The sequence below is a fragment of the Odocoileus virginianus genome, chromosome 5 (genome assembly GCF_023699985.2).
Source record: "Odocoileus virginianus isolate 20LAN1187 ecotype Illinois chromosome 5, Ovbor_1.2, whole genome shotgun sequence".
In the NCBI taxonomy this organism is placed as follows: Eukaryota; Metazoa; Chordata; class Mammalia; order Artiodactyla; family Cervidae; genus Odocoileus; species Odocoileus virginianus.
Window position 1 is genome coordinate 68,509,951 of NC_069678.1, and position 144,179 is coordinate 68,654,129.

General features: G+C 41.2%; 2 protein-coding genes and 1 pseudogene across 3 annotated transcripts; 2 read left to right on the forward strand and 1 right to left on the reverse strand.

Moving 5' to 3' along the window:
- Positions 1-21,388: 21,388 nt before the first annotated feature.
- Positions 21,389-23,356, forward strand: TACSTD2 (tumor associated calcium signal transducer 2). The gene has a single exon (XM_020906506.2). The coding sequence runs from the start codon at positions 21,652-21,654 to the stop codon at positions 22,609-22,611; it is 960 nt and encodes a 319-aa protein (XP_020762165.2). The 5' UTR covers positions 21,389-21,651; the 3' UTR covers positions 22,612-23,356.
- Positions 23,357-43,386: 20,030 nt separating this feature from the next.
- Positions 43,387-102,968, forward strand: OMA1 (OMA1 zinc metallopeptidase). 2 transcript variants are annotated; one of them, XM_020905275.2, is made up of 9 exons: positions 43,387-43,462; positions 52,362-52,880; positions 55,805-56,033; positions 61,296-61,469; positions 61,577-61,684; positions 64,323-64,451; positions 67,938-68,012; positions 85,041-85,190; positions 102,516-102,968. In XM_020905275.2, exons 2-9 carry the CDS (start codon positions 52,381-52,383, stop codon positions 102,687-102,689), a joined length of 1,539 nt encoding a protein of 512 aa, XP_020760934.2. In that variant the 5' UTR covers positions 43,387-43,462; positions 52,362-52,380; the 3' UTR covers positions 102,690-102,968. The 2 variants fall into 2 exon arrangements, with proteins under 2 accessions (XP_020760934.2, XP_020761013.2); XM_020905354.2 differs by having other exon boundaries at positions 43,397-43,472.
- Positions 60,830-60,995, reverse strand: LOC139035396 (U2 spliceosomal RNA; annotated as a pseudogene).
- Positions 102,969-144,179: the final 41,211 nt, after the last annotated feature.

The following is a 144,179-nucleotide window of genomic DNA, read 5'->3' on the forward strand; positions in this document are numbered from 1 at the left end:
CAGTCCTTCCAATAAATATTCAGGATTGATTTCTTTTAGGATTGACTGGTTTGATCTTGCTTTCCAAGGGACTCTGAAGAGTCTTCTCCAACACCACAGTTCAAAAGAATCAATTCTTCAATGCTTAAACTTCTTTATGGTCCAGCTCTCACATCCATACATGACTACTGGAAAAAACATAGCTTCGAATAGACAGAACTTTGTCAGCAATGTAATGTCTCTGCTTTTTAATATGCTGTTTAGGTTGGTCACAAAGAGTCAGACATGACTGAGCAACTGAACTGAACTTAGGTTTGTCTTAGCTCTTCTTCCAAGGAGCAAGCTGCTGAACAACCATTGACAGGAGAATGTTGGATCTCACCAAAAAAAGATACCCTGTATCCAAGGACAAAGGAGAAGCCCCAGTAAAATGGTAGGAGGGGTGCAATCTCATTTAGAATCAAACCTCATACCCACCAGAGATACTCAGAGGGTGCAAACAAAAAAATACCTTGGGTACACCAGGACCCTGGGAAAGGATCAGTGACCGCCATAAGAGACTGAGACAGACCTGCCTTTGAGTGTCTGAGTGTCTCCAGTGGAGGCACAGGTCAGCAGTGGCCTGCCTTGGGGACAGGAGCTCTAGCTGCAGCATACCTGGGAGGCGCGGCGTGTGGCGTAAGTCCTCTTGGTGGAGGTCACCATTAGTCCCACCATATAGCTGCCAAGCAGACGATCCACAAACTGAAGAACAATTATACCAAAGAACTTCTTGCATTGCTGCAAAAGTTCTAGGTCCCACAACAGATTTTCCAACCTGGGGATCCAGCAAAGGGACAGAGAAACTCCAGGGAATTTGACTTTGAAGGCCAGTGGGATTTGATTATAGAACTTCTGCAAGACCAAGGAAAGAGACCCTTGGAGGGCATAGCAAAACCTTGAGTGCACCAGGAGGAAGAAAGCAGCAGTGACCCCACAACAAACTCAGCCAGACTTACCTGTGAGTGTCCGGGAATCTCGAGTGGAGGCGTGGGTTGATAGTGGCCTGCCACAGGGTCAGGACACTGACTAGAACAGTCTGGGGAGCCATGGCATGCAGGCATAAGTCCTTTTGAAGGAGGTCGCCATTACCACCATTACCCCTATCATAGTTTGACTTCAGGCCAAACTATAGGGAGGGAACACAGCCCCATCCATCAGCAGAATATTGGATTAAAGATTTACTGAGCATGGCCTTGCCCACCAGAGCAAGACTCAGTTTTCCCCACAGCCAGTCCCTCCCATCAGGAAGCTTGCACAAGTCTCTTATCCTTATCCTTCAGAGGGCAGACAGAATAAAAACCACAATCACAGAAAACTAACCAAACTAATCACATGGATCACAGCCTTGTCTAACTCAATGAAACTATGAGCCATGCCATTTAGGGCCACCCAAGACAGATGGGTCATGGTGGAGAGTTCTGAAAAAATGTTGTCCATTCTAGAAGGGAAAGCAAACTACTTCATTCTTGCCTTGAGAACCCTGTGAACAGTATGAAAAGGCATTCATGGGTATCTGTCTCCAATAAGGACATGGTCCCTGGGGTACTTGACTTTGAGGAGGCTGGAGATAATCAGATGCTTGGGAGTTTAAAAGATGCAAAATGGTCTTTTTCAGAGGTTGGTCACTGTCTAGTTCTCAGAACAAGCTGAATCTCAGAGAAGGAACATTTCCCATATAGCTCCTGGACAGGTCTGTTTGGAACACAGATTGACTTCTCCAAGGATTTGACTTGACAACATGTTCCCCCATAAGGATTGGGTCTGTAATACTGCAGCCATAGTCTAGCCATAATACTGCAAAGTCATACTTTTCTGAAGAAAAGAGCCTGCCTGGGAGCTATGTGCTTGCCAGTAAAGCCAAGGTTCTGGCACATCAGTGTGTGAGAAGCTCCTTTCCTTGCAGAGAGGAATCAATGACATTGGATGGACCAAAATCTTGTCTCAAATGAATGCAAAGCTCACTTCAGGACTTCCAGCCCTTCTGCCTCTTGCTCCAAAGAACTGACTTTACACTGAAATTGTTGGCACAGTGAGTTCAGTGACAGGCCAGGCGGAGGACAGAACAAGGGAGGATGGTCTAGTCAAGGGGGAGCCTTATGCTATGAAGCTTGGTTTTCATACCTATTGTCTAGGTCACTCTTCCTCCAAAGATACAGTACCATAGTCAGAAGAACTAAAGTTTGCTACATTGCAGTCATGTGGGAAAGCGGTATTAATAAGAAATCCATAGTGTGTGTGTCTATGTGAATATGTAACATAGCTACTTATAAAACATCAATGAACATGTAAGATGCTGAGAATTTACTTGTGCTTCTTCCTTCCCTGGTTTCATGATTGCTCTCTTCACCTCGCCAATCCAGCCCACCTATGAATCCTCCTTCCTTACTAACAACTCTACAAAACCTCTTTTCAAAAAACAATTATTTTATGTCTTATCCCTATCGCTTGTGGTTCTGGGGTTTGACAGGGATCAGTGAGGTGTGAGGCGTTTCTTACTCAGGGCTTCTGATCTCCGATTTCCATGGTTTCAGTGAGATGGTGGCTGCATCTGGAGTCAGTTTTTATACTGACTGTTGGCTAACACCTCCACTGGGCTTTCCGCCAGAACACACTCCTCTGTGCAACCAGGCTTCCTCACCATATGACCTCTGGTTTCCAAGAGGGAGGCAAGGGCTCAAGCTCTGCTCAAGCTTCAGAAGGCATGGGGCGTGTCTCATCTATATCCTATTAGTCAGGCAGTTTCAGAGACCGGAAGGAAGGAGAGGGGACATGGAGCTCCACTCCTGGATGGGAGGTGTGTCAAAGAACTCGGAGGCCACTTTTTAAAAAACAGCTGTGCCATGCAGCTTGCAGGATGTTAGTTCCCTGACCAGAGACTGAACTTGCACCACTTGTAATAGAAGCTCGAAGCCCCAGCTACTGGATTGCCAGGGGATTCCTTACGAAACCTTTTATTTTTTCTTTCAGTGCTATTATTTTCTCGGTTTAGAATAGTCACTGAGAGGCAGTGCTCTGAAATCAGACTTTCTCAGTTTAAATTCCAATTCTACCACTTGGTGCTATGTGACCTAGGAAAATTAACCTCATTTCTCCCTGTCTCAGCTTCCACTCTGTAAAATGGAGATTAAAATATCTCTAACTACATGGAATTGCTGTGGGAATTAAATAACATTTAAAACAATGCTTGGCATATTGTAACTCCTCAATGATATTCATTATCCTCCTTATAATTATTGCTATTAATATTCATTTGTAGCACTGTTTTATAGTTTAGAAGCATAGCTTTCATGGATTTTATGTAGTTAGTCAAATTTATGGTTTAAATGACAGCTGGATCAAAATGATTTCTCACCCATTCTCAATTCTAGGGCTTTAAATGTGGCAAGTGAGCTAGGCTGCTCTCAGGATGAACTGGAATGGAAGAAATCGAACTTACCAACTCAATGTCCACATTTCAGAGAAAATCACTATACAATTAATTAGGCTGCCTTGGGCAGCTACAAATCATGCCCAAACTGGCTTAAGCTAGAAGCAAATGAATTAGTTCACATAAAGCAGATGTCCAACAATAGAGTGGGCTTGCTTCAGGGCTGGATGATTCAGAGATCTAATGATGCCATTTTGGTTCTAGTTTCTTTCCATTTCTCCCCTCTGTCCTTCTAAGTCTGGTTCCCCTTGTGTTCATGCAGTGGTTGCCAATGGCAATCAGGACACAAGTCCACTTTCCCATCTGGTGAGCAAGAAAAAGAGGCTAGATATCCATGAAAGATTCTCAATTGGCATCTCCAAGAGGCCCCGCTCATGACTCAGGGGACTCCCCATATCTACCTAGAAAGGAAGACGGTGTTGCCATCATTTTCTCAGGCCCATCAGCTGGGGTGAAGCAGATGTTGGAGAATCAGTCTGTGGCTTCTGTAGGCACCATATGAAGAGGCTTTCAGATGGTGTCAGAGCTTACCTACTACGGTCCTTGAGTATCAACAAGTGGGGCTCTTCTGTTTATCGTGTGTGTGTGTGTGTGTGTGTGTGTGCGTGTGCAAGTGCATGCGTGCTTATTTGCTCAGTCATGTCTGACTCTTTGCAACACCTAACTTCTTCCTGGGGGCCTAGACTCATGGGACTCCAGGTGGCTGGTCCTCTTTAGGCCTCTGACCCTGGAGGGTTGGGTCCTTTGCTCAGTCCTGACATCCTTTTATGTATTTAGTTTTCTAATTTGGCATAGATAACCAACCCTGCTAGTTTCTTCCCAAGAGAGCGGGTCTTTTGAAGTGATGCGTGTACTGCCTTGCCTCAACCTCCTGGAATGTGACCTCATTCCTTCCCCAGGTCAGTACCCTCGTTAAACAACCTGCCCAGTCCTCGTCCAGCAGGCACCCTGCCAGGCATGCACTTGACACAGGAATCCCTCTCCAGGGGCTGGGGCAGTCTTTACTGTTTAAGAGCATGGGCTTCAAATCAAACAGACCGGGATCCACCCGAATTGTCACTTACTATCTGTGTGGTCTTGAGCAATTTACTTATCTGAGACTTGATCTCATCATTTGTAGAGTGGGATTGTAATAACAGTGCCTAATTCATAGCATATTTGTGAGGATTAAATTAGATAATCCATCATAGCCTCAATAAATATTATTTTCCTACTCAAGGATGATTCTTGCTCTTTGGTATGTCATATATTTCTCTGGGATGGAGCAGGGGTAGAGAGAAAGTGAGTGAGCGAGTGAGCTAGCTCAGTGGCTCGGTCGTATCTGACTCTTAGCAACCCTACAGACTGCAGCCTGCCAGGCTCCCCTGTCCATGGGATTTTCCATGCAAGAATACTGGAGTGGGTTTCCATTTCCTTCTCCAGGGATCTTCCCAACCCAGGGATTGAACTCACATCTCTCCATCTTCTACATTGGCAGGCGGATTCTTTACCACTGAGCCACCTAGGAGAGTGAGAGGGGAAAGGGGATCAGCATATATCAATACCCTAAAGGAGGGCATGACAACCCACTCCAGTATTCTTGCCTGGAGAATCCCCATGGACAGAGAAACCTGGCAGGCTACAGTCCATGGGGTTGCAAAGTCTTGCACACTACTGAGTGACTAAGCACAAGCACCTATAATGCACCAGGCACTATGCAGGCCTGCCCCCTAAACCATGTGACAACCCACGTTGTCCTGTAACATTAGTCCCATTTTCCTGTGGATGGTGTGCTGACTGTAGATGAGACAAATCCAGGCTCTGAAACTCACTCTCCATGTGAATCTGGACAAGCTCTTCCCCTCCATGTCCCCCCGAATAGTGGCTGTTCCTATCCAATAGGCTTGCAGCACAGATTGTATGAATTAGCACGATGTAAAAGAAGCTTAGCCAGATGATGCTCAGTAAATGTGAGCATCAGTAAATGCGAGTTCCTTCATTCTCATGTGGCCCCTGGTTAACAGCAGGGCTTGAATGGAGAGAACATAGGGACATGCTAGGAAGAGACAGCCTAGGGCATCAGGGTTCTGGGGGGACACCTTTGTCTTATTCCTGAGAGAACAAGGCTGTATAAACATCATGAGTGGACCTCCCGGTTAGGCTGGTAAAAAGACACAGATGGCTGGTCATCTTCATCCCTGGCCTTTCTGGCCCCAGGGCTTGGGAGGGGTGGTAATGATACAGCAGGAAGGAGTTCAAACAGCCGTTCTAAATGTCAGCATACCTGGGTTTAGCTCTGGCTCTGCCACTTATCAGTCTTGTGACTTTGGTTAAGCCCTCTGAATCTCTGTGAGCCTCAATTCCCCATCCAGGTGAGGATAATATCATGTGCTCTCATTATGCATTGTTGCATGGCAAACCATCCCAAAACATAACGGCTGACAACAGCAATTCTTACCTCTCAGGGTTTGGGGCTGACTTGGTTCAGCTGGGTGGTTCCTGCTGATGCTCGCATGCACTTACAGTCAGATGGCAACTGGGTTGGCATCATCCTGTTTGGACAGGCTCAGTGTTCATGGTGGATTTTTCATTCACCTGTCTGGCACCTGGGCTGGGTGGGGAACTCTCTTTCTGTTTGGCCTCTCCACATGTCTAGGGGGGACTTCATGCTAATCTGAGGGTAGTCAGACTTCTCCCATGGCAGCTGGCTTCCCCCAGAGTAAGTGTGCCGAGAGATCAAGGCAGAAAGGGAAAGGTGGCTTCTCACCTAGCCTTGGAAGCCCCCCTGTGTCCCTTCTGCTGTAGTCCACTGGTTATAAGTGGGACACAAAGCCAGTCCAGATGCAAGGGGAAGAGACGGGGAGGGGTGTCAAAGACAGGCCACCATCTTTAACTCACTGCCCCACGTGTCCCACCCTCTCAGGGCTGTTGCGAAGATGTCAAAAGACAGCATGCTCCAAAGTCATTAGTGTAAATCAAGAAAGAGACGTGAGGTTACTGTTTCAGATCTATCCCTTCCTCTCTGTCCTAAATCAGGCCCGCATCCTCTTTATTCTGCACTGGGAACCTTCAGAGCTGACACCTGTCTATCAAATGTATCCTTCATAAATGCCAAAAGCCTTAGTGATCTCTCCAAACTGAGAGTGCATCTACATCTTTACCCTAGTGGAAAACTGTCCTTAGCCCCAGGCCCTCTGTGATGTGGCTCTCGCTTACCTGTGCAGCCTTGGCTGTCCTCAGAGCCCCACAGTCTTACTATTCCGTTTCCCACTTCAGTAGCTCAGTGCCTTGGCCTAGACCATTATTTCACCCCACAACTCCCTTCTCTTTGCACCTCTGCCCAAACCCCCACCTTTCAGGTAACAATTACCCCTAATTTTTTTAAAAAAAATTGGGCCACACCACGTGGCATGTGGGATCTTAGTGGCCTGATTAGGGACCGAACTCACTCATTGAAAGTGCAGAGTCTTGACCACTGGATCAACAGGTAAGTCCCTACTCCTAATTTTAAGATTCCCTTCAAAGTCACCTTCTCCAAGAAGACTGACCCCAACTCTGTCCTTCTACTACTGCCCCATGTACCTGTTGGATTCAAGCATCCCTTCCATGAGCTCCCATAAAACCAGTGCTCCCTGCAGACTTCTCACCATTGCCCCAGCAGCCCAAACATGGTCCTGATGCAGAGCCTGTGCACATGCTGTTCCCTCCGCCTGGGATTCTCATTTCCTAAAAATTCACTATATAACTGGCTTCCTCATTTCATTGATGTCTCCAGTCCAATCTCACCTTCTCAGAAAAGGCTGCCCTGAACAGCCTGTCTAAAAGAGCCAGCCCTCCATCACTCTCCATCCCCTCTGTCTGCTTCTTGCCTTTCAAGGCACTTAACCTATTCAGTGTCTATGTGGTGCTGTGTGGCAGCTGGCTTGCACCAGCTTGCAAGAGCCATAGCGTGCATCTTTCTCAATCAGTGTTCTATCATGCCAGGTTGGTAGCTTGAAATTAGTCACAAGGAGAGTATTTTCAACAAGAAAATAACCAAATGCTGCATATTATGGTCCTCTCTTCCTGGAGAACCTGTTGCTACACATCTACCAGCACCCTGTACTGTGCTTAGTCGCTCAGTCGTGTCTGACTCTTTACTACCCCATGGACTATAGCCCACCAGGCTCCTCTGTCCATGGGGATTCTCCAGGCAAGAATACTGGAGTGGGTTGCCATGCCCTCCTCCAGGGGATCTTCCCAACCCAGGGATTGAAGCCAGGTCTCTCGCATTGCAAGCAGATTCTTCACTGTCTGAGCCACCAGAGAAGCCCAAGAATACTGGAATGGGTAGCCCATCCCTTCTCCAGGGGAACTTCCCAACCCAGGAATCGAACCCAGGTCTCCTGCATTGCAGTCAGATTCTATACCAGGGAAGCCCACCAGCACATTACTGTATATATATATATATATATATATATATATATATACATATATATATATATATATTTGTTTTGTTGTTTATCTCCTGTACTAGATTATAATTTCCATGAAGGTAGAGCCTTTATTGATTCTGTATTCTCAGCATCTGTTGCAGTGCCTGATACATGTATATTTAATAATGTTTGTTGAATGAATGAAGAAATGCACAAACCAACTATTGAGCAACAATAATCACACTGAACTGTGAGCTGAGGTCCTTGAAAGCAGAAACTGGCTCTTTTTTCATCTTTTGCATCCAGCACAGAGCCTGGCCCATAGAAGGAGACCAGGAAATGTTTATAAACAAGAAAATGCACTCTGCAAAGGGCTGGATCCATGTTGAATCCAGTTGCACTCTGATGAGCACCAAAATGTTGGACTGAACAACTGCTCTGGTAGCTTCCATTATGTGCCAAAGATAGCAACCAGCACTAACGCAGGCAGGGGAAAAGCACTCACCCGGAAGGCAGAGCTAGAGTTTTTAATCCCATTGTAGCTATCTGATCTTGGGCAAGTCACTTCCCCAACCTGGACCACAGCTTTCCTACTGGCAAAATGAAGCAACTAGGAGTAGATGATGGGGTCCATTCTAACTCACCAACTGTGGTTGAGTTTGTGTCTGGAGCTTCCCCAGGGAAGGCTGCTCTAAAGTAGGGTAGGCATGGGAAGAAGGTGGCTGACCTGGCAGAAATGCCAAGAAACCAAGGCCTGTGGTCCCCATTCCAGCTCCTCCTACCTTTCTCTGCCTCGTGATGGTGGCATCTGACTTAAGGCTTGCCTGAGAATAATTATAGAGTGTTGGCCATTTTGCCTACTTACGCTGGACATGGATGGGGTCTCAATGGGATCTCCTACACCAGGGAGGAGCAGGAGACTCTACACACCCGGAAACCTGGGCTTATTTGTGACAAACATCTTGGCCGAGTTGGTCACCCAGCACCTTGTTTCCTGTTGTCATTTATGCTACATGGAGGAGACCCTGGCAGTGGAAAGAGCCCTGAGTTGGATTAGGCTAAAGAGTAGAAGCTAGCACTTATTGAGTGCTTACTGTGTACCAGGTGCTACTCTAAGCTAAGGGTTGGCAAACTATAAATCTGTGACCCAAATCCTGTTTTTGTGTGGGTATTTGTTTTTGTATGGTACATGAGCTAATAATGTATTTTACATTTTTCAATAATTCTATATTATCACGTTAGTTGCACAGTCGTGTCTTTGCAACCCCATGGACTATAGCCTGCCAGGCTCCTCTGTCCATGGAGTTCTCCAAGCAAGAATGCTGGAGTGGGCTGCTGTGCCCTCCTGCAGAGGACCTTCCTGACCCAGGAGTTGAACCTGTGTCTCCTACATCTCCTGCATTGCAGGCAGATTCTTCACTGTCCGAGCCACCAGGTAAGCCCAAACAATTCTAACAGATATCTCCAAAATACCCTTGAATTTTGCTCCTCAGCCTACAAAGCCTAAAATACTTAACATCTAGCCTTTTACATAAACAGTTCCTATTATCCCCATTTTACAGATGAGAAAACAGAGGCATAAAGAAGTAAAGTGGTTTACTGAAAGTCAAGTAGCCAAAGAAATGCTCAACCTAAAAGCTGAGCATTAAGTTTTATTAAGTTAGGCATTAAGTTAAGTTTTATTTGGGGATCTTAATGAAGACTGTAGCCTGACAAACAGCCTCAGATAGCTCTGAGGAACTGTTCCAAAAAGGTAAGGGAAGAGTCAGGATATATAGGATTTTTTGCTGGGAAAGAAAAACGGACAATAAAAAAAAAAAAAACACCCAAACATGTAGTTGAACATCAAAAGATTAATCACAAAAAAAAAAAAAAAGAAAGAAAGAAAAAGAAAACCTCAAATGAATGATTTCAGTGTTTTCTGTGTATGGGAAGATGTACAGTAAGAATCTGGACTCGTTGAAATAATTTCACAGATATAATTTATGCATCTTAACTATCTAGGGCGAGTATCCATGGCACAGACTACTTCCTGTTTTTTTCCATCCTGAATTCCCCTCGGGGTTCACTGTGGGTGTGTGTGGGAGGGTGGCTGCAATAGCTGGTGGCTTGATGGGGAGTAGGGTGCAGGGACAAACATTCATTGTTTACTGGAATGGCAGGCAACATTCCCTTTCTACATGGTAAAGTCGGTATTTGAACCCAGGCAGCTGGTTTTTAAGTTCTTTCTCAAAATCAAACTGCCTGATGTTTTCACTAACTGGCACTATGAGCTTTAAGAAGTCATTCCACTATATCTGTTAAATGAGGTGAAGGCACTGAACTCTACAGAAATTCTAAATTGGGAATGCGAGAGTCCTTGAGACAAATAAACTCAGGGACTGTGTGGCCTCCACTGGAAACTACAAAGTTTAGTGTTTATGCTTTCGTGCACAGCTGTATTTATTTGAGGAGAAAACCCACCACTTTTCTCAGATGTGGGACTCCACAATTCAAAATAGATTAGAACTACTGGACTAGCTGTCTTGGAAACTCACTTCCAACTTTAACATCCTTTAATGTTCTTAATTTGGGTTGTCATTCTTGTGACAAATGTTATCTCTTTAGGTTGTCTTTTATGACCAAATGTTATTTATTTCAGGTGCCTTCTTAATGCAAATATTATCTATTAGATTATGTTTTTCTCCTTACCCTCAAAGCATTACATGCTCATCATTGACAAAAATGAGAAAAGTGGGAATTCCCTGGTGTTACAGTGGTTAAGTCTGGAATGGCATTTCCACTACTGCAGTTCTGGGTTTGATCCCTGATCTGGGAATTAAGATCCCACAAGCTATTCAGCACAAAGAGAGAGAGAGAGAGAGAGAGAGAGGGAAAAGCATACAAACTTAAGAGAAAGTTAGGTTTTTCTACTGATGTATTCAGCAGTTCTAGGTGCATAATCAATATAAGTGGGAAGGACAGGAACTGTGCTTTATAATCCTTTACTGTAATTATTCATATGTTTCTATGATATTTATTCAATATATTTGCTTTGAGCCCCTGCTTGGCAGCCATAACTGTGTGGACTGTGAGTTCCTGAGAGTCAGGGGTTAGCTGCCATTTGTCTTTTATCCTCCCAGCCTGGTACAGGGGTGGTACATGGTGGGCACTCAAAGGGTTTGGAATGAATTAATGCTGGCTGACTGACTGGCTGAAAGGATGGTTAATGGATGTACAGGAAACCAGTCACGTGGGTGGGAAAAGGAGGTGCCGGGTCCTGAGCAGGTTGCTTCTCTTGGCTCCCAGGTGCCTTCTAATCAGCAGACTCTGTGTTCTTAGAAAAGCTGTTGGGGGCAGACCTCATTTTCCCATCAGTCATGATTTGAAAGGTTATAGCTGAAGTTTAGCTGACAGAACCAGGACTTCCCACATGAATCCAAAGAAATGAGTCCAATTTCTTGCATCCTACTTAGGCCAGAGGAACAATGAGGGCTTTCTGGCCCTTTGTCTTGGACCCATACATCCCCACACTAGGGAACAGCGAGATCTCCTCTGTTCTGCCTGTACTTTCTCCTTCAACTTCTGAACTTTTCCCTCGTCCCACTCCTCCTCGCCTCTACTTCCGTCCCTGGTGTGAGTCTAGTGACTCACAACAGCTGAGAGCGTACTCAGCGCCCGGGACAGACATTTGCAAATGATACATCCCCTGATATGGGGTTAATACTCCAAATATACAAAGAAAGTCAACATAAAAAAATTGAAAAATGGGCAGAGGATCTGAATAGACATTTTTACAAAGAAGATATACAAATGGTCAACTGATACAAGGAAAGATGCTCCATATCACTGACACCAGGGAAATTCAAATCAAAATCACAATGAGATATCACTTCACATCAGTCAGAATGGATACTGTCAAAAAGATGACAATTGTTGGCAAGGGTGTGAAGGAGAGACCCTGTGCACTGTTAGTGGGATTTTAAACTGGCACAACCACTATGGAAAGCCAAATGGAGCCACCTTAAAAAATTAAAAATAGAACTACCACATAATCCAATAGTTTTACTTCTGGGTATTTACCCAAAGAAAACAAAAACACTATTAAAAAGATATGTTTTCCAATGTTCATTGCATTATTTACAATAGCCAAGATATAGAGGCAACCTAAGTGTCCATGGATATGAACATGGACACTTAGTGAATGGATAAAGAAAATATGTTTTATATACATATAATATAGGTATATACACAATGGAATATTACTAAGCCATAAAAAAGAATACTTGCCATTTTTAACAACATAGATGGACCTGATGGGTGTTATACTAAATGAAACAAGTCACACAGAGAAAGAAAACTGCATAGCCTCACCTATGTGGAATCTAAAAATATCAAAAAAACAGGGACTTCCCTGGCAGCCCAGTAGTTAAGAGTCTATGTTCCCAATGCAGAGTTCAATCCCTGGTCCAGAAACTAAGATCCCACCTGCACAGCCAAAAAAAATTACAAAAAAATAAAACAAAACAGAAAACCCAGTGAAAATGGACTCATAGAATCAGAGAATAAGCAAGTCATTGCCAGAAGTGGGGGAGAAGTGCAGGTGAATAAAATAGATACATGGGATTAAGTGGTACAAACCTCCAGTTACATATTAAGTCATGGGGATATAATATACAGCATAAGAAATAATACTATAATAACTTTGTATGGGGACAGATTACTAGGTTTATCATGGTGATTATTTCATTGTGTATGCAAATATAAAATCACTATGTATGTGAATGTAAAGTCATTATGTAATATAGTTGAAACTAACATAATATTGCATGTCAACTATATTTCAATTAAAATTTTTTTAAAAAGACAAATAGGCAGGGAGGAGCAGAAGTACAGATGACAGAGAAGACTGGGTACTGGAAGCTGTAGGAAGGACAGCACAGGAGCCAAGAAGAGCATCTACTGCTAGGAAAAGCAGAGGGTTCTGTCCTGCTCTCTAACTGTGGCCACCAAGGTGCTCTCGGCTGGGCTTTCTTCACCTGCGCAGTACTGGTAATGCCTTACCTGTTTTTCTAAAAGGGTGAATTCAGCCAAGGTGTCAGAGCTCAAAATTGTCTGCTGTTGGATAAAATCAAAGCCATATCCTTACTTGGATTCAGTTGAGGGACAACTTGTTTTAAGTATTTTTTAAAATGTAGATCATTCTTTATTGAATTTGTTTTTTTCTTTTTTGTCTCAATAACATTTTTTTTTCCATTTATTTTTATTAGTTGGAGGCTAATTACTTTACATCATTGCAGTGGTTTTTGTCATACATTGAAATGAATTAGCCATGGATTTACATGTATTCCCCATCCCAGTCCCCCCTCCCACCTCCCTCTCCACTCAATCCCTCTGGGTCTTCCCAGTGCACCAGGTCCGAGCACTTGTCTCATGCACCCAACCTGGGCTGGTGATCTCTTTCACCCTAGATAATATACATGTTTCGATGCTGTTCTCTTGAAACATCCCACCCTCGCCTTCTATAACACTGCTTCTGTTTCATGTTTTGGTTTTTTGGTCCTGAGGCATGTGGGATCTTAGCTCCCAAATCAGCGGTCGAACTCACACCCCCTGCACTGGAATGCAAAGTCCCACTGGACAGCCAGGGGAGTCCCTGAGAGACGATTTTGATGCCTGCATCCACAGATGCAGCTGTGGAAGAACAAGAGGTTGGGATGTAGTTTGAACTCATACATTAAGTGTGGTGGAGTTGAAAACCTGTGGGTTTGGGAAATTCACATGCTCCATAGCAGCTCGGTATAACACAAAGAGCATAATCTCAGAGCCAGAAGAATGTGAATTCCAGACTTGCCGTTTACTGTTTATGTATTCTTGGGAAAGTGCCCTTTTGCCTGAGTTTTCATAAGTAAGAATAACAGAACGTATCTCATTTAGATGTTGCAAGAATAAAGATAACACATGTTGAAAAGTTGACCATGACAGCCTCTCAATGAACACATGTAAATCCATGGCTGATTCATGTCAATGTATGGCAAAAACCACTACAATATTGTAAATTAATTAGCCTCCAAATAATAAAAATAAATGAAAAAATAAATAAATTGCTGATATTATAAACACTGCTCAGAAATCATGTGTTCCTAGAAAAGAGGAAATTGGTAGCTGAGTAAGGGACAGTTTGAATTACACCCACCTTCCTAATCAAAGAAGTAGAGGGGTTAGACAACAGGAACAAGCCCTCCGCACAGCTTCCCAGGGATCCTCTGTTGGCAGCAGTCCAGTTACATGACATCATTTGCTGAACTGGACCACTGATGGAAACATCACAACCCAGGGGGTGAGGCTGGCACAGAGGCAAGGATGAGGGAGGAGGGATGTCTCTCCTAGACAAAGGCAAGGGAACAGGCAGAAAAAGACAGGAGGAGAACTGGGGGACAGAGAGCTGGCTTCAAATACATACCTGAGGAACCATGAAGTAGAGGGTGAAAATCATTTACTCTGTAGTGCTCTGAGAATGGAAATTTGGAACAGCCTGTGAAAATTACAGAGGAATAGAATTTTCCTAAATATGATGAGGAACTTTCTCATAAAGATTCTCAGGGCTGGAATGAGTTGTCTTGTGGGGGAGAATGGATGATTCACCAGCCCAGGTAATGCTTAAGCACCTGTTTGGGATTTGGAGAAGAGATTTCTCTCTTTGGGTGGGAGACTGGGATAAATGACCTCTGAAATCCTTTTCAATAATTCTAAGAAGCATCACTTGGATCAGGCTTGCCCAGAAAGGCAGGTTAGTGTGGGGGTGAGACCTTACACCACCTGCCCCCACCTCTGGAACAGCTAGAAGTGCTAAGAAACAGCATACACCTGCATTGCCCTCTATGAGGAATCACATATCACCTGGCCAGCTCAAGGAAAGGAAACGCCAACACCGTGATTCATAAATGTGGGGTCTGGGAAACCTGGCTGCCTGGGGAATGTTGTGACAACATTGCCCAATCTCTCCTCATTTGTTGCCAAGTCTCTCCGGAAACTGATGCACTCAAAAGCCAGTGAGATTAACTACACAGTTACTAAACATAGAACAACCATATGACCGAGCAACTTTACTTCTGGGCACATACCTTGAGAAAACCATGATTCAAAAGGATACATGCACCCCTACGTTCATAGCAGCACTGTTTACAACAGCCAGGAGATGGAAGCAACCTAAATGTCTACTGGCAGATGATGGATACAGAAGATGGGATACATATATACAAGGGACTACTACTCAGCCACTGAAAGGAACAAAATAGGGTCATTTGCAGAGATGTGGATGAACCTAGACTGTCATACAGAGTGAAGTAAGCCAGAAGGAGAAAAACAAGTATCTTATATTGATACACAGGTGTGGAATCTAGGGAAATAGTAGAGATGAACCTATTTCCAAGGCAGGAACACAGATGAAGACATAGAGAATCAACATGTGGACACTGGGTGGGAAGGGGAGGGAGGGATGAATTGGGAAACTGTGATTGACATATATACATACCAGGTGTGAAATAGCTAGTGGGAGCCTGCTATAAAGCACAGGAGGATCAGCTCAGTGCCCCGTGAAGATCTAGATAGGTGGGATGGAAAGGGGCTGGAAGGGGTAGGAGGGAGATTCAAGAGGAAGGGGATAAATGTATACACAAAGCTGATTCACTTCACTGTACAGCAGAAACTACAACTTTGGAAAGCAAATACATTCCAATAAAAAAAGAAAAGTTACTAGGTGGCTTTTCTCCAGTGCTAAGGCCCTGGGGGAAGAAGTCAGCTACCTCTAGAAGAGGCCAGAATGAAACGGGAGCCACTTAGGGTTTCTAATTTGTGTCATGGAGATCATGACAAGATCATGAAAAGAAGATGGTGAGCAGCAGATACGGAAATGACCATGACACAGAGTTTTCGGGTGAGGATGCAGTCAAAAACCAAACAGAACCACAGACGTCACAGCCAACCTCTCTTTTAAAAAAGGAATTAAGCCCCACCCAGATGAGCACACGCAAACAGAGAAATATGTTGTCTTGCCAGAAAAGTGAGAAATCAGATTCTGTTCCCTAGGCAGCTGGGTCCCAAAACACACTCAGTTCGCTAGCCCAACATCTTCAACCTACTCTCACTCCTTCAAGACTTCAGAAAGAGACCAAACTGTGCCATGGAAAAGTGCAGATCGTGTTCAGACCCCTCCCCTACAGATTCCTCACTGAGTGACCTTAAGCCTCAGCTTCTTGATCAGATGAATGGGGACAAGAATAGTTCATAGAATTGTTGGGGGGATTATATGAAATTTATTTATAAATAATAAATAAAAGCATAAATAAATAAATAAAAGCATTAAAGTGCCTGACACAATGTTGGTGATAAATAAGTGCCAGTTCATATGAATGAGAAAAACTATGGAAATGGAAAAAAAAAAACAAGTAGAAGCAAAAACAGAAAACCTTACTCCAAATATTTCCTCCAAAACTTAATTTGAGGGATTAACTAGATTTAAAATTTTTTATTATAAACATTTTCACAATAGCAAACAAGAAAATACAGAGTTCCCACTGCCTGGCTCTTTTGAATTCTAATAGTCTGCAATACTTGAATTGCATTTTTTAAGAAATGAAGCATTGAAGATAGAGTCCTGTCCCTCTTGTCTATTTGATTCTCTGCACTTGTCCCCAACCCCTGGGATGACTTCTTGTTCTTTCTATGGTTTGTTTCTTGGAGCCTCTGTCCTCTTCTACCCAATGATCATCACAGCCGCCTTCTCTCTGTAGTTTCTGCATTCTGTCTGACAGGACCACTTGATTCCTCCAGGACTCCCAAGCTCCCTCTGCGGAATAAAAGGAACCCTGACCAACCTTCAGGCACTGTCCACCATTTCAATGGCTGCTCCTGATGGAGCCTAAAGCAGACCCTGGTCAGGCCAGAAAGAAGCGTGAGGGCTCTTCCCAACAAGGCACTAGGCAGCTCCACAGACGTTACACCACTGAATCCTCACATCTCTAAGACTCAACCATTATCCCTGTTCTATAAGGAAAAAACAAGCTGAAGCACCTGCTCGTAGCCTGGCAGCCCAGAATTCAAATGGAGCCTGCTTTTTCAGCAAAGCAGAGACATCAGGGACCACTTTCACTCCAGTGTGGGAGGAACGAGTGATTAGTGGCCTAAGCCCTAGCGTTTCCAGGTGTGAGCTCACTGGTGCACCCTATACAGTTTTAATAGTTATTATGTGCTCTTCACAAAATCAGAACTTTCTACAAAGTGTTTGTATAATTAAGGGAAAGAAAAATAATAAAAGACAACCCAAGGAATATGAGATGAGATTCTAACCCCTTCATGCTTTCAATTCCCTTCCATCTTAATTAATTGACATGTACATCTGTAGTCAGGAGACCTGGATTCTAGACCTGGCCTCTCTACCTATAAGCATGTGGCCATGAACAAGCCCTCTTCCCCTCCACAGGTCTCTGTTTCCACATCAGTAAAATGGGGATAATAATATCTTCTCTACCTACCCCTAGGGTGTTGTAGGTATTCCAACAGAAAATGGGAGTAGAAATGCTAACACATTCTAGATCCTCTCTAGATACTCTCCGTATTCTTGCATCTGGTGAGGGCGGGGGAATGATAAGGTTTCTTGGGCAGCTCCCCTCCATAACACCCAGCTCCATGGATGGTCTTGTCAGCAATCCGCACAATCACCAGCTTTGTGCTTTTATGATCTCAAAGCATCCTCACATTCCTGAGAGGGCTGATAATAATAGCTAAGATTAATTCCCCCTAGAATATGCTAAACACTCTGTTGGGTTTTTTAAATATTCTTTATCTTGAATCATTAAAATAATTATGGATGGTAAGTATTTTTTTAGTCAAACACACTTTAATTTTTGTGTTTTGTTTTTGTGAATCACCTCCTTGAATATAAACCTGATGTGTTGGTATTGGTCTAATACCAAGGAAAACCAGAACATCAACAACAGATTAGAAAACAGAATACAAGAATAGATGAAGTGTGAATTTCAGTGGTGGGGAACAGCATGTTCTCAATAATAAAATGGGAAATCACCGTCTTCCCAGATGTTGGGGAAGTGTAGGCATTATTATCCCTATTTTATAACTAAGGAAATTGAGACTCAGGGAGGTGAAGTAACACACACAGTAAGTGATGTAAAACCAGAATTGTCGGCAAAGTCTTACTAGAGCCAAAGCTCATTTTCTTTCAACCATACCGCACTGATTGCCTCCAGAATCCTTGTCTATTCTAACCGTCATCAGACTACAACCTTCCTTCCTACAGTTATTAAAAGTCTGAAAGTGAAGCCGTTCAGTCGTGTCCGACTCTTTGTGACCCATGGACTGGGGCCTGCCATGCTCCTCCATGGGATTCTCTAGGCAAGAATACTGGAGTGGGGTGCCATTTCCTTCTCCAGGAGATCTTCTGAGCCACCAGGGCAGTGTATTAAAAGCCTGGGATAAGAGCAAAAATAACACTTAGGTATCATTACCTGGTCTTCCTTGAAATGAGGTGCTAGGAAGGTGGGTTATGGTGGGGATAGAGGTTTGTGGCTGCGGTAGGTGATGAGAATTGGCCCAGAAGGGAAATACTGAAATGGTCAACAGGAACATTCCTAGGAGTATATGTTGATACTACAATACTCTGGGCACAACTCAACATTAATTAAGCCAATAAATACATTACTGAATACCTAACACATGCTGGCGCTGGGGCTACAGTGCTCAGATGTGGTTCCTGCCCTGATATACTCTTGTGAATCCTGAATTCATAGAACTCTTTTGTTAAATATTGAAAAATTAAAAAAGAAAAAACAGAACTAAAGCTAACACACGGTATTTTGCAGACCTAGGTAGGAAGCAAAGAAAGAAGTGGGTATCAGAGCTGGGGCTTCTCTTAATAAACCCACCTTGGTATTTGTGTGCCTGTTAGGAAAAATCTGCCAGAACCACAGAATTTAAGAAAGTGTGTATGTGGCGGGGGGGGGGAGTAATAGGACAGGGGGCAAGCCATCTTTGCTTCTCTTCATCTTCCACAGAAGTTACTGAGGATGGACCCCCATTTATCCCCTTCTTTCCAACACATAACATGGCTGGAAAAGCCAGAGTTTTGGAGATGAAGCACTAGCCCAAATAAGGCCCAGGCATTGGGGCTGTCCTAGCTAAGTAGACAGCATTGTATACATTCCTCAGCTCTCAGACCCTTTTCCCATCAGCTTTCCTTTTGCCAGTCTGGGACACATTGGAATATCAAGCAGGTGGCTTTCAGTTATAGGGGATGGTGGCTACCTAGTCAGTAGTTGGAAGAGTAAGAAGATAGGTATTTAAATACTAAAATGGCAACCTACTATTTTTATAGTGTCTTACAGCTTATAAAGCTTCGGCATTTACCATCTCATCTATTTACACCGGATCCTCAGGATGATTTATGAAGTAGAGAATTGCTATTATCCCCACTTTAGCAGGGGGATCACCAAGCCCAGAAAAGTTGGTGTTGTCATTCTGGTGTTGGAGGAATTAGGAAAGCACAGAGAAGGGGCGTCATCCTGACTGCAACAGGAGGATCCATCGGGGAAGGCTTCCTGGAGGTGACCCAAGAGCAGAGTGTAAAGAAAAAATACACAAAATAGGTGAAGGAGTGGAGTCCAGGTAGATGACTTCACAAAGGTTTGAAAATATGACGAAGCCTGGAGCGGCAAGACAAAGCAAGATAAAGATGGTGATGGTGGCGACCGTGACAATAGCTAAGACCTGCCTACGCTTACCAAGTTTGGATACTGTTAGAACCCACACTGTCCTAAGAGGTTTATTTAGGCGTATTTACATTAATTCTCACACCTATCTTGTTAGGTAGATACTTTTATTATCCCATTTACAGATGAGGATAGGAAACGAAGGCACAGAGAAGTTACATAACTCAAGAAATATGGCCAAATCACACATGATCTTGTGTGCTAACTTAAGAAGTATGAGTTTCATCCTAAGAGCCAAGGGCACCTCCCACTCTGTGCGTGAAAGATTCTCAGCAGAGAAAAGATGGGCACAGATTTGTGATGTAGAAAGCCCTCTCTCCTTCAGGGTGGACTGGGTGTTGGGGAGGGGAGAACTGAGGAGGCTCTGGTTCAAGAACCTAAATATAGACAGTGTGAGTAGAGAGCAGAATGCCAGTTTCTTGTGGGTAAGAAACTGACCCCCACATGTTTCTGCTTTCGCTCCCTGTAAAGGTAGAATAATATATATCCACCTACCCGCCTCAGGAATTGCTAGAAAATTAATGGGGTAGAAACCTGACTGGCTTTCATGTGTTAAACAACACCCTGAACCACTGCTGGCGTTCTTTAAATGCTGAGCATATAAAATGTGCTCTGACCGGAGGAGCCGGGAATAATTATAGCTTGCTAATCATTGTTAATTTTACCACAGCTTTGAAATCCTGAACTTTCTCAATGATTCAAAAAAAAGATGGCAACTCTTCCATCCCGTCCCAGTAGCCACACAGAAGCAGACAAGTCATTTCCCACAAGCTCCATTCGTTCATTATTTGCAGTGGTTCAGCTACTTACATGGGGGCATAGTGAAAGAAAAGCAATGATTTGCTCTTTTAGAATAAAATTGTACAAGGAACTCCTTATAGTCTTGCTGGTTCTTTGAAAGAATGTGTTCCTTTTCATCTCCCTATATAGAGTACGTGCATAAATATGCCCAGTTTGCCCCTGTTTGAAGGAGAAGGGGGAAAGTGTTTAACAGAACTTCTAATATCCTGGCCACCAGGACACTTGGGTTTTAACAGTGATATGGTAACCCGTTTCTAAACCTTCCTTCAGATTCGGCACCACTATTGCCATAAGCACTTATTTAAGGTCTCAGAACAGCCAAGCAGAGTTGCAAAGGCATCTCCCAGGAATCTGAGGAAACTGTTGGCCCGGCGACTTTAAATTCTCTAAGCCTCACCTACACCACCCATGGAATGGGTTTGATAAACAGTGAATACTGTCAGGACCTGACAGGAGGATGAGATAATGTTTGTGTACTGTAAACCATATAAATCCATGCTATTAAGGGAACTGTAAGACTGAAGGGGGTTTGATCCCTGGGTGGGGAAGAACCCCTGGAGGAGGGCAGGGCAACCCACTCCAGTATTCTTGCCTGGAGAATCCCATAGACAGAGGAGCCTGGCGGGCTCCAGTCTACAGAGTTGCCAAGAGTAGGACGCGCCTGAAGCGACTTAGCACGCAAGCAAGGGACTGAGAAAAGAAGCGAGGCAGTGAGAGAACTTAAAGCTGGGACAAGGGCTGGAACAAAACCTGACAGTCCCACGCCATCCTTCTCAAAACAATTTCTGAGCACTCCAGCCGCGGAGTGCTGCCTGGACGCCCAAGGTCCTCGGCTGGAGGCCGCGCCTAGGGCAGGTCCCTTCTCGGGTGGGGCCCGGCGGACCGGGGGCGGTACCCCGTCCCCCGCCCTCAGCCGAGTATCGGTTTTCCTTTCCCAGGCTTTCGGTCCAGAGGAGACAGGACAGCCTCCGCCTCCCTGATCCTATCGCGGGCGGCGCAGGGCCGGCTGAGCCTTCCGTGGGACGGGGACGAGAACCCGGGAAGGGGCGGGCAGGGAATCTGTCACCCAAATACCAGCGGGTGAGTCGGCGGCCAAACCAGCCAGGCAGGTCCGGCGGAGTATAAGAGCTGGAGGGAGCGGCGGGCGGCAGACGCCTGGAGTACCGTCCCCCACGCCGGAGCCGGAGCCCAGCGGAGTCTCCAGCCCTCGTCAGCCCGCACTCGGTCCTCGCTCCTCCGCCCCACCATGGCCCGGGGCCCGGGCCTCGCGCTGCCGTTGCCGTGGCTCCTGGTGCTAGCGGCGGTGATCGGCCAGGCGGCCGCGCAGAACCAGTGCGTGTGTCCCACCAACAAGATGACCGTGTGCGACGAGCGCGACATGAGCGGCCGCTGCCAGTGCCGCGTGCTCGGCTCGAACCAGGCGGTCAACTGCTCCATGCTCACCTCCAAGTGCCTGCTGCTCAAGGCGCGCGTGCGCGCCGCCCACAGCGGCCGCGCGCTGGTGCGGCCGAGCGAGCACGCGATCGTGGACAACGACGGCCTGTACGACCCGGACTGCGACCAGCAGGGGCGCTTCAAGGCGCGCCAGTGCAACCAGACGTCGGTGTGCTGGTGCGTGAACTCGGTGGGCGTGCGCCGCACCGACAAGGGCGACCTGAGCCTGCACTGCGACGAGCTGGTGCGCACCTATCACATCCTCATTGACTTGCGCCACCGCCCAGACGCCCCCGCCTTCAACCACTCGGACCTGGACGCCGAGCTGCGACAGCTCTTCCAGCAGCGCTACCTGCTGCAGCCCAAGTTCGTGAGGGCCGTGCACTACGAGCACCCCACCATCCAGATCGAGCTGCGCCAGAACTCGTCGCAGAAGGTCGCCGGCGAGGTGGACATCGGCGACGCCGCCTACTACTTCGAGAGGGACGTCAAGGGCGAGTCTCTGTTCCTAGGCCCCCGCGACCTCAACTTGCGCGTGGGCGGACACCCCCTGGTCCTGGAGCAGATGCTCATCTACTACCTGGACGAGAAGCCCCCCCAGTTCTCCATGAAGCGCCTCACCGGCGGCCTCATCGCCGTCATCGTGGTGGTCGTGGTGGCGGTGGTCGCCGGCGTGGCCGTCCTGGTGATCACCAATAGGAGGAAGTCGGGAAAGTACAAGAAGGTGGAGATCAAGGAACTGGGGGAGATGAGACAGAAACCGACCTTGTAGGTACCAGCGGGGCTGGGGTGGGGTGGGGTGGGGTATCGGATTTCAGCAAGGTTCCAGACCCAAGTGAGTCAGTCACCCTTCTTGATTCTTGGCCCCCCAGCCACGAGGCATTTCTCCTCTCACATTCCTGCCTCCCCCCACCGCCACCATATTTAATAGATCCTGTTCTCAGGGTCACCTCGCTTTCTGACTTCTGTCCTGAAGAAAGCATTTCTAAAATGCCTTCCCTTTCAGTCCAACCAGAAACCTGACTCCAAGAGTTAAGGGAAGTTTGGCAGAGGGTTATGTATAAGAATCAAGTGTCTGTATGACAACCCAGCCTGGTTTACAAATGCGGAAATCCATGCTGAAGGCTTAAACGCTTTTAGCTGGGAATCAGCTGCTGTCTTGGGTTTAAGTTATTTCATTAGCTCCACTTGTATCGTGGCCTTCCTGATGAGGAGTTCGCTAATTGGGCCCATGTTGTATCTTCATTTCCTATCGTTTGTATTACCGACCACACATGCTTGTCACCGGGAAAGAAGCCTGTCTGAGCTGCCTGCACACATTTTAGATGTCTTTATTTGAGGGCAGACTTTGGCCCAGAAACTCAGCATCTGTTCTTCAACTTGCCCTTATTACAGCTGATAATAGTAATGTTTCTTTTGTAAAATGTTTGTACATAGGTTGTCTTTGATAATGCTGTTGTGATTTTTTTTAAAAAAAACATGAATTTAATAAAATATGGAAAAGGCACAAACCAAAAGATGGAGTTTGTGAAAACTTGCTGCCGATTTATGTGATTTGGGACTGCTCTAATTTCCTGTGACTCAGATTTCTTATTCAAATTCTAACACTTCTTAGCAGGATAGGCCTTTTCCCATAGCCACTCTGGTGTTTTTGAGATCCCTGAGCTGGCGAGTGTAAACACAGGTGTTTCTAAATCAGGTTGTTTGGAAACCCCCTGCAGGAGGGTAGGTCTGAGGGAACCGGCTAGAACCAGCCAGTGTTGTCAGTAAAGGGGACTGGCCTTAGATTATCACCAAATGAGAATTCTTCGCTGGAGAAGAAAACTCTACCTTTGTCTCTGAGTTAAATGACTTTCCCACATGGTTACAGCCAGTCTGTAGCGGGCTTGTGCTCTGGCTGTGTGTGTGTGCATGTGCCCACGTACTCTGTTTTCCTAAGATTTTACTAGTAAGGTGATTTAAAAACTTACTGTATTTTAGCTGCAAAAAATCTTGTCTCACATTTATCTTCTTGTTTTTACTCATTCACGCTTATTTATGTGAAGCAGGGTGTGTTAGAAGGTCACTGTGGGGTAGCCTAGTGGTAAACAAGTTACTGCAGTTCCTGGGAAGTTGCTGCAACCATGGGCATGTACAAAGGATGAAGTGGTTGGTGCATCCAACCCCAAATAGCTAGGTCCAGGACCTCAGTTTCTTCCCCAGAATACATCTCACATTCCTCCTCTGACTTGCACTCTGGTCTATGCCTGCCCCTCAAGTATGAAGCACCAGTAAGATTTGGGGTGAGGGAGCTCTAAGCTGCTGCCTGGGCAGCTTGGGGCCTTGACTGGTGTGTGCTGAAAGAATGATACCTTATGGTCCCCAGAGTCTCTTCAGCCTGTAAGAACTCCTGCTAAGGGAAGGCTCCAAATAGCCTTTCAGGTGAAAACGGGGCTTAACAAGGGGAGAAGGCTGATGTAGGTTGGCAGTGTAAAGGACAGCTGACGTGCCTGAGGTTAGAATGAGAACCTTAACAATGAGAGTAAAACAACTCCCAGGCCAACTTTCCACTCCTCACCTACCCTCTGCGCCACACCCTCCCCATTCCCCCCAACACTGAAATACCTTAGCTAAAGAGAACTTGGCAATCACCTCTATCCTAACCTCTCACCTTATGGATGAAAGGGTGAGTGACTTCTCAAGATTAATGTTTCTGTGACCCAGCTGAAACTAGACAGATTCTTGATTCCTCATCCAGTATTCTTTTCACTGTATCACATTGCCATTGTTTCAAGAGTCACTTCAGAAAACTATCACTTGACTGCCCAGAAAGTAAACAGATTAAGGATTGAGTGGGCTGCTGAACAAAGGAAAAAGTTCTGAGCAACCCCATTCTTCATCAGAATGTGGCTTTTGAATAATTTCTAAATGTCTGCATTAATTCTGGGCTGAGTCATTGATTGCACTTTATTCACAGTTCTTAAAGCACTTTTACTTGTATCATCTCTGAGATGCTGGCTTACTGACAAGTGTTGACAAACCTGGGTTCAAATCCTGCGGTACTGGGCAATAAGTCACTTAACTCTTCAGTTTCCTCATCTGCTGAAAACTATAAATCTCTATTATAAAAATTAAATGAAAGTAATTGTTAGGGGTGCCTAGAACCTGGTGTTCAATTTTTTCCTCTCGTATGGATTAGGTCCCTCAGCTCAGTCGGTAAAGAATCTGTCTACAAACGACTCCTGGGTTGGGAAGATACCCTGGAGAAGGAAATGGCAACCCACTCCAGTATTCTTGCCTGGAGAATCCCATGGACAGAGGAGCCTGGCAGGCTACAGTCCATGGGGTCACAAGGGTCGGGCATGACTTAGCGACTAAATTGACCTTCTAACACAGGTCAATAACCTTCTAACACACCCTGCTTCACACCATAGATTATGTTGATTTCACATGTCAGAAAACTGAGGTCCACTGAGGCTGAGTGAGTCATGATCTCACATCCTCCATGTGCCAAAGCCAGAGTGTAGAACCCTTGTTTCAGCTTTCTAGCCCAGGTTTCTACCCCAGGCACCAAGCAGGTTCAAGGCCTGTGTGTTCAGTCGCTAAGTCATGTCTGACTCTTGGCGACCCCATGGGCCGCAGCCCACCAGGCTCTTCTGTCCGTGGGATTTTCCAGGCAAGAATACCAGAGTGGGTTGCCATTTCTTCCTCCAGGAGATCTTCCCCACCCAGGGATCGAAGCCAGGTCTCCTGTGTCTCCTGCATTGCAGATGGATTCTCTACCCACTAAGCCTTTTGGGAAGCTCCAGCAGGTTGAGATATCTTTCCTATTCACTTCTTCCAAGGAAGAGCTCCTCATACTCTGTTCTGTACTCAACTCACTTCTGTCAGTCACAGGACAATACTATCCAGAAGTGGCTCTCTCCAGGGGTTTAGCTACCACCTCCAGATTGCTCCCCCACCTCCTGCCCCAACTTAACATGTACTGTTTTAAGCTCTGGCCTGGGGCTGCCTTTGACAGGAATGTGAAGAGCAGGTATGATTCACCTTGCAGGTCACAGCTTGTCTTCTGAGCCCTGCAGGAGGTTCATTTGATTTCCTTGTTTCGGTCATCAGGGCTATCCCCACTCTTGCTATTTCCTTAATTGGAGCAATTTTTTGGGGACCCGCCTCATGGCTTGTGAGATCTTAGCTTCCCGACCAAGGATTGAACCCAGGCTCTCAGCAGTGAGAGCATGGAGTCTTAACCACTGGCTGCTGCTGCTGCGTAGTCACTTCAGTCGTGTCCGACTCTGTGCGACCCCATAGACAGCAGCCCAGCAGGCTCCCCCTTCCCTGGGATTCTCCAGGCAAGAACACTGGAGTGGGTTGCCATTTACTTCTCCAATGCATGAAAGTGAAAAGTGAAAGTGAAGTCGCTCAGTGGTGTCCGGCTCTTAGTGACCCCATGGACTGCAGCCCACCAGGCTTCTCCATCCATGGGATTTTCCAGGCAAGAGTACTGGAGTGGGTTGCCATTGCCTTCTCCCCTAACCACTGAACCACCAATTCCCAGAGCAATTCTTTAAATCATGTACTTTTTACCTGCTTACATACTTTTGGCTTCACTGTTTTTCGAATTGAATCACAATGTCAGAGCTGGAAAGAGGATCATTTAGTCCAAGAGTCCATTTTCTGGATGAAGAAACTGAGGCCCAGAGAGGAGAATGGATTTACCCAAGTCTTGCAGATGGTGGCTGAGCTACCCCGTAGCTCCAATACCCTGACTTCTGTCTTGTCTGATGTCTGTTCCACTTGTCTCCCTAGTCTGCTCTTTATTTTCACTCTGTCATTTCTGTTCTTAAATTGTAGTGTGTTTCCTTTAGTTTATTTATATCACTTAAATGGGAGCGATACTTTGGTCAAGTGTAAAATGTGTGGGTTTTGAATTTACCTGGCCTTTCAGACCTCTTTTTTTCTTGTTTGTAAAACAGGTGAATCTTGTCTACTATGCTTGGTTTTAAAGATTAGACATAAGAAAAGATTGAGTACATATTTAGTAAATGATCAGTCTTGATAGAATGACAGCAAGACCCCTCAAGATCCAAATAACTAACTAGTCATGGTTGAACTCTCTCCAATGCAATGCAAACAGCACTTTCAGCCTGCTTCCCTAAAGGGATTTCTCTGTCCCTAGGTGTCTGCTCTCAGGGAGATGAGAGCAATCTTTGAGGTTACCTGTTTTCAGAGGTGGAGTCTGCCTGGTTTGTATGAAATGGCTGCCAAAGCTGAGTGAGATATCTTCGACTCTGATGTGAGAGGGAAATAAATGTTTTTGTCATGCTTGGGTCTGTAAGAGTCTTTTATTTTAGCATAATCTTTTACCCAAACAAGTATTGGTGGCCATATTATTATTCCTGTAACAGACAAGGAAAAAAAAAAAGACACTGAAAGTTAAATGACTTGCCTGTGGTCACACATCTAATAAGTGGCAGATGTGAGTTTAGAGCCAAGGCACATTGGCCCTGAAACCCAGGTTCTTAACCAATGTATTATACTGTTTCCTAGAATTTATAAATTTGCTAGCCAGAGTATACTAGTTTCTGTTATAATATATTTCTACAAATCTAGTGGCTTAAACAGTACACATTTATGCATAGTTATTACCTTACAGTTCCCTAGATCAGAAGGCTAGAAAAGACACAGGTTTCATTAGGCTAAAATCAAGATATCTGCAAGTTGCATTCCTTTCTGAGGGTGCTAGGGGAGATTTTGTTCCTGCTCATTCAGTTTATTGGCAGGATTCAGTTCCTTTTCAGTTATGGACCCAGATGTTTGATTTCTTCTCACAGGCTGTAAACTAAGTGCTTTCCCCGGTTTGTAGTGGTTGCCTATGTTTCTCACCTTATGCCCCACTTTCGTCATCTTCAAAACCAGCCATGGCAAGTAGAATCTTCACATGGAATCTTTCTCCATCGTCCCATCATTTTACGAAAAATGTCTCACTTGTGAGGACCCATGTGATTAGGTTGGGTCACCCACATAGTCCAGGATAAGATTATCTTCCCTCAAAGCCTCTAACTTTAATCATATCTGCAAAGTCCCTTTTGCCATGTGGGCACCTTGACTGGGGAGGGCATTATTCTGTTTGCCCCTCAGAGAATGCCCTGCTCCCCACAAACCCAGGCTCTTAACCATTATCCTCTACTGCCTCTGTAAAATTTCAGGCCTGAAATTCTGTATTTTGTGATAAAAGCTCTCTCCCCCATCACCCTCTGCTTTGTCCCTTTTTGAACAAAGCCTTCACAAGGAGCAAAATGAACTCTTGGGAGAATTATTCCTGTATCGCACACGGGGTCATGCAAAATGCCTAGCCCTGAATAGGCTCTCAAGAACTGAGTGTTGAAATGAAAGCATACCAACAGCTGGCATTTATTGAACATGTATAATGTTCTAGACACTGTCCTACAAGCTTTACCCTGATTATCTCATCCATTTCACAACAATCCCATGAACAGAAGATACGTTCTGTTGTTCTTGTTTTACTGCTGAGGAAACCAAGGTATTAATAAGTGACTCGCCAGAAATCACATTGCTGTTAGGGAATACAGCTAGAGTGTAAATCCAGGGCTACCCTCCCCAGAGTCTGTGCTTTTATCACCGTGCTCTACAATACTGCGGGGTAAAGAACTGTGTTCCATGCCAAAACGTGATGATGCAAGTTGAGAAGCTTATTCTCAGGGACCCAGAGGGAATCCTCTGAAGGACCACTTGGGCACTTAACACATTTCTTTTACACTCAACAGCATATCCTGATGGGCATCTTCCAGTTGAAATTTCCCTCCTGGAGCCATTCTCTGTCATTGCTAAACACCATCAGAGGTGTCATTACTGCTTTATATGATGAACTCTAGGAAGGAATTATTGGAAGGGTGGGGATGAGTACGGGGTCCTAGTTTCATTCAGTATTAGGAATTCCACTGGGCTCAGAAGAACTGTGTCCCCTGATTCCACAAGCTAAGATATCAGTGGAAATTCTCAGGTACATGCTATACCAGCAGGGGAAGGAAGGGAAGAGGAATGTTCCAGAGCAACAGTCTGCCCACACAGCTTACCAACACATCGTGTCTTCTTGGACAGACAGGGCCAAGAGTCTCTTGACGAGATCAGTTTAACCTTTCAGTAGCCTTAGGTCCTCGTGGCTCCCATTCTGGAGCATTGCAGCCCCTTGGGGTCCCACTACTCTCAATTCCCTGGTTGGTTGGTACTGTTGGAGGAAACGTTCCAACCACCCAAATATTCTGATGGGAAGCACATTATCATGTGCTCTCGAAACACAGCTTGATACAGAAGGTGTCAATTCAACTAGGTCAGCAAGGAAGCTTGATGTCTTGGTTCCCTCTTTTTAGCCGTGTGATCTTGAATCTGGTGGTTCACCTCCCTGGTCCTCACATTCACATTGTCTAATGGATCTAATAATATCTACTCACTCTGGTTCACAGCACTCTTGTCTTCTACTGTCACCTCAATGGGACTAAGGTAAGTGTGACCAAGAGGCTAGTTTGGCCAGTACTAGCCAAACTAGTACTGGGGAAGAGGTCTCGAGTAACTGTGTTACCTGGACGCCCTCTAAAACTGGATGACCTGTGTCCTTAAGGATTCAGAAGGTTTATCATTCACTCATTCTCTCCAGTTTTGTTTTGTCTTATTTTATGCCAGGTATTGTACTAGCTTCAGAGTATATGATGCACTGAATAGACATGGTCTCTCTGGTGTTTGTTTTTTTGCCGAAGTGGCAACCCTGCAACCTTCTCAGTGAGGAGACACACTCATTATGTGACTCTTGATGAGAGGCTAGGTGGTCCTGCTCCTGGTTGATGGAACGTGTGTGTGTGACCTGGCTCAGTCAACTGAACTCTCCTGCCTGGGACATTGATGTAGAGGACATGAATCCATCCATCACCCGATAAATTAGTCCCAGCAGCGTTAACTTTGCCAACTGTACAACCGCTTCACAGATGTCAACCGTCCAGTGGCAGCATACCAGTGGGCCATACTGATTAGACTGTCCCATTGCTTGCCTCTGGCCATATTCTTACTGCCCAGCCAACCTACTTCCTGACCATTTCCTGAATCTGGTTCTCCAGTCTTCCCACTGATTCTGTATATTTACCCCAAATCCTCCAATCAATTCCTTTTCATTCCAATAAATGCTTCAGTTTAGCCAGAATCAGTTTCTGTTGTTTACAACCAACAATCCAACTGGTAGAGTCCCTGACTTCGTATCACTGAAAGTCCAGAGGCAAAGACAGTCTTTAAGTATATGATCATAAAGGTAAGGGCACAATTGGTGAAAACTGACATACGTGCTCTGAAGACAAACAGCACATATGGAAGTTCTGACTTCACATCCTTAAGGACTTGATGCTTGATCTAAGAGTCAGGATATGGGTAGATGTTATTCATGCCGGGAAGGAAGGATTTTAGCAAAGGAAAGTAGTAGGTGCGAAGGTCCTGAAGCAGAGGGAATATGGCTTACCCGAGAACCTCAGAGTAGGCCAGCATCCTGGAATGTAGATAGCAAGGAGATGGGTGGTGCCACTTGAGGCTGGAGAAGTGGGCTGAGGACAGACTTGTTGTTTAGTGGCTCACTTGTGTCTGATTCTTTTGCAACCCCCTGGACTATAGCCCGCCAGCTCCTCTGTCCAGGGGATTTCCCAGGCAAGAATACTGGAGTGGGTTGCCATTTCCTTCTCCAGGGGATCCTTCTGACCCAGGGATGGAACTCATGTCTCCTGCATTGGGAGGCAGATTCTTTACCACTGAGGGAATCCCCAAGGACAGACTAAGAAAGGCCTTTCAAGAGAATATTTTGAACTTTGTGCAAATTAGCATAGGGCATGCCCTCTGCACTGATGAGCAGAAATGGGCTGCTTGTCTAGTTGGACTTAACCCTGTAGTGAAGGGCTTGGCAAATGGGTGAGTGGGGACCTTTGTGTGAAGAAAAAGGGGCTTCCTCCGTCCTACTGACACCACCTTATCCTGACCCCATTCAAGAGTAGCAATTTTACAATATATTGTTGTTGTTGTTCAGTTGCTCAGTTGTGTCTCTTTGCAACCCCATGGAATGCAGCATGCCAGGCTTCCCTGTCCTTCACCATCTCCCAGAGTTTGCTCAAACTCATGTCCATTGAGTCGGTGGTGCCATCCAACCCTCTCATCCAACCATCTCATCCTCTGTCATCCCCTTTTCCTCCTGCTTTCAATCTTTTCCAGTATCAGGGTCTTTTCCAAGGAGTTGGCTCTTCTCATCAGGTGGCCAACAAATTGGAGCTTCAGCTTCAGCATCAGTTCCTCTAATTAATATTCAGGGTTGATTTCCTTTAGGATGGACTGGATTGTACTTGCTGTCCAAGGAACTCTCAAGAGTCTTCTCCAACACCACAGTTAAAAAGCATCAGTTCTTTGTCACTCAGCTCTCTTTATGGTCCAACTCTCACATCCATACATGACTACTGGAAAAACCATAGCTTTGACTAGCAAAGCTATGACCTTTGCTATGACCTATGATCTTTGCTATGATCTATGACCTTTATGACTAGCATACCTTTGACCTTTGTTCGCAAAGTAATGTCTCTGCTTTTTAATACACTGTCTAGGTTTGTCATAGCTTTTCTTTCAAGGAGAAAGTGTTTTTAAATTTCATGATTACAGTCAGTGTCCAGAGTGATTTTGGAGCTCAAGAAAACAAAGTCTATCATGGTTTCCCCATCTATTTGCCATGAAGTGAAGGGACTGGATGCCATGATCTTCATTTTTTGAATGTTGAGTTTTAAGCCAGGTTTTTCACTCTCCTCTTTCACCTTCATCAAGAGACTCTTTAGTTCCTCTTTGCTTTCTGTCATAAGGGTGGTGTCATCTGCATATCTGAGGTTCACAATGTATACAAACATCAAATCATGTTATATACCTGAAACTAGTAGAAGATAGAAAAGCACAGAAAGTAAATGTACATTTCAAACAAAAATAAGTAGGGCTCCATGAAAGTTTTGTTTCTACTATATGTATGTGTACAGGTGGATAGGAGAGTTGGGTGACAATGTAAATTGTACTTCTTCTTGTGGATTTCTTGTTCAAAAAAGTCTAAATCCTTTGATATAAAGCTTCTGAAATTCCTGTGCAAAGTGACACATGAGCTGCATTAGTAACATAGGACCATGTAGTTCATAGTGTGTTCAATAAGCAATTCATTTAGTGAAAAAAAAGTGTCATAAATTTCACTGAACATACATATATATGTACACACACACACATGCATATTTACACAGACGTGACATAATCCAGTTTTGAAAAAAAATCACTCTGGCTGGAGCATGGAGAATAGACTGGAAAGGAATGAGTAGAGGCAAGGAAACAGTAAAAGACCAGAATCTCAGGTGAGAGATAAAGGTAGTTTAGACTGAGAACAAGTGTGGATGATAGTGATGGGGATGGAGAGGAATAAGTGTATTGGAGGGGTAGCCAGGTCAAAATCTGTAGGATTTGGGGCTGGCATCGACCTGGTGGTGGTGAGGAAGTGGGGGGTGTCAACAGCAGTTCTGTTTGCAGGCTTTCATGACTGGTTGGAGATACCATCATCCACAATAGAGGACTCAGGAAAGAGAATGTGTTCGGTGGGAGGACAGTAATGTGTGCGGTATTGGATATGTTGAGTTCAGCCAGGAGTTGGCTACAGATGTCTGACATATTATGTATGGGCAGCAGATACGGATTTGGGAGGTGCTGGCATATAGGTTTTGGGAAGCACCAGTATGTATGTAGGACCAAAAACTATAATCACCAATGTAAGTGGCTAGGGGAAAGTGATAGATGGAAAAGGGGAGAGAACTAGTTCCAGGCCTCTGAAGACTTTAGCACTTCAGGACATGAAAGAGGAGGATGAGCTGGCAAAGGAACCAAGAATGGTCAAAACCAGGCATGGAGATTAAGGACCAGCTCAGTCTGGCCTCAGGAGATGAGACCAAGTCAGAAGGCGGGGGTTACTAAACAGATGGTTGAGGGGAGCAGTGGTGGGAGCAAAGGCCCAGATCAAGAGAGACCTGAGTGTCTGACACCTACAGTTTTTGTCCACCAGCTGCCTGGTCTTTGGGGACAGCTATGTGGGAAAAAGGAGAGGGTTGAGTAGACAGTTCAAGAGACTAATCTGTGAGCCTGTTGGAGGGACAGGAGGCTGAGATTGCCAAGTGCAGCTTCTGGCAAAGTTCCATTTATGCATATGATCTTGGACCAAGTTCCTTAAACTTCCTATGCTTCATTTCCTTACTTGTAAAAGGGGGACAACAATGGGCTTCCCAAGTGGCTCAGTGGTAAAGAATCTTCCTGCCAAGCAGGCAACTAAGGTTTGATCCCTGAGGGGTAGAGAATTCCCTTGGAGGAGAAAATGGCAACCCATTCCAGTATTCTTGTCTGAGAAATCTCATGGAGAGAGGAACCTGGTGGGCTATAGTCCACGGGGTCATAAAGAGTCAGATATAATTTAACAAGTAAACGACCAAACCAATGTACCTACCTCCTCATCAGGTTGGTGACAGAAGTAAATGCATTAGAACATGTAAAGCACTTAGACTAGTGCCTGGCACACAGGCAGCCCTCAGAAATGTTAGCTCTCATTAATCAGTGTTAATCTTGAATACATAGTGTCCAGCGCAAGATCCCCCAAGGGAAGAACTGTTTCCTTTCGGTCACCTCTGCACAGTTCATGGGACGAGCAAGTGCTCAATAATGAATACTGATTCAGTGGTTGGACAGATGAGTTGGGTGAAGATTTCCCAGAAGGACTAACTCTGGCCTGGGAGCTTAAATGGGGCCAAATATGTCCCTTCAACATCTGGAATTAACTGTTCAAGAGGGTAAATTTCATTTGCTTCTAGCTACATCTCACCATTCAAAATAACATTCAGGAGTAAAACGAAGAAAAAGAAAGCTACTTGGAACTCCAAGATGGTTTTTATTTTTTTTTTTTTTTTTTAAGGAAAAGCAATGTGGAACACGTTTAAATCATATATGAATAAACTAATACAAAAAATGAGCAAGGACAACACAGTCAGCACAATAGAATATGCAAAAAGTTAATGGCCTTACTACATAGAAAACTGAGAAAAACAATGGTCTAATCATGGTCTCAGCTAGATACCTTAGTCAAATTAGAAAGTGTAGTACCCCATCCGTCACCAACACACATACACTGAGCAGATAAATTAGAAAAAGTCACTCCATCTATTTGGACCCAGTCTTGTGATACCGACTTGCCAAGGACACAGGTAGGTAGGTACTTTTGTAAAGAGAAAATGATTGGAGTCAGACTTGATTCGGGATATAGCACCCATGGGCCTTCCCTTGTGGCTCCACTGATAAAGAAACCGCCTGCAATGTGGGAGACCTGGGTTTGATCTCTGGGTTGGGAAGATCCTCTGGAGAAGGGAAAGGCTACTCATTCCAGTATCCTGGTCTAGAATTCCACAGAGTAGTCCATGGGGTTGCAAAGAGTCAGACACAACTGAGCAACTTGCACTTCACTTCACCCCTTGGCCTTGGTGTAGCACGGACACAGAATGACTTTATAAGATGGCCTATTTTCAATTAAAAAAAAAAGACACAGATCACAAATAGACAATTCTGGAAGAGAAACTAGAAATGATAATAAACATCTTTTAAAAATAGAGCTAGGACTTCACTCGTGGTGAAGTTAAAATGGAGGAAGTCCTGTTCAGACTTCAGAAGCAGGAGAACAGACCTTTGAACTTGCTTTTGACCTGCTTGGACACAGCACAGATTTTGTGCCTGCCTGCAAGCACAGCTAGCCAGGCGACACTTTAGATAAGAGAGAAATGGAGTGTGTCTTGGAATTTTTGAGCCCCCGGAGGCCTGGCCAACTCCCCAGGATCTAGTGAAATCCTATGACTTACAAGGTGAAACAAACAGCATTGTAAAAATGTTATAGGAAAACCAGAGCTGCATTTTTGCATGCAAGATCCTTGGGTCAGGAAGATTCCCTGGAGAAGGGTATGACAACCCACTCCAGTATTCTTGCCTAGAAAATCCTATGGACAGAGGAGCCTGGCAGGCGCTAGTCCATGAGGTCACAGAGTCGGACATGACTGAAGTGACTTAGAATGCAAACACGAAGGTTTACATATAAGACATGTTCCCTGCAGCAATTTTATAATAACAAAAAGCTGAAAATAATCTAAATATCCAACAACAAAGGGATGGTAATACACATCCACAACCCCCTGTGATCCAATATGTTTCAGAATCTTTGAATTTTTGAAGAATAATTTTGTGCATATACTGTTTAACATTCTCAATAAGGTCTAGAGCAACATCATCAACACATCCAGATTTCTGCCATGAAACTTACTAATAGCCACACTAATTGGCATAAATAGACCATAAATAGCTATAGGCCACTTCAGGTCATTGGCCATCAAATGAGTTGGCACTAAATTTTCAAAACAGTTTTCAGAGCATTCTGAGTTTGTGGGTAAGGGATTGGAGATCCATATAAATTATGGCATAATCTTTTAGGACTTTTTAATATGAGGAAATGATTACAATATATTGTTAACTGAAGGAGTGGGGGAGAGGGGAGTGTACCAAAGTGACACAGTAGCCCCCCTCCACTTTAAAAGGAAAAAATGGGAACTAGTTTGTTCATTTAAATGCAAAATTGGCTGTTTTAAATCCCAACTGACCATAACTGCTTTTGTTTTCCTCTTTTTTCTTTCTGTTTTTAATCTTCAAGAGCAATAGTATAATTTTTATCAGTGTAGAAATCAGTCATTACTTCTCTCAGCTTTCTTTGACTAATTTTTCTCTTTTGGCCCCACTGCCTGGCAACGTAGAACTTCTCTGACCAGGAATCAAACCCATGCCCCCTGCAGGGGAACCACAGAGTCTTAGCCACTGGAGCACCAGCGAGGTGCACTGGTTTTCTCTGAATGGTCTGCTGGGGCGGGAGAAAGGGGATCTATCCACACCACCTCCCACTTGGTGAAGCAAAGGATAAGCTCAGCTAGTAAAGAATCCACCTGCTATGCAGGAGACCAGGGATTGATCCCCGGGTCGGGAAGATTCCCTGCAGGATAGAATGGCAACCCACTCGAGTATTCTTGCCTGGAGAATCTCCTGGACAGAGGAGCCTCATGTCATACAGTCTATGGGGTTGAAAAGAGTCTGACATGACTGAATGACTAATCCATTGCTCCGGGGACTGGAGAAAGAAACTAAATTGCTTTGTACAAGGAAGTGGGAGGAAATCTGGGGGGGCGCAACTGAAGGGAAGCAGGGGGGTGAGTGTGGGGTAGAGAGGGTGGGGAGGTGGGGAGCAGAGATCACTCAGCATGGGGTGGACCCTTGTATTAGTTTCCTGGGGTTGCCATGATTATGCACAATAAATGGAGTGGCTTAAAATAATGCAAAGTAAATTTCTCACGGTTCTAGAGGCTAGAAGTCTACAATCAAGGTGTCAGCTGGGCCGCTGTCTCTGGAGCCTCTAGTGAAGCAGGCTTCCTTGCATTCTCTGGCTTCTTGGTCCTTGAGTTTATGGCAGCGTTAATTCCAACCTCTGCCTCCTTCCCACGCCTGTCTTTCCTCTGAGCTGTGCTCTGCTCAGCTGTGTCTGACTCTGTGAGCCTGGGGACTGTAGCCCACCAGGCTTCTCTGCCCATGGAATTTTCCAGGCAAGAAGACTGAAGTGGGGTGCCATTTCCTACAGCAGGGGATCTTCCCCACTCAGGGATTGAGCCTGCATCTCTCATGTCTCCTGCGCTGGTGGATGGACTCTTTACCTCTAATGCCACCTGGGAAGCCTCTCTTCTGTGTGTGTGTGTGTCCAAATTTTTCTCTTTTTATAAGACACCAGGCATTGGATTGGGCTGTGCTGCTATTTAGTATGACTTCATCTTAACTTGATTGCATCTCTGAAGAGCTTACTTCCAAATAAGAGCATATGTACAGGTTCCAGGTGGCCATGAATTTTGGGAGGATACTTCCCAACTTCAACTAGTGTGTGATTTGACTAAGGAATGGGAGTTCTAATATTCCATTTTTAAAAGGAATGAATGAATGAATGAATGATGAATATGAAACTGTGATGTAAATTTTCTCTTTGTCTTTACCCCCAGACTTTTAGGGTAAGTTGGCTATGCACGTGTGGAAATCAAGGAAAAGGCATCTCTCTATTTCTGTGAGATAAGAAGGGGACACACATGAGAAGTGAAATGAGGAATGCTGGAGGGGGATCCTGAGAAGGTAAGGCCAGAAATGTCCCTGGGGACAAGAGCCAGGATCTGAACTGATATCTGGTTACAGATATGCAGAGAAATAGAACACAAAGATTCCTCAATGGGGATAGTGGGGCTTCTCATTTTCTCCAACTGTACTTCTATGTATATTCCAAATTTTCTATGATGATTATAATTTGTTTCAACAATCAGGGAAAAAAGCAAAAGTTATTTAAAATAAGCCCATTCAAGGTAATGGATTATTTAGATTTAAATTCAGATCTTCAGAAAGTGCCTAAAGAACTGCAAACTGAGTTCTTCCTTTCTTTAAGTCTCATCAGATGGCTCAGTATTATTAAAGCTGTAATCTTCATCCTCCATGAGTATAATTATCCTTTTCAAATTATTCCCCTTGATCAGCTTGGGAGTTTTCAAAAAATTATTATGATGATTTTATTAAGAAATCCCTAAGTTAAAGCAATTAGTAGTTTCTATACTAAAAATTAATCAGAACATATTAATCAGGTCCAGTAGCCACACAGACACACAGACACACACATGAAGTAGCTATGACTTATAATTGGTCAGAGTCTATTTTACCATACTTTGAAAAACAAATGAAGATTGAAGATTGAAGTTGTGAATGAACAGACAATAACCACCTACTACTTTTCATCACTATGCTAGAAATTGGAATATAGCAATAAAGAGATTTTTTTCTGTTCTCAAAGGTCTTACATTTCAGCACAGAGGAAGTGTTAGGATTGTTGTTGTTTAGTTGCCAAATCGTGTCTGACTGGGCAACTCCATGGACTATAGCCCACCAGGCTCTGTCCATGGGATTTCCTAGGCAAGGATACTGGAGTGGGTTTCCATTTCCTTCTCCAGGGGATCTTCCCTACCCAGGGATCACATCCACCTCTCCTGTACTGGTCCACTGAGGCACCAGAGGGAGGAGGGGGCGACAGAGAATGAGATGATTGGAGGGCATCACCGACTCAATGGACATGAGAGAGCAAACTCCAGAAGACAGCGAAGGACAGGGAAGTCTGGCGTGCTGCAGTCATGGGGCCGCAAAGAGTTGGACATGACTTAGTGACTGAGCAACAACCACCAGGGAAGCAACCTTAGGATAGGGGAATAAATTAAACAGACAATTACAATGATGTGCGTTAGGATAAAGGAGTGCCAGGCTATGAGAACATCCATCTGGTAGAACTGATGTAATCTGGGGTGGAGGTGGGGCAAGTTTAGGGAAGGTCTACTCCAGAAAGTTTGAACTGAGATCTAAGGATAAATAGGACTTTGTCAGGTATAAGAAGAGAAGGGAAAGCAGATCCATCAAGGAAGAAATTAGATGTGTAGTACTTGATTGTATTAGTAAGTAAGAACTGTTTCAGTTGCTGGTGTTCGTGATTCAAAGTAGTTAAGCAAAAGGAATTTGTTAACTCATGTAACTTGAAGGTGAAGAGGAAGTGTTAGCTTCATGCATGGCTGGATCCAAGGGCTCAAATAATGCAGGTTTCTGTTTCTCTCTTTATATCTTTATTATGCTCATGACCTGGCATCATTTTCTAGGCCAGCTTCCTCCTCATCTAGAGCAACAGGGCCACCCACAGTTCAGTCTCTTATTCTACTAATTCAAGAGCCACACAGAATGTTTTCCTCCTTCAAATTTCCACTGGAAATAGTCTTTGTAGATGTTAACTCCTCTTGGTGACGTTAACTCTGGGAGATGGTGAAGGGTAGGGAAGCCTGAGGTGCTGCAGTCCATGGGGTTGCAAAGAGTCAGATACAACTGAGCAACTGAACAAAAGCAACGACTCCTCTTGAGAGGAGCTCATCCTGACCGAGGGAGGGCCCTAAATGCAATGACTGGTGGACACAGGAACACAGAGAAGACAGTGATGTGAAGACAGAGGCAGAGCTTGCAGCTGTGTCTCTACATCCAAGGGGCTCACTTGTGCGGGAGCATGTCAGTGGTTTCAGCCTGGGATTTGGAGTCAGGAGCCAATTTGGGTCTCAGAGCCACTTACAGTCTCTTAGTAGGAAAGACATGAGAACAAAGTGCTGTTGGTGCACAGAAAAGTGGACCCACTCACCAGGCTCACTGCATATGCATGCAGGACTTGCCAGGGAGGGTGATTTCTGCCCTGTGTTTTAAAGAATGAATTAGCTGGGTGACAGTGGAAAAGGCATTTGTAGCAGATGTTAGTGGTGCCCACTTATACCTCCCTGGATGTTGCTGCCTGGCCTAACAGGTGTATTTCTGCACATGCTCATTATACTTGCAAAAATCAGCATCTGAACTCCTCTGCTTGAGGCTTCTGGACCTCCCAGAAACATATGCAAGAGGCTGGAAGTGCAGAGAATTAATCAGCCTCGGGACAACTTTCCCCCAGTGACTGGCTGGAGTTAATAAATAAATAACCAAGCAACTTCATTCTTCAGTTGGGAAAATTCTGAGTGCGTGTTACATAGCACCCCCATACTCATTAGAGAAACTCTGCTTCATTTGACTCCATCTGTAACCAGTTTGTTAATGCATCATTTATTGGCTTCCCTTCCTTTCCCTGTCTCACTTCTCTGCTCCTCAACTGGTACTTCCTGGGATCATCTCCCAAATAAACCACTTGCATTTGATTTCTTGTCTCAGGGTCTCCTTCTGAGGGAACCCCAAATTAGACAACATTCCACACAGAAAGGACAGCATGTACAAGAGCGTGAGAAGGTAAGCATGGACATCTCACAACACATTTAAGACATTATCCAAATTATTTGAGAATCTGCTGCCTGGTCTTTTGATCTAAAGTGTAAAGAATTATCCAGAGCTTTAGAAATAAATGTGTACCATGTTATAACGACCCCTCTTTTATTCTGGGAATTGCTGGAGTCCAGAAGAATAGCTGGGGATTGTTCATTTTCCCTGGAGCCCTCAGACATACACAGGGCCCAGCACACAGTGTGCTCTCAATAAGGAATTTTAAAAAATACCGTATTGTTGATGGACTGATTTTTGGCGGTGCTGGGTCTTTGTTGTTGTGCGTGGGCTTTCTCTGGTTGCAGTGAATGGGGGCTGTTCTCTAGGTGTGGCATATGGGCTTCTCATTGCAGTGGCTTCTCTTGTGGAAGCACAGACTCTACGCATGCAGGCTTCAGTAATTGCAGCTTGGAGGATCCAGAGCGCGGGCTCAGTAGTTGTGGCACATGGGCTTAGTTGCTATGCAGCATGTAGGATCTTCCCAGACCAGGGATCAAACCCACATCCCCTGCATCGGCAGGTGGATTCTTAACCACTAGACTATCAGGGGAGTCCAATAAGTATTTTTTGAAGTGATGATTTTATTGTGTTGAAATTGGGGTATTGCAAAATTCCAGTGCTTAGTATACAATACCCATCTGATAAATACCTTTTGAACAGAACTGAAGGACACTTTACAGCCAAAAAAAAAAAAAAAGCCTTTGAGAGGCATTGTGCCACCTAGTGGTGACTTTGAGGAGGGGGACTTTGTAGGCACTGGTTGTGTGCACTAGACTCAGGAACTTTGATTTTAGTTAGCACGCAAAGTTGTAAACTGAGTTCTTTCTAAGAACAAAACAATAGAAATAGTTAAATGTCCACAACAAGGGAATAATAAGTGAGGCAATATCATTTCCATAAAACATTATGCAGTGATTAAAATGAATTAACTCGATCTATCTGCATCTATATAGAAATTTCTCCAAGACTTGCTATTCAAGTGATAAACTGAAGTCACAGAAAATACATGTAATATGACGTCACCATGTCAAAAAAAAACTCACCAAAATATACCCCATATCTTTGTTTGTTTGATTGAGTGGGGTGATGAGATGATTTTTAAGTCCTTTCCAGTTCTGAGATTCAAGACAAGTCAAAGTTTATAGTTCCTTTTAAAAACATACTGCTTTGACCTATCGTATAAGAAAACTGTAAAACTTTATGGAGGAACATAAAAGAAGACCTGTACAAGTGGAGACACATGCCAGTTTCCTTGACCGATAGAGTCAACACTGCAAAGATAAAATCTTTTTTTCAAAATTAATATAAACTTAAAAACAACAGTGATAACAAAACCAAAATCTCAATGCACTTTTGATAGAGAGGACTTGAAAAAAGTCCTAAAGTTCATTTACAAGGTCAAATGTATAAGAAGAGGCAGAAAATATTTGAAAATAAAATATACATTGTAAAGTTAGAATAACTAGAATTGTATATTAGTACCAGAACAGATGGCCAAAGGAACAAAGAGAAAGTCCAGAAACATGCAGGTATTTATGAAGTCTATGGGGTCGCACAGAGTTGGACACGACTGAAGCGACTTGGCAGCAGCAGCAGTATGTATCAAAAGTAACACTTCAACTGAGTCAGGAAAGGATGGGCTATTCAGAACTGTTGCGACCACGGTTACCTTGGTGGTCCTCACCACAAGAAGGGCATAAGCATGTGTCTTGTAAAAGCTCCACGGGCCTAATCATACAGAAAATATCTTAGGTTCTATTATATTACATTCTATAAATGGGCAGCCAACTGGTTTCTGCTTAACATCTATGACCAGGAAAACACACAAATGGAGGAAGAGGAGTCTCAGTGTGGTTATCCAAATAAAAAGTCATGTTTCTTGCTTAATTCTCATATCTGAGTCAATTTTCAGACCCAGACCATGGAACCCATTGACCGAAGGAGGTGGTTAGGTCCCTAGGAAGAAGGACCCTGCAACACTGAGACAAGTGTTGTCTGGGGAAAGAGGAACACCCAGATATTTCTCAGGATTTGAAAGGATCCTGTTATCCAGAAATATAAAGTACTCCTATGGCTCCTCTGTAAGAAAGGGGACTTCTGAGTGTCAGGTAATGAGCAGAGTCCTTGATAACACAGAGCTTACAATGGGTCCCTGGGCCTACAGACCCACCCATTTCCCCAAACTCTTGAATTCATAATTGGGAATATAAATCAGGCAGTTGGCACAAGCCTGCACATTAGGTTCTTGGCCTTTAGTTCTCATGTGGAGAAGTCCAAGTGAACACTTTTGAAATAATCCCTTCTCTATCAAGTTGAAAAAAATAAATTAAACCCAATATTTCATCCAAGGGGATGTGGAGGTGACAGTGAAATTAATGCTACCATGAACAACCTAAAGGATGCAGGAATGGTCGCCCCTTAAATGGTCATGTTTCCATTTAGTTTGCCTGCCAACCCCCTTCAGAAACCAGGAGGATGGCTTACAAACTACTGCAGACCTAGCCATGTAGGAGCCCTGATCACAGCCATCGTGTCAGCTCTGTGACCCATCATAATACAGAACCTGGACCACTTGGGCATCCCCCAGAACACCACACGTGTTTCACTGATGACATGATGCTAATCAGGCAGAATGAGCAAGAGGTGGCTAGTATATTGGAAACCTTGGTAAGAAACATGCTCTTCAGAGGGTGGGAGGTAAATCTGTGAAGATTCAGAGAACCGCCACTTCAGTTTTCAGGGAACCAGTGGTCAGAGATATGCCAACATAGTTCCTTCAAAGCAAAAGGCAAACTATAAAATACAGGCAAGCAAGATAAAAGAAAAAAATTATTTTAAAATGCTCTAAAAGTGATACCTAAAAATAGTGTTTCTCTCCTTTAAGATGTTCTTCACTGTGCATAGAATATAAATATAACAGACTACATTTGGAATTAAAGTATCATATCACTATCTGGTATCTTGTTTATTTACTTGTTCACTTGCTTGTCCCTTTCTTCACTGTGACATAAGCGCCATGAAAGTAGGGTCTCTGTCTTGTTCTCTGTATCCCTGGTACTTAGAATGCACTTGGTGCTCAGTGAGTATTCTTTGGTGGAATGAATGAAGTCTACTATACACATCACTTTGTAGCCAGCTATTTTCAACTAACTTCCAGATGCTGCAGATTATCCCTCATCTTCCTTAAAACGTGCCATGTGAAAGCAGACAGTTCTCACACTCCGAAGACTACTTCTACCAGCGCAACTTCTGAACTAAGAAACCTTAGCGTTTTGGTAGCCTTCGAATCCCTTTCCTTTCCGGCCAGCACAGCAGGCGGTATCTACAGCGGGCACACCCTGGCCTGGATCACGCTAGTGATGTTCCTAGGCAAGGAGCCTAGCCCACAGTCACGTCCCTCCTCCAGCCACACGGGGGCACTAGAGCGCCATAGTTAACACGGGACCCGGCCCTCTGGGAGGAAGAACCTGGGCGGGTGTGTAGACGGCCCGGTGTGGGCGGAGCAAAAGGCGTCCCGGTCCTTGACAAGGGCAGGAAGTGAAGAGGCCGGGCTTCTCTGGCGGGGTGTGCGCGTGCGCATAGGTCGAGTCGGCGGACTCTTCGCTTTTGCTACTGCTGGGGTCTGTCCTGGTGGGGACTCCTTTGCTACAGAGTGGGCCGGGCCCCGGGGAGGGGACAGAGTACTGGAGTTGGGGCGGAGAGAGCTTTGAGGGGCGCTGGGGTGCGGAGCGAGGACCCTGTGGACCCGGCGGGATGGGGATGGCGAGGCCTGGGGTGGGGGAGGGACGACAGGGCGCCCGGGCGGGAATTGAGGGGGCGGCGTGTGGAGTCGGGGAAGAGGGGCGTGGGGGACAGGAGGACCGGAGGACGTGGGAGTAAAGCCTCCTTCTCCCGCCTGGTCCTCTCTTGGTGTGAATTGCAGGGACTCCAGGGCGCTACCGTGCAGCGCGGGAGTTGCAAATAGACAGGTGGCTGCATTTTCCGGCAAGATAACCTCCCTCTCCCAGCCTTCTCGTTTAGGGGACCCTTTTTTGAAGTTGTGTTTCTAATTAACGTAGTATCATGTGCCTCATAGTGACACCTTCTCCCGTGGAAAACCGATTCCAGCCGGTTTAGGCATCTTGAGACTCAAACCTCTTTTACTTCCTCACTCTTAAAAAGTAGAGAAGAGTTTTCCTACCTACCCCAGTGAAAAATAGGAAATTCCCTGTCTGAACAGCTGTAGGGTATTAAGACAATTTCTTCATGAACTTGTCTACAAAATTCACTTTTTGTGCTCTTTAAATAATGTCTCTTGCTTGTGTAAAGTGGAACAACAGTTACAATGTGCATGAGAAATTTTAATCCAGGGAAATGAAAATACTTCATGGAGAATTCAGGGATTGATCAGCTGTAGTGACTCCAGCCAATGCAACCAAACCCTCACTAAAAGGGTTTGGGTTCATATCCATCATTCTCAGCTGTGGTGAAAGGATGTAGTCTGACATTTGGAAGCCTAAGAACCAAGTCTGTTGCCTTCCAATTTATTATTATTTTTTTAAGCCTTCCATCATGTGTGTACTTTGCTTGAATGATTATTTTAAAGTACATGTCCTATTTTTGCCGATCTGACAGCTGTTGCCATAGAAACTGGAGAAGAAATAGTCATTTTCAGCAGAGTTGTTAAAGCTGTCGTCTAGGCTTCAGCTGTGAGTGCCAGTGAGGGCTGTACTTGCTCATTCTGAGATGGTACTTAAAGAATTAAGGATCTGAAATGTTCTTAGAGGCTAACAATCCAGATTGTTTAATTTTCTCACATCATTAATTTAGTAATCCTAGACGTTTGCCAGCTATGTTTGTTGACCTGCTGCAGTTCTTTGAAGAGGATATGTAAGCCTGGATTCTTCTGCTCTGGGTAGTCTAGTCATTGGCTCTTTGAAAATTTATAAATAGATTTCTTCTCCCATTCTTCACCCTTTCTTAAGGATAAAGCAGGGATTACAAACTATCAGGCACTATTTCTGTTCTAAGTGACACTTGTCGGTGGTATAAATGATAATATTTTTGCTTGTATGTGTAATAGGTATGGTGTCGGGCTTCTGCTTATACCTTCTGTGTCAGTAGAACACTTTACATTTCACAGAAGTCGAGAATGATGAGCAGGAGTTTGCTTGACATGTGAGCAGAGCTAAGCAGTGTAAATAGATGTGCGCACACAGAGATGAGAGGTTTTTTTTTTTTTCCCCCGCTGAGAAGAGTAAGTAAATCCATGGGTCTGGAACTTAGGAGTTGGTGAAGAAAGAGTGGGGAAGGTGCCTGGAGAAATTGTGGGAAGTGGTAATTTGCAGGGTTTGGTCTACAGTATGTAGGAGTTTATTGAAGTGCATAGAAACCAGTGAAAATTACAAATACAGTTGGCTTTATTGGCTTGGGGCTTACAACAGTAGTCACACATTCTGTAAAAATGTAAATAGCACAGAAATACAGAAGATGGAAATGCTGAATCCTTACAACCATCATCCTGCCACTGCAAATAACCACTGTGAATGCTTTGGTGTATATTCCTTTAGATTTATTTATATTTGTGTATACTGCCATATTTTAAGCATTGCTATTTTTGCAAATTAGGTAGAGATTTTGGTCTGGTTTGTTTTCTGTGGTATCCCTAGCATTCAGAAAGGTATGTGGTATGGCATGTAGTAGGCACTTATTAAATATTTAATGTATGAATGAATAATAAATAATTCAGAGGTCAGAATCAAAAGGGACAAACATGGCAGTCTAGGCCTATGCCCCAGATTTAGGCTGTAGAGTGCACTTATAAAAAGGGAGTGTGGTTGGTAAGTGACTGAAACTGGTCTCCTAGAATAATGAAAAGAGTGTGTTGTTTTTGCAGTTTTGACTTTTGGTAGAAGACATTCTATATATAAACCTTAAGTACACTTTCATATTTGAAATCTTAAATTTTTTTTTCTCCATCTGCCCAAATGTTGTGCATAATAATTGCCTTCCTGAACTATTTTGCTACTCATAGATGTATTTTCTTTTTTAAAATTCATACAGTGTATGGCACTTAATAAAAGGCCATGTTTTACTGTCCTTTAATAGTCTTACTAAAGTACTTACCCCCTCCCCCGCCACCACCTCCCCCCCCCAGCCATGCCCTACTATGTTATAACCTCTGTGAGGTCAGGGATTGAATTTTATGCTGTGTCTGTAACTCGCATACCACCTAGCCAATGAAGAATCTTCCTAGCTACCCAAATACTAATTTTAAAATGATTTCCAGGCCTGAAATATTTTACCACTTTTCAGCTAAGTTCAAAGGAGAAGAAAACTAGAAAATATCTTGTTATTAACCTTAAAACTATTATATACAATATCAACTTCGACTCTACTGATTTAGAATTGGTAGTAATTCAAAAAGGGTTAACTGGAAGTTAATGCTTGCTTAGCATGCTCTTTATTCAGATTATACATTAATAATGCAAGGGCAGAATGTATAAAGTATGTAAAAATGTTGAGCAGTATTCAAATAGTTTGATATATAGGTAATACTATTTATGAAAATTGATGTTCTGAAGCATCTTTCTAGATAATAGTATATTAACCTAGACTGAATTAGATTTATGTATTTTTACTTTCAACTTTTATTGGGCTTCCCCAGTGACTCAGCTGGTAAAGAACCTGCCTGCCAGTGCAGAAGATGCAATTTTTATTTATTTCATTTATTTTTATTAGTTGGAGGCTAATTACTTTACAGTATTGTAGTGGTTTTTGCCATACATTGATATGAATCAGCCATGATTTACATGTATTCCCCATTTTTATTATGAAGATTTTGAAACACTAAAGAAAACTGAAAAAAAAAATTCAATGGCACATATATAACCACCACTTTACACAAAGATTGCTGCCATTTTTAGTATATCGGCTTTATGTCCTTTGTTATGTAGGTACTTCTATTATAAAATTTGAACGTTTCATTCATCATGAAGAGAGTGTTCCGCAAGTATTTCAGGTATAAGATACTCACCTCCATAACCACATCTTTATCAACTAAGAAAATAAGCAATACTTACCTAAAAGAACCTAAAAGCAAATTCATATTCAGTTTATCCCAGTAGTTCCAATTGTCTTCTAAGGCTTTTTTTCTTTCAAAGTAGGATTTAGTCAAAGTTTACACATTGTGTTTGGTTGTCTCTTTTTAGTATCTTTAAAAAAATATCTTAATGTATAGTTTATCCACAGTAGTTTGGACATACTTCAGCTGTGCATATGTTTGGACTCAGTGTATATTTATGAAATCAGCAACACAGTCACCATAGTGAGCCCTTTAATTGTCCCCCAAAGTTTGTAATTCCTCCTCTTGCCCCTCTTTAACTCTCCATTCTCTGATTTCTCTGTAACTGTAAATTAGTCTGCATTTTCTACAGTTAATATTATATAGCTATAATCACAGAGTATGCTTTTTGGAGGGAGAGTAGTGTTTTTTCCCTGTGTATGGGTCTGGCTTCTCTCACTTGCTAGTATGTAGAAATAAGATTATTTTTGTGTATTGCTCTTGTATTCTGCCACCTTAAGCTCATTCTAATAGTTTTTTTTTTTGTTTGGTTTGGTTTGTAGATTTCTTTGGATATTTTGGATAGACGGTCGTGTTATCTAGGAATAAAGATGGTCTATATTTCTTATCTGGATTCCACTTATTTATTTAGTTACGTATGTTTTCACTCAATTCAGTCACACTCACCAACATCTCCAGTATAATGTTGAATAGAAGTGGTGGGAGTGGACATCTTTTCCTTGGTCCTGGTCTTAGGAGGAAAGTACATTCTTTCACCAGCAAACATACTGTTGGATATAGTTACCTGTAAATTTCCTAGTTTACCGAGTTTTTTAAAGGTTGGTTGTTGATTTTTTTTTGTGGCTGTTTTGGATCTTTGTTCTTTTATTCCAGTTGCAGTGAGCAAGGGCTGTTCTCTCGGTGCAGTGTGGGCGTCCATTGCAGTGGCTTCTTTTGTTGCAGATCACGGGCTCTAGGGCATGCAGGCTTCTGTATTTGCACTCCCAGACTCTGGAGCGCAGGCTCCGTAGCTGTGGCATACAGGCGTTGTTGCTCCTTGGCGTGTGGGATCCTTCTGGGTAAGGTATTGAACCCGTGTCTCCTGTCTTGGCAGATGGATTCCTTATCACTGAGCCACCAGGGAAGCCCCTGGGTGTTGGGTTTTATCAAGTGCTTTTTCTGTGTCTTTTGAGATGATCATGTGGTGTTTTTTCAGTTAGGGTGAATTACTTTGATGTATGAATTTTTATTCAGCCTTACATTCCTGGGACAAATGTCACTTGGTCATGATGTACTGTCTTTTTAATATATTGTTGAGTTAGATTTCCTAAAATATTGAGAATTTTTGTATCTATACTCATGAGGGTTATTATATTGTAGTCTTTTTGTAATTATCCTTTTTTTTTTAATCAGGTGATGCTGGTCTTAAGGAATGGGTTGCAAATTAGTCCCTTTTAATTTCCTGAGTTTATATAAAATTGTTATTTCTTCTTTAAATGTTTAGTAGAATTCCCCAGTGAAGCCTTTTGGTTCTGGAACTTTTTTGTTGAAAGGTTTTCAACTACAAATTCAATTTAAAGATCATGTGTAAGTTTCTTTAGGTTATTTATTTATGCTTGAGTGAGCTCTGGTTATTTGTGTTTCTCAAGGAATGTGTCCCATTTAAGGCGTCAAATTTAAGATGTTCTCTTTCATTGGTTTGAAGAAATTTTATATCCCTTGGAATAGTTTTCTCTGTGTTGTCAGTGTGTGTGATTTGTTAAACTTCTTGATTTGCAAGTTTACAATTTTCATCAAATTTGGAAAATAGTCAGTCAGTTCAGTCACTCAGTTGTGTCCGCCTCTTTGCGACCCCATGGACTGCAGCTCACCAGGCCTGCCTGTCCATCAGCAACTCCTGAAATTTACTCAAACTCATGTTGATTGAGTCAGTGATGCCATCCAACTGTCTCATCCTCTGTCCTCCCCTTCTCCTCCCACTTTCAATCTTTCCCAGCATCAGGGTCTTTTCAAATGAGTCAGCTCTTTGCATGAGGGGGCCAAAGTATTGGAGTTTCAGCTTCAGCATCAGTCCTTCCAGTGAACACCCAGGACTGATCTCCTTTAGCATGGACTGGTTGAATTTCCTTTCAGTCCAAGGGACTCTCAAGAGTCTTCTCCAACACCACAGTTCAAAGGCATCAGTTCTTCAGCACTCAGCTTTCTTTATAGTCCAACTCTCACATCCAGATGTGACTACTGGAAAAACCATAGCCTTGACTACACAAATGGTTGTTGGCAAAGTAATGTCTCTGCTTTTTAATATGCTGCCTAGGTTGGTCATAACTTTTCTTCCATGGAGCAAGCATCTTTTAATTTCATGGCTGCTGTCACGATCTGCAGTGATTTTTGGAGCCCCCCCAAAATAAAGTCTGTCGCCCTTTCCACTATTTCCCCATCTATTTGCCATGAAGTGATGGGACCAGATGCCATGATCTTAGATTTCTGAATGTTGAGTTTTAAGCCAACTTTTTCACTCTCCTCTCACTTTCGTCAAGAGGCTCTTTAGTTCTTCACTTTCTGCCATAAGGGTGGTGTCATCTGCATATCTGAGGTTATTGATATTTCTCCCAGAAATCTTGATTCCAGCTTGTGCTTCCTCCAGCCCAGCATTTCTCATGATATACTCTGCATACAAGTTAAATAAGCAGGGTGACAATATACAGCCTTGATGTACTCCTTTTCCTATTTGGAACCAGTCTGTTGTTCCATGTCCAGTTCTAACTGTTGCTTCCTGACCTGCATACAGATTTCTCAGGAGGCAGGTCAGATGGTCTGGTATTCCCATCTCTCTAAGAATTTTCCATGGTTTGTTGTGATCCACACAGTCAAAGGCTTTGACATAGTCAATAAAGCAGAAATAGATGTTTTTCTGGAACTCTCTTGCTTTTTCGATGATCCAACGGATGTTGGCAATTTGATCTCTAGTTGCTCTGCCTTTTCTAAAACCAGCTTGAACATCTGGAAGTTCATGGTTCATGTATTGCTGAAGCCTGGCTTGGAAAACTTTGAGCATTACTTTACTAGCATGTGAGATGAGTGCAATTGTGTTGTAGTTTGAGCATTCTTTGGCATTGCCTTTCTTTGAGATTGGAATGAAAACTGACCTTTTCCAGTCCTGTGACCACTGCTGAGTTTTCCAAATTTGCTGGCATATTGTGTGCAGCACTTTCACAGCATCATCTTTCAGGATTTGAAATAGCTCAACTGGAATTCCATCACCTCCACTAGCTTTGTTCGTAGTGATGCTTCCTAACACCCACTTGACCTCAGACTCCAGTATGTCTGGCTCTAGCTGACTGATCACACCATCGTGGTTACCTGGGTCATGAAGATCTTTTTTGCATAGTTCTTCTGTGTATTCTTGCCACCTCTTCTTAATATCTTCTGCTTCTGTTAGGTCCATACCATTTCTGTCCTTTATTGAGCCCATTTTTGCATGAAATGTTCCCTTGGTATCTCTAATTTTCTTGAAGAGATCTCTAGTCTTTCCCATTCTATTGCTTTCCTCTGTTTCTTTGATTGATCAGTGAGGAAGGCTTTCTTATCTCTCCTTGCTATTCTTTGGAACTCTGCATTCAAATGGGTATATCTTTCCTTTTCCCCTTTGCTTTTCTCTTCCCTTTTTTTCTCAGCTGTTTGTAAGGCCTCTTCAGACAGTCATTTTGCTCTTTTGCATTTCTTTTTTGGGGATGATCTTGATTCCTGTCTCCTGTACAGTGTCACAACCTCCATCCATAGTTCATCAGGCAATCTGTCTATCAGATCTAGTCCCTTAAATCTATTTCTCACTTCCACTGTATAGTCATAAGGGATTTGATTTAGGTCATACCTGAATGGTCTAGTGGTTTTCTCCACTTTCTTCAATGTCAGTCTGAATTTGTCAATAAGGAGTTCATGATCTGAGCCACAGTCAGCTCCTGGTCTTGTTTTCACTGACTGTATAGAGCTTCTCCATCTTTGGCTGCAAAGAATATAATCAGTCTGATTTCGATGTTGACCATCTGGTGATGTCCATATGTAGAGTCTTCTCTTGTGTTGTTGGAAGAGGATGTTTGCTATGACCAGTGCGTTCTCTTGGCAGAGCTCTATTAGCCTTTGCCCTGCTTCATTCTGTACTCCAAGGCCAAATTTACCTGTTACTCCAGGTGTTTCTTGACTTCCTACTTTTGCATTCCAGTCCCCTATAATGAAAAGGACATCTTTTTTGGATGTTCGTTCTAGAAGGTCTTGTAGGTCTTCATAGAACTGTTCAGCTTCTTCAGCGTTACTGGTTGGGGCATAGACCTGGATTACCGTGATATTGAATGGTTTGCCTTGGAAATGAAGAGATCATTCTGTCATTTTTGAGATTACATCCAAGTATTGCATTTTGGACTCTTTTCTTGACCATGATGACTACTCCATTTCTTCTAAGGGATTCCTGCCCACAGTAGTAGATATAATGGTCATCTGAGTTAAATTCACCCATTCTAGTCCATCTTAGTTCGCGGATTCGAACTAAGAATGTTGATGTTCACTCTTGTCATCTCCTGTTTGAGCACTTCCAATTTGCCTTGATTCATGGACCTAACATTCCAGGTTCCTATGCAATATTGCTCTTTATAGCATCGAACCTTGTTTCTATCACCAGTCCCATCCACAACTGGGTGGTGGTTTTGCTTTGGCTCCATCCCTTCATTCTTTCTGGAGTTATTTCTCCACTGATCTCCAGTAGCATATGGGGCACCTACCGACCTGGGGAGTTCATCTTTCAGTGTCCTATCTTTTTGCCTTTTCGTATTGTTCATGGGGTTCTCATGGCAAGGATACTGAAGTGGTTTGCCATTCCCTTCTCCAGTGGACCACATTCTGTCATTATTCCATTTAATGCTCTTTGATCCGGTTACTGCCAATTGCTGAAACTTTCCCTGGTGGCTCAGCTGGCAAAGAATCTGCCTGCAGTGTGGGAGACCTAGGTTCAATCCCTGGGTTGGGAAGATTCCCCTGAAGAATGGAATGGCTACCGATTCCAGTATTCTGGCCTGGAGAATTCTATGGGCTGTGTACAGTCCATGGAGTTGCAAAGAGCTGGACATGACTGAGTGACATTCACTTTCTTACTTTCAGTCCTGTTTTTGTTTATTTCTTATTCCCCAAATAATTTAGCTGTTAAAATAAAAATAGACTTCTTTCAACTAAAATTTAAAAAATGAAAAGAAGAAAAAAGTCCAGATTTGTTGGAGATTGGAAGTACATGTTGCTGAGTTAAAAAAAGTTAGTAAAACCTCTTTGGTTTTTGTTGTTAAAAGGAATTGCTGCATGAGTGGTGAGTAGATACCCAAGGTAATTTGGTTGAAGATGTGATGAAGGAAGAACAACTTTTCAATGTGTTATATTTCCAGTATGGTAATAAATATTTTGCTGGGATTATTTATAGTTTATATTTTGTGTTCCAGATAATCAAGTAAAACAAAGATGAGCTTCATCTGTGGACTGCAGTCTGCTGCTAGAAACTGTTTTTTCTTCCGATTTAATTTACTGACCAATTGGAGAAAATGTAACATACAAGCTGTAACCTCACGGGACTTTCATCAAGTGAAAATTAACCATATAGAAAATAAATCTCCGGGCCTGGGAGTAAATCACATTGATAGATGGACTCCTCTGCCTGAAAACTTTCTCTTCTATAGGACTTTTAATACCAAAAGAAAAGACTGCCTTTTGAGCACCGGAAGTAAGGAAATTTGGATGATTAGCCGAAAATATACTGCATGGACTGACTCTTTTTCAAGACAGCTACTGATGAAAGACGTTCCCATAGTTCCTGCTCATTCGCTGTTGCATCCCCTGAACTGTTTACCCGCAAGAGACGTCAGGAGTTTCCACACTTCTCCACGGTGCCAAGCTACTCCTGTTCCTCTGTTGTTGATGATTCTTAAGCCAGTGCAGAAGCTGCTTGCAATCATTGTGGGCAGGTAAAATGCTTTTTAAAATGTAAGCTTTTATATTAAAAGTTTGTAAAACTGTACTTTTAAAGAAAAATTGGTAGATTTCCCTCCCATGATTAGCTCGGAAGTTCAGTTTCTAAATAGTTGGTATATGTATGTATATATGCCTTAATAATCTTGAAATCATTTGCCTCATATATAATATAGAAATGTTATCTGTAAAAATTATTCTTATATATCTTATCTAGACACTATTTTAAAGATCTTATAATTACAAAAATCAGAAATGTTTGTTATAGTTCATGTGTAGGAACATTCCTTTTTAGTTCATGAAATTTGAGGCATTGAATCATGAAACTGAAAAACTTTGCTCTTTTAAGAAAGAACTCCTAGCCAAATTAACTCTTAATTGTATTTGTTTATTTTTCTATTCTATTTCCAACAAATCTTTATTTTCTCTTGGTGATCCTTTATAGCACTTAATGTTTTTAAAGCTAAGTAATACTTCATATTTAACTTAAAACTCTTCCCTCATAATTAATCTTGTTTTCTCTTATTTGCTCCATGAAGATTGAAGAAAGGTAAAGTTAAGCGTTGTCTCCCTATAAAGTTATTTTATATTTGATAACTATGAAGTGCCTTCTAGCCTTTTTACTTCCGTAATAATCAACCCAGTTTTCTTTTTATCCAAAATTGAGAACTTGCACTCTTAATTTATTGTGTTCTTTATGACTAGGCTTTGGCACTCAGAAAATATACAGTTAATTTAGCTCTCAATTTAAGTATGACTTCAAAGAAAGCCAGAGCTAGGCAGTAGTCAAAGAAGTAAAACCAGTTTTTATTCAGAACTTTTGCAATAGGAGAAAAGAGACCTCAGTATAGAACCAGAGTCAGTTCTGAATACACCATGGGCTGTGCAGGTGGTGTGGGGCTTGGTAGATGGAAAACTACAGAGAGGAAACATCAGGAGCCAGGAGAGATTCTACTCAATCTGATCTACCAGAGTTACTGCCAAAGACAGGTGAGAGTGATCAGATACTACCCAACCATGGTGCCTATCCGTGGCCTGTTTAGAAACGCAATTGCATAGCAGGAGGTGAGCAGGGGCGAGCAAGCGAAGCTTCATCTGTATTTAACAGCTGTTCCCTATCGCTTGCGTTACTGCCTGAGCTTTGCCTCTTATCGGATCAGCAGCAGGATTAGATTCTCATAGGAGTATGAACCCTACTGTGAACTGGGCGTGTGAGGGATCTAGTTTGTGTGTTCCTTATGAGAATCATCCTCAAACCATTCCCTCACCACCACCCCAGGTCCATGGAAAAGTTGTCTTCTGCAAAACCAGTCCCTGGTGCCAGAGGGTTGGGGACCACTGACCTGGGGGATGATGAATGATAAATAACAGGTTAGATATCACAAGTGATCATATATGGAAGATGAGAGATTCTGACTTAACTGACCAGTGCATAGATGAACACAGGAGTCCCGAAGTAAAAACGATCATGGGAGTCTAAGTAGAGTTTGGTCCAGGAGAGAATCTTTGTCACAACTCAGCCTAGGCTCTTGGGCTGATAGATCTTTTTCCTTCTTTTAAATTATTTGTTTATTTTTAACTTTTTGTTATTACTGTTATAAATCACCTAAAATTTTGTTTTAGGTTATGTTTTCATACATTTTAAATAATAGTGTCATAAATTTTTAAATTGGAAATAAGTATACTTCATAGCTTGATCTAAGTCTTTTTAAGGTTGAAACACTTTAAGGGCCTTTTAGGTATATCACTTAGCAGGACTAAAATAAAGAAGTTGTTTTATAAAATAAATTTTGTCCAGAGAATGATGTATATATTTTAAATATTTGTTGTAATCTCACAGATGAACTCATGGGGGAAGTTTTTTGTTTAAGTACTGAAAACATCGTTGTTGTTTTAGTTGCTAAGTCGTGTCCAACTCTGCGACCCTGTGGATTGTTGCCTGCCAGGCCTTTATGTCCACGGGATTTCCCAGGCAAGAATACTGGAATGGGTTGCCATTTCCTTCTCCAGGGGATCTTCCAAAACCAGGGATTGAATCTGGGTCTCCTGCTTTGGCAGGCAGATTCTTTACCACTGAGCCATGTGGGAAGCCACTGAAGACATTACTGGTTCTCAGAATGTCTGTGAATCCTAGAAGCAGCAGAGAGTATTGTTGCCTGGTAGGGTTGGACCTCCCCTGACGTTATCCATAAAATCTCTGATTTCTGTGTGTACAGTGCCTGTGCTCTTATTACACCTCTCGTTTGTTGTATTCTCTGGAGCTTAGTGGAGTTTCTGTTACTGAGCAATATTTGTTTCCAAAATCAGTGCTGAGATAGTTTCCCTTGCATCTGACTGAAGTACTGGCAGATTGTGCCAGATGTCTGACGTCTGATGAGCAGTGGGGGGAGTTGTGGTTAAAGGTGAAGATTTATTGTACCATAAGCCTTCAGTTGTTTATTTGGGCAATTCATCTCTATTATCACATTGCCTTCCTTCCTGATTTTCCTCTTATTAACTCTGTGACCTTGGATAAGTTGTTTAACTTCTCTATGCCTCAATTTTCTCTTCTGTAACAGGGTTATTATGAAGATTAAATGAGATGACATGCGTATAGCAATTAGAAGAGTACCTTGAATGTGCTAAATAGTTAATAAATGTGAACTAATGGTAGTTATAGTAAAACAACTTCTCACTTAGCTCGTTTAAAATAACTGGAGAAGAAAATTCAAATGAGCATTAGAATTTTTAACTACAGCTCTGTATAATTGATTGCTTTTTTATCATTTGGCTGAGAATTTTACAAACTGGAAAAATCCCATCTATACAGAGAAATATAAAAATTCAAGCCTTTGATGACAAAATATTAGCATAAACATTAAGTTTTGATGTTATGTACTGATTTTGTTATCAGAACTTTGAATTTTTCTTTTTGCTCTAGGGGCATAAGAAAATGGTGGCAGGCACTTCCTCCTAACAAGAAGGAACTATTTAAAGAAAGTTTAAGGAAGAATAAATGGAAGCTCTTCCTTGGCTTGAGTAGTTTTGGATTGCTTTTTGTAGTGTTTTATTTTACACATCTGGAAGTGAGTCCAGTCACAGGAAGGAGCAAGCTACTGTTATTGGGGAAAGAACATTTCAGACTTTTATCAGAACTGGAATATGAAGCAGTAAGTAGAAAGACTCATTGTTTAACTAGATTGCTTGATATAATATTTAAAGCAGGAAAGTTTCTTAAGCATGAACAATGCACTAGTTTTTAATTTTAATCTCTGATGGGGAATTAGCCTTTTTTCCAAAAAGTCTCAGACCTTTCATGCTTTGTATTCCTGCCATCTACATCGCCTTTCCTCACAATCACCCAGCCAGCTCCTGCTCGTCACATGTCACCTTAAATGTCACTTTCTCAGGAAAGCCTTCCTTGATTATCCTGACTGGGTTAAGCAGTGAGGCTGTGTTAGACCCTAGGGGGTATCCTTCATAACAACACAGATTACATTATGAATCAGTCATTTGTAGCTTGATCACTACTTGGCTATATTGGGGCTAGGTATCCTACTTTTATTTTCTCTTTGCATACGGTACTTTCCTTTTAAAAACACTAGTCATGAGGGTAGAAGCATCATAATTATTTGCATAATTATCTATTTGCTGATATGTCTCCCTTGCTAGACTAACTCCAGGGGGTCAAAGAGCCTGTTTGTTCTGTTTATCATTTTATTTTAAGTACTGGCACAGTGTACAAAGTAGTGCTTACTATGTATTTTTTTTAATAAATGGATCTGTAATTTGAATTTTTGTATCTTGAAAATTAAGTAGAATAACATAGTTCCCCACCCCCTAAACATCAATTTGGGCAGTTTATTATGTATATATTTTCTTTTTCATTAAAAAAAATTTTATTCATATATTGGCTTCCCTGGGCCTTCATTGCTGCATGAGGGCTTTCTCTAGTTGCAGTAAGTGGGAGCTGTGTTCTAGTTGTAGTACGCAAGCTTCTCATTGAGGTGGCTTCTCTTGTTGTGGAGCATGGGCTTCAGTGGTTGCTGTGTGGGCTCAATAGTTGCAACTCCTGGACTCTAGAGCACAGGCTTCAGGAGTTGTGGCCATGAGCTTAGTTGCTTTGTAGTGTGTGGAATCTTTCCAGACCAGGGATCGAACCCATGTCCCCTGCATTGGCAGACAGACTCTCAACCACTGGGCCACCAGGTTGCCACAGTTTATTATGTACTTTAAATTAATTTTTTTAAGTTATATTTTTTGAAAACAAAATAAAGTTGGATTTCAGAAGCCTTAACTCCTTGGAAAGTATAGTAACTCAAGTAAGCATCTTACACCCCTAGTGAATTCCTTGAGGGTAGATCATCTTTCTGTCCCTCATGCTTAGCACACATATGGTATACAAACTTTATTTTATTGTTATTTGCTTTATTGCACTTTGCAGATACTGACTTTTTAAACTTTGGAAGTTTATGGCAACCTTGTGTCAAGCAAGTCTATCGGCTCCATTTTTGCAGCAGCATTTGCTCACTTCCTATTTGTGTCACTTTTCACTGATGCAGTATTTTGAGTCTTTTCATTATTATTTGTTAGGCAAAAGAGATTATGAGTCTCTCAAGGCCTAGATGATGCTTAGCTTTTTTTTTAAGCTATAAAGTGTTCTTTAAGGTGTGTACATTGGTTTTTTTTAGACATAATGCTATTGCACACAATAAACACTGGGAAACCAAGAATTCTTGTGACTCGCTTTATTGAGATATGCACTTTGTGGTGAATATCTCAGTAAAGATATTGAGAACTGGAACTGAACCCACAATATCTCCAATGTGTGCTATATATGCTAAATTAATATTTGTTGAATTTATAGCCTCACTTGACAACTTTTCTGTGGTTAGATTTTTATATATCAAAAATATTTCTGTATTTTTATAATCTTGAACTTCTGAGTTTGTCAGTGGAAAGTTACCGTAAAAAAGAAATAACAGATTTTTCACTAAAAAGATTGTTTGATTGTTCTTAATAAAGATAAGACCAATCTCTTCCATACAGGTTATACAGAGATTTGAGATGTTTCTTAGAATATTATAATCAGAAGCAAGTTTGAGAAAAGTGTTTTGTTAAGATTGAGAAAGGCCTAGTGTTAAATTAGTGTATGTTCTACCATTTATATCACTAAGTTTAAAAAAAATTACATACATGTACGTATATTTTTTCCTTATTTTTAGCCTATGCATGTAATACCTGCTTGATAAGAAAATTCAAGCACATGTTCTTATGGGATTATTATAAAGTACCATAATTACATATAATCTTGTTGTATCTACTTCAGTAGTGTTCTTTTAGACAATTTACACTGGTGACTTGTGCTTTTAGAAAATACTATATAAAGATTTTAAAATTCATATTCTGTAAAATCATGTTTTTAATGCATTATCAAGGTTACAGACTTCTTAATTCATATATGCAAGAAATTACACATTTTATGGAAATTTAGTAGTTTTAGAACATCCTTAATTTTCAAATGGCTGTCTGAGGAACCTGGCAAATAGCTGAGGAAAGAAGAAAAGTGAAAGACAAGGGAGAAAGGGAAAGATATACCATCTGAATGCAGAGTTCCAAAGAATAGCAATGAGAGATAAGAAAGCCTTCCTCAGTGATAAGTGCAGAGAAATAGAGGAAAACAACAGAATGGGAAAGACTAGAGATCTCTTCAAGAAAATTAGAGATACCAAGGGAACATTTCATGCAAAGATGGGCTCAATAAAGGACAAAAATGGTATGGACCTAACAGAAGCAGAAGATATTAAGAAGAGGTGGCAAGAATACACAGAAGAACTATGCAAAAAAGATCTTCATGACCCAGGTAACCACGATGGTGTGATCAGTCAGCTAGAGCCAGACATACTGGAGTCTGAGGTCAAGTGGGTGTTAGGAAGCATCACTACAAACAAAGCTAGTGGAGGTGATGGAATTCCAGTTGAGCTATTTCAAATCCTAAAAGATGATGCTGTGAAAGTTCTGCACTTGGTATGCCAGCAAATTTGGAAAACTCAGCAGTGGACACAGTACTGGAAAAGGTCAGTTTTTATTCTAATCCAAAAGAAAGGCAATACCAAAGGATGGTCAAACTACTACACAATTGCACTATTTCACATGTTAGTGAAATAATGCTCAAAATTCTCCAAGGCAGGCTTCAGCAGTCCATGAACCAAGAACTTCTAGATGTTTAAGCTGGATTTAGAAAAGGCAGAGGAACCAGAGATCAAATTGCCAACATCCGTTGGATCATCGAAAAAGCAAGAGAGTTCCAGAAAAACATCTGCTTCATTGACTACTCTAAAGCCTTTGACTGTTTGTGAATCACAACAAACTGTGGAAAATCCTGAAAGAGGTGGGGATGCCAGACCACCTTACCTAAGCCTCCTAGGAAATCTGTATGCAGGTCAAGAAGCAATAGTTAGAACCAGACATGAAAAAACAGATTGGTTCCAAATTGGGAAAGGAGTTTGTCAAGGCTGTATATTGTCACCTGGCTTATTTAACTTCTATGCAGAGTACAACATGAGAAATTCTGGACTAGATGAAACACAAGCTGAAATCCAGATTGCTGGGAGAAATATCAGTTAACTTAAGATATGCAGATGATACCACCCTTACGGCAGAAAGCAAAGAGGAACTAAAGAGTTTCTTGATGAAAGTGACAGAAGAGAGTGAAAAAGCCGACTTGAAACTCAACATTTAAAAAACTATGATCATGGCATCCAGTCCCATCATTTCATGGCAAATAGATGGGGAAACAATGGAAACAGTGACAGACTTTATTTTCTTGGGCTCTAAAATTACTGCAGATGGTGACTGCAGCCATGAAATTAAAAGACACCTGCTCCTTAGAAGAAAAGCTATGACCAACCTAGACAGCATATTAAAAAGCAGAGACATCACTTTGCTGACTAAGGTCCATATAGTCAAAGCTATGAATTTTCCAGTAGCTGTGTATGGATGTGAGAGTTGGACCATAAAGAAAGCTAAGTGCCAAAGAACTGATGCTTTTGAACTGTGGCGTTGGAGAAGACTCTTGAGACTCCCTTGGACTGCAAAGAGAGCAGAACAGTCACTCCTAAAGGAAATCAATCCTGAGTATTCATTTGAATGGGCTTCCCTGGTGGCTCAGAGGTTAAAGCGTCTGCCTCATTGGAAGGACTGATGCTGAAGCTGAAGCTTCAATACTTTGGTTACCTGATGCAAAGAGCCTACTCACTGGAAATGACCTGATGCTGGGAAAGATGGAAGGCAGGAGGAAAGGGGGACTACAGAGGATGAGATGGTTCGATGGTAGCACCGACTCAATGGACATGATTTTGAGCAAGCTTCGGGAGATTGTGAAGGACAGGGAAGCCTGGTATGCTGCAGTTTGTGGGGTAACAGAGTCAGAGATGACTGAGCGACTGGAAGAGCAAAATTTTTCAAAGTATAATTGAAAGAGTCTCTCATGAACATAGCTTCAGAAAAGATGTCTTTGTATGGTGGCTAGTCTTAACACAGTAAAAAGAAAATGATATGCTCATTAGTTCTACAGTTTCAGTAATTTCCTTTCAGTCTGTGTGAATAAGACACTTGAAAATTAATGAAATGTTGTCCTTTTTCTGGTAGAAGTTTAGCTTTCTTATTAAGCATAGGGTGTTTTTCTATTCAGTATGTTATGAAAGTTTTTATTAATTTTTATTGGAGTATAGTTGCTTTACAGTGTTGTGTTAATTTCTACTATACAGTTATTTCTTTTGTATTTTGCTTTCTTATATAAACTCTTTATGTTCTCTAGGAAATGTTTTGTTTTCTAAAATATTTAGGAAAGTTGAAATGATATTTAAGCATTTTATTTGTTTATAAGCTTAATAGAAAAGATGAATGAAATTTTATTTCAACCAATTTATAGGAAAAATCTTAGGTTATTAGAATTTACTCCACTTGTGAGAAGCCAAATTTTTGCCTTTGCATAAATAATTCAAATTTGAAAAAAATGAGTATTTAATATATGCAGATTTTTCCATAATTAAAAATTAAAGTATTCAACAACATAGTGCCATATAAATCACTCCTTACACTTGATCTTAGCCAAAAGGCCGAGAAGCGATAAGTCACTCCTTAAAGCAGTATAAAGGCTTCCCTGGTGGCTCAGTGGTAAAGAATCCACCTGCCATTGCAGGAGATGAGGGTTCCATCTCTGGGTTGAAAAGACCTCCTGGAGGAGGAAATGACAGCCCGCTCCAGTGTTTTTGCCTGGAAAACCCTATGGACGGAGGAGCCTGGTGGGTTACAATCCATGGGGTCGCCAAGAATCAGACACAACTTAGTGACTAAACAACAACAATAAAAGCAATATAAACATTTTGTGGAACTAACACTCTCTTAGAGACTACTTTTTAATCTTTCAGTGGATGGAAGAATTTAAAAATGATATGCTAACTGAGAAAGATGCGCGATATATGGCTGTTAAAGCAGTGGTTCATCATTTAATTGAATGCAATCAAGATATTCCAGGGATCTCTGAGATCAATTGGATTATTCACGTGGTTGATTCCCCAGATATAAATGCCTTTGTACTTCCAGTAAGTAAATATTGCCCAGTCTAATTTCTAATTTTTAATTGTTAAATTTAATGTCCTTTTTTTTTTATGGTGTTCTCATTGCTTACATTATTTTCATTATGGTGCAGAATGGACAAGTGTTCATCTTCACTGGACTTTTAAATAGTGTGACTGATATTCATCAGCTTTCTTTCCTTCTGGGCCATGAAATAGCACATGCAGTGCTTGAGCATGCTGTAAGTATCTAAAATGAATGTTTGGTTATTGAAATACTCCTTTGAAGTTAACAAGTTAAATCTTTTAGAGAACTGAATCTTTTCAGTTTTTTTAAATTGATGGAATTTTAGTTTTTAGTAATTGACTTATTCTGTTGCCTGAAAAAGTATGATTGGCTAATTTTGAGAATTTCTATGGTCTTTAGTATTTGATTCTGAATAATTAGTGTTTCTCTTAAATACTGTTTTTATCACCTATCTTTTTTGGTAAGACGTAATTATTCTCAACCTCTAATTATTTCAAATTAGATATTAAACTTTCCATAATTATTAACATACTTATAATCTAGTCAGAAAATTAACTGTAGGAAAGTGATATTACTATCTAAGTGGTAAATCAGTTTTCTTGCTTTTTTTATTCATTCTCAGAGAATAACTTAGAGCATCTTGGAAAATGTATAGAATGATATGCTGTATATAATGAATGCAGAGTAATAATAATGATACCTTGCCATTTTACAGTTTACTGAGCTTTTTCATATATACCTTCTCATTAATAATTTTAATATTGTCCTCATGAGGTAGGTATTTAATATCCTTAGGTTATATACAAGGACACTAATGTTTAAAAAGACCTTAAATACTAATACTAATTATTAATTAAATACTAATCTGACAGACTGGCAGAATTTGAACTTTAATCAAGGCTTTCTGTTTGCAAGTCCAGCACTGCTTTCTTTTACCACAGTTACCTGGCTGTTTTCAGGTTGATTTATCATACAATTTAGGTTGATTAATGCTCTTGTGAATATACAGATCTGTTTGACTTGGTATGAATCTAGAAAAATAATGTATTTATTTACTCATTTTTATTTTGATGCACTAAAAACGTGCATGGCTCATTTGTCCACATGAGTAGAAAAAGGTATATTTTCTAATTGAAAACACGAAGGTAAATAGTGAAAGGATTGTAAAATGCTGCATCAGAAATGCAAGTAATATTAACTTCAAGTGTAAAAGATAATGTTATTAATCCTTCTAAAAGTCATCTCAAATTCTGTCTTTTCCTTAGAGTATTAATAAGATGAGGTAGGCCAAAGTTGTGCTCTTCTGGAGTGCAAATAGTAATTATCGCCTTTATTTCTTCTGAGTTATAGGAAAATTAAAAAAATTTTTTTCCTTAAACAGATACATACAAGAATCAATCTAAGCAGTTGAAATGCATTATATCTTTCTAGAAATGGTTTCATAACTGCAAAATCAATTATGGTCATTTTTAGCTTTTAAAAGGTATTCATTTCAGTACATTAATTTTCCTGGATCTAGATTGTTGTGTTATTCAGCATAATGTTGTCATCTCTGTCTCTGCAAGAACAACAATTAGATGAGTCATAGAAAGGAAATATCAGGCTCAAAAATAGGAAATAGTTATTAATATTTCTTTGTTAGGCGTCTTAGCCATTGTCTGTACTCTTTTTCAGGAGTCTCCATTTTTATTTGATCTAGCCTTTTATCTTGTTTTTGTTATTCCACAAATATGGATTTTAAAATTTTTATTAGTTTTCTAAGGTTATGTAATAGCAATTATATTCTTTAGTAATTACAAGGATTTTCTCTTCTATAATGACTTCATCACTTGGAGTTGTATTCATTAGTGCTAAAATAATTCCATAATTGTTTTTCATGACTCTCAGTTCTTATAATGAAGCAAAAATTGCTTTGTGAGGGCAGATTATATTAAGAAGTATTCTAGGTGATTATTTTTAGTTGTCAGCCATGTTTCATACACTCAAATAATGTTTCCTGTATTGTCAGTGTCACTGTGACAGTAACATTTATTAATCAACAATAGTGGGGCGTGGTGAACAGTCCAGTGCATTAAACTTATATTTAGATATTGCCATTCAAAACAGCCATTTTAGAACTTTTTTTTGGTTACTGCTATAAGTAAATACAAAAAACCATATAACTAAATTTCCTGGTGGGAAATACCAGATTGATAAAAATTTCAAACTTGCTTGACTTTTCATTATTAGGTCATGAAGTCAAAAGATTTTTATTTAAAATAATTTCCGATATTTTCCTGAATTGTTCTTGTTTTAGCTTCTTCATGTGTTCAATAGTGTTTGGTCTCTGTCTAAAAGCATAAGCATAATAAACACATTTATTTGGTTTTTAAAGATTTAGTGACAGTATTAGAAACTGTAACTTCCTGGGTTTGATTCCTTGTTCTTTTTACTAAGCAGCTGTGTGAATTTGGGCAACTCTTTTAACCTCTCTTCATCCTAGTTTTTCTATAAAATAGAAAACAATTGTACATATTTTACAAAATTAGTATGCTTGTTAATATAAGACTCTGTAGATATGAACAGAAATTTCATTTAATGACAGGTTCAGTTTAATGAACCTGTCGTTATTTCTGAATAGTGGTAGTAGTGCAAGCAGATATTAGCTCTGTGAGTGAATGAATACATAATATGTAAGCCAGAGGCCGGAAGGATAAAGCTCACAGGAGGAGGAGAACTTGCAGTCTTACTTGGTGAAGTTCACTTAAACACATGTAATTATTTAATGTGCTCACACACAGTGAATGAGAAAATGTAAGCCTGTACTGTCTGAATTTATTAAGTATAATTTTTATTATTTTGATTTTTCTCAGGCAGAAAAGGCTAGCTTGGTTCATTTATTGGATTTCCTAGGTCTGATTTTTCTTACGATGATTTGGGCCATTTGTCCTCGAGATAGTTTGGCACTTTTGGGCCAGTGGATACAGTCTAAACTGCAGGAGGTAAGTCTGAGACAAAAACTTGAAATTGCAATGGCTTGTGGTGAGGATATTTTAATATTACTGTAAAGAAAAAAACATCAGAAATCATTTCGTATTTTATCCTTATCATGAAACATGGGTACTATGTTTTAGTGTCTTAGATTTTCTCATTTTTAGGGGATACTCTTAATAATAGGCATTTAAATTAGAAAATACTACTTCTCTTATATGATGGAGATAGATGGGTAGGAAGGGCTCGGCAACTTTTGGCTAGCATGATTTTTTACGCATATTTATTGTTTCTACAGAGAGGAAACCCAGTCACAACCCTTTCTTTCCTTCTGTTGTTTACCTTCAAACGTTCCTTTTGTCTCTCGTAGTGACAGTGGTGTACTCACTGGGTGACACTTCCTTTCCCCAAATATTTACATTTTGATGGGGACCTTTTTTTTTTGGAGGATAATTGCTTTGCAGTGTTGTGTTGGCCTCTCCCGTGCAGCCGTGTGAATCAGCCGTAAGGATGCACATATCCTGTCCCTCTTGAGCCTCCCTCTCCCCTCCGCTCTGACCCCTCTAGGTCATCACAGAGCAGCAGGCTGGGCCCCTTGTATTGTATAGTGGCTTCCTACCAGTTCTCTTTTTTACACATGGCAGTATATATGTGTCAGTGCCACTTTCTCAATTCTTCCACCCTCTCCTTCCCCACCTGTATCCAGAGGTGCTTTTTCTGTATTCATTCCTTTCCTGCAAATAGGTTCATCAGCACTCTGGAGAGCTCTTAAAACCTGTAAATTTTAAGGGCACAGGGTTGGCAGAAGCTGCCCAATTTCTCCCACCGCCTCGCTCTAGCTAAGCTAGTATTACCTGGTAAATATTGAAAGGACAGTTTTAGTAGGTGTTTGTTAACTTTTGTTTTATGTATAATGATAGTCATCTGATAAAATTTATGGAGTCCTCCATCTTTCTCAAAACAGTACACCACAGAAAGGAGGTCTTGCAATCTTAATATTTGCTTTGTTAGCTGTGATTATTTTATTTTACATCTTTCATCAGATATTTCCTCTTGTCCTGGGAGTTTTGGTTATTTAGGAACAATCTGTTATTTGTGTATATTCAGTGATTTGTGGAGCACCCATCAGAGTGCCATCTGGGTGCTGTTTAAATCTAATCTGTAAAATTCTTTGAGACAAATTGCTTTGGAAATTGAATAACTAAATCTTTTATTCAGTGTTATTGAATCATTTGGTTTCAGTTTTATTGAAATAAAAGTTCTTAAAGGGAAAAAGAAAAAATGGTTATTGCTGAAGTTACAGAATCTCATATTTTGAATTTTATTTTTATTATTCATGTGCTGGGAAGTCAAAGAAGGTAATGCAGGTTTTCCACCATTTATCAGTAGATAGCATTTTATGTAATAGAAGATTAAGTCATAAGGAAGGTAACTGGAAGTTGTTTCTCTGTTGAAATGCTTGATGATCCTGTTGCTTGAGTATAATTCTTTCATAATTACACTGAAACTCAAGTAAGGATTACTTCTGTTTGAACTTTTTTTTTCCTCTATTTTTTTTTTTCTCTGAATCAAGGCCCCCTCCCAATAATTTTGGTGGTGAGGAAATGCTTCTTTTTCTAGAAGTCTTGCTTATGGTGATTGGAGGGCAGAGGTGATTCCGATAGTGAAGTTATTGAGGGGGAAATGCTGACATTCTTTTGTCAGAGAAAGGAAGAGAGAAAGGAAGACGGAGGGGCTCTCACTTAACCATTTGGTTATAGTGTAGCAGCCCTCATAGAGTGCTACCCATTAGGGTTTTGAGAGCTATTAGTAATAATTACAGTAGCTAACATTTATTGAGTACATACTATATGGTTGGCACCATGATAAATACTGGAAATTAATTTTGTACAGGGGCTAAGAATACAGGCTCTGATCAGATGGATCTGTGTTTGGACTTAATCTCTCTTAGATTTAAATTCTATAGAGCTTCAGCAGATTGTTGCACTTGTTATAGGTCTCCATTTCTTTACCTGTAAGTTGGCTTAGTAGTGGTGGCCAACTCACAGCACTACTAAGGCTTAACGATAACTAACATTTAAAGCAGCACTTCTCAGTATAAGCACTGTTCACGTTTTGAATTGACAAAGAATTGACAAGATAATTCTTTGTTGTGGGGAATTGTCCTCTGCATTGCACAAAGTTTAGTAGTCTCCACACATTTAGATGCCAGTAGCTCTCCCCACTTCTCCCCACCCCCAGCTGCAGCTGAGACAGTCAAAAATACCACCAGACATTTCCAAATGTCCCTGAGGGATAAAAATCACGTCCTGTTGATAACCACTGGTTGAAAGCATTTAGCACAGTATCTGGTATAAGGTAAGGACTCAACAAATAGGAGTTATTACTTGCTCATTTTAACCCTCTCTGCAACTCTAGGAGTTTGGTACTATATGAAGTACTGCTATACTTTGCCACTATATGAAATCAATGCTTCATTTTACATATAATGCTATTGGGCTTATAAGGGTGGAAAAATTCAGCCCAGAGGTAATAGTTAATAAGCACTCAGGCTTGAACATGTTTCTCTCCTTTTAACACCAGTGTTTTTCACCAGTTTATACTAGTTATACTATTAATGCCAGTCAATTTGTGGGGACACCTGTAGACTGCTTGTGGTGAGTGAAGCAATCTAAAACAGACATGATGGAGAAGGAAGCAAGTCATATCTAATGGTCATGTACTGTGGACTAGATTGATTTAGTTATTTCGAGCCATCACTGACAGGTAATTAATTGCTTCCCCAATTAATAGCTCTTTTCTCAAAAAGTCCTGCCTATCGATCCATCTTCTACAAAGTTTTAGTACTTACTGAAAATTAGTATTTAACTGGAAAGCATTCACATAAATACAAGTAATTAGGGAAATTAAAGTTACAATATCTATTTGTATTTTTTATTGAAGTTGGAAGAAGAGTTCATTTTCCTAACTAATCAATACTTAGAAAACAAAGAAGAAATTAAGATAATACATCATAGAAAGAACATTGTGCTATATGGTTAATTTTCTAACTGAAATAAATCTGCTAGTAGTGTCACTGGCTACTATATAGCTGCAGTTTTTCAATTTTCTTTTAAAACTGAAAGATCAGAATGTTTCTTGGCCATAATAAAAAAAAACCTATATCAATAAACTTTCTCAGGGAATCCTCTACATAGTAAGTGGAGATTATAATCAGAAAAAAATAAAAGGACTCTGTATGATACTGTGAACTCTTCAAAAATTTGTAGGCCTAGTTTTTTCCTATTCGTTCCTTGTTTTTAAAATATTAATCTCTGATGGGGGAAATAAAGGCTGCATTGTTTTATACCATCGTGTGCTTTAAATATTAATCATAGCATAAGAACTATGTCCTAGATAATCCATGAAATTTATTTAAAAAATATCATTTTGTTGTTGCTTTTTTTTTTTAAATGAAATAAATTGCCTTAATGGGACTTTTCTTTCTTATTTCTTAGTTTTTGTTTGATAGACCATATAGTAGAACGCTGGAGGCTGAAGCTGACAAAATTGGACTACAGCTTGCTGCCAAGGTAAAAAGTTTGGAAGTTGAAAATACACTATCTCCTTCATATAGCAAAATATAATTGTATGTTGTCTTAATGAGGTTTGGCATGGGCGTAGAATGAGAGTTTGACTATATATAATTTTTCACTAGTACCTTTTTAAAAAATTATTATATTTGGCTGTTCTGGATCTTTTTTGCTGCATGGGCTTTTCTCTAGTTGTGGCGACTGGGGGCTACTCTAGTTGTGGTGCGTGGGCTTCTCGTTGCAGTGGTTTCTCTTGTGGAACACGGGTTCTGGGGCACACGGGCTTCAGTAAATTGCCGCATGTGGACTCAGTAGTTGTGGTTCCTGGGCTCAAGAGCACTGGCTCAGAAGTTGTGGTGCACAGGCTTAGTCGCTCTGTAGCATGGGGGGGCAGGTCTTCTTCCTGGACCAGGGATCAAACCCGTCTCCTGCATTAGTAGGTGGATTCTTTACCACTGAGCCTCCAGGGAAGCCCTTCATTAATATCTTTTTAAGTCTGTCCCCTCTGGAAGCTATAACTATCTTTATTTGACTCTTTTCCCTTGTTTTGCTGATCTAAGAGGCTTTCTGAATAAGATGATGTGTAACTGTTTTTACCCACTTGAAAAAGGGTTTATCTTATAGCTACAATCTCAGCTGAACAAACTGAATTTTTACCATTTAAATAAATAATAGAAGAACAGTCTTATTACTTTGTATCTTTCAGGTTATAATTTTTGTTATGGCAGATGACTGATTTTTGCTAGCCACAGAGAGCAGCTCTGGGCTCTTATTGTGGTTTATATTGGATTGATTTGAAGCTACGTCATGCCTGGCTACTGTTTTTATCACCTGTGATAACTGTGTATTAGTAGGATTTAACATTAGAAGTAAAACTGCATTTTTAAAAATTGGTGAAAACAGTGCCACTTCACATGTTAAATTCAAATTGTATTTGATTCTTTGTTGAGTTTTCAGTAGTTATCAGAAATCCTAACTATTGAAAATCACTCTTACCCGAAATTTCTCATTATGAGTATTTAATTTCATAAATCGAGATAAAAATTCAAAGTTCAAAAAATTCAATAAATCCAAAAAAGCAGTGTTCTTTGAATGTTGCATAAGCATGATTAAATGAATTTTCAGACCTCATAGATTAAGAGGTTCCCAAATAGTGGGTCACAGATTGACTCTATCAAGAATTTCCCAATTTTAATGTACTATGGCCTGTGAAATTTTCCCTCTGGGTAAGTGCCGTCTGTATTCTGGTTCAGAAATCTTTGCTTATTTCAATAGATTGTTCCTATTTTATTTCCAAGAAGTTTTCTTGTTTTGTTAAATATAAGGAAGAGGTCAAGATAATTTTTTCCCCATGTGGATATCTAATAGACTCAGCACTGATTTTTGAAGATTTTCTTTTCTCCACTAAACTTCAATTTCTCTGTCATGAATGTGGGAGGCTATATGTAAGTCTGTTTCTGGACTCCCTGTTGTATTCCAGTGGTCTATTTTTTATCTTTGAACCAATACCACCTCGTCATTATAACGGTCTAATAAATTTTGAGATCTAATATCTTGATGTTCAAGCTGAAGCTCCAATACTTTGGCCACTTGATGTGAAGAGCCAACTCATTGGAAAATATACTGATGCTGGGAAAGATTGAAGGCAGGAGAAGGGGGGCAGCAAAGGATGAGGTTAGAAAGCATTACTGATTCAATGGACATAAATTTGAGCAAACTCTGGGAGGTAGTGGATGACAGAGGAGCCGGGCAGGCTGCAGTCCATGGGGTCACAAAGAGTTGGACACGACTTAGCAACTAACAACAACAACATGCCCAGTAGTGGGGTTGCTGGATCACATGGTGGATTTTGGAGAAGAAAATGGCAACCCACTCCAGTATTCTTGCCTGGGAAATCCTATGGACAGAGGAGCTTGGCAGGCCACAGTCCATGGGGTCGCAAGAGTAGGACACGACTTTGGGACTAAACCACCATGGTGGTTTTAGCGTAACTTGTTAAGGATCTCCATACTGTTCTCCACAATGACTGTATCAGTTTACATCCCCACAGCAGCGCAGAGTGTGGTTCCCTTTTCTCCTTACCGTCTCCAGCATTTATTGTTTGTAGTTTTTTTGATATTGGCTGTTATGATTGTTGTGAGATATTGCCTCATAGTAGTTTTGATTTTCATTTCTCTAATAGTAATGTCAAACATCTTTTTATGTGCTTCTTGGACATCCCTGTGTCTTCTTTGGAGAAATGTCTGATTTCTAAGTTTTGACTCTCTAGTCCTGATAGATAAAGGCTCTTCTCAGTCACCTCGTTCTGCTTGGATTTCTTTTGATTTCCGCATATATTCTTAGTCTTTTGCTCGTCACTGCTTAAAATTTAATAAGATTTGCTGGTTGGAATTATGAAACAGAGGATCAGAGTCCCTGCAGTGAGCTTTCCTTCTTTCTGGGATTTTGGCTTTTCTAGTCTTGGTTGACTTGGTAATTCTCCAGTACCTTTGAACAAGTATTATTTATGTTTTATCCAGATTTTCTAATTAGTTTGGATGGAAACATTGGTCTGCTATAATAAGCTACTTGACTCCATCACTGTTAGGAGACGAAGTCCCTAATGTAGTCTTTTAAATAGCTGTCTAATAGTCTGTAATTTGGATAACTCATTTAACTATATGCTTATTGACGAACTTCTGGAGGTACTTCTAGTTGTTGCTATTGTTGTTGTTACTGTGTTTATTGCAATAATTCTGAAACTGGCGACCTTATACACATATCCTTCTGTTCTTCGGGCTTTTATAGGTTGGGGTTGCTGGCATTTCAATTTTTACTTTAAGAGATACTCTCAATTATTTCAGAATGTTACTAGCAAGTCTTACCAGTGACAAACCAGAACGCCTTTTTAAACTCCCCTCAACAGCACTGTTTTTAATCTCTTTTTTGTTAATTTGGACAAAAAAATGAGATCTCATTGCTTTTAAAACTTGAATTTTCTTGCTTAGCAGTAAAGCTGAGCATAATGTTTTATTTTCATTGGCTCTTTTAAAATGATTTCTTTTTTTGTGGATTGCCTTTTATGTTTTGATGAGTAGATTTTAAAAATACATATTCTAGGCTCCCCCCTTGGAAATTCAGAATCAGTAGCTAGGTGACCAAGATCTGAGTCTGAGTGTGTTTAGGAGCTGCAAGTGATTCTGATATTCAGGAAGATTTGAAAATTACTACTTTGAGTAATCAAATGTCAGTTTTGTGTTTTCAGGTCACTTGGTAAGTTAAATTTCCTGTTTTATTTTTTAAAAAAGAGGAATTAAACTAGAGAAGTTATTAAAGAAATATTGATATTCCTTTGATTATTTATGATATGCAATCCATATGTGTGTATATATATATATTTTTTCCATTTATTTTTATTAGTTGGAGGCTAATTACTTTACAGTATTGTAGTGGTTTTTGTCATACATTGACATGAATCAGCCATGGATTTACATGTATTCCCCATCCTGATCCCCCCTCCCACCTCCCTCTCTACCTATTTTAAAGAGTATATCTGGGTAGATAAAACTATGATTTCATTTTCTTTGTGTTGTGGACTAGTGACCTTTTACCAGTTGTGATATTATGGTTTATTTAGTTCAAAGGAGAAAACAGTATTGCAACAGATGTTAAGTCATGAATCCATAGTGATAAAGTAATATCTTTATTATGGAGCACTTAGGACATAAAAATGCCATCTCTGAATACAAATATTTCTTTTCCTGCCAAAGGTAGAAATAAGTATGAAAACCTCAATTGTGTTTATACTACCACTTTATTCTGTGTCACCTTTATAGATAGTAACACCATTATTTTCCATTTAATATTTATTATATTTTTATACTTTGTTTAGCATTTTATATGATCAGATTGATCATATTCTTTGCAGCCAAAGTGCAGAAGCTCTATACAGTCAGCAAAAACAAGATCATAAGCTAACTGTGGCTCAGATCATGAACTCCTTATTGCCAAATTCTTAAATTGAAGAAGTAGGGAAAACCACTAGACCACTCAGGTATGAGCTAATTAAATCCCTTACCATAATGCAGTGAAAGTGGCAAATAGATTCAACGGATTAGATCCGATAGAGTGCCTGAAGAACTATGGATGGAGGTTCGTGACATTGTATAGGAGGCAGTGATCAAGACCATCCCCAAGAAAAAGAAATGCAAAGAGTCAAAATGGCTGTCTGAGGAGGCCTTACAAATAGCTGTGAAAAGAAGAGAAGCGAAAGGCAAAGGAGAAATGGAAAGATACTCCCATCTGAATGCAGAGTTCCAAAGAATGGCAAGCAGAGATAAGAAAGCCTTCCTCAGCAATCAATGCAAAGAAATAGAGGAAAACAATGGAATGGGAAAGACTAGAGATCTCTTCAAGAAAATTAGAGATACCAAGGGAACACTTCATGCAAAGATGGGTTCGATAAAGGACAGAAATGGTATGGCTCTAACAGAAGCAGAGATATTAACAAGAGGTGGCAAGAATACACAGAAGAACTATGCAAAAAAGATCATCATGACACAGATAATCATGATGGTGTGATCACTCATCTAGAGCCAGACATCCTGGAATGCGAAGTCAGGTGGGCCTTAGTAAGCATCACTACAAACAGAGCTAGTGAAGGTGATGGAATTCCAGTTGAGCTATTTCAGATCCTAAAAGATAATGCTGTGAAAGTGCTGCACTCAATATGCCAGCAAATTTGGAAAACTCAGCAGTGGCCACAGGACTGGAAAAGGTCAGATTTCATTCCAGTTCCAAAGTAAGACAATACCAAAGAATGCTCAAAGTACTGCACAATTGCACTCATCTCACATGCTAGCAAAGTAATGCTAAAAGTTCTCCAAGCCAGGCTTCAACAGTATGTGAACTGTGAACTTCCAGATGTTCAAACTGGATTTAGAAAAGGCGGAGGAACCTGATATCAAATTGCCAACATCCGTTGGATCATCAAAAAAACAAGGGAGTTCCAGAAAAACATTTACTTCTGCTTATTGACTATGCCAAGGCCTTTGACTGTGTGGATCACAACAAACTATGGAAAATTCTGAAAAAGATGGGAATACCAGACCAGCTGACCTGCCTCCTGAGAAATCCTATGCAGGTCAAGAAGCAACAGTTAGAACTAGAGATGGAACAACAGACTGGTTCTAAATTGGGAAAGGAGTTCGTCAAGGCTGTATATTGTCACTGTAGTTATTTAACTTATATGCAGAGTACATCATGAGAAATGCTGGACTGGATGAAGCACAAGTTGGAATCAAGATTGCTGGGAGAAATATCAATAACCTCAGATATGCAGATGACACCACCCTTATGGCAGAAAGCAAAAAAGAAATAAAGAGCCTCTTGATGAAAGTGAAAGTTGGCTTAAAGCTCAACATTCAGAAAACTAAGATCATGGCATCCTGTCCCATCACTTCATGGCAAATAGATGGGGAAACAGTGGAAACAGTGGCTGACTTTATTTTTCTGGGCTCCAGACTCACTGCAGATGGTGACTGCAGCCATGAAATTAAAAGACACTTGCTCCTTGGAAGAAAAGTTATGACCAATCTAGACAGCATATTAAAAAGCAGAGAGATTACTTTGCCAACAAAGGTCCGTCTAGTCAAGGCTATGGTTTTTCTAATAGTTATGTATGGATGTGAGAGTTGGACTATAAAGAAAGCTGAGCTCCGAAGAATTGATGCTTTTGAACTGTGGTGTTGAAGACTCTTGAGACGTCCCTTGGACTGCAAGGAGATCCAACCAGTCCCTCCTAAAGGAAATCAGTCCTGAATATTCATTGGAAGGACTGATAGTGAAGCTGAAACTCCCAATACTTTGGCCATCTAATGTGAAGAACTGACTCATTGGAAAAGACCCTGATCCTGGAAAAAATTGAAGGCAGGAGAAGGGGATAATAGAATGAGATGGTTGGATGGCATCACTGACTCAATGGACATGAGTTTGAGTAAACTCCAGGAGTTGTTGATGGATAGGGAGGCCTGGTGTGCTGCAGTCCACGTGGTCACAAAGAGTGAGATATGACTGAGCAACTGAACCTCGATGGTCAATTTGAATATCCAGAACTTGACTCTTATTTGTGGCGTGTGTCCTCTTTTTGGACACTGATGCGTCAGACTCCATTGACTTCCTGCCACTATATAGATCACATAATTCTATTATTCCCGATTCTTGCCTTATCAGGCAACCTTCTGGTTATAGTCTGGCTTCCTTTGCCTAGAGTACCTTGGCTGCTAGGGAGAGAACGTGCTGAGTTGAGGACACAAACGCCCTGTGCCCTTGTAGTTGAGGTGGTTAGAGTTACCGCTGTCAGCTAATAAGTTGGCGTTCTGATTTTACGTCAGTCTAGTGAGCTTGGTTAATGGGAACTGTTCCTGAGACATGGATCTGTTGGTCATGTGCTGTCCCACTGGATTTATGAGCTTTTAAGGCCCAGGGCTAAATAGAAATATGGAAAATCCATTAGAATCAAGTTACTCAAGATGCCTCTTTCATGGTAAGCAGCTTCTCTCCTCTAGAGACACTCTGTGTCTGCTCTGCTATTGGCTGTGAGTGAGTTTGTTTTTTACATTTGCATTCTTGTAGTTTTAATTTTTCATTTAATTTTTATAAAAATTTAAAAATTTTAAATTATCATTACATAAATAACCATAATGACAGATGCAGTTGTAAAAACTGGTAGAACTAAGGTGTCCTAAGCACAGAGTAACAGCTAACTGTCCAGTTATTAGCGACAAAAAGATATCCCGTGATTTTGTTGTGTGTGTTTATTCATTTGTCCCTGTGAAAAGAATTTGACACTTTACAGTCATTTAAAGAAATGACTTTTGTTTATTTGATTTCATAAAAAGCTGTATCATGTTCATATATTTTTTGAGTATCTGTTTCTTAAATATGAGAAAGAAAACTAGTTTTCTTTGTTCTAAGCTGGGGACAGCCTCTTATTATTTTTGTCATACTAACTGTGGAGGTAGGATTGCTGGTGTTTAATGGGCGTGCAGTGGGCAAGGATCTTAAATACCCTGTAGTGGCCCAGAGAGCTCTCCAGAGTGAGGTATTGTCCAGCCCCCAAATCTTGAAAGTGCCCCTCTTAAACAGTTGGCTGATTTCTTCAAGTGACCTGAATATCTGTGTGCACATAGCGCCATCTAGTGGGGGGAAATATCAATAGGTAATAAGCAAAATCGCCTTTCATAGCAGGAATGAGAAAATTTAAAAATCTGCACTTTCTGTAAAATGATAGGTTATAGAATCCCAGACTTTTGAAGCAGGAAGGAAACTGAGATAATCTGATACATCTTCTCCTTTTACAGATTAGAAAATTATGGCCCAAAGAGGTGCAGTGATTTGTCCAGTAACATACGTGTATACATGCATGCTAAGTGGTTTCAGTTTTGTCCAACTCTGCGATCCTATGGACTGTAGCACATCAGGCTCCTCTATCCATGGAGTTCTTCAGGCAAGAATAATGGAGTGGGTTGCCTTGTTACGGGCTTCCCAGGTGGCACTAGTGGTGAAGAACCCGCCTGTCAGTGCAAGAGATGATGCAAATGCAGGTTCAGTCCCTGGGTCGGGAAGATCCCCTGGAGAAGGGCAAGGCAACCCACTCCATTCTTGCTGGAGAATCCCATGGACAGAGGAGCCTTGTGGGCTGCAGTGCATAGGGTCGTAGAGTTGGACACAACTGAAGCGACTTAGCACGCAGTTAGTATTACAGCAAGAGCCGGGGCTAGAATTCAGGTCTCAGTTTTCCAAATTGGTAATCTGAACCTTTTACATAGCAAACTGACTATCTTTGTGTCCTATTTGTGTTAAAGTCTTATGTTTTTAGTGATTTATTTAAGAAAGAAAAAATAATAAATGAGAACATCTCATTTACTAGGTATGCCATGAAGTAAGCTCCCATAATGCGTGTATTATAGATTACATCTTATTTTGAACCTGATTGTTTCACTTAGAGAAATGAGACAAGCTGTTGTGATTTCATTTAATTTTTTTTAGTTACTATGATTTCAGCACAAGTGTTTTAATCTTATGATAAAACTTTTTAGGATAGATAAAAAATAAATGCATGAAAATTTATTAAAATTATGTAGAACTGACAGGTTGGCAATGAAAAATGCAGAAAGCTTTAAAATGAATTATAAAATAATGGAAGTTCTCATTTTCCCTCTTTATTAGGGTACATAAAATTGGTTCTGATAAGTCATTTTTTTTTTTTTCTTTTTAAGCGAGAGGGATTGGCACATATTGAGAATAGCAATAACCATCCCAGGACTATGTCACATTTAGTTGGAAAAGAGCAGTTTTTAATTATTGACTGGAAAATGTTGTTTAAACAAAAAGTGGGTTATAAGGTGAGCTTTAACAAGTGGTACGATATTGGGAAAAGGAACCTGTAAGAGACTGAAGTAAACTGAGACATCCTGGTAGATGATGATTATATTGGTAGTGATGGTAACAATGATGATGATTTTTGACAACAGTGATATAATAGTTCACATTTCTTTATGTATAGTGCATGTTCTGAGTGTTTTTAAATATGCTACCTCTTTTAAACTTCATAGCAACCCTCTGAAGTACAATTATTCTCTCATGTTTATGGGTGAAACTGAGGGATGGAGAAAGCAAGTAACCTGTCAAAGGGCTCACAGATAGTAAAGTTTTCCCCTCCTACTTCTGAAATGGAACTTTTTGATAATATTGGGTTGGCCAAAATTTTTGCTCTGTAAGATGGTATGGAATAACTCAAACAAACTTTTTGGTCAACCCAGTATTTTAACTTGCTAGGAACAGTTTTGGACATCTGTCGTATTGTTCATAAAATGACCATTTTTATATATGTTTTCAGTTCTTTTAAATTTAATTTTAAAATAGCCTCAGTGTATTCTTCTACATCTAGGAATCCAGTTACCCTTCTGCAACAGTCCTTTATAGAGTTATCTCAGATGGCTGTTATATCTACCACATGTCTATGTAGAATACAGGGGAGAATGCCAGAATGACTCGGACAAGTGTACAGTGTTACTGCCATTCCAAAGAAAAATTCAGAACTGCTAGTGTCAGAATTTACCTCTTAGAGAACATGATATCTGGCAGGAGTTTGGTTGGGGAGTCTAAGTGAAATAGAACAAGATTTACAGATACTTTTCTTCTGCCCCATTTCTCTTTCTCTTTTCTTCTGGGACTTTTATAATGTATATATTGGTCTGCTGATGGGTAATATTGCATAAATTCCTTAGGCTTTCTTCACTCTATTTTTTGTTTGTTTGTTTACTTCTCTGACAAGATGATCTCTAATGCCTTGTTTTTGAGTTCACTGATCCTTTCTGGATCTAGTCTGATGTTGAATCCCTCTACTGAAATTTTTCAGTTTATTTATAGTATTCTTCAGTTCCAAGATTTCTGTTTGGTACTCTAGTAATTTCTATCTCTTGGCTGCAGTTCATGCATTTCTTCTGACCTGGATGAGCAGCTTTATGATGACTGGTTTGAATTCTCTAACAGGTAAATCACACATCGGTATCATTAGGGTTGATTTCTGGAGATTTAGCTTGTTCCTTCAGGACTTATTTCCCCGTTTCTTCATTTTTCTTGACTTACTGTATTGGTATCTTCACAATGGAAAAAACAACCTCTTCTTCCAGTCTTCACAGACTGGCCTCACACAAGAGGAGATCTTTGCTGATCAGCCCAGCCAGAGACTTAAGGTAACCTCTCAAACATTCAGGCTAGTCAAAATCTGTCTTTGGTCTTAGTGCTCCCCAGGCATCTCAAGTATTCTAGAGTCTGTCAGTGCCCTTAGATAGGTGTGACAGTGGCTAGTCCCTTGGGCAGCTCCTAGAAATGTAGGAACATTACATGTGTGGTTCACCTCCTGCTGCCCCAGGACCCTGGGATTTTTGTTGTTGTTTATGTGGTGTATCACATTGATTTATTTGTGGATATTGAAAAATCCTTGCATCCCTGGGATAAATCCCACTTGGTCATGGTAAATGATCTTTTTAATGTATTGTCGGATTAAGTTTGCTAGTATTCTATTGAGGATTTTTGCATCATGTTCATCAGTGACATTGGCCTGTAATTTTTGTGTATGTGTGAGATCTTCATCTAGTTTTTGGTGTCAGGGTGATGCTGGCCTTATAGAATGAGTTAGTAAGTGTTCCTTCCTCTTCAGTTTTTGGGCATGGTTTTGGAAGTATAAGTGTTAACTCTTCTCTATGTGTTTGGTAGATCTCACCTGTGAAGCCCTCTAGTTTCTAGACTTTTGTCTGTTGGGAGTTTTTAAATTATTAATTTCATTGCTAGTAATATATTTTCTTTTTCTTCCTGGTTCAATCTTGGGAAATTGTACCTTTCTAAGAATTTGTTCATTTCTTCCAGGTTGTCCATTTTATTGGCATATAGTTGTTTGTAGTAGTCTCTTATGATCATTTGTATTTCTGTGATATTGGTTGTAGCCTCCCCTTTTTAATTTCTAATTTTATTGATTTGAGCCCTCTCCCCCACTTTTTTTTGTTGAGTCTGGCTAAAGGTTTATCAGTTTGTTTATTTTTTCAAAGAACCAGCTCTTAGTTTCATTGATTTTTTTTTTCCCATTGTTTTTTGCTTTGTCGCTGTTTCTTTCCTTCTACTAACTTTGGGTTTGGGGTTTTATTCCCCTTTCTCTGGTTTCTTCATGTGTAAGTCAGAGTTGTTTATTTGAGAGTTTTCTTGTTTCCTGAGGTGAGTGTGTATCACTATAAACAGCCCTGTTAGAACTGCTTTTGCTGTGTCCCATAGGTTTTGGTTCATTGTATTTTCATTTTCACTTATCTTTAGATATTTTTTGATTTCCTCTGTGATTTCTTCAGTGATCCATTGGTTGTTTAGTAGCATAGTGTTAGACCTCTACTAAACAATATATTTTTAAACAATCAAAGAATTTAAAGAAGAAATCAAGGGAAATTAATAAATATAGAGATGAATGAAAATGAAAACAATGTACCCAAAGTTAGCTCTCCCAAAGTTACAACCTAACTTTACAACTTAGCTAGAAAAAGAAGATTTAACTCAGAGCTAGTAGAAGAAAATTTTAAAAAGATTACAGTGGGGATATATTAAATAGAAAATAGGAAAACAGAGAAAAATCAACAAAACCAAATTTTGTTCTCTGAAAAGATAAACAAAATTGATGAATCATGAACTAACTGGACTAATAAAAATATAAAGATGACTCAGATTACTAAAATCAGAAATGAAGTTGGGGACACTTTTATTGATTTTGTAGAAATAAAAAGATTATAATAGTGTGCTGTGAACAGTTGTTTGCCCCAGATTGGACAGCCTAGACGAAATGGACAAATTCCTAGAAACACGAGACCTACCAAGACTAAATCATGGAGAAAGAGAAAATCTGAATAGACCTGTAACTACTGGTGCTAGTGGTAAAGAACCTGCCTGCCATTGCAGGAGATGTAAGAGACACAGGTTTGATCTCTGAATTGGGAAGATCCCCTGGAGGAGGGCATAGCAACCCACTCCAGTATTCTTGCCCAGAGAATCCCGTGGACAGAGGGTCCTTGTGGGTTACAGTCCTTGGAGTTGCAAATAGTTGGACACGACTGAAGTGACTTAGTACACATAACTAGGAATTAGACTGAGTCAGCGATCAGAATCTTCCAACAGAGTGAAGTCTTAGATCTGATAGCATCACTGATGAATTCTGCCAGACATTTAAAGAAGAATTAATATTAATACTTCTCAAATTTCCCCATAAGACTGAAGAGGAGGGAACACTTCCTTATCTGTGAAACCAGTATAATCCTAATATCAAAGCCAGACAAAGACAAACTACAAGAAAAGAATATCCCTTACGAACATTGGTGCAAAGATTTTCAAAATAATACTAGCAAATAGAATTCAGAAGTCTATTAAAAGGATTATACACTGTGGCCAAATTAGATTTATCCCTGGAATGCAAGAATGGGTCAACATACCAAAATTAATCAATGGTATGCTATTATCAACAAAATGAAGGAAAAAAGCTGTGTGATTACCTTAATTGATACAGAAAAAACATTTGACAAAATTCAGCACCCTTTCATGATAAGGAACAGGCAACAAAATAGAGACAAAAAGAAAACTGTATCACTGCAATGAAAACCATACATGAAAAACACACAGCAGCAAAAACTGAAAACTTTTTCTTTAAGATCACGAACAAGACAAGGATGCCCACTTTCACTTCCATTCAACATAGTAGTGGAACTTTTAGCCAGAGCAAGAAAAAGAAATAAAAAACATCCAAATTAGAAAAAAAGAAGTAAAATTATCTCTGTTTGCAGATGATAAGATCATGTGTGTAGAAAATCCTAAAGACTCTACCAAAAAAGCTGTTTAAACTAATAAAAGAATTTAGCAAAGTTCAGTTCAGTTCAGTCGCTCAGTCGAGTCCGACTCTTTGCGACCCCATGGACCGCAGCACGCCAGGCCTCCCTGTCCATCACCAACTCCTGGAGTCTACCCAAACCCATGAGTCAGTGATGCCATCCAACCATCTCATCCTTTGTCGTCCCCTTCTCCTCCTGCCCTCAATCTTTCCCAGCATCAGGGTCTTTTCCAGTGAGTCAGCTCTTCGAATCAGGTGGCCAAAGTATTGGAGTTTCAGCTTCAGCATCAGTCCTTCGAGTGAATATTCAGAACTGATTTCCTTTAGGATGGACTGGTTGGATCTCCTTGCAGTTCAAGGGACTCTCAAGAGTCTTCTCCAACACCACAGTTCAAAAGCATCAATTCTTTGTCACTCAGCTCTCTTTATAGTCCAACTCTCACATCCACACATGACTACTGGAAAAACCATAGCTTTGATTAGATGGACCTTTGTCGGTTAAGTATTGTCTCTGCTTTTTAATATGCTGTCTAGACTTGTCATAGCTTTTATTCCAAGGAGCAAGCGTCTTTTTAATTTCATGGCTGCAGTCACCATATGCAGTGATTTTGGAGCCTGAGAAAATAAAGTCTGTCACTGTTTCCATTGTTTTTCCATCTGCTTGCCATGAAGTGATGGGTTCAGATACCATGATCTTACTTTTCTGAATGTTGAGTTTTAAGCCAGCTTTTTCACTCTCCTCTTTCACTTTCATCAAGAGGCTCTTTAGTTCCTCTTCACTTTCTGCCATAAGGGTCGTGTCATCTGCATATCTGAGGTTATTGGTATTTCTCCCTGCAATCTTGATTCCAGCTTGTGTTTCATCAAGTCCAGCCTGTCGCATAATATACTCTGCATGTAAGTTAAATAAGCAGGGTGACAATATTCAGCTTTGTGCTCCTTTCCAAATTTGGAACCAGTCTGTTGTTCCATGTCCAGTTCTAACTGTTGCTTCTTGACCTGCATACAGATTTCTCCACAAAAGAATGGAGCTGGACCTTTATTAACAGTGTATAAAAAACTAACTTGGACCTAAGTGTAAGACCTAAAACCAAAACTCTTAGAAAAAAAGCACAGGGCAAAACCCTTCACAACATTGGTTTTGGTAATGATTTCTTAGATATGACTCCAAAGGCACAGTTGACAAGAGAAAAAGTAGACAAATTGGACTTCATGAAAATTAAAAAAAAGTTTTTTTTATCAAAAGACACCATTCACAGAGTGTTAGTTGCTCTCTTGTGTCCAACTCTTTGTGACCCTATGGACTGTAGTCCGCCAGGCTCCTCTGTCTGTGGGATTTTCCAGGCCAGAATACTGGAGTGGGTTGCCATTTCCTTCTTGAGGAGATCTTCCCGACCCAGGGATTGAACCTGGGTCTCCTGCATTTCAAGCAGATTCTTTACCACCTGAGCCACCAGGGAAGCCGTATCACCAGAGTAAAAAGAGACAACTCACATAATGGGAGGAAATATTTGCAAATCATATATCTGATAAGGGATTAATATCTGAATATATAGAGAACTTCTAAAATTCAACAACAGTAAAAACCTGTTTCAAAAATGGGCAAAAGACTTGAATAGACGTTTCTCCAGAAAAGAGATATGCAAATGTCCAATAAGCACATGGAAAGATGTTCAACACCACTGATAATTAGCGAAATGCCAGTTAAAACTCCAATGAGATACTACCTCACATTCATTAGCAAAGCTATTATCAAAATAGCATGAAGTAACAAGTGTTGGCGAGGATATGAAGAAATTGAGTGGAAATGTAAAATGGTCCAGACACCATGGAAATGAAATGTTGGTTTCTGAAAAAATTTAAAATTAAAATTACTATATGATCTGGCAGCTTCACTTATGGGTATATTCCCTGGAAGATTGAAAGCTTGGTCTTGAAAAGATATTTGTACACCCATGTTCATAGCAACATTTTTCACAATAGCTAATGTGGAAGCAACCCAAGTACCCACTGACTGTTGAATGGATAAGCAATGTGGTACATACATACAATGAGATATCATCCAGCCTTAAAAAGGCAGAAAATTCTATAATATGCTATAACATGGATGAACCTGGAGGACATTATGCCCAGTGAAATGCCAGGTGTAAAAAAACAAGTATTGTGTGATTCCATTTATTTGAGGTATTTTAAGAGTAGTCCAAGTCATAAAGACAGGAATTGTAATAGTAGTTGCCTGGGGCTGAGCGGAGGGAAGAATGGAGGGTTATTGTTTAATAGGTACTAACTCTCAGTTTCACTAGATGACAAGAGTTACGAGTCTGGTGATGGGTACAGATGACTGTACAACACTGTGAATGTATTCAGTACTGCTGAGCTGTATACTTGAAAGTGGTTAAGATGGTCAAATTTGTTATGTGTATTTTACCACAAGAAAAAAGGAATGGTGTTGCTTTAAACATTGAATAAAACTTACTTGAATTTCAGATTATTTTTTCTTTTCACTTTCCGAGTATTTAAAAATGGCTTTAATGGTGTTTGTTAAAAATGATGTGACATAGATGTTGACTGTCTGAATTAGCATACAGTGTTCTTTATTTGTCTTTTTGTATATCACAGTTGTACTGTTTAAAGGCTGATAGCACATTAAGGCTTTTGATAGCACATTTTAGTCAATACCGTGTAATTTTTAAAATTGTTTTCATCAAAAGTAAAACTGATTGGGAAATACAATATAATCACTTTTCTCCTGCCACTTTTTATAGAAAAAATATGTTCAGAAGTGTGAAAAAATTGAACAGGTTTATAATAATATTTACTAAGTCACCTTATGTAGGATTTAGAAAATAAATTTTAGTATAAACTTAATATACTTTAATACATTTCAGAAATAAAAGTCTTGCTCTTCCTCCACCATCAGACACCCCATTTATCTCTTAGGGTGGCTACTTTTAATGTTTCTTAAATAGTTTTCCAGAAATGATCTATGAATAGATAAGTATATGTATATGAGTATATGATGGCATTGCACACACACATACAGAAAATCTATATACCCCATCTTTTTTTTTTGAAGAGTCAATTTCTATAAGGTATTTTGAATGGCTTAAATATGTTCTTCAGTAAGTTCAAGGAAAAGCAGATAAATTGATGTGTACATTAAAACTGTAACTGTCTTCAACAGAAAACAACAAGATTCTATAAAGCAATTATCCTTCAATTAAAAAGTAAATAAGTTAAAAAAATACATTACTCATAGATTCATAAATGTTCACTTCAAGTGGATTGACGAGGCAAATGTAAACAAATGTATTAAAAAGAAATCATAGAGTAATATCTCTGATTTCAAACTTGTGAAATCCTTTTTAAGCATAAGTACAATAAAAGAAGTTTGTAAAGGAGAAAGTTAGTTTTTGGCCAAAAAAATATCAATAAATAAAACCTATAGTGTAGGTTTAATATCCTTAAAAAAAGATTTCCAAGAGGGAATGACTGATTTTTTTTTTTTTTGAATGACTGATTTTAAATGTAAATGCTTGCTAATAGTGGGTGGAATCAAACAGCATAAAAACAGTAACTTTTTTCTGGAGTCAACACTTTAATCTTATATTTTAAAATGCAGAACCATTTTTGTAGTAAGATATAATGCAAATAAAATTGGAATTTCATATAAAAATGTAACTGTCTTTATTTGAGGTCTTCTAATTATTCTGGTGGTATAGATGAACAGTAAACTTTGTTTATTATAGTTCGCCAACAGATTAGATTTTAAAATCCTTTTATGAAAATGTAAGACGCTTACTCCTTGGAAGGAAAGTTATAACCAACCTAGATAGCATGTTAAAAAGCCGAGACATTACTTTGCCAACAAAGGTCCGTCTGGTCAAGGCTATGGTTTTTCCAGTGGTCATGTGTGGATGTGAGAGTTGGACTGTGAAGAAAGCTGAGTGCCGAAAAATTGATGCTTTTGAACTGTGGTTTTGGAGAAGACTCTTCAGAGTCCCTTGGACTGCAAGGAGATCCAACCGGTCCATCCTAAAGGATATCAGTCCTGGGTGTTCATTGGATGGACTGATGCTGAAGCTGAAACTCCAATACTTTGGCCACCTCATGCGAAGAGTTGACTCATTGGAAAAGACCCTGATGCTGGGAGGGATTGGGGGCAGGAGGAGAAGGGGACGACAGAGGATGAGATGGCTGGATGGCATCACCGACTTGATGGGCATGAGTTTGAGTATACTCCGGGAGTTGGTGATGGACATGGAGGCCTGGCATGCTGTGATTCATGGGGCCGCAAAGAGTCGGACACGACTGAGCAACTGAACTGAACTGAATTGAATTGAAAAAATTTTAATTTGTGTGAAAGATTTTTGCCCTCAACATATGTTCTTAATATCCATCATACTTTTGGGAGTGGGATTATTGTGAATGTTGTATAGTGGAAAGGGCAAAGGAGGAGGATGTTTTACCATATTGTTTTGATTTTTTTTTTTTAAAGCTATGAGCATATTCTACTTTTATTAAAATGATAATGGTAAATATTTTTAAGAAATGTAATGACATAAAGGTAATTTTAAAATAATGTCCTCATTACTAAGCTTATGTTGTGCTTTTATTAATTTTGGTTTTAGGCCTGTGTGGACGTCAGAGCCAGTTCAGTGTTTTGGCAGCAGATGGAATTTGCAGAAAGCCTCCATGGTCATCCCAAGTTGCCAGAATGGTTATCTACACACCCTTCTCATGGCAATCGAGCTGAGCACTTGGATAGGCTCATACCTCAGGTGAGCTAACACTACATAAGGCAAGACTTTATTGTTACTGTATCATTTATTTTTAATACTGTTACTTGTTGTGCCTAGAAAAAGAGCACTAGCCTGTCAACCATTTTTATTACCATCAGTTTTCAAAGGGTTTCACTGAAAAGGAAAAAAATCCTGCTAGTCCACAAGTCCTGGTGAATAAATTGGTATGTATAGTTGACTTTTCATGATAGTCAAGGTTTAGCATATTTAGTATCATACTTTTTAATTTTAACTGATTTGGTGAAAGTCTAAAAGTCAAGGTATGTTTTTCATCATACGGATCATAATCTTAGTGATTTAAGCTTATCATTAAAAATACCAGTTAATGAATTGTGTGAAATTTTTGGTTGAGTATTAATTCCAGTAGTGATGCTGGAATTTGTTTTTTTTTTAAGGAAAAAAACTCCTTCAGATTAGTTTGCTTTCTGGTTATTTCTCTTAAAAGATAGAATAAAGTATGTGCTATGTGTTCTTTTTTTTCTTTGAAGAATTCATTAATGGATCAAGCTGAAACAGCTTTCTCCCAAGTAGTATTCATTCTCTTCTAAAAATCTTTGATTTAACATATTCAGAATGTTTTCTGTGCTTTCCACATAGGTACAAAATGAATGTCAGTCATCTCTAAGGCAGGCTATGTGCTCTCTTCTGTCTCACTTGCTTAAAAGCAGAATATTCATTACCAATTTAAGAATTAGTCTTGGGTTAATTGCTAAAGGGATAACACAACAGATTCAGATATATTATAGAAGTCTCTTTAAATATGACTTCAAATTCAGAAGACCAAAACATTGAGTACCCATTATAAGAAAGATGCAAAAGAAATAATACATCATCTTGATATTTTAAGATGCTAAAATAAGTAAAAAATGATTCTTAATATAATAAGGAATATTATTTATCATAAGAAAAGTTGAATACAATGGTATACATTGTGAAAGAAGAATAACCTTATTACTTGGTGTAATAATAATAACCTTATTTTGGGGGTAAGCTTCTTATTTGGGGTAAGAAACTACAAGAAGATTCATTCATTTATTCATGTGATCAACATTTATTAATATTCATTGCTAATGAATGTTGTATTGTGTTGTATTGTGCCAGGGAGTGAGCAAGGAACAAAACAGCCTCTTGTTTTCTTAGAGCTAACATTCTAGTTAAGGAATGCAAATAATAAGCAAGCAAACAAACATACATATAGTATGTCAAGCAGTTAGAAGCACATTGCAGAAAAACAAAGCGGATGAAAGGTGGGAGAGAGGCCTGGGCAACAGAAGGTATACTAGTCAATGTTCATTTGCCAAAGAAGACCTTAATACACAGAATCTGGAAAGAAGCAGGGCAGCAAGTCCTGTGGATATCTGGAGGAAGAGTCTTCTAGGCTGAGCAAGCAGCAAATACCCAGGACCGGAAGTGAGATTGTGCTTGTTTGGTATATTCAAGGAATAGCAAGATGCTGGGGCTGAATGGAGTCAGGGAGGGGAGAATGGTTGAGGTGTGAGGGGTCTTCTAAACCACTGTAAGGTCTTGATTCTTATTTCAAGTGATATGGGAAGCTAAGCAAGGCTTTGAGCAGAGGAGGCTTGATCTGGCTCAAGTGTTTTATAGTGATCACTGGGTCTCTTTTGTGGACTATAGGGGAGCAAGGGTGGAATCAGGAAGCCTATTTAAGAGGCTCTTGCAGTAATCCTGGTAAGATTATGGAGGCAGAAGAGTGGGAGAGAAATGGTCAGATTTTAGATGTATTTTGAAAAGAATGGTGACTGGATTTGTTGATTTTTTGAGCTTACTTTATGCCTTTTAGGCACTGGGTCAGCCAGACATAGGTTATTGAGACCTATCCTAAATACATTTCATTTATACTCTTAACTTTAAGGAAAAATACGTGAGGAAGAAAGAGCAGTGAAATTTACTTGATATAATATGTAGTAGTTATTCACCTTAAAAAACAGCATGGGACAGTTTCATAAGTAACTGATCTGTATTGAAGAGCACTGACTCTGAGTCTTAGTGGCACCCCAGACCCAGGAACCTCATTCTACCCTGGGAGTGACTTAATCTAACTCTAAATCCATAATAACCATATGGTTTTCTCTTAGAATTTCCTTTGCTTTTTATTTTTGCTTAATGAAATTCTAAAAATACATGGTTTGCTTAAACTGGATAATGAGTTCTACCTAACTTTTATCTGAAGCCTGTCCTAAATTCCAGGTTTTTGTTTCATCATCAGATAACTAAGGATCTTTAAAGGAGTAGTAAATATTCTTTAGAGAAGTCTTTAAAATAATAATGAATTGAGTAGTGAGTATGACAAAAAAATGGTTGGAGAAACAGATATGTTACTTGGAAGCCAGTGACGAAGAAAAAAATTAAGAGATATTTTTCTTCTAAAAATAAACTATTCTAGTTCGGAAGTTTAATTTAAAAACCTCATATAATTTCTTGTATTTTTTCCCCCCAAGTGATTAAATTCAATTTGAAGGTAATAAAACTCTACTACAATATTGGGAGTAATTCAGTGGTTGAAGTGAAACTGATAGTACAACAGTATATTGTTAATTAGAATACATAACCATAATTCAGAGATTGGAATTCCCTACTATCATAGGTCTAATTTCTGTAATGAAAGAAAACGATTCCTCAGGCAATATATGGAATTATGTGAGTCTGTGTCTTCTTAGAGACTACCTTTTTTGGGTTAGATTTTCTTTAAGGTTTCTTTCCTACTAAAGTGAGGACAGTGTTGGGTTCCACCTAAAGCTCCAGTCCTTTGACATTTCAGACAGTGATGTACATCTAAAGGGTGGTTGGGAATATTGCACCAGTGTGCAGAGGTGTCTCCGTCAGAGTTGAGGATTTCAAAATCACCAGGAAATGGTGGTAGTTGAAGTGGTGAGAGTGAGTGAGTTCACTTAGGAAGTAAGCAAAGGAAATGCTCTTGGACACTTGGCAGTATTAGGTAGAGTCCATGTTTAATTGGTAGGAGGAGGAGCCTGTAGTAGATTAGGTTCGTAGGAAGAGAAAAGACCAAGAAAGTCCGGAAAATGAGGTTCTTTGGTCCTCTGAGAATACAAATCTTAGTAACTTTGATGTTTTAAAATTTAAGTTATTAAAGATTGTATATTTTAAAAAATTGTTTTCCTGTAGATCATTACAGAAGTGTATTGTCTTACCATAGCATATTAACGTTTAAGGTGTTTTAAATCCATATTTGATGTCTTTTTCAACAAGTATTTATTGATTACCTCTTACGTGCTAGATTGTGGGTATTGTAGATGTTGTGAACAAAATAGACAAAACCCCCTGCCCTCAGGAAGTTTATTTGGCAGTAAAGGGTGAGAGACAGTGAATAGAATAAATCAGTAATATACAGAATAAATCACCAATATATTGCATGTTAGTCAGTACTAAGTGTAAGGGAGGGAAATAAAGAAGGAGGAATTGTGTATTATCTTGGGCTGCCATAACAAAATCCATAGACTTGGTAGCTTAAGCAACAGAAATTAATTTCTTCACAGATTTGAAGGCTAAAAGTACAAGATCAGGGTTCTGCCTTAAGCAGCAGAAATACACTTTTCTGGAAGTTCAGTAATAAGGTTCTGGCCGGTTCAGTTTCTGGTGAGGCCTCTCTTCGAGTCTTGTATATAGCCATCTTCTCGCTGTGTGCCGCGTGGTACAGAAAGAGTGATTGCTTTTTGTGTCTCTTCCTCTGCTTAGAAGGCACTGCTCCATCACAGGGTCATACCCCCATGACCTCACCCAAACATTGCCTCCCAGAGGCCCCACCTCTGAGCACCGTCACACTGGGAATTAGAGCTTCAGCATGGGCATTCCAGGATGGCAGCTCATTTCCCAGCAGAGGGGTAATGTGTGAGCAGAGGTGGTCATGGCTGCTGGAGTAGCCGTTGGAAATCGGGTTGGGTCAGAGAAGGTGTCCCTGTGAAGGAAGGTATGGGAAGGAAGACTTGAAATAAGGGCAAGAGTGAGCCACGCAGCTTCCTGGGGGAGGAGCCGTCCAGGCGGAGGGAATAGTAAGTACCTGAGCCAGCTGTATCTGAGGACCAGCAAAGAAACCAATGTAGCCGCTTGGGGTTAAGCAGCGGGAGGTGGAGGGAGCAGGTTTATAGGCCCCCACACAAAAAAGGGCTGGATTTTACTCAGAGACAGAGCAGCAGTGGGGGCTTCCCTGGCGGCTCAGTGATACAGCATCTGCCTGCAGCGCAGGAGTTGTAGGGGACTCGTTGTCCTCCCCTGGGTCAGAAAGATCCCCTGGAGGAGGGCATGGCAGCGCCCTCCAGTATTCTTGCCCGGAGAATCCCATGGACTCAGGAGCCTGGGGGGGCTGCAGCCCGTGGGGTCGCACAGAGCCGGACCTGACTGCAGAGTGCCTCGGTGGAGTGGTTTGAGCTGAGGCCAGAGGAGCAACAGGATCTGTGTTGTATTTGAAGAGTGTGATCTACAGCTCCTACAAAACAGTGCAATCATGTAATTTTGGAGTGCTTTAGTTTAGTATATTGTTCAGAAAATAAGCCAGATCCTTTTTTTGTTTTGTTTCTAAATCAGGCCTCCAAACTGGAAAAAAATATCCTTGCTTTTTTAAAAAATGTGAATTCTGAGATAATGCATGTGTAAATGCCTAGTTAAATATAGTCCTGTGATCCATTAGTATTTAAAAAGGATAAAGAAAAGGTTATAGTAATGGTATTATTTGTAGTTAATGATACGGTATGTTATAATTTTATTTACTTGAAATAATCAGTTAAATTTAGGAAACACATATTCCACATATTCCGTTACCATAACAACTTGGGTGAAAAATTGAAGAACAGATGTTGTATCAACCTGTTGATGTTTAATAGTATGACAATTTTTAAATTATATTCAAATTTTAAATTTATATATACCATACATAGTCCTTGAAAAAGATACCTTATTTAATTTTTTTCTGTTAAATATCATTATACTATATGAATAGATGTTAATAAGAAAAATTGTATAATAACCTGAGGTTGAAATTTACTTGAAGGATTTATTTTACAACTGAAAGCATTTATACTAAATTTTTTATATTTCTTCTCTCACCAACTCTATGTCATTGTTCGTTCCTTGGCATGGGGAAGGGGATAGAGAATAATAGAGTATGTAGGGAAAGCATTTAATTTGGAATTACTAGTTGTCTGGGGTTATGTTATTATAATCATAATTTTAAATAGGATTTATTTTTTAATACTCTTAGAACTTTCAATGTCAGCTTTATTTGTAAACTGTTTTTTAAATCTAGAGTTTCAAATTTACTACATTTAATTTTTAGGTATGAGAATTACTCAGTGGCAGACCATAAATGCATTCATTTTAATCTCATTTCATGTCAAATTCTTTAAACTTTCAGGAAGCTGGGGGTTTTAACTCATGTATAAATCATTCTTACATATTTATAATTGGACAAAGTAAATGCATAAATCATTAATATTATACATCTCATAAGGAGAAAATATGAGCGTGTTTAACATTGAAGTGAAATGTCGTTGTTGGCCAATGTACACAAACATACATTGTTCACCTTACAGAATTTCATTTTGTCTGACATGAAGAGTGTTGGGGAAAAGGCAAATATCATAGCAGCTACTGTAATTGAATTGGCCTCTGAATCATATAAAACCAGTAAGCCTGACAGTACCATTGTCTAAAACCTTAAAAAAATATTATGGTGCATTTGATGTGTATCTACTTGAGGCTGAAATGAATGGGCTATTAGAAAAAAATTGCTTTTAGGAGGAAAGGGGAGAAAAGTAATGATATTTTTAGAAAAACATGTTTAAAAAATGGAGGTGTTTTTTTTTTCCCCCTTGAAATGTCTTGGTTTCTGTTTTCAAAGGAGGCTTTTAACCTAACCGTGAGACTTCTTTGGCTTTAATTTTTTATCTGTTCTTTTTTCTTTTTCTTTTTTGAACTTAGTTTATTTTTTATGCGTAAGTAATTGCTGTTTTACTTGATATGTAGTACCAGATATAGTTCATTTCCTTTTCGGTGGACAAGTATCATTTACAGTGTTTTAAATTTTCTACAACTTACAGTGTGGTAAAATAGCTCTAAGGCCACGAAAGACAGAGATAATACCCAAGGATGCACTTGATAGGACACCAAATGATCTTTTACTACCCATTTCAAATTTTTTCAGTTTTTCTCTGTCTTTGTTTCCTATAGTGTTCTGTTAACCTTTCAAGTAGACACCAGATCAGATCATCCTGTCAGACTAATAAAAAACAAATTTTTGGTTACTTTTAAGTAGCCACACATTGTATTGTGTTTTATGATGTATTTTCTGTTCCTTGAAGTGGTAACCTACTGTTCTCATTATTTTCTGTTAAATTTGTTTTTAGTGAGTTTTTGCACTGAGGTTATTGATACTAAAGTTTCAGATCTTTTGAAAAGTATATGCTTACCTTCAGAAATTAAGGAAGAGAGTTGGAAATTCAGAGAGTGTAAAGGATCTGATTTCATTTTTCAGGAAAGACACTTAAACCTCTCATGAGCCATGAGCCATTTAGAATTAAAAGATATTGATGTAAAATCAAGGTTGAAGTTATAGAAGTGTAAAAATGACAAAAGAAAAGTGAAGATAGAAAAAAAGGTTGCTTTTTTTTTTTAAAGAAAAGATTTTTAGTTTTATTTTGATGGTAAAAATGTTAAAACATATATGAAGATAAAGAATAATTTGAATAATTTAGTGAACCCCCATTTTCACTCACATTCAGTAGTATTAACTTTTCATACATTTGCTTCATTTGCCTCTTCTCTTATTTCTTTCCCCTGAAGTATTTTAATGCTAAACTTATACATGAGGGCTTTCCCTCCTAATACTTCAATATACATTTTAGAAAGCAGTAGTGTTTTCTTCTGTAATCATATCATCATCATAGCTAAGAAGATTAAGTAATTTCCCCTTAATAAAGTTAAATATCCTTTGTATACTCAAACATGGTCCCAAAATATAGTTCTATAATTAGTTTATTCAAATCATCATCCAGCAAATCCGTATAGCATCTCCCTGCTTTGTCCCTTAAGTCTCTGATTTTAGAACAGTCTCCCTGCCCTTTGTTTGTTTTTAAACATGTTATTGATGTGTTGAATAAATCTAGACCCACATTCTAGATTTATCTGATTGCTTCTTTGTGGCCTTGACCAGCTTCTTTCTCTGTATGCTTGTAAGTGGAAGTTAACTTTTGGCAAGAATATTTTGTAGGTGGTGCAGTTATATTTCATATGGCTTCACATCAGGAGTCTCTTAATCTGGCTGCTCCAAGTTCAGTGATGTCACATTTGATCAGAGGGTTTGGGGGGTGATAGCATAACCCCTCCTTTGGGAATGTGGTTTTCCCCCTCATAGCCAGCAAGTGATTGTGAGGTGGTGATATGGCACTCTGCCAAAGATCCAGTTCTTCAGCAACCTGAGAAGTGTCTTTAATTGAAGAAATATTCTCCTCTCTCTCAAAAGGCTAAGCTGATTGTGTCTTCAGAAAGTGAAAGTGTTAGTTGCTTCAGTCATGTCCAACTCTTTGCGACTTTATGGACTGTAGCCCATCAGGCTCCTCTGTCCATGGAATTCTCCAGGCAAGAATACAAGAGTGGGTAGCCATTCCCTTCTCCATGGTATATTCCCAACTTAGGGATCAAACCCAGGACCCCTGCATTGCAGGCAGATTCTTTACTGTCTGAGCCAGCAGGTAAGCCCCATGTGTCTTTGGGAGGAATCTATCTATGTAGAACAGTGAAGAAGGAACTCAGACCAGCCAAGTCAGCTCTACTGGAACAGAAGATGCTGCAGGCACATTTTTCTCCTAGTTAAGAGTAGATTTAAGACGTAGGTAAGCGAGGTTTTTTAAAAAAAATCACAATGATGATGAGTGCATAAGAGTTGAAAGGAAGGTTGGTCACAGATAATTGTATTGATATTTAATAAATAGGTAGTGTCTGAGAGCCCTCAACTAATAATACCACAAAGATCTTCATCTCAACTAAATCCAGCATTAACAACAAAAACCAAAGCCCCCCAAATGCCCATTTTCCTCAAATAAGCTTTAAATAATAGAAAAACTAAAAAAACAAAACCAAATCTCAAATCTCAGGCTAATTTTAAAAATTCACTTCATCAGAGATGCTTCCTTTGTGGCTCAAGTGGTAAATAATCTGCCTGCCAATGCAGGAGACTTGGGTTTGATCCCTGGGGCAGGAAGATCCCCTAGAGAAGGAAATGGCAACCCACTCCGGTATTCTTGCCTGGGGAGTCCATGGTTGAGGAGTCTGGAGTGCTACAGTCCATGGGGTCACAAAAGAGTTGGACACAACTTAGCTACTGAGTATATGCAGAGGCCTAAAGCTGCATGATAAGGCTGATTTAGCTACATTGAAAGTGACAGGAAGAAGAATGACTTTACAAATGTAAGACACACCCACTTCAAAAAGTTACTTCACTTGTGATTATTACAGAGTAGCTATTGCAAAGAGCAGAATTGATGCTCTAGAGCAAAGACTTATTGATGCTCAGAGATAGAGCAACATACATGGCACAACCAAATTAAAACATCCGAAGCTAAAAAAAGTGTTTAAACAAATGGAAGCGTATTGAAGACACAAGGAAATCCAAGCTGCATGTAACAGTGATAAGGGTCATTTGTTTTGTCTTTTGACAAGACAAAAGACCTTTCTTTGACTTGTTTCTACGTCACATTTTTAATTTAGATAACATTTCTCAGGATGAGTTTTTAGAAGAATCCCAGAGCATCATGCAGGAGAAACATGAACATACCTAGATACATGCATTTATCAAATGTTTGCCCTTCATCGCAAAGATTGGCTTTTACAAGATGCCGTGGTATAAAGAGAAATTTTAAAAACACTTAAAGAGACTTTGGATCTTATTTTTCAGAGTTTGGAGAAGTGTAAGAGTTTAAAGGGGAATGGAACAAAACCAACCAAACAAAAACCAATGGAACGAATACATTTTGCTATGTTATCTAGCCAAACCAACTTTTCTTGCTTTTAAGATGGTGTGTGCTCAGTCACTCAGGCATGTCTGGCTCTTTCTGACTCCATAGACTGTAGCCTACCAGGCTCCTCTGTCCAGGGAATTTTCCAGGCAAGAATACTGGAGTGGGTTGCCATTTCCTACTGCATGGGATCTTCCTGACCCAGGGATCGAATTCACGTGTCCTGCTTTGACAGACTGATTCTCTACCACTTCTCTACTTGGGAAACCCCTTTTATGATGAAAGATCCCTTAATAAATGAAAGACATACAACAAAGTGTAAGTGAAGTACTCAGTAGCAGAAGGGAACTTTCCAAATCCACTGATGCTTCAGAATTAGATAATATATAGGTTAGCTTGCTATTTAGCAATATATAGGATTGTGATTATAGCTTGCACCCTGCTCTTCTTAGAAAACCAAAGATCACATAAAGGACTTAACAGAGAATTGAGTTGAACAGTACAAAAAGTAAGATTTAATGGACATTAGAAACTAAATGCTTGGAAATGAATGTTTATTTTCTTCTTGCGGGCGTGCGTGCTCAGTTGCTTCATCGTGTCCAATTCTTTGCGACCCTGTGGGCTCTAGTCCCCCAGGCTCCTCTGTCCATGGGGTTCTCCAGGCAAGAATACTGCAGTGGGTAGCCATTCCCTTCTCCAGAGGATCTTCTCAACCCAGGGACCAAACCTGGGTCTCCTGCATTGCAGGTGGATTCTTTGTCATCTGAGCCACGTGTGGGCGCTAGTAGTAAAGAGCCTGGCTGCCAATACAAGAGACATAAAGAGATGTGGGTTTGATCCCTGGGTCAGGAAGATCCCCCAAAGAAGGAAACTGAGATAGCAGTCTCTCCTGGATGTTTAATGAATGTTTTATGTATTTGTGTGGAGATCACGCCTCCTTCCCTCTTGGCCTAAGAAAAGGAAACTTTCTCCATCCCTCCCTCCATTCTAAGATACTTTAATAGTAAGTATTTAACACTGAGCCCAGGATTTCAAAGTAGTTCATATCATAACACCAATTTAGATAAAACACCTGGCACAGTGCAAGTCACATAGAAAATGAATGGTAAATGTTAGTTTCTTTCACTCCTAGTGGGAATCTTTAGGCTAGCTAATCCCATATTTAATGCTAGGTCTTCCATGGGATTCTTTGAACTATATATTCTTGTTATGTGAATGCATTCCTGCTTTCTCTTAGGCTGTAAAAACTCTTAAGAATGTTTTTCCTATGACATTTATCATAATGATTTATTCATAGCTTGTGTTCTGTAAATGTTTGTTTAAAATTCAGTATGCATTTATTAAGTACTATTATGTGCAGTGCATGGAGTTAAATACAGAAAACAAAGTAAGGGAAAAAGCATATTCTAGTTATATAGTAGGAACACACTGCTTACGTTAAAAGAGAGGAAGGCATATTTAATAAGATAGATTTGAATTTATAAAAAATAAAAGATGTTGATACCACAAAGCATAATAAAATAAATGTGGAAAGGAAAGTGAAAAAAAGAATGTTTCACCAACATATGTGATAAAAATCTTACTATGCAAAACAGATGAAGACTTGATGAAAATATATGTGGTCTGTAACAGGATTCTGCTTGATAGGTAGAGGAGTAAAACAGTTGATGTGTGAAGAAATACTAATATAAGCCTTTATGAAGTATATATAGTTTTTCTAGCAGTTAAGGAAATGTAGCTCAGATGTTGCCAAAGTACATTTTATTCAGTAAAAGATTACTCAAGAAACAATGTGCAAAAAAAAGAAAAAGAAACCACTTTAGTACGTGTTATGCAGAAGTAAAAAAACAACAACAAAAGAGGGTTCTAATTCCTTTTTTCTAAACCTTTTTGCTTTTCCATATGCTGTGCTATGCTAAGTGGCTTCAGTCACAACTGACTCTTTGAGGCCCCGGAGACTGTAGCCCGCCAGGCTCCTCTGTCCATGAGATTCTCCAGGCAAGAATACTGGAGTGGGTTGCCACGCCCTTGTCCAGGAGATCTTCCCAGTCCAGGAATTGAACCTCATCTCTTACGTCGCCTGCATTGGCAGACGGGTTCTTTACCACTGGTGCCACCTGGGATTACTTCCATGCCAGCTTTTGAAAAAGATAGATTTGTTTTTAAGACAAATCTTAGGTTCATAGCGAAATTGAATGGAAGGTACAATTTCCCATCTACCTCTTGCTTCCATGTGGCCACATCCTCCCCGTCTATCAAAATCCTGCACCATAGTGGTACATTTGTTACAATAGATGAACCTATATTGCCACCATTATTATGGCCCAAGTCCATAGTTTACATTAGGGTTCACTCTTGGTTGTACATTTGGTGGTGTTTTGACAAATGTATAATGGCATGTATTTATCGTTACAGTACTACCTAGTATAGGTTTCATTACCCTAAAAATACTCTTTGCTCTGTCTTTTCATCCTTGTCTCCCTTCTACCCCATAACAAACAAGGATCTTTTTAGTGTCTCCATAGTTTTACATTTTTCCGAATGTCATGTATGTAACTGGAATCACACACTATGTAGCCTTTACAGATTGGCTTTTTTTTTTCCTCTTAAAAACACACATTTAACATTTCTCCATGGCTTTTTATGGCTTGAAAATTTTTCTTATTAGTGCTGAATAATAATCTGTTGTCTGCTTGTAACACAGATAATTTATGTATTCACCTGCCAAAGGACATCCTGGTTGCTTCCAAGTTTTGGCAATTAAAAGTAAATAAACAACTACTAGGCAGTGTTTTGTTTCCTGCCAGTCACTTAACCTCTCTAGGGTTCAGTTTTCTTCTCTGTAAAATTTAATGCATGATTTCTAAGAATTCTGAGGTTTGAAATTATGTGGTTACCTAGATAGAAATCATGCAGTCTTACATGGATTAGGTCAGATATGATTGTATGCTGATGACATTATAAGGTGATAAACCCTTCCCGGTGAAAGCAATCTGGTCCTATATCACAAAAATTACACTCTGTTCTTATGCTTTTGATCAGATCATTTTATTTGGGGGAATTTTCCTTCCCAACTAGAGGTTAGAAAATAGCATTTTTTTTTTTTAAACAAAGATGTTCATAGCAGGGTAACTTATAAAAGCCACATAAAACAAAACTATGGAAACTGTTCACAAGCCCAGTAGTGGGGAAATGCAAAGTGAATTGCTTGAGGGCAGGGATCCTGACTGTTCTGATTCGGGTGTACCTAGCACTTTACTCAGTAGTGTGTTCTAAGTTTCTGTTGAAGGAAAAGTATTGACTAGGTTAAGGGAAAGAGAAGAGCTTTTACTGAATATAGAAGACTACTGGAGATGGCATTCTCTTCTCTTTGTTTGCTTTTTCACATCTCTCGTTGTTAAACTCAGCTGTACCGCCTGTTACCTGCTGACCCCCACACTTGGGCCTTTACTGACACCCGGGAAGGCCTCGGGCGTGCGATGTAGCAGCCGTGACAGAATGGCTTCTCACTTGGGAAAGAGCATCAGCCTGGTTGTGAAGCAGTTAAAGCAAGTGTAGTATGCCCCAGTTTTGCCAGGACAGCCTCAGCTTGTGCCTGATGTCTTGGTGTAAATCTTACTTTAATAGCATTTCCCTTCACTCTCAAAGGTATCCTTGTTTGGACAGTAGGTCACCATTTGACTGAGGGTCTGAATTTCTGTTTACTTTAGTGCTGTAGCTGGGAAACGTTGTTTTTCTTTTTTCAGTTCAGTTTAACAAACATTTACTTAACACTGAGTACATATTACATTGCCGTATTGTGGGATACAAAGAAAATTCAGACAAGACCTCTGTCACCAAAGAATTTCACTTCAGTGCTTTTTACTCTTTATTTTGGTAACTCACAGCCTCATTCAGAGTCAGAGTCCTAGACCCAAGCCCTTGCCCTGGCCTCAGCCATTTAAAAAGACCCTTTTCTGACTTGCCTCTGGTTGCAAGCCCTCCTCTCCTGTGAGACCTAAGGGAATAGTCCCTTTTAAGAACCTGTGCTGTCATCACAGGCAATCTGGTATTTGGGATAATGGAATTCCTCACCCAGATCCTTTGGAGCCTGTTTCCGGGGCCTGCGTGCACCTCTTCCCTTGGACACGCGCACACAAGGTCCCTCGTGCCAGGTGGGCGGTGATGGGAGAAGGAAGTGGACAGCCGGCCAGTGGCAGCAGCCAGGGTAGGCTCCGTGCAGCCTTACGGTGAAATTCAAGGATGCTAGTTTTGTGTTTGGCCATCGGCGTCATTTTGATTGTCTTTTCCTTAAAGTAGAACAGAACATTTTTTATGTAGTCATTTTAGATATTTAAATATATGGTGTCTGAGCCTCCGTTTGCATTCTTGGCATGGACCCCACAGATGTCAGAAGCAGGCACACTCAGAGTAAGACCGAGATCCCTTCCCTGACCCGTGAGATCCCACACGCTCTGCGCCTACCACATACCCTCTCTGCTGCAGCTGGCCTGGCTTCCTCATCTCAGGTTCTGTCTCTCACTGCCGCATTTTGGAATTATCTTCTTCTGGATACCCGAATTACTTCTTCCCTCAGGTCCTGTCCTTTAGGTCTTCCCTCCACCCCTTCTGGTCATTATTTTATCAGTGAGACCTAGTGAAATGTTCCGTTCAGTCGCTCAGTCGTGTCTGACTCTTTGCCACCCCATGGACTGCAGAACGCCAGGTCTCCCTGTCCATCACCAACTCCTGGAGTTTACTCAAACTCATGTCCATCGAGTCAGTGATGCCATCCAGCCATCTCATCTTCTGTCGTCCCCTTCTCCTCCTGCCTTCAACCTTTCCCAGCGTCAGAGTTTTTTCCAGTGAGTCAGATCTTTGCATCAGGTGGCCAAAGTATTGGAGTTTCAGCTTTGGCATCAGTTCTTCCAATGAACATTCAGGACTGATTTCCTTTAGGATCTCCTTGTAGTCCAAAGGACTCTCAAGAGTCTTCAACACCACAGTTCAAAATCATCAATTCTTCGGCACTCAGCTTTTTTTTTATAGTCTACTCTTACATCCATACATGACTGGAAAAACCATAGCCTTGACCAGACTTACCTTTGTGGGCAAAGTGATATCTCTGCTTTTTAATATGCTGTCTAGGTTGGTCATAACTTTTCTTCCAAGGAGCATGCATCTTTTAATTTCATGGCTGCCGTCACCATCTGCAGTGATTTTGGAGCCCCCCAAAATAAAGTCTGTCACTGTTTCCATTGTTTCCCCATCTATTTGCCATCATAAAGTGATGGGACTGGATGCCATGATCTTAGTTTTCTGAATGATGAGTTTTAAGCCAGCTTTTTCACTCTTCTTTCACTTTCATCAAGAGGCTCTTTAGTTCTTGTTCACTTTCTGCCATAAGAATGGCGTCATTGCATATCTGAGGTAATTGATATTTCTCCCAGCAATCTTGATTCCAGCTTATGCTTCATCCAGGCCAGCATTTCGCTTGATGTACTCTGCATATAAGTTAAATAAGCAGGGTGACAATATATAGCCTTGAGGAACTCCTTTCCCGATTTAGAACCAGTGTGTTGTTCCATATTGAGTTCTAACTGTTGCTTCTTGACCTGCATACAGATTTCTCAGGAGATAGGTAAGGTGGTCTGGTATTCCCATCTCTTTTCAGAATTTTTCACTTTATTGTGACCCACACAGTCAAAGGCTTTGTTGCAGTCAATAAAACAGAAGTAGAAGGTTTTCTGGAACTGTCTTGCTTTTTCTATGATCCAACAGATGTTGGCAACTTGAACTCTGCTTCCTCTGCCTTTTCTAAATCCAGCTTGAACATTTGGAAGTTCACAGTGCACGTACTATTGTAGCCTGACTTGGAGAATTTTGAGCTTTACTTTACTAGCATGTGAGATGAGTGCAATTGTGCAGTACTTTGAGCATTCTTTGGCATTGCCTTTCTTTGGGATTGGAATGAAAACTGACCTTTTCCAGTCCTGTGGCCACTGCTGAGTTTTCCAGATTTGCTGGCATACTGAGTGTAGCACTTTCACAGCATCATCTTTTAGGATTTGAAATAGCGCAAGTGGAATTCCATCACCTCCACTAGTTTTGTTCGTAGTGATGCTTCCTAAGGCCCATTTGACTTCGCATTCCAGGATGTATGGCTCTAGGTAAGTGATCACACCATCGTAGTTATCTGGGTCATGAAGATCTTTTTTGTATAGTTCTTCTGTGTATTCTTGCCCCCTCTTGTTAATATCTTCTGCTTCTGTTAGGTCCATACCATTTCTGTCCTTTATTGTGCCCATCTTTGTATGAAATGTTCGCTTGTTGTCTCTTATTTTCTTGAAGAGATCTCTAGTCTTTCCCATTCTATTGTTTTCCTCTGTTTCTTTGCATTGATCAGTGAGGAAGACTTTCTTATCTGTCCTTGCTGTTGTTCAGAACTCTGCATTCAAATGGGTATATCTTTCCTTTTCTCCTTTGCCTTTAGCTTCTCTCCTTTTCTCAGCTATTTGTAAGGCCTCCTTAGACAACCATTTTGCCTTTTTGCATTTCTTTTTCTTGGGAATGATCTTGATCACTGCCTCCTGTACAATGTCATGAACATCTGTCCGTAGTTCTTCAGGCACTCTGTCTATCAGATCTAATCCCTTAAATCTGTTTGTCACTTCCACTGTATAATCGGAAGTGATTTGATTTAGGTCATACCTGCATGGTCCAGTGGTTTTCCCTACTTTCTTCAATTTAAGTCTGAATTTTGCAATAAGGAGTTCTGAGGCACAGTCAGCTCCCAGTCTTGTTTTTGCTGACTGTAGAGAGCTTCTCCATCTTTGGCTGCAAAGAATATAATCAATCTGATTTCATTATTGACTACCTTGTAATGTTCATGTGTAGAGTCTTCTCTTGTGTTGTTGGAAGAGAGTGTTTGCTATGACCAGTGCGCTCTCTTGGCAAAACTCTGTTAGCCTTTGCCCTGCTTCATTCTGTACGCCAAGGCCAAATCTGCCTGTTACTCCAGGTGTTTCTTGACTTCCTAGTTTCTTATTCCAGTCCCCTATAATGAAAAGGACATATTTTTGGGGTGTTATTTCTAGGTCTGTTAGGTCTTCATTGAACTGTTCAACTTCAGCTTCTTCAGCATTACTGGTCGTGGCATAGACTTGGATTACTGTGATATTGAATGGTTTGCCTTGGAAATGAACAGAGACCATTCTGTCATTTTTGAGATTGCACCCAAGTACTGCATTTTGAACTCTTTCATTGACTATGAGGCCTAGTCCGTTTCCTCTAAGGGGTTGTTGCTTCTAAGGGATTCTTCTAAGGGAATTCTCAAATCCCCTTCCCTGCTTCTCTTCCCTTAATGTGCATCATTATCCAAAATTTAGAAGCGGTAAAAGACTGAACTAATTTTTCCCCTCAGATGTGTTTCTTTCAAAATCCCTAAGAATCAAGACTTTCTTCTCTTAAAAAATTTCTATTTTAGTTTTCATGTTTTAAGGTCATCCATGTACCCACTTTAAAGAAGCCCATAGCTCTCTGAGGCTAGTATGTGAAGCAGCAGTCTCCCTATCCTGCTTCCAGTTTCAAGGGTAACTACAACTCTATAAAGTGGTTCTTTCAGTACCACTGAAACATGCTTATATGGCTACTTCCTAACTTTTCGGTGTTGGGTATTAGATGTTCGTTTCTCCCCATGGAGGATGAGAATTAAGCTCCCCTTGACTGTGCATACACAGGCATGAATACAGCTCTCCCCCTTTTGGTTAGATAAAGATAGGTTTTTTAAACCCTGTAAACACTAATCACAGCTGAGCCATGTGGTATCCTATGTTTACTTTTCTTTTCCCTGCAGCATTTTATTTTCCCTGGAGTTAAAAGTTGTCATGATTTTGATTTGCTTACTTGTCTAGGTTATTAGCATCATTTCCACCCCAGACTGTCCCACTTATGTATATCTTCTTTCATTGTGTTCACATCTATTTTTGTTTTTTTCTTTTTTCCTCTTGAAAAAAATCTGAGTCTTAAGATCTTTTTGATCCGAATATTATTCTCAGGATTGGCTCGACTTTGACAAATCGTAGAGATACCTTCAAGAAGCCTTGTTTATCACCAACAGGACAGTGGGCAGTCATTGCAGATATAGCTGTTCTTTGCAAATACCTTCTTTTTGAATAAATCATGTAAATATGACTATTTACTATGAATTTACATATATTCACTTTTGCATGTTGTATTTAAGATCCCTTTATTGCAGAAATACAGAATGTATTCTTATTTTTCACTGTTTTAATAAATTTTTATGTGTATATATATTTTGTATTGTATTCTTTCTTTATAGGCTCTCAAAATTAGAGAGACCTGTAATTGCCCACCACTTTCTGGACCAGACCCTCGATTACTATTCAAACTCAGCATGAAGAATTTTCTTGAAGCAGAGAAAGAAGACCTAAATATCACGGTTAAACAGAAAATGGATACTCTTCCCATCCAAAACCAGAAGCAATACCATTAACATGTATAGTGGACAAAAGAACTGGCAGCTGAATTAAAATTTATGAGACACAGGATACATGAAGAATGCAGCAGTCCTTATCATTTTCATGTTATTTTTTAAAAATGATGTTTGAAAGGAAGAAAATGGATACTCAGGGTCAAATCATGTATATTACAGGTATTATCTAAATTCCTATACTAGGTATTTATTTTTCATGAAATATTGATGTATTTAATCAATTTAAAAATACCATCAATGAGGAAAATGCCACAGAATAAATTTATATTACATATTTTACTCTGTCTTATACTTTTGATTTGGGGGGAAAACGTCTAGAGGATGAAAAATCAGAATATCAGAACGTGAAGTAATTGTTATCATCTAGAGGGTTCCAGCTGAGCCCAAACTGAATTTAAGAGTTTGGGTGGTTATCAATGAACTAGGAAACTGATAGTCTGAAATATACAGAAATTGGTTTGCATTAGGACTGCAATTGTGTGGAATAGGGCACCTTTGACTAGAGAGTTTCCTGATCCTCATCTGTGGCCATGAGTGATTAAGAAGAAGCTGAAGAAGCTCTTTCCGTAGGCAGACACAAGCAGTGCTGTTTGTGGTCCAAGTGGTCAAGTGAGAAAATGAGAAGGACCCTCTGCAGACATGGTATGCTTCTGGTGCACTGAAGCCGCAGCAGAAGTTGTGTCATCTGGACTCGTTGATGGTATTGTAGTCTCAGTACCTCGGGGGTTCTCAGAGAACACAGCCAACCTGTTCTCAGTGAGGTATCAGGAGACGCAGGCATGGGCGAGCTGTAGTCCCCAAGTTGATCTTTCTCGGTAGCAGACATCGAAAAAGATCTGGATGAAGATGAACGAAGAACAAGACACATCCCTAGTGATACCCAGAAATTACTGTATTTGCTACATGTAGAAACAGGTTTTAAAAATGTATTATTATTTTTGTATTATTTGTACTCCCAAACTGGTGAAGTCTAGTGATGTTGAAGTTATATTAAGAAGGATATGTTTCTTATAACACATTAAATCAAATAAGTAGTTTAACAAAAAATTAAAGGGGAAATCTGCCTTTTACCTGTCCCCATTCATCACACAACCCTGTGAACTAGGTCTTGTTACAGGCATACTCCAGAGATACTACAGGACCGGTTCCAGACCACCACAAGAAAGTGAATATCACAGTCAAATGAGTTGCAATTTTTTGGCTTCCCAGTGCATATAAAGCTTATGTTTATACTGTACTGTAGTCTATTACATGTGCAATAGCATCATGTGTAAAAAACAATATACACACCTTAATTAAAAAATAATGCTGTTGGGACAATGTGACACAGTCTTGCCACAAACCTTCAATTTGTAAAAGACATGATACCTGCAAAGTGCAATAAAGTGAAGCGCAGTGAAATGAGGCATGCCTGTATTTTCAGTGTATGATGAGAAACAGGCTTGCAGAGGTTCAGTGATACACTCAGTGTCTCTCACCTAGAAGGAGCAAAGCTAGACCTTCCTGACTAGTATGTCCACTTCCACACCCTCAGCTTTCTAAAACTATCAAAAGGAACAAACTCTTCTCGGTTGTTCGTCAGCTTCCTCGTGTATGACTTTGATATAGGTGAAAAACCGTCTAAGTTTAAAATCAAGGATCACTGTGTCACCTATAAGGCTGTTTTCCAGGTCTTCCTCTCAGACGTGTCTATCAGGCTTCATGTGAAAAACCTGGAATGAGGCAGGACAGCAGTGAAACCTCTCGCCCTGCCTGTGAAACTGTTACTTCTCACTGGGGATGTGTCTGGATGCAATTACATTGTCTTTGACAAAGTATTGACCTAGTTGTTAAGAAGACAAGTCCAGAGTGTATTTATGTTTTTCGAGGCTTTCTATGTATTGCTTGGAGGGAATTTCCTCATCTGCCCACAAGACTTGTAAGGCAGAGGTTTGCATTAACCATTCTCCATTTGGTTGTTCTTTCTGCCCTTAGTGATTGGAGTTCTGTCACTCCATGCCATGTAAGGACATCTGGAGAAGGTCCCCAACAGGTCAACAGTAAAACACACTTTTAGATTTCCCTGTAAATATCCTAAGAAAATTATGTAGTGGAGACCCTAGTTTGTTTATTTTTTCTTCTATTCTCACATCTAATTGTATTGTTCAGACTTCCTAGAAAATGTATACAAGTTGACATCTTGTTAGAAAAAGCAGAGAAAATATAGACATGATAATTTTATAGTGTACATGAAAAGTATTTTTTAAAAACTAAAATCAATAAATGTAAAAGAAATGTTACATTTCAGCTCAGGGTTTTAGGATAAATTAAATAGCAGTTGGAACATAGTATGTGTACACATGCTTTAAGTTGTACGTGGAAACAACCTCTCTATGTCCTGCATTTAGGTGCATAACTTACTCTGAGTGCTTTTTATGTGCTTGGAGGATTTAGATGCTGTTGGCTAGAACATGATGCTGGTTAATCCAGGGCACAAATTCAATCTAATTTCTTTTATAATCTGAATAGTTTTAATACTATATCCTCTAAAACTAAGCTCAAAGAAAACATGTATATTTACTGCTGTATCTCTTAATACCTAATCATTTTTAGCACATTTGCATTTTGCTGATAATGTGCAATATCATCGGTCAAAAGATTAGAAAAAAAGGAAAGCAATCATACTTGGTGAAATCTCTGCCTTTTGATAGCCATGGGACCCTGGACAAGTCCCCTAAACCCTCTAACCCTCATTTCTTCATTTATAAATGGAGATAATAAATCCTACTTTATAGGTTAACATGATGGTTAAGGGAAATGATGTACTGAAAGCATTTAGCACAATGTCTAGAGCTCCAAACAATAAAAATAGCCACAATTTATTGAATTCTTACTTTGTACTAAGAACTGTGCTAAGCATTTTTTAAGCACTATTGAACTTCACTGTAACCCTGTATATGATGGATATTATATTATCCCCTATTATAGATCAGGAAACTGATGTTCAGGGGGTTAATGAAACTTGCTCAAGGTCACATGGTGTATTTCTTAAGATTATTTTACTTGCAAGAACAGAAAAGCCAACTCAAACTCAATCAAGAAAATGTATTGTCTCAGCCAACAAGCCCAGAAGTGCACTAGCTCTGGACACAATTCAGTCCAGAGGATCCTGATTTCAGCAGAGCAACGGCTCTTTGTGACTTTTCTCAGCCCTGGCGTCTCTCTCCTCTGGTGATAATCAAGATGGCTGTAGGCAGCTGCCAGGTTTACTTCACATCTAGGTGGGAAGAGTGACTCTCTTTGCAATTTTTGAAACAAAGCCTTCGTTGCTAAGTGCAGCCCCTAGAGAGCATCCCAGAAGCAGTCACCATCACCATGGTAGAGGATGGGATTGTCCTGACTGGCAGGCGCCAAGGATGGGCACAGTCAACAGCACCCAAACAGAGCTCTGTGACGTGGAGGGGGACATGCACCTGCAGGGTCTGTTGAGTGATGAATACAGAAACTTGTTGCCTTTGCCTCTTTGAGCAAGTAAGGAAACATGATCCTTTAAGATTGGTCTGAAATGATATTTAATCTGGACAAAAACACTGTAGCAAAATTATACATTGATATGATGGTGGATTTGCATCGAAATGTTTGCTTTCATTTATAAATTTCTTTTTTGCCTGACCTGAATTACATCCTCAAAATCAACCTATGAGATTGGAAGGACAAGTGAGTTTTGCTCATAGTGGATAAAACTAAAGCTTGAAGGAGTTAGGCAAATTATCCAAGTGAATGGCTGAACTGAGATCAGAAGGAAAAGATTCATTGATTTATAATCCTATGCTCATTCAACAGTAACACCACACTGTAACTCCACTCTTTTTGGAGAGGCAGGCCTTACCTCCGTTTATCTCAAAACTGAAGCTCAAAGATACTAAGCAACTGTGTGCCCAGCACTGCTCAACAAGTAATGGCAGAACTGAGATTGAAGCCCTCATCTTCTGATTCCAGAGTCTGTGCTCCTCATCCATTTACTCCTTCAGCGGGCAGATCCCATAAAGGAAGTGGACATGCACAGGGTTCCTTTCCTTTCACTCCTCACTTGTGAACAGCAGGGCCGATACCTTCTCTTCTCTTTCTTAAAAGCACTCATTTTAATGCTCTATGGCACATGGTAAAAATATCTATTTTAAGCATAGTCATATACATGAAGATAAAATTCCTGGTAATTGTTCTATAATATAACATGTTTTTTTTTTTAATTGAAATACACTTGATTTATAATGCTGTGTTAATTCTGTACAGCAAAGAGACTCGGTTATATATATACACACACACACATATACATACCCACACAAATTCTTTTTTATATGCATCACCATTATGATTTATCTCAGGATATTGAATAGAGTTCCATGAGCTATACAATAGGACCTCGTTTATCCATCCTAAGTGTAGTAGTTTGCATCTTTCAACCCCAGGTTCCCAGTCCATCCCTCCCCCATCTCCCTCGTCCTCAGTAACCACAAGTCTGCTCTTGAATCTGTTTCTCTTCCATAGATTGGTTCATTTGTGTCATATTTTAGGTTTCATATATGAGTGATATCATATGGTATTTGTCTTTTTCTGATTTACTTCACTTAGAATGATAATCTCATTGCATCCATGTTGCTGCAAATGACATTATTTTGTTCTTTTTTATGGCTGAGTAGTGTTCATTTTATTTGTGTACTGTATCTTCTTTATCCATTTGTCTGTTGATGGACATGTAGGTTGTCTCCATATCTTTGATATTGTGAATAGTGTCGCTGCGAACACTGGGTTGTATGCATCTTTTCAATTAGAGTTTTGTCTGGATATATGCCCAGTTGTGGGATTGCTGGATCATGTGGTAATTCCATTTTTAGTTTTCTGAGGAACCTTTCTACTGTTTTCCATAATGGCTGCACAAACTTAAATTCCCACCAACAGTGTAGGAGGGTTCCCTTTTCTCTACAGCCTCTCCAGCATTTGTATAATGTATTTTTATTGAAACCTAGAGAGTTCCTTAATCTGTGGTAAAAACATATATATATATATATATATATATATATATATATGTATAATTTCACTGTGAAAAGAAAGCACTATCAGTGCATCCCCCCTTTATTCCTTGGCCCTCTAATTTCCATCAGAAAACCAATAGCCCTCCAAAGTAGGCCAGTGGCTTTAGCTTTTAAATCACCAGGAATTCTTTTTACATGATCTGGCTCTGTGTGCATGGATGTTTGCACCAAGTTCTCTCTGTCTTGAAGGGTTGGAATGTCTCAACCCATGACCAGGGTCTCTCGCTGCACTGGCTGCTTAGGAGCTGAGATAGTTGGGTTAGGGGCGTAAGTCACAGTGTGGTTCTGCTTCCAGGTCTCAGCATTTCTGTGATGTCATCAATGACCAATCAGGACTGCTGATCATCATGTGATCTCTGGTGTTACCAAATTCCAGCCAAAAGAAAGATTTGTGATTTTAATTAGTCTGTGTGGCCTAATTATATGAGAGAAAATATAAAAATTTTAGTTAGGTTCTTTGAAAGATTCCAATAAAATCTTTACAAGCCACAAGGGGCCTGGGACCTCTTCCCGGGAGGTATGAGTTTACAGTCAGATTCACTTTTTTTTTCTCCAGAAGAAAGAAAGTAAAATTAACATGTATAAATGTTGACCAGTATATTATAGCCATATTTCTGTAGGTTAGGGATGATGGATAGTCTACTGAAGGTAGACAGGTCTGTTGTTCTGTATACAAGGATATATTTTTTAAATATCATTTTTGCAGAAAAGCAAGTTGAATTTAATTTTTTCCACAACTGTTCCCCTCTGATGTTGGAATACCTTGAGAAAAATCAAGAACATGACTAATCTTATTTTTTCTTTAGGAAAACAGGATGATAACATTTTCCTTGCCTACTTCCCAGTTATTATGGGTTTTAAATATAGTTATGTGTCTCTGCTTTGTACAATATCCAAAATGCTGCATGCAGTTTGGGGCTGGCTTTTATCATTTTGTATTTAAAACACCTATAATTTATTTTTGTATTCTAAGATATACAACCAAATTTATGCCATTAATTTTCTTAAAAACTGCTTCATTTCTCTTTCAAAAAAAAAAACGCTGCATGCAGGCTGATTCTAGCATCATCTTAGTCTGGGTGATAAGGTTATTTTATTTAGGAGAGGTCATTTCCAAAAGGATGACCATTGCCTGATGTGATACAACCCAGAACTGATGATGATCTGTTCTTACCCAAGGGTGAGAAAAAGGGAAACCTATCTGTAGCAGGTTTAGTTTTAGTCTGATTTATGAGCCTATACATGTGTGTGTTTAACCTGCTACTGCGCTAAGTCATGTCTGACTCTACGACCCCATGGACTGGAGTCCTCCAGGCTCCTCTGTCTATGGGATTTCCCAGGCAAGAATAGTGGCGTGGGCAGTCATTCCCTTCTCCAGGGCATCTTCCTAATGCAGGAATCGAACCCAGGTCTCCTGCTTTGCAGGTGAATTCTTTACCACTGAGCCACCTGGGAAGCCCCATCACAGTTTTAACCCGCTCATTAATCCATACTGCAGTGGTTTCTCCCTCCCTGCTCTCTCTGTCCACTTCCTTACATGAGCTCCTGAGAGCAAGGCCAGATAAACCACCTCAGCCCTACCTACTTTACCCTGCTGCCTGCCTCGGCCTTATTTTGGGGGAGACCCAAACTGGGAAGTTAGTTATGAAACACTGTTATTATTATTGAATGCCCATAACAACCCCACTTAGCAGATGACGAAACTAAAGTTCAGAGAGTGGGAATTGGCCCATGGTTACACAGCAGTGCATAGTTTAAATAACCCTTGCCCCTCAGGGTTGTTATGAGGAGGTAATGAGTCAACACTTAAATATAAATGGGCTTCATAAACTGTAGTACTGGGCAAGAGTGGCTTATTGTCCCTTCACAATGCCACCTCTTCTAATGATGGGGACACAAAACGATCATCTGATGCTCAGAGTAGCCATAAACATACCCACATACAATAGCTAAACATCCCTCGTTCAGGCCCATCATCAGTCCCCAGGGCAGCCTCGGAGCTGGAACCTATTATCTCTGATTCATACGCTCTGGATCCGGAGTGACCCTAGTAACCAGCCGTGTAGTGGGAGTTTTGACCTGGAAATCAGAGTCCAGAGGTAAAGTGGTTTTTACGCACATGTGACAGCCTGTCCGGGAGCAGAAGTTTATTTAACAGCCGGAGCAGGTGGCAGAGTCACACTCAGAGGCCTTGTCCGATGCAAGGAATCTGTCAGGAGTCGAAATACTGAACACAGGCTGGGAAGGCAAACCAGTTTTGGGAAAGCCAACTCAGAAGTACACCAGCGTACTCTGTCGAGGACATTCAGGTTGGGTGGTTCCGGAAACATAGTCACTGGGACTTCCCTGATGGCTCAGATGGTAAAGAATCTGCGTGCAATGCAGGAGACCCGAGTTCAATCCCTGGGTTGGGAAGATCCCCTGGAGGGGAGGGCATGGCACCCCACTCCAGTATTCTTGCCTGGAGAATTCCACGGACAGAGGAGCCTGGTGGGCTATGGGGTCGTAAAGAGTCAGACACGACTGAGTGGCTAACACTTTCACTTCACACTTCTCACTTCACTTCAGGGCTCAGCAAGACCCAGTCACTGACAGTAAGACCAATAAGCAGAGCAATAAGAAGAGCCACCATTGGTTAGTGGATGAATAATTAATCGCCTCTTACAAGCCAGGACCCAAAAGAACTTGATATCCAGGAGCTGATTTGATCCCTGCAGCCATTCTGTGAGGTGGATATGATTGTCTCACTTTATAGATGGATGCAGGAATCAGAGCCTAGAGAGCATGGGTGTCTTGACCCAGAGTCACAGTTTGGACTGTCCTCATCCTCTAAGCTCATGGGCCCCAGATTTAATGCCATCTGAAGGCATTCGATGAGGGTGGGTTGGCTATTTGACTGACTGGTTTATGATGCATAAAAATACAGTGTGATGTATTGGAAAAGACCCTGATGCTGGGAATGATTGAAGGCAGGAGGAGAAGGGGACGACAGACGATGAGATGGTTGGAGGGCATCACTGACTCAATGGACATGAATTTGAGGAAGCTTCGGGAATTGGTGATGGACAGGGAAGCCTGGCATGCTGCAGTCCATGGGGTCGCAAAGAGTTGGACATGACTGAGCACTGAACTGAACTGACAGTGTGATGTGTGGAAATGTCTTTCGAATCAGACAGACCTTAGAAAATTCCTTCACTTTCCCGGGGCTGATTTCACTCCCACCAAATATTCGGTGATACCTGCTTCACAGAGCAGCCAGGAGAAGGCAGTGGATTTATGGGCAGAGGTGCCTGGCACACAGTAACTAATCACTTCTTGTTCTTTCTCTTTCCCCCTCAAACATATGCCTTATAGTCCACTTACTTCCAAAGATGATTTACAAAGGAGAGTTTGGGGCCAAAATCTGACTCTTCTTATCAGGTCTCAGATGATTTAAGAGATTCTTTTGTAAGGCAGAGGATATCAAGAGACAAATACAAGAAAGGTTTTTCAACAAAGTCTTTTGTTTTCTACTCAAGATAGCGTTAAGTAATATTCAGGAAATACCCGCTCTGGTTTCTCTACCCTTTGCTGATGAGGTCTCTTTGAACTGTTTCAAAGGTGACAGCAGAACTGGAAAGCCTGCCTTCCCCCAGCCCCACTGCCATATAAGGGCAGATAGAGGTCCCATGGTCAAGTTCAATGACCACAACTGGTCACTGACTCTGCCCCTTGAAGGGAACTGCCTGTCCCTGTTTTTCCTCAAGATATTGATAAGATGTTAATTCAGGCTAAATTCCCAAGTGAGACTTATGAGTAAGACAAAACAAAAAAGCTAAAGTTTTGGAGAGTCAAATATACCAGGAACAGGAGGGGACTGCTTATGGGAGAAGATGATATGTGAAGACAGATGACACAGAAAGAACTATTTTACTTCTAATAGGACCAAGGCTAGCAGTCACACAAGTTATATACTGCACAACTCCAGGGGGTGCCATTCGCCCAGACTACAATGTGAACAACTCCCAGTAGAGTAATGCAACAGGGCGGTCCTACCATTAATGCTTGTATCTTTTCTGTCAGGAAGAATGATCCTCAAGGTAGAACATAATTAAGGGTGAACTGAAGTTCTAGGTGAAAGAAGAGATTGTCAGAGGGAAACTGGATACCCTTATTAATGTTTGTCATTATAATAGGCAATAGTAAGAGTTAACACTTAGGGAGTAAAACATGCCAGAAATTCCTAAGCTCTGTGCGCATATTATCCCATTTTACCCTCAAGTGCAATATCGTTGCTCTTCAGCCAACAGCTAGCAAAGCTTCATTTTGTTTAGATGGCAATCTGCCCTGCCCAAGGAGATAAAACATGGTTGTCTAAGTCAATCATGGCAGTACTATCTCCCTAAGCTAGTGATTGGTCTAGAAGTAGGCTTGTGATCAGATCCGACCAATGAGAAATAGAGACAAGTCTAATATTTTCCAGGATGGTAAATGTTTTCTACCCTGATAAGAGAGAGGCCATAAAAAAGTCTGGTTGTTTATTTCATTTTACATTTTCAATGGAAATATAGTTGATTTACAATGTGATGTTAATTTTTGCCATACAGCAAAGTGATTCAGTTACACATTCTGATATACACACACACATATATATATTCTTTCCATTATGGTTTATCTCAGGATATTGAATATAGTTCCCTGTGCTATACAGTAGACCCTTATTGTTTATCTACTTTATTTTTAAACCTGTGTCTTCTATCCCTGCTTTGCAAGTTTGGTATTAAGATATGATACTTGCTGCTGCTGTGGCCTTTTAATGAACTTGAGGGCAGGCCAAGAGAATTCATGAAGATACCAACCTGAAGCCCAACATCACTGTGTTGCTGAATGAGTGCCAGTGCTGCCTCCCTTGAAATTGTTTATGAAATGAAAAATTAAGTGTATTGTTTATGTGACTGTTAATTAAGTATTCTCTTGTTCAGTTGCTCAGTTGTGTCCAACTCTTTGAAACCACATGGACTGCAGCATGCCAGGCTTCCCTGTCCTTCACTATCTGCCAGAGCTTGTCCTGTCCTTCACCATCTCCCAGAGATTGCTCAAACTCATGTCCATTGAGTCGGTGATGCCATTCAACCATCTCGTCCTCTGTCATCTCCTTCTCCTCCTGCCTTCAGTCTTTCCCAGCATCAGGGTCTTTTCCAGTGAGTTGGCTCTTCACATCAGGTGGCCATTCTCATACCTGCACCCAAAAGAAATCCTACTGATAAAATATTATTGGTTGCATTTTGCAAATTAGTTAACTTTCCCAATTCACCTAGCTAGTAAATGGAAAGTCCATACTTCAAGGCAGGTCTGCCTGAGCTTTTCACTGCTGCTGTTCTGCCTGCAGTGAAGTCTAAGGTCCAGGGGAATTACCTTCCTAGGGCACAAATAAGAAGAGCTCTCTTATGGACAGCTCTGGCAGGGAGGGAGCTCTTGGTTACTGGAAATATTCAGGCAAAATCTTGTCAGACTACCATTTGTAAGGTTTGTTGGAGAGTCTGGCTCCAAGTAGGCATAAGTAAGGAAGTGGGACTGCAAGTGAGAGACAAATGTTCTATGTATAAGTTCTGGAGTAGAATCAACTGGACCCAAAGGCTAGGGAAAAAGAAGTTGTGGCCTTAGCTAACTGGGCTTTCACTCTGATCCAGTGTCTTAGGCATCTGTGCTCAAGGAATGGGCAAGATGGCTCTGCTCCTGGACCACCAAGGGCAGTGGTGCGGTCACTGGTCAAGGTCAGGTCTGAGGCTACATCAGGGTCCTAGTTCTTCCATTTCTTACTTGCGAGCCTCAGCTTCCCCTTTTGTCAAATGGGAAGAATGGATTTGGTACACTTCACAGGGGCATGGTGAAGATTCCATGAGATGACTGCATATGTCCACAAACATTTATTGAGGACCTGCTATGTCACCGTGCTTATTTAACTTATATACAGAGTATATCATGCAAAATGCCAGGCTGGATGAAGCACAAGCTGGAATCAAGATTGCCAGGAGAAATATCAATAACCTTAGATACACAGATGATACCACCACTCATGGTAGAAAGCGAAGAAGAACTAAAGAGCCTCTTGATGAAAGTGAAAGAGGAGAGTGAAAAAGCTGGCTTAAAACTCAACATTCAAAACACTAAGATCATGGCATCTGGTCCACCACTTCATGGCAAATAGATGGGGAAACAATGGAAACTGTGACAGACTTTATATTTTTGGGTTCCAAAATCACTATAGTAGATAGTGATTGCAGCCATGAAATTAAAAGATGCTTGCTCTCTGGAAGAAAGGGCTATGTCCAATCTAGACAGCATTATTAAAAAGCAGAGACATTACTTTGCTGACAAATGTCCATCTAGTCAAAGCTATGGTTTTTCCAGTAGTCATGTATGGATGTGAGAGTTGGAATATAAAGAAAGCTGAGCATTGAAGAATTGATGCTTTTGACCTGTGGTGTTGGAGAAGACTCTTGAGAGTCCCTTGGACTGCAAGGAGATCCAACCAGTCAATCCTAAAGGAAATCGTCTTGAATGTTCATTGGAAGGACTGATGCTGAAACTGAAGCTCCAGTACTTTGGCCACCAGATGTGAAGAACTGACTCATTGAAAAGACCCTGATGCTGGGAAGGATTGAAGACAGGAGGAGAAGGGAAGACAGAAGATGAGATGGTTGGATGACATGACCGACTCGATGGACATGAGTGTGAGTAAACTCCAGGAGTTGGTGATGGACAGGGAAGCCTGGTGTGCTGCAGTCCCTGGGGTCACAATGAGTTGGACACGACTGAGTGACTGAACTGAACTGAACTGCGTGCCTAGCCTTCTGCTGAACCCTGATGTCTGTGTCAGCCATAAAGAGTTCCCCAAATTTAAAATGTTAACCATTATTCATCATTTTAAAAAAATTGTCCAACTCCTCTCACCTTCCTACCCCACCAAGGGAATGAAAAAAAGACCCCATTTATCTATTTTGAAATAAATTGAGCTCTTATCCAGGAAAGTAGAAGAAATGGCTCCAGTAGACAGAGTTTCCAGCAAGACAAATCCCCCAATGGCCTCTCTCTGCCACCGCTCAATAATGGTGTTTGCTATAAATCAGAGAGCTTCTTTATCAAGTGCCTTGGAAGCGCTTGGGACTGATTTAGCCCTGGAGTGAGATTAATCACAAATGCTACTTTAGAAAGAGTGATGGGTGTGAATAAGTAGGGTCAGTGGAGATCATTTCGATTCACCCTGATTGCTATAGATAGCTGCAGAACTAGGGCTCTTAAGTTTTAGCAGTTCTGTTTGAGAAAAATTGTTCCATCCAAGAATGTTGGATGAGGAACATAATTGCCTAATGTGTACCAGGTACTATGTTTACATCACCTCTTTTAATCCTCATAACAGCTCCATGAAATAGGTCTGGTTACCCTCATTTTTGAGACCTAGAGCAAGGTACAAAGGTCTCTGCAGAAGTGACCAAGTGGCAGAGAAGAGACTGAAAACAGGTCTGTATGACTCCAACATCTTACCCTGAAGCCTCTTGGGACCTGACTGTAGATTCCTGGTAGTAGAGCTCTATGGAGTCACCCAGACAAAAATGACTGCCTGAGGCTGCTGGCCCCAGTGATGATATCTGAATCAGTCCTCTAGGGACCCAGCTTTCATGGCACTGTTCTGTGATGACCTTCTCAAACATCTCAATTTTTTTTCTAAGATAAAGAATGAATGAACGAATGAATAAGTAAGTAGGAATCTTGTTCTCTGCTCATGCACAGTATGGCAGCCACGGAAGTTGTGGACCCACTCAGCACCCCATTCCAGAGAACCTGCCGTGTGGAGCTTAGCTGACTGATGCCCCAGCTGCCACACCTTCAGATCCACTGTGACATTTCATCTGGATGGCTTCCAGCCAGGGACTGGACACAGCAGCAGTGCGAGAGCTGGACTGGGCCATTCCGGCCTCACAGGGGGTACCAGTAATGGACAGCCTCTGCCTGAGGGCTCCCTGTTGGCCTCGCTGAGACTTGCTTAGAAGCACGCTAGTCGGAAGTCTTCCTGACTCAGTCCTCCTTCCTTCCCACTCTCCTTTCCTGTGTCAGACCTGCCTTGTGGTCTGAAGGCTCTCCCTGCCTACTCCTCCTCCCCGACCTACACCACTCACCTGTGTCTCTCCAGTTCATCTCTTGTACATCTGATTCCATCTTGGTGTCTGCTTCCTGGAAGTCTCTAGTAGATAGACAGAGTGATTCTACTTCCCCAATCCAGATGTTTATCACCAGGAAAACAGATCAATACGGTGATATTGACATCCAATGGAATGCTACAGAGCAGTGAAAATGAATGAATTAGAGATAAAGGCCTCAATGTGGATACATCTCAAAAGTACAGTATTGAGCAAAAACAACCAAAAAAGCTGCAGAGTGATAAGTACAGGATGTGACATTTATATAAAGTTTTAAAACGTGCAGAGCCAAGCAATACATCATTTGTAGATATGTGCATACACAATAAAAGTCTAAGAACACACTAGGGAGTGATACGCACAAACTTCCGGACTGAAGTCGCCACTGGGGAGAGAAAGAAGAATGAATGCAGTCGGGTTTTCTGTCTTAAGCTGAGTGGTTGGTGCATGGTTGCTCTTTGTACCTGTGCCTAAAGTATTCCGTGATAAAAGTAACACATATTCAATCATACTCCACAGATTACCTTTTTTGAAAATATATTAAATGACTTGAAATCGGCTCTGCTTCAGAAAATCTTGGGTCTCTGTTATCACGTGTCAGCGGTTGAGTCTTAGTCTGTTGCGGCTTTTCCTGCCCTGAGTAGCAATTCTTTATTTTTATGCTTGTTTCTACTCTCTTTCTCTCCCAGACCCTCACTGGGCTATGAACTCTAAGAAGGAAGATTCTCATCAGCTTATTTTTGAATCCCCAGTGCTGATGACAAGCAATATGTACTTATTATGTTTTTTACCGATCAGGAGGTGGAAAATCAAGGGAAGAGAGAAGGCAGGTAGAGCAGATAGCAGGACGTAAGTAACTTTTTTGAGTCAGGAAAGCAGAGCCTCTGCCTTTGAGCACTGCTGTATGAGGTAACAGATCTGTAGTGGAAGACCTAGGGGCCAGGTCAGAGTCTGAAGCCTGATCTACTACTGTGCCAGCCCCTTTGTTAAATGCCTCATGTGTTTTATTTTCAGTCTTCACAACTTGGAGAGTTGAGCGTTACAACCCCTTTTTACAGATGAGAAGACTGAGGCTCAGCAACTTTGGGGTCACTCAGCTGCTAATTGGCAGAGCTAGGTTCACACAAAAGCCTTTCTGGTATCAGTGCTCTGCCTCCAGGTTCTGTGTCTGTTTTATACAAGGCAAGTGATGTACTTGTCTGCTATGAGGCCAATCATCCACTTATTAATGTGTTCGATCATTTCAGTCATTGATTTACCACTCCTACGTTCCAGGCACCAGAATACAGTGATAAGTAGCACAGACTCTGACCCATCACCCAGGAACCCCCACCCCCATCTAGCAGGAACACAGAGGCATGGGCAGGTGCCCGGGCAACGGGATGCGGTCCATGACAGATGAAGGTCGGGGCAGTGGCAGCACTGAAAGTGACACATCACCCCGTGTCACGGCGTCAAGGCTTTCTGGAGGAAGGGACCTCCAGAAGAGGACCAGGTGGAGCCAGGGAAAGGAAGAGAGGATGGCATGTGGCAGGGGAGAGAGATTGTTCCTTCAAGAAAGAACTGCCTCCCTGAGGCCTGAAAAAGGAAGAATAAAGTGACAGTGCTTCACATGATACCACTAGAACATCTTCCCTTTCCTCTGCCATCCAGGCTGAGAATCCAGTACTCCACAGACTTCAGCTTATTACTGAAGCTGAAGTATTACTTCTGTTTACACTTACTTGATCTGTATTAGTCCAGGTCCATGGAAGAAGCAGAAACCAGAAACAGACAGGATTAAGTGTATAGGAGATCTGAAACAGGAGAGAAATTGAGGGGGAAGTCAGGAGAGACGGGAGGAGCTACAGCGTGTGAAGTTAATGTGACTCTGAGTGAAGGACAGAGGGAAGGCAGAGGGTTGGGTGGAAATGTCTTAGACAATCCTGAGTCTGGCAAAGCTGTCTGGGGGCCCTTGAACCCAAGTTGCCTGGGCAAGGAGACCTGAGTCTCCCAGTAATGGCCCTGCTGAGTGTCCCTCACTGGGTTCTGCCACTGGCTGGGAGCTGCCAGGAACCAGCATGGTTCAAAGGCAATGCTGGACTTCAGAGCACAGTGGCTGGGGACCACTGGTCAGTTACACTCCCTGAGGTTGGACATCTGAGAGGCACGTTCTTGCAGCCACCATACTGCTCTCGATTTCTTCCTCTCCAAAATCTGGCTTCTCTCTTGGCCTCAGGTCCTGAGTTCTAATGGGGCAACATTTCTGACCAGACGTGGTATAGGGGTACAGCTTGGAGTCATCTCCCCAGCTCAGACACTTACTACCTGGGTACTTTAGTCAAGCTAACTAACCCCCCAGTTTTCTCATCTGAAAATGTGGATACTCACACTGTGTCATAGGGCTGTTGTAGGATTAAATGAATGAAAGCACATGGCGAGTGCTCCATAAATGTTATCCATTATAACTGTAATGGAGCTATTTTGATTTGGAGGCTATTTCGATGCATCACCTTGACAGGACTGCATCATATGTAAAACACCGTGTGTCCTACCACTGCCTATGTCAGGTACACTCAACCTCACTCTGCCCATCTTTCTGCAAAGCTTCTCCTGACCCTGGGGCTTGGTTTTAGGGTCCTCCTCTGATTCTGCTTCCCTGAAGGCTTAGACAGTAAACAATCTGCCTGCAGTGCAGGAGACCCGGGTTCGATCTCTGCGTCGGGAAGATCTCTGCATTCTATCTCTGTGTTGGTGAAGAGAATGGCTACCCACTCCAGCATTCTTGCTTGGGAGAATTCCAGGGACAGAGGAGCCTGGTGGGCTACAGTCCATGCTGTTACAAAGAGTTGTATGTGACTTAGAGACTGGAACACAACGGCAACAACGAAGGTCTGAGGACAAGAGCTGACTCTTGTGGAGGTCTGGATCCTCCACATCCTCTCTCAGACTGTCACCTGGTTAGTTCCTTCTCCTCCTAGGAGCCTGGTGGACTGAGCCCGCACTCATCATATATGCTATGTACCTTATACTTTATTAGGTGACTTCATATTTCTTAGTTCCTTTCATTGTCACAATAGCCGAGTGACATTGGTATTATTATTTCATCTTGCAAATGAGGGAAATGAAACTCAGAGAGGTTAAATAACTTGCCTAAGACCACAGAGCCAGTAAAAGGTGGAGTTCAGACTTGCACACAAATCTAGACAGTAGAATGCCTAAGCACTTTCTTTACATTGCTTATTTTTTCTCTACTCCCCCATTTAGAAACTCAGGCTCAAGGGACATGATTCTACTTTGTTCCAATTCCTCCCAAAGACCTCATGCATACAATGAGTGAGTGAAGTCGCTCAGTCATGTCTGACTCTTTGGAACACCATGGACTGTAGCCTACCAGGATCCTCAGTCCATGGGATTTTCCAGGCAAGAATACTGGAGTGGGTTGCCATTTCCTTCTCCAGGGGATCTTCCCGACCCAGGGATCGAACCCAGGTCTCCCATATTGTAGGCAGATGCTTTACCTTCTGAGCTACCGGGTAGGTGCTGTCTAAACGCTGCCTGAGTAAAAGCCAATATATATCATATCATATATCAACCCCCAGAGAAGCCCTATGTAGAAACAGATCCCGTGTATGCACGCCAGTCCTTAAACTGTGTGCGCTGGGCAACTGGTGTGGCATCTTTAAGGAGACATCTCTGGTTAAAAAGCAAGAGGCTCTTCTGTCTGTGTCTGTCTAGTGGTGGTGGATTTGTCAGCCAGATCTCTGCTCCCCGCTCTTGCATCTTCCTGTCCTCTCCTCCCCACAGCCCAGGCTCCACATCTTCTCTCATTTAGGTCCACTCTCACTTGACCCCTCTGGCAGTGAGCTCACCTTCTCCCAACCACAGCTCCCTCCCAGTTCCTAGCTTTGGGGCATTCACCCAGAGCCCCCCAGACCCGACTCCACGGGTATCCCGTGGGCAGCAGCCCAACAGCCTGCCCTGTCTCCGTAACCAGGCACCACTGAGATGCACAGTAAGAGCTGTACAAACTCATATGCATTTGTGTTCAGACTTGAACACAAACCTAGACAGTGATGCCAGGATCTTACACAGATGGGTCCACCTGGCCACAAGGATCCACACCCACTGGGCCGAGAGCAGAGACCCAGACATGCATGTGTGCCCATGGGGGCAGACACAGGGCCCGCAGGCAAACCCACTTGTGTTTCGCATGCAAGGTGTGCCCAGATGCACAGGCAACACGCACCTGCAGACTCTCCAGTATGCATGTGACCTTATGCATTTGAGACTGAGCCTGTGGCGTTCATGCTGCTCAGCACATGGATACCAGTGTATGCAAACTGGGTGCCGCATGCCCTTCCATGGTGACACAAGCAGGCCTGCAAGGGCGAGGAAGTCAGCCTTAACTGCCTCCTCCCCCGGGGGATTCCATCCCAGCTCGTGGCCTTTTCAAAGACAGGCTCACACCTTCTCTTTGGGGTCAGCTCTGCCTGTGTCAAGCTGTCTGCCCCCAGGATCAGAGCCCAGGCTGGTGGTCTGGGATTCGCCAGGTGTGCGCACGATGGCCCGTCACCTCCACACTCAGCCTCCCCTCCCACCAGGAGCTCTCTGCTCTCAGCGGGGAAGGTGCTGAGGCTGGAGGTAATTAAATCTCTCTTTTCACTTCAGCAACATTGATCTGTACAGGGACACACTCTGACTCCAAAGGAACAAAGTTTTTAATTTCCTGGCTGGAATGTGCTGTTCTCAGACTCGTTTCATGTGTGAGTCAGAAGACTGAAAAGTACAACACATTCTATCATCTTCAGAGCATGCTGTAGCTTGTAAGTCATTTTTGTACCATTTCATTTGAGTCTCACAGTACGCCTGTGGGTAGTAGGTAGTATATGCATTCTCCTATTTTACTGATGAAGAAACCGAGGCTAAAACAATAACAGTAGCTGTCACTGATTTCCTACTAGATGTCAGGCACTGTTCTAAGTTCTTTGCATGTTTTTATTTTTAAAAATCCCAACCACAACTCTTAGAGGTAGGTCTGTCTTCACCCCTATTTTAAAGTTGAGGAAACTGAACACAAAAAGGTCTTACTAACAGCCTGAAGCACTCATTCACTCAACACCCAGTCTGGCTTCACTAGATGCTATATGAAATTGAAGGGACTTGATGCAGGGTACTTGTCTGGGCAAAAATCTAAAGCAATGACTTCCCCCATTCTGACCACCAATGACCCATACATGATTTTCATACATTGATTGACTCCACCCTTGAAAGATTTTACCCAGTACAAGCACTGTATTTATTAGTAAATAGCCTGTCTCATGCCATTTTTGAGACATTTTGAAGTTTGGAGAATACCCTGAAGTTTTGGGGTACCTGAACCCCTGAAACACTGATATAGATAGAGATTCCTTAGGATTGAGGTGACTCAGCCTGGGGACACTTGAGATGTGGCAGAGAAATTTTAAGGTACTTCCATTATTGATCTGGGTCCAAATCCTGGAACTGCCATTTACCCTTTGGGTGTCCTTGATCAAGTAACCTGTCTGAGCCTCAGTTCGCTTCCTTGCAGTGTCAGATGGAATAAACAGCACCCATAACTGTAGCATCAAGGCACAGCAGGGTGATCACGGATGCCCCACAACACCACCGAGTGAGCAAAGAAGTATTTGTAATTGTCAGAAACACGATACAGCCGGCACGCGTACGTGAGATCAGTTACGTAAATTGTGAACTATATGTCAAAGTTCTAGTTGTCCTGAGACAGGGTGGAATCAGCACATTTCTCATCAAGAGAGAAAATAAAAACAGAAAAAAACATCATGAGCCCTTTCGAATAACTCGGTCACAGAGAGAGCTCATTCTCTTGGTGGTGCTCTGTTGGGACACCGCAGTACTACCAATGTTCATCTTGATGCTTGCCTGCCTCGGTGTCCATTAATGTACACCTTTGGACTTATTTTTCTTTTTAAAGCTCTTTAGTAGTTTAGCTGGGTTCAGTTGCAGTTTTGTCCTTGGTTACTGTACTTATGTGAAATCAACTTGAGAGCAAACCTTGCCTTCTCCTTGGCAATCCTGAGCAGCTCTGACGCTCCAGAGCAGCCACCTCTTATGCGCTCTCCATCTCTTCTCTCTCCTTTCTCGCCCATCCTGCCTGTTCCTTGCTTAGAAATGTTTCAGGAGAATGAGCATGAGTATAAATCACATTGGAAATAACTGGGCTCTAGATCAATCCTTTTTGATCATGAGCCTCTATTGGCACTGGAAACCTTGAGCATCCAGTATCAATGTATGCACATTTCTTTGTTTAAAAATTGTATCGTTACACATGTACTAATATTTTGTGTGTAAGACAAACACAAATGGAGATTTTTTTCTTTTTTGACCATGACACGTGGCATATGGGATCTTAGTTCCCTGCTTAGGGATACAATCTGCACCCCTTTATTGGAACTGCGAAGTTTTAACCACTGGACCTCCTTCTCTGGTGGGAAGTCCACAAACGGAAATTTTCAGGATTGGAATTTTTTGAAAGCCTGAAATAAAAATAAATGCTAATTTAAAAATAATTAATGACCCAGAAATACATACACTAAAATATTGTGATTTTGAAAATCTTGTAACACTTTCTGAAATAGCTATTTAAAAGTTTGGCCCAGGGCCTTCCCTGGTGGTCCAGTGGTAAAGACTCCATGATTCCACTGCAGAGGGTGCAAGTTGGATCCCTGGCCGGGGAATTAAGATCTCTTAAGCTGTGCAGTGTGGCCAAAAAGTTAAAAAAAAATTAAAAGTTTGGCCCAAAGTTTAATTTATGTGAGGGGTTGAATTTAATCATTGTCTTAGCTGTAAGGGACTGCCAACAGCTGTTTTCATCACAAGAGATCTCAGTAAATTCCAAACCTTTGTCTTTTTTAAAAATAATCTCATCTCTCTTCTTGACATCTCTTTTAAGTACTTAGCTCTGGGATAACTAGTGAGCCTCTATTTGGTATAGAAGATTTTCACCTTCTTCACCCAACTCTAGTATCTCAGACAAATAATCTGTAAAGTCACTTAATTATACTCATGTCCATACAGTAAACCATTAAATGCTGAAAAGTAAAAATTGAATGAGGATTCTGTGGGTAGCCTTTCTGTCTTGTGGGACACTTGCCTTTTCTTCAGAGAAAGAAAAGAGAGTAGAGCAAACACACGCTCAGTCACGTCTGACTCTTTGCGACCCCATGGACTGTAGCCTGCCAGCTTCCTCTGTCCATGGGATTTTCCAGGCAAGAATACTGGAGTGGGTTGCCATTTCCTTCTCCAGGGGATCTTCCCGACCCAGGGATTGAACCCAGGTCTCCCGCATTGTAGGCAGACGCTTTACTGTCTTAGCCATCGGGGAAGTCAGTAGGTGACAAATAGACCCAGTAAGAGCATAAGAGCATCAGAGCTTATCTGCATATCATAGTGGAGTAAACATTAATATTTTACTTATTTTCAGTTAAAACATATAAATAGAGGGCTTCACCAATATGTTTTCCTCCACAACTGCCATGAATCATTAGAGAAGGTCAGCCTCATTTTGGAGACCACTCAGAGAACAATAGTCTATGTGTTGCAAAGAGTCGTGGACACACCTGAGCACGCAGAGAACACTGCAGGTTGGACCCCTGGTCAGGGGAGCACCCACAGAGAACAGTGAGACTCAGGACTATGGACCGCTATACATGTGAGTTGGGGGACACCATATCTAGGGGGCTAAGTGGTAAAGAATCTGTCTGCCAATTCAGGAGACGCAAGAGATGTGGGATCGATCCCTGGATTGGGAAGATCCCCTGGAGTAGGAAATGACAACCCACTCCAGTATTCTTGCCTGGGGAATACCATGGGTAGAGGAGCCTGGCAGGCTACAGTCCCTGGGGATGCAAGAGTTGGACACAACTGAGCACACACACACACATGCACACCCACATATTAATAATCTGCCTTTGACACCTATCTGATAGGATAATTGTGAGAAATAAAATGACATAGCAACTATTCAATAAATAATAATTTCTTTCATCCCCTTCTCTGCTGCTCAACCTAGGGCCAAATGAAAGAAAGGAGATGGATTCAGGGAAGGCGCTCTGGCCAGAAACAAGACATTGCAATTTTGGAAGTATTTCTGGTGCCTCCTTCCCCAAACATAGTGCCCCAATTAGGAGAAAGAATTTATATACAATAAGTGTATGTCCTATTATAATACAGGTGATGTGCCCTTCCTTCCCTGCCCCACACATACGCATAAACATTACTGATACAACCCACTGCTGCCAACTTCTTCATCTGCCTTTTGCTATCTTCCTAGATCTGACTCAAGCTCCTGGATGGTAAAGTGGTATTTATGTGCCTAGACTTTTTGTCTTTGACTCCTGGTCCATCCAGGCACTCTGCTCAAAGGAAGACCTGGGCACCCAGCCCAGTTCATGCTTGTGATAGTTTTAACATATGTCCACAAATTCTTTGATGCTTCTTCTTACAAGATGTAGAGCTTAATTCCTCTCTCAGTCCAATATGGGCTGGATTTAGTGACTTGCTTCTAATGAATAGAACATGGCAAAAGTGGTGGTTTGTTATTTTTGAGATTACCTTGTGAACAGACTATGGATTCTCTCTGTCACTTGCTCTTTCTACCCCTTGGGTCAGTTGCTCTGGGGGAAAGCCAGCTTCCATGTCTTAAGAACTCTTATAGGGCCTTGTGTAGAAGCCCATGTGGTGAAGACCCAAGAAGACCAAACAGAGTTAGAGAGAAATGAGGCCCCCTGACAACAGTCTTGGGACTAAATTCTCTTGCAAGTTGATTTTCCTGTCCAGTCAAGCTTTCAGATAATACAGCCCCAGCCAACAACTTGACTGCCACCTTGCTAGATACCCTGAGCCAGAGGCACCCAGCTAAATTGCTTTCAGATTCACAACCCTCAGAAACTATGAGATTATGAATCTTTGTTGTTTTAAGGCAATGAGTATTTGGGTAATTTGTTACATAGACAAATAATATAATGATAAAAATCCTGGGTTCATCTTTATTGTTCCTGGTTGTTCTGTTCTTGAATTTTCCAAAACAAATTATTTCTGAGTGTTTCTTTATCTCTGGTTTTAAATCACTATTGTACTTCTGTCATTTAGAGCTCGGATTCATCATCCAAGGGGATGGAAGAAATTAGTATGTAATGAACACTTAACTATGCCATTTTATTTATTTCTCACAACTAACCTATCATATAGGTGTCAAATACAGATTATTAAAAGATGGTATCCCCCAACTTGTATGTGCATCTGTGTCCATAGTCCTGAACTCATTGTTCTCTGAGTGGTCTCCAAAACACTGAGCATTTATCCCATACCAGGATGTGTACACAAACATTGTCTTACCACTGGCTATGAAGTGACCCTATTATTATCCCTACATGATGAATAAGCTGAGGCACAGAGAGGTTAAAAAAAATGACCCAAATTTATACTTATATTTTAACAGGTCATATTTCAAGTCACATGGTCTGAACCACTTTGCTATTCTACCTGTAGCTTTGATCCTGTTTCCTTTACTTACAGATTTCGGTTTAAGAGAAACCTGAATTCAAACCTTGACTCCACAACTGATGCGGTGGTCACTGCTTCCTCATCTCTAAAGTAGGGGGAACTGCACTTACCTCAAGGGTTCTATGAGGGAGAGATGAAATAATATAAAGTGTTTGCCTGTCTCACTAGACCAGTGCTGTCTAACTGACATTTCAATGAAGATGGAGATGTTTCCTGTCTATCTAGTGTGGTAGCTACTAGCCACATGACTACCGAGCACCTGAAATGTTACTAGTACAAAGTAAAGTGAAAGTTGCTCCGTCACGTCTGACTTTTTGTGACCCCGTGGACTATACAGTCCTTGAAATTCTCCAGGCCCAAATACTTGAGTAGGTAGGCTTTCCTGTCTCCAGGGGATCTTCCCAACCCAGGTATAAAACCCAGGTCTCCCCACTGCAGGCAGATTCTTTACAAGCTGAGCCACAGGGGAAGCCCAACTAGGACAAAGGAGGGATTGAACTTTTGATTACACTTAGATCCGTTTAAATAAGTAGACACTTGTGGTTCGTGATCACTACATTGGATAACACAGAACTAGATTAGAAACTTCAGGAAGGCAGGGTCTCTACCTGTTTGGCTCACCAGGGTATATTCAGCTCTTTGCACTGTGCCTGACACCAAAGAGGCACCTGTAATTAATTGTTGAACAGATGAATATATACATGAATGAGTGTCCCATTGTGGGCATTTGAAAAATGTCTTCTCTTAGCTGGGTAAAGCATCGATGTTTCTCAGAGCCCTCCTGCCAATGCACTTTTTGCCTTTTCTCCCCTCGTCCACAGCAGCCAATTATGCTCTTCTGCAGAAATGTCATTTGAGCCAAGAATCAGACAGAGACTAGATTTCAGGTGACTGGGGGAGGAAGGAGAGAAGCCCCCTGCATCTCTAATGGGCCACAGAGGACAGGAAGCCCCCTCCTCATCCCTCCAAGGCTGACTAGAAAGTTTGTCTGTAACAGAGACGGTTAAATTAATGATGAGGCTCAGTGACAGGGAGGCCAGAGCGGCCCCCCTAAATGTCACCGTCATTATTTTTCAAGCGCACACGATGATCTGCCTTCCCAGTCAGCATCCGTGTTGTTATTGTTCTGCCTCGGGCTGGAGGGATTTCTTCCCCCGTAATCCCTACAACATGAGCAGTGTAAGTTCAGCGGGGGCAGGAGATGAGATGGCACAGGACGCTTAATAAGGGCTGTTGCTGTCACTGAGCAGGCGCTGTTTTGTAGACGTGGGGAGGGGACAGGGTGAGGGCAGCCTGCTGGGGCTCCCTTTCTCGCTTCTTTCCCGTAACACGGAGTCGGCCTTCCCACACAGGAGAGTGAAGGAGCGCCCTCTGACAGTCTGACCCAGCACTCGGGTGGACTTCCTCACTACTTCTCTGTGTCAGAATTCTAGTCTAAAACAGAACACAGCATGTCTGGGAGCAGTGAGTTCTGGGCTGGGGGTCCGGAGAGCCAGGTAGGAGTCTGGTGTGACACAGCTGGTGTGGGGAACCTCTGGCAGCTCACTCCCCTCCCCTGGGCCTCCATTTTCTTCTCTGTGAAATGGGGCTGGGCATGGCAATCTTTAAGACCTCTTTCAGCCTCTCAACTTACAGAGTTGCTGAAAGCATGGGCTTTACAGCTACATGAAGTCTGAAACTTGGTTCTTTTTCTTAGTTCTTCCTTAGCCTCTCTGAGACAATAATAGTAGAACCTCATAGGGATGCTGGGGGGATTAAATGAGATAATGAATTCCAGTGGTCTCAGCCCTGGCCGCATGTAATAATCACCTGGGATCTTTTTTAAAAATACCAATGCCCACAGCCTCAGCCCCACAGATACTGACTTAATTGTCTGTGTCCAGATCTAAGTGCTGGGATTTAAAAAATAAACTTCTTGGGTGTTTCTAAATCATATTTAAGGCTTGGTGGGAGTTTTCATATTTAGTAGACACTTAATGAGTGGTGGGTGACTCAATGGATTCTTTTAAGATCATTCATGTCATCCTCTTTTCCAAAACCTGGCTCTCTGGCCCTAAGTTACATATGCTAAAAATAGCTCCGGGCTTGGAAAATACAAATACTTGTGGATTTCTCCTTTCTTCTCCTTTTCCTAGACCTTATAGTCTTCCATTGCCATGTCTCTCCTGTGCACGCCTCCCTTCCACTCCCTCCTATGCCTGCTTTGCTCTGGACCATCCATTATTATTGTACTTTTGGATGCTTTCACTAGCCTAGTATCTTTCTTCTTCCAGGATTCATTCTCAGACTATAAGCAAAGCATCATGAGCAAATGAACACAGGCTCTGGAGCCACACTGTCTGGGCTCTAATCTCAGATGAGCCGTTTATTAGCTGTGACCTTTGATATTTTTCTTAACCTCTCTGTGCTCAGTACTGTCATCTGCTTACTGAGGATTCCAAAGATCCCAATTTTTGAAGTGAGTTGTTCCTCCCACCCTTAGACCCTCTTATAGGGTTACCTTATATTAGGGGAAGGAAAAAAGAATTGAGAAATAAAGTATCAACACAATGTTGAATATTTTCCATACATTTATGTCATTTCATTTCCATAAAAGTAAGCAAGGTAGATAGGCCCATTTTATAGACAACAAAAGTGAGTTGTTGAACCAGAGTGATACAGTGAGTGGAGGCAGAGCCAGGATCCTGCCCAAGCTGGTCTGACTCCAGAGTCTTTGTGCTATGTGCCTCTGATGGGAGAAGGATCACCTCTTCAGGGATGTTTCTCTACTTTGATTGACCCCATAGCTCTTGGAGGGATGCTGGGGGTATGGAGGTGATGAGAAAGGAGATACCCACCCATAGATGCTCAACCACAGTTTCTGAAACAATTACCCATTGGGTGGCATATATAACATGAGAGGATGTACTTGTCTAAAAAATATTTTTTTTTATTAAAAAAGTTTGTACTGAAGTATAGTTGATTCACAATATTGTGTTAGTTTCACACATACCGGGGAAGAACAGTTAAGAGAATAGAATACTTTAGTAACCATACTCTGACCCCTTGGCAAGAATTAAATATAATGAAGTTCATTCTTTCTTTTGTATGTCACTCTTTGGTGATACAAAACTAATTCCTAAAGGTCTCTGAGTGAACTTAATCACTCATAATGCAGTAGATGTTTGTTAAGCTCTGTCACATCACCCATATCCCCCCCACCTTATGACTTAAGGTCCATCTTCAGTTGTACCAAGTTCCACTGGCCTGCCTATCTCTGCTAAGGGCTTTCTCCAGCTGCCAAAGCCTGTCTTGCCTGTCCTGGTGGTGGACTTTAATCCCAGGGAATTAAGGCCCCCTAGAAACAGCCCTGGGCTTTCCAGGTGGCTCACTGGTAAATAATCCGCCTGCAATGCAGGGGATGCAGGTTCAATCCCTGGATCCTCTGGAGAAGGAAATGACAACCCACTCCAGTATTCTTGCTTGGGACATCCCATGGACAGAGGAGTCTGGCAGGTTATAGTTTATGGGATTGCAAAAAAGTTGGACATAGCAACTTAACAACAAGAAGCAGCCCTGGCCCAATGACAGATAGGTGTTGGTGTATAACAGCCAGCTCCCTCCAGTGGGGTGACTCTGAGAAGCACATATTTTCCTGCCAGAATTCTCCCAGTAGGATTAGGCTTCACTTGTCCCTGTCGGTAGCTGAGTTTTAATGGACTCTTCCATTGGCTGCTTCCCCATCCTTCCCTCTCTTACTTTCCCACCCCCACAGGTGTTTCCTGGAATTCCGTCCCAAAGGAACTACTCACCCTCAGATCCATAACTCAGAATCACTTTTGCAGGAGCCCAAATGCAGACCCTACTCAAAATCGTTCTAGGTGATGGGAAACACAAGATAAAGATGCAATATCTGAGGAGCTCATGACCCATCAAGGGTGAAGAAAACACACAAATGTAGCTCAGGATGCCACAAGTCACTGTTGAGTTGTGGCCCAGAGGCAGCAAGGGCAAGGCCAAGTCAGCTCTGCTTTTGAGGTGGTAGGGAAGGAGAGGAACACACAGTTAAATGTGGGGAGAACATGTGACAAAAGTATCTCCTCTCCTCAGAAAGAGGACAGCACTGTAGCATCACTGCCCAGGTCTGGAGGGTTGTGTCTGGGAGCAGGTGGCACTGAGGATGTCTCAGAAAGCTCTGTCCAGAGGTGATAGGTGGGGGGCTCTCTATCAAGCCTTGGGTGAGGAGGGAGGGGCTCGAGATAGAAGGGAAAAGGCAAATGACGCTCAGAAAGCAGAGAGGTGTGCCGCTAGGACACCTGTTTCCTCTCCTCTCTTCCTCCAGCACCCTGGCATCTGCCTGCCCCTTGCGGACCCGCCTCCTGCACCCTCCCCTCGCCAGCCCCTTCATCTGGCAGCAAAGCTGCTCTGTGTGGCCTCCACTCGAGGTGAACTTTGAGTCTGGGGCAGCCACCGCTCCAGGCCTCCTGTACTAGCAGGCCTCCCGACCTCGCTGTGTCTGACTCCGCTTGCTCTGGCCTGTCTCGAAGGCATTTCTGATCACCAAGCAGCAGCTGGGTAATGTGTCTTGATACTGAGGCTCCCCAAAAGGAGCTACCCCTGTAGCTGGACCCATGGCACTGACTTTGTGCAGAAGGGGAGCTGTGTGTCTACAGCCTGACATACCAGTAAATTCATTTGAGCAGTACTTTTAAAAAACTTAATTTTATTAAAGTATGGTTGATTTATAAGGTTGTTAATTTCTGCTGGACAGCAGTGATTCAGTTGTATATATATATATACACATATGTATATATATACACACTCACACATTTGTTTTCATATTCATTTGCAGCACTTTTAGAAGGGTCTGCCCTTGTCACAGCTCCTGGAAAGAGCAGCTCGTAGCTGCTCACTGAGTCGGGGTGGACACATAACCCAAGCCTGGCATTCTATGGCACACTCAAACAGCTGGGTTGAGCAAATTGATTGCCTTCCCCAAACTTTGAAACATAGAGCCTGCTGCCAGCATGTGGTGGGGCCTGGAGCAGAAGGGTTGCATGCACCAGAAGCTGAAGGAACTGGGGGGCCATGTGCAAGCTGGCGTGCAAACAGAAGAGAGCAGGGCCAGTCCAGAGGATGGAGCAGACCCGCGGAGAGAAGCGGAGAGCCGCAGGCCCTGCGAGAGCGAGGCCAGGTCTCAGGCCCCCTGGGACTGGCTCTGCTTAATTCCCTCTCATAGGTTCTCCAAGGCCTCTGGGAAGCCCTGCGGTTAATGCCTTTCCCCCAGGCTAGCTCAAGTGGGTCTCTCTGCCGTGCAGTCAAGAGTCTTGATGGAAACAGAACCCAAGGGTAGCTGCCACACTGACATGTAGCAGCCCTGGAGGGCACCCTGAGGGAGGTGAGGCCGGACTCTCACCAGCAAGCTAGAGAAGCTGACCCCAACGTGCCTTATTGCACCAGGTCTCCTCGGCAATATGCCTCAGGCTACAAGGGAGCACTGAGATGCAGTTAGAGAGGCATCCTGAGAGGTGGGATTCCGGGTAATTAGTGGAGATGGCCAGAGGTTCACACAAGCTGAGAAGAGGGAAGAAAATCCTTTGTGGATGGGGACAGAGTCAGCAAAGACATGAGAATATGAATATATTCATTCACCATTATTATTATTGTTATATGAAGTTTATTAGAGTCCAATAAATTTCCTTTTTCTAGGTGTACAGTTCTAGGAGTTTTAATACATGTACATATTTATATAATCACCATCATAACCAGAACACAGAATAGCTCATCACCTCAAAAACACCCTTGTGTCCTTTTGTGGTCAAACCTCCCTCCCACCCCTAACCTCTGGAAACCGCTTCTCTGTCATTACACTTTTGCTTTTTTCAGAATGTCATATAAATTGAATCATGTAGTATGTAACCTTTTGAGACCATCTTCTTTTACATAGCATATGCCTTTGACATTCATCGCTGTTGTTATTTGTTGTTATTGATTGCTGACTAGTATCCCACTGTATGGATAGATTATATTTTGTTTATCCAATCCATATGGTTTCTTATTTTTGGTAACTATGAATAGAGCTGCTATAAAATTTATGTACTTTGTGTGAAGTACTTTGTGTACTTAGGGCTTTGTGTGAAGATGTGTTTATTTTTCCACAGTAAATACTTAGGAATGGGGCTGCTGGATCATTGATAAGTGTAGGTTTAACTTTATAAGAAACTGCAGACAGTTTTGTGAGGTGGCTGTTATGCTTTGCCTTTCTGCCAACAATGAATGAAAGTTCTAGTTCACCCATATCCTCATCAACACTTGGTTTTACTATTTGTTTAAAAAACAGATTTTATCTATTTACTGTGGTCTGAATGTTTCTTTCTCCCCTACTCTCTGAATAAGTTCATTGGTTGAAATCCTAATGATGGTGATGTACATGAATCCTAATGAAAGTGATAGTTTGCTCAGCCATGTCTGACTCTTTGTGACCTCATGGACTGTAGCCCACCAGTCACCACTGTCCATGGAATTTTCCCAGCATGAATACTGGAGTGGGTTGCCATTTCCTTCTCCAGGGGATCTTCCTGACCCAGGGATCGAACCCAAGTTTCTCACATGGCAGGCAGATTCTTTACTGTCTGAGGCACCAGGGAAGCTACCAGGGAATCCTAATGAATGTGGTGGTATTAGTAGGTAGAGACTTTCAGAGGTGATGAGGCCATCCCAATCCCCAAGAAGGGCAATACTAGAGAATGTTCAAACCACTGGACTACTGTAGTCATCTCCCAAGCTAGTAAGGTTATATTCAAAGTCCTTCAAGCTAGGTTTCAGCATTACATGAATTGAGAATTTCCAGATGTTCAAGCTGGGTTTACAAAAGACAGAGGAACCAGAGATCAAATTTCCAACACTAACTGGATCATAGAGAAAGCAAGGGAATTCCAGGAAAACATCTACCTCTGTTTCATTGACTATGCTAAAGCCTTTGACTATGTGTCAAAGTCATAGCACACAACACACTGTGGAAAATTCTTAAAGAGATGGGAATACCAGACCATCTTTCCTGTCTCCTAAGAAATCTATATGCAGGTCAAGAAGTCACAGTTAGAATCCTGCATGGAACAGCTGACTGGTTCAGGATTGAGAAAGGTGTATGATAAGGCTGTTTATTGTCACCCTGTTTAACTACTATGCAGAGCACATCATGCAAAATGCTGGGCTGGATGAGTTAAAACCTGGAATCAAGATTTCTGGGAGAAATGTCAACAACCTCAGATATGCATATGATACCATTCTAATGTCAGACTGCAAAGAGGAACTAAAGAGCTTCTTGATGAGGGAGAAGGAGGAGAGTGAAAAAGCTGGCTTAAAACTCAATATTAAAAAAAAACTAAGATCATGGCATCTGGTCCCATAACTTTATGGCAAATAGATGGGGAAAAGGTGGAAACAGTGATTTCCTCTTCTTGGGCTTTAAAATCACTGCAGGTGGTGACTGCAGACTTGAAATTAGAAGATGATTGTTTCTTGGCAGGAAAGCTATGACAAACCTAGACAGTGTGTTAAAAAGCAAAGACATCACTTTGTTGACAAAGGTCCATATAATCAAGGCTATGGTTTTTCAAGTAGTCATGTACCGATGTGAGAGCTGGATCATAAAGAAGAAGGTAGAGTGCCGAAAGGATTGATGTTTCAAACTATGGTGCTAGAGGAGACTCTTGAGAGTCCCTTGGACAACAAGGAGATCAGACCAGGAAATCTTAAAAGGAAATCAATCCTGAATACTCACTGGAAGGACTGATGCTAAAGCTGAAGCTCCAATATTTTTGCTACCTGATGCGAATGGCTGACTTATTGGAAAAGACCCTGATGGTGGGAAAGATTGAAGGCAAAAGGAGAAGAGGGTGACAGAGGATGAGACAGTTGGATGGCATCACCGATTCAATAGACATGAACTTGGGCAAACTCTGGGAGATGGTGAGGGACAGGGAAGCCTGGCATGCTGCAGTCCATGGAGTTGAAATGAATGTGACATACCTTGGTGACTGAACAACAACAGCAACAAAAAGAGATACCATATGGCTTATTTACCATGTGTAAAATTGCAGCCATGTGTGAATTAGAAGGAGCTTCACGTTCATCCACAAACTCAAAAACAACAGAATGATCTCTGTTCATTTCCAAGCAAACCATTCAATATCACAGTAATCCAAGCCTATGCCACAACCAGTAACCCTGAAGAAGCTGAAGTTGAATGGTTCTATGAAGACCTACAAGACCTTTTAGAACTAACATCCAAAAAAGAAGTCCTTTTCATTATAGGGGACTGGGATGCAAAAGTAGGAAGTTAAGAAACACCTGGAGTAACAGGTAGATTTGGCCTTGGAGTACAGAATGAAGCAGGGCAAAGGCTAATAGAGTTTTGCCAAGAGAAGGAACTGGTCATCGCAAACACCCTCTTCCAGCAACACAAGAGAAGACTCTACACATGGACATCACCAGATGGTCAACACCGAAATCAGATTGATTATATTCTTTGCATACAAAGATGGAGAAGTTCTATAGAGTCAGCAAAAACAAGACTGGGAGCTGACTGTGGCTCAGATCGTGAACTCCTTATTGCCAGATTCAGAGTGAAAGAAAGTGGAGAAAACCACTAGACCATTCATGTATGACCTAAATCAAATTCCACTATACAGTGGAAGTGAGAAATAGATTTAAGGGACTAGATCTGATAGACAGAGTGCCTGATGAACTATGGATGGAGGTTTGTGACATTGTACAGAAGACAGGTATCAAGACCATCCCCATGGAAAAGAAACGCAAAAAGGCAAAATGGTTGTCTGAGGAGGCCTTACAAATAGCTGTGTAAAGAAGAGAAGTGAAAAGCAAAGGAGAAAAGGAAAGATATTCCCATTTGAATTCAGAGTTCCAAAGAATAGCAAGGAGAGATAAGAAAGCCTTCCTCAGCAATCAATGCAAAGAAATAGGGGGAAACAACAGAATGGGAAAGACAAGAGATCTCTTCAAGAAAATTAGAGATACCAAGGGAACATTTCATGCAAAGATGGGTTCGATAAAGGACAGAAATGGTATGGACCTAACAGAAGCAGACGATATTAAGAAGAGGTGGCAAGAATACACAGAACTGTACAAAAAAGATCTTCAGGACCCAGATAATCATGATGGTGTGAGCACTCACCTGGAGCCAGACATCCTGGAATGTGAAGTCAAGTGGGCCTTAGGAAGCATCACTATGAACAAAGCTAGTGGAGGTGATGGAATTCCAGTTGAGCTATTTCCAATCCTGAAAGATGAGGCTGTGAAAGTGCTGCACTCAATATGCCAGCAAATTTGGAAAACTCAGCAGTCCAGTTTCCACAGGACTGGAAAAGGTCAGTTTTCATTCCAATCCCAAAGAAAGGCAATCCCAAAGAATGCTCAAACTACTGCACAATTGTACTCATCTCACACGCTAGTAAAGTAATGCTAAAAATTCTCCAAGTCAGGCTTCAGCAATACGTGAACTGTGAACTTCCAGATGTTCAAGCTGGTTTTAGAAAAGGCAGAGGAACCAGAGATCAAATTGCCAACATCTGCTGGATCATCGAAAAAGCAAGTGAGTTCCAGAAAAACACCTATTTCTGCTTTATTGACTATGCCAAAGCCTTTGACTGTGTGGATCACAATAAACTGTGGAAAATTCTTAAAGAGATGGGAATACCAGACCACCTGACCTGCCTCTTGGGAAACCTGTATGCAGGTCAGGAAGCAACAGTTAGAACTGGATATGGAACAACAGACTGGTTCCAAATAGGAAAAGGAGTATGTCAAGGCTGTTTACTGTCACCCTGCTTATTTAACTTCTATGCAGAGTACATCATGAGAAACGCTGGGCTGGAAGAAGCACAAGCTGGAATCAAGATTTCCAGGAGAAATATCAATAACCTCAGATATGCAGATGACACCACCCTTATGGCAGAAAGTGAAGAGGAACTAAAAAGCCTCTTGATGAAAGTGAAAGAGGAAAGTGAAAAAGTTGGCTTAAAGCTCAACATTCAGAACACTAACATCATGGTATCTGGTCCCATCACTTCATGGGAAATAGATGGGGAAACAGTGGAAACAGTATCAGACTTTATTTTTTTGGCCTCCAAAATCACTGCAGATGGTGATTGCAGCCATGAAATTAAAAGACGCTTACTCCTTGGAAGGAAAGTTATGACCAACCTAGACAGCATATTAAAAAGCAGAGACATTACTTTGCCAACAAAGGTCCGTCTAGTCAAGGCTATGGTTTTTCCAGTTGTCATGTATGGATGTGAGAGTTGGACTGTAAAGAAAGCTGAGTGCCGAAAAATTGATGCTTTTGAACTGTGGTGTTGGAGAAGACTCTTGAGAATCCCTTGGACTGCAAGGAGATCCAACTAGTCCATCCTAAAGGACATCAGTCCTGAGTGTTCATTGGAAGGACTGATGCTGAAGCTGAAACTCCAATACTTTGGCCACCTCATATGAAGAGTTGACTCATTGGAAAAGACCCTGATGCTGGGAGGGATTGGGGGCAGGAGGAGAAAGGGATGACAGAGGATGAGATGGCTGGATGGCATCACCGACTCGATGGACATGAGTTTGAGTAAACTCAGGGAGTTGGTGATGGACAGGGACGCCTGGTGTGCTGCGATTCACGGGGTCGCAAAGAGTCAGACATGGCTGGGTGACTGAACTGAACTGAACTGAGTCACATTCATCCAATGGGTGGTCTAGATTTCAGGCTGCATTCAAGTCCAGGCTAGGAAATATTGGAGAAAAAATTTATAGGAAACTCATCACTAGTTTGGTATCACTTGAAGTTCTGTTTCTTTTGCTACCATTTGCTTTTCAGAATCCTCAGAGGACGTCCCGCTGCTTTCTCTTCACAGAGTTTTTAGTTGCTTTCAATGGGAATAAGACCATGTGGAGGGTGTCTTGACTCCATCTTGACTAGAGTCAGAAAACACTCATTCACTTTTTATTTGCTAATTCTTTCACTCACTCCCATTCATTCATTACTTATCCTTCATTTGTTAATTCTTTTATTTATTATAACTCATTTGCTTAGCAATTATGTATTTTAATCAATATACCTGCTTTGAGCACTTACTATTAATTAGGTGCTATGTTACTTGCTCCGTATACAGACATGACAGCAGATTCACACAGACTTGAAATTTAGTATCTGTCTCCAAATAATCTTAGGCTAGAGAAAAAGGAGATTAATTATCAGGTAAACATAAATATGAGCTTCCCTTTGTGGTTCAGCTGGTAAAGAATCTGCCTGCAGAGTGGGAGACCTGGGTTTGATCTCTGGATTGGGAAGATCCTCTGGAGAAAGGAACAGCTACCCATTCCAGTATTCTGGCCTGGAGAATTCTAAGGACTGTATAGTCCATGGGATCGCAAAGAGTCAGACATGACTGAGTGACTTTCACTTTCACTTTCAAACATAAATATAGGGGAATGATGCTGTGATACTGCAGGAGCAGTCAACTGTGGAATACCATATTCTATGGAGTACATTGCTTTTTTTAAGCAATCCCTTAAATGAAGGGAATCATAGAAAGGCAACCTGGCTTCGGGAAGTTGTCTCTTGAAGGTGTGTGAATTTGGGGTAAGAAGGCACTTCCCCTTGAAAGGACAGCGTGAGTATAAAGCATGGGATTGGTAAGTCAAGGGGGCATGTTTGAAGGAAGGATGTCTCTCATCTTTCACGCTAGCACTCCTAGGTTTTCAGGACAGGGGTGTGGCTGAAAATAATCATAGAGCAGAACATAAGGACTCCTCTGAGATACTCCTGGAGTTTAGAAAATTGGTATTTGGTGGTCTCTCCTATTCTTACCCATTCCGGTGGGTTCCATCTGTTTGGTATTTTGTCACTTGCAAAAATCTACTCTTTGCTCCAAGGAACCTGTCTAGTCTGTGAGAGGGCCCACCAGTCATCAGTAAAGAGCAGGGATGCAGCAGAGCCTGCCTTTGCATCTGCATCTAGAGAATGCATGTACATGTGTGTATGGTGGGGGTGGGCGGTGGAGAGGCATATAACCTGACTCCTACTGATGTTCAGATCCGATCCAAGAGGTGCCAAGCCCCGAGATTTCACAGTCATCTTCTGTGACCTCCCATCTCCCTCTTCTCTCCTGAATCCCACCCCCTGGGAACTCAGAAATCCCCTGCTTATTCCCTGAGATATACAGTACCTGCATCTTATCTGGTGTTTCCCCTATATTTGCTCATTTATTCACTCACCCGTGCACTCATTCATACACTGATGGATGCATCCAAGTGCACTCCATTCACACTCTATGTCAGACCCTGTGTGACTGTCCCTTCCCTGTGGATATCTTGTTCTGCCGTCTTTACTATTGCCATTCCTTTCCTACCTCTCTGACCATTCTTTCCAGTCTCTTCTGGTGGATTCCCTTTCTTGGTCCACTTTACAAGTGTGGGTGCCTCACTTTAGGCCTGTTCTGCGGCCTGCCCCGTCCTGCTCTGGCCCTCCTGTCCTCACAGCGGAGGCAGCTGTGCAGGCCAGTGCCAGATGGGGGCGGGGAGCTTGCAAGGGTTTTACTCAGTCACTAAGCCCAGCTGCTAGTGCTGCAGTTCTAATAGCTGTGACTTCTGTCTCATTTCTGAGACCCTCATGGGATCTCTAGTTGCAGTAGTTTCTTTTGCTCACGTTCCCTGTCTCTGAGTCTCTCGCTTGAAAATGTGTTGGGCCCTCTCTGCTTTCAGCCCCTTGTCTTCTCCCACAACTGGGGCTCCTTCACCTGCAGACTCAATAGCAGGACCAGCCCCTAAGCTTACATCACAGAATGAAGCCTCCCTGAATCTGGTCCATTCTTCACTGCATGACTGGATGGAGAGGAAAGCATGAAATCAGGATCAGATTTATCCATGCTCCAATCTAAAGTTGCAGGAGAGAAGTTGTTTAACTCTCAGATGTCAGCTTCCTAATTGGAGGGGCTTCCCTGGTGGTCCAGTGGTTAAGAATCCACCTTCGAGTGCAGGGTACATGGGTTCAATCCCTGTGTCAGGGAACTAAGATCCTACATGCTGCAGGGCAACTAAGCACATGTGCCGCAACTAGAGAGAAGCCTGCACGCTGCAGCTACTGAGCTTGCGTGCCTGGATCCTGAGCTCCACAACTAGAGAGCCCAAGGGCTGCAGCTAGAGAAGCCCAAGGGTCTCAATCAAGAGCCAACACACTGCAATGAAGACCCAGCGCAGCCAAAAGAAAAAGAAAAATCTAATTGTAAAACTGATTGTGAGAAAAATTCTTATCTCCTACCTTGCTCATAAACACTGTTTTGTTTAGCTATTAAGCAATCACAGACTTTTGGGGGGTGGGAGTTGAAGTCTTGATCTGCACTGATTGTGGTGGTAATTCCTTGATTGCTTTAGGAAAAGGCATGGGATGAAATTCTGGTCTAAAAGGCATGAGTTGGTGCCTGCTGGGGGCTTTGGGAAAGGATTCCTTCAATGGAAAAAGCCTCAGGGGAGGAGCACACTCACCCTCTGTCTCCCATTGCTGCCCCTTGTATGATGCCTGGAGTTATGACAGTCACTGTTTGAGGCTGCATAGTGCAGACTGCAAGCACAAGCCCAGAAGGAAGACAACAAGGTGGAAAGATGGAAAAACCTAGTTCTGGATGCCACTGTTAAACTACTTAATTGAGCAACCCAGAAACTGTGCTTCCTCTGGTCTTCTTGTTAGGCAAGATAAATTTTCTCTCACTTACATCATTTTTAGTTGAGTTTGCTCCTACTCACAGCCCCAAATATGCTGATATGAGCCTTAAAAATGCCTATTTCACAAAGTCCAAATGAAAGACTTTCTGCTTATCCTTTAGAGCTCAGCTCAAATGTCACCTCCTCAAGGAAGCCTCCTCTGATTGCTCATATTAGGTCATATCATCTTGCTGAGCGTCAGTCACTAGCACCATATAACTTTCTTTTTCTTTCATTGCACTTGTCACAGTTCACCTACCTGATTGTTTACACCTCCTTCACTGACCTCTGGGCTCTGTAAAGGCAGAGGCAGTGTTTCTTCTGCTGACCTTTGTGTCTCCTATGGCTACTAGCATAGTGTCTGACAGCTAATCAACCCTCAATAAATCTGTGTTGAGTGAAAGAAGAAATTAATACATGAACATATGTAGAAAAGAGCTGGCACTGGCAGCAAAGTCTACCTTCACGCCCTTTCTGAGACTGAAAAGTTGATCAACTCTCTTATTATTTTTCATCTTGACAAATGACTTTGTACCCTACCATTGGCTGATAGATTTCAAAACAGTTTTAAATTTACTTTGAAATGCACCATTATTTCATCCCCTCAGGAGCAGGTGCTATGTATTCCTCCCTACCCCCTCTCGCTACTGTTCTTTTAGCATTCATGACAGCTAAGCAAACCCCTTCTTTGATTTTTCTTCTTCTGCAGGCTGTAAGAGACTGATCAGTCATTACCTGTGAATAATGACCAGGGAGGTTGCCAAGCCAGGCAGCAGTCTAGCTTCCTCATCTCTGAGCACTCAGCTCTTAGACAGTGAAATGAAGGGAGTTTTATCACCAACTCCAATCTGCTGGGATGTCCAAAGAGCTGCCTTTCACTACCTGAAAATGGCCACAGGGTCTGTGATTGTAGGGAGATATGAGGATTTGGGAAAAAAGAGCTGGAACAGTCTTGTCAGTCTTCAGGAGTATTTTGGGGAAACAAGCCAGCATATCATGGTGATTTATTTTTATAAAACATTAGTTTGCCTTGGAAGGTGAAGGTATGGGAGTTTGGAGAGTCAGGGCTTGTGAGAAGCAGAGCTTATCCTCAGGTTTCTGTTACTCATAGACAAGGAACAATGGCCTCAATAACAGCAGTAATAACAGCAGTCTTCCAGAGGAGACTGGAAATGGAGTTGGCAGCAAGTACATATGCTATCTAGTCCAGCATTTCTCAAAAGATGTTTTTCAGATCATAAGTTCTCCAAATGCTCTTTGCTCGAAGAACTCATGGTTAAATTGAAAAACATAGTATACACTTCACTCAGTAAATACAAAGATCCCTGCAAAATAAAGGAAATCTGATCCACTTTGTTTAACCCAGAGTTCTGGTGCTTATTTTACCAAGGAAACACTTATTTTTTGGTTACTAATATTAATGAGTCCCAGAAGGAAGACATTTCGTGAAATGTCAATCTGAGCAAAGGTGGTTACTAGATATTTTCATACAACAAACATTTACTGAGTGACTCATTCATTCATTCATTCATGTAATCATTCATTTATTTGAGGAAGGTCTACTGAGAGAATACTCTGCATAATGGGCTAGGAGCAAAGGATGCAGATTTGATCATTGCCTGCCTAAAGCTATATAGTGTAGTGGACAAGACAAAAATAACACATTTCACAACTGGCTGTGTAATTACAACTGTGACGAGTGCTACAAAAGAGAAGCATGGAGTGCACATAAATTCATACAGCAGAATAAGGGAGGTGGTTTGACAGGCAATCCGAGAAGCCATGGACCAACCAACCATCCCGGTTTGCCCAGGAGTAGGAGTGTTCTGTGATGGGTTATTTTAGCAGTGAAAATTGGGACAATGTCAGGCAAACCAGGATGTTTGGTCACCTTAGCAGAACGTGACTTTTGAGTTTCTATCTGACGATCTTACTGTGGCAGACAGAACTCTGGTGGGGGTGGAGAGCTGTCTTCTAGAGCTTCTTCACCGCCCTGGGCTTGCCTTTCCCTACTGAAGACTGAAGAAGGTAGGGGCTCTTCTGTCCTCTCACAGGTCATTGGAATGGCAAGTGGAGGGGTTGCTGGACAACTTTGCCAGGTGTAATAGGCGTCCTAAGTGCAAAAAATTACTACTCCTTCAGGGCAGCTGAAGGAAAGTCCCCGCTCCTCCAGGAAAGATTTTTCTGAGAGCATCACTAGCCATACAGTCAGGTTTCTAAATCCAACAGCAAGGAACACGTTCCACAGCCGCAAGACCAGAGGCGCATACGCAAGCTCGCTATAGGGAACATACATCACAGAGCGGGAAACCATCCCGATGTTGTAGGAAACACTCTCCGCAGACAGGAGAGGGGCCAGAGCCCAGTGGCACTCGGCAGGGCCAGGGGAGGGCAGTGTCTGGTCTGTGCAGCCTTGCACATTGTTCTTGGGAGATTCTCATCACCTGCTGGGGTTTCAAGGTCTTCATTTATAAAGCAGAAATAATGATGTTCATGATATTAGAATGTAATGAATTTACCATGCACAAAAAATTGTTGTGTTTACATATACATTAAACCTCACAAAAGTAGGTTTTAATAATATTATTACCTTTCATGTTACAAATATAAAAAAAAATGGGTTTAGGGAGGTTAAGAGGCTTCTCAAAAGTAGGCTGACCAACTATCCAGGTTTGCCTGGGACTGTTCTGATTTTAGCGCTACAAGTTCAGTGTTATTGGAAACCCTTGGTCCCAGGCAGCTTGGAATGGTTGGCCATAGTAGAAGGTCACATAATTAGTAAGTGGTGGAGGTTGTAAATATTTGAGGACGAGAAGATTTGTTAAACTGTGAACAAAAATCATAACAACAAAAACTACTGATAAAATTCTATTTTATTAAATAATAATATAATAATAATGTAGGGATAATAAGTATTAAATCAACTTCTATTTCAATATTAAGCAAGTGCTTCTAGTCTTTCAAGAAGATCCTTTTATTTTAATAATGATCAGCAGACATTTGTGTTACTCTGCAGTATTTTTAGTGTTCTTCCTTCTGGGCCCAGAACCTTTGATGTTTGGCATGACCAAGGGCTTGTTTTGACCAATGGCATGTGATTGGAAGTGATTGGCTTCAGTTCAGGACAGAAACATGTACAAATCAGCGTATAGTTCGTCTTCCCTGCAGTGGGTGCTGGTGGTGCCTCTCCCAGATCCCTTTTGCTGGCTGGTGCCCTCACCTCCCAGCTGCTGTGAGAGCTGGACAGAGCTCAGAGCTGTCCTTGCTCAGCAGGCCTAAGGGGAGCAAGTCTGGAGCCAGACCACCCGGTTCAAGCCCAAGTCAGCCAGGAAGGATCCTGCATACTTACTTCTCTGAGCCTAGGTATCCTTATCTCTAAAGGGAGACTCCCTATCTCATAGTACAGATGTGAGGATTAAATGAGTAATACATGCAAGGCTCTTAACAGTGGTTTGGCAGATGGTAAGTGCTCTGGTTGGCTATTTTTATTTCTGCTGCTTTACTCTGCCTCTAGGGTAGTATGACAGCCCACACCAATGGTGCTAATGCTGTCACAGAAGATGAGTTTTTAAAAAATATGATACCTCTGGTGTATTCAACTGATGGTATTTTAAGTGATCATCTCTTAGATTTCATTTTCCTTTTCTTTTTTAAACTGAAATACAGTTGATTTATGCTTCCCTGGTGGCTCAGTGGGTAAAGAACCCGCCTGCCATGCGGGAGACCCGGGTTCAATCCCTGGGTCGGGAAGATCCCCTAGAGGAGGGCATGGCAACCCACTCCAGTATTCTTGCCTGGAGAATCCCCACGGACAGAGGAGCCTGGCAGGCTGCAGTCCCAGGGTTGCAGAGTCAGACAGGACTGGGCGACTAAGCACAGATATAGTTGATTTACAATATTGTGTTAGTTTCAGTTGTACAGCATGCATGTGTATATATCTATATAAATATATATATATATTCTTTTTCAGATTCTTTTCTCTTACAGGTTATTATAAATTATTGAGTATAGTTCCCTGTGCTATACAGTAGGTCCTTGTTGGTTATCTATTTTATATATAGTAGTGCATATGTATTAATCCCATCTCTTAATTTATCCTCACCTCCATCCTCCTTTCCCCTTTGATAACTGTAAGTTGTTTCCTATGTCTGTGAGTTTCTGTTTTGGAAATAAGTTCATTTGTGCCTTTTTAAAAATATTCCACATATAAGGGATATCATATGATATTTGTCTTTCTCTCTTTGACTTACTTCACTTAGTATGATAATATCTAGTTTCATCCATGTTGCTGCAAATGAATGGCATTACTTCATTTTTCATGACTGAGTAATATTCCTGTGTATATTTGTACCACATCTTCTTTATCCATTCATCTGTCGACAGACATTTAGGCTGCCTCCTAAAGAAGATAGTTTTGAGCAACAGATGAGGAAACCAAATCCTGAGATATTTAATTTAATAGTTTGTTCAATGTCATGTGGGTCTTTAATATTAGGGTTGGATTAAAAGCCAATACAGGAGAATGATAATAACACTAACCAACACTTAACCATTTGCCAAACCCTGCATTATCACATTCAATCTTCATAATAACGTCTGGAAATTTTTATAACTCTGATTTTGTAGGTGTTGAAATAGAGGCAGGAGAGGTGAAATAGGCAGTTTCCAGGCAGAGACTGGAAAGTGGTAGCAGTAATCAGAAGAAAATAGAAATGAGATATTTTGAGATGAATTGTTATTTAGCAACGACAAGTGATAACTATAATTACTATGTTTAAGCAATGAAAAGTGTTGGTTATTAAGGTTTTTTTTAAGAAGAGAAAACACATTTGCTCATTTATTTACACAGTGTTACACAACATCTATTCTAAACCTTGTCTTTTAAAAAATGAACTCTTCACTTCAGAATGACTTTAAAGAAAGCTTGCAAAGATAGTACAGCAAGTTCCCACATACAC

Excerpts from the sequence above, each read along its gene's own strand:
- TACSTD2 (XM_020906506.2), top strand. The coding sequence starts at position 21,652 with ATGGCCCGGGGCCCGGGCCTCGCGCTGCCGTTGCCGTGGCTCCTGGTG.
- OMA1 (XM_020905275.2), top strand. The coding sequence starts at position 52,381 with ATGAGCTTCATCTGTGGACTGCAGTCTGCTGCTAGAAACTGTTTTTTC. Across the intron at positions 52,881-55,804 it reads CTTGCAATCATTGTGGGCAG|GGGCATAAGAAAATGGTGGC; the intron begins GTAAAATGCTTT and ends TTTTTGCTCTAG. Across the intron at positions 61,685-64,322 it reads ATGCAGTGCTTGAGCATGCT|GCAGAAAAGGCTAGCTTGGT; the intron begins GTAAGTATCTAA and ends GATTTTTCTCAG.